Source organism: Lepus europaeus, chromosome 9, assembly GCF_033115175.1.
Source record: "Lepus europaeus isolate LE1 chromosome 9, mLepTim1.pri, whole genome shotgun sequence".
NCBI classification, from domain to species: domain Eukaryota; kingdom Metazoa; phylum Chordata; class Mammalia; order Lagomorpha; family Leporidae; genus Lepus; species Lepus europaeus.
The window spans coordinates 111,696,381-111,840,559 of record NC_084835.1 but is presented as its reverse complement, the minus strand read 5'-3'; positions in this window follow the sequence as shown (position 1 = coordinate 111,840,559).

Here is a 144,179-nt window from a genome sequence, read left to right as displayed (position 1 = left end):
GAATGGTAATGTTGTGCTAACATTGCTCAATGAGTGACTGCAACGCTGCAGTGTGAAATGTTGTATGTGGCGCAGGGCAAGATGTACATTTGTGGGCACATTCTTTATGGGAACTCTGCTTCTCTCTCAATTCTTCTAAGACCCTAACTCTCCTCTAAAGTATACGTGTTAAGTGACACAATTCATTCACATCTGGAAAATTTTAAAAGCTGATCTCATAGAACTAGAAAGTAGAATAGTGGTGAGCAAAGCCTGGAAAGATGTGGGGAAGGGGAAATGGAGACAGGAAGGTTAAGCAGGTGCAGGGGTGCAGCTGGAGAGGATGAAGAGCTGCTGAAAGGTGACTGTGGTTGACAGTATTGAACAGCATATTTCAAAGTGGGTCGGGGAGAGGAATCTGAATGTTCCAACACAAGGCATAAAGTAAGCGTTTGAAGTGACAGATATGCCAACTGCTCTGTTATGATGACTATCCATTGTATACATGTATTGGAATATAACAATATATACTCTAAATATGTTCAGTTAATACTAGTAGGGTAAAATTTAAAAATGCATAACAATTTTGTAAAATTTTAAAAAATAAAGTTTATTAATATAACTTTTCTTTCTTCCTGGCTTTCTTTCTTTTTTATGTTTTTGCTTTTTAGGAAAAAAGATACTGGTCTTATAACGATCTCTTTAGCTTATCCATAGAAAGAATTGCTATTTAAGTTATTAAGCAAAAAGTGGTTCATAGAACACTGATTATAATAATATATATGTGTAATGATTAACATATTTTAGCATGTTCATGCATCTATAAGTATACTAAGAAAATAAAATTTTGCTACAAAAATTAATATGTAAAATATTTCATGAGGAAATTCCATGAAATTAAATTTTATAATTAGAACAAAAGAATAATTCTTTACATAAAAAAGATATTTTAATGCCTAAAACTCATTAAATTCATATCATACCTATTATAATCAGGCCAAAAAGAAAACTCACATGTTCCCTTGAGTCAACTGATTTTTCCTATGATATTTAAATGAATGGGTGTTGTATTATGGTCATAAATAACATCAAAGTATACTATTCATGTTCTGGGATTAAAGTTCTGCGGGTACTGTAAAGTTAATCATCTTCACAATTATACAATCAAATGAAGAACTTTGAGTATTTTTTAAGAGGGAGAAGAAAAACCCCTAAGGCTCCTTTTATTCACACTTGCAAGAAGAATGTCTATGAAGTAAAGAAAAGGAGCTTTTTAACCACAAATCCTAGGGGAACTCTTTGGATATCATGGGCATTTAAGAAGCACGGTGAAAATGAAGAAATTAAAATACCCTGGATTGCAGACATGGATTTTTCTTTAGTATAAAATAACTCTTGGTGGATAAGGAGTTCTTAAATTTCACAAAATATGATTCACCCATGGAATATATATTAGTTTTTTTTTTCTGATGAAAGAAAATGATGACTTAAAAGAAAAGAAAATTCTTTGTCATTTCCTCATCTTCTGGTGATAAAGTGGGGGAAAAAGCATAAAGTGAAGTTAAAAGATCGTTTCACATTCATAGGTGCTTCATTCATCTGATAAGAAGAAACCTCTTTTCTATTCATTCCATAAAGTAAGTGTCCTGGTGGTGCCAGATTAGGAGGGGGCATAGTGGATACTATGAATTATTCACAGGAAATTCTAGAGAGCTGAAAAACACGCCGCTAATTCAGCTCTGACATTAAAAACCAATTTCAGTAAACAATAATACTCTTTTCATATATCTATGTGGAGAGGATCTTATCTTTAACTAGAGAACTGTCTCTCATTTGAGGTCATTTAAAATATTGGGAATGGGGTTGACTTTTCTAGTTAAGAGAGAGAGAGAGAGAGAGAGAGAGAGAGAGAGAGAGAGAGAAGGAAGAAGACCAGAGAGAAACAAGGAAGGGAGCAAAGGAGGAAAGAAATGGAAGGGAGGGAGGGATACAAGGAAGAAAGCAGTTACCAATCTTCTTGAGACAAGAATTAAATTCTATCCTCAATGTAATGTACACCATGTTATCATAAGAAGCAATAAATTAGACCCCTTATCATACCTATTTATAGATGGAGAATCTGAGTCTCAGAAAAAATTATCATGTCCAGATGAGAACAATTCATATCCCTCAAAGTGTTTCACATTCAATAAATTCATCTTTTCATATATATTTGAGTAACTATAAATCAAATACTTGTTCATGGGAGCAGTCGCGTACAGATTCTGAACAATGGTTTTGTTGGGATGGTTCTGTAATTATTTCTGGTCAGATATATTTCGAGCAAGATGAGGCAAGAATACCTGATTCCTGTAGGTTGCCCATAGTGCCGCTCCATCTCAACATTTCCCTGCTTTCAGCTAATTCTTCTTGCTGCTTTTACACAAATCAGAATCTAAAACAGTTGATTTGCCTCCTGTAGCTGTTAAGCTATTATAATTATTGGTCCTACTATCAAAAGAGAACTAAATATATGATGTCAGAAATGAAAATAGAAAATAGACTCATATATTAGAATTTATAAATTTCATTTATGTATGAGTTTTTCATGTAAAGATAGAGCCACGAAGCATGGATAAAGTTAAGAATATGTCAACAAATAAGACTGAGCAGTTTAACTTCATGATGATCATGACCATGCCTATTTCTGTTTCATAATAACAAAATTCGAAATTATTAAAATAACCAGATTTCGGGGCTGGCGCCTTGGCACACTAGGTTAATCCTCTGCCTGTGGTGCCAGCATCCCATATGGGCGTCGGTTCTAGGTTCTAGTCCCGGTTGCTCCTCTTCCAGTTCAGCTCTCTGCTGTGGCCTGAGAAAGCAGTAGAGGATGGCCTAAGTCCTTGGGTCCCTGCACCGCATGGGAGACCAGGAAGAAGCACCTGGCTCCTGGCTTCAGACTGGCACAGCTCTGGCTGTTATGGCCATATGGGGAGTGAACCAACAGAGGGAAGACCTTTCTCTCTGTCTCTCTCACTGTCTGTAATTCTACCTGTCAAATAAATAAATAAAAATCTTCACTAAAAATAAAAATAAAATAATTAAATTTCTTATTGATTGAAATTAAATTATGTTTTAGCATATAATAGATTCCATACATTCACTGTACTTTTCTTAGTGGCCCTTACATATATGTAACATGGTTTTAGCATTATTTGTCTTCTGCATTATTTCATACAGTAGATTAATGAAGTATATTGAATGAGAAAGATATTTTATTCGACAAAAATACCCCACCAGGACCCAATACAGAACACATTTGTTATACTTCACTGGTAGTCCTAATTTTCTGCCATCCCAATTTCTCTGGTTATTAGACTTAATTAATAGAGTATTTGTAAATTTGGTATGGAATATGGATGGTGGGGAAGGGCTCTTTTGTGGATCTCATGCAATATTAATTAACAGCTCATCTCCATATGTGTGTGTATATATATTATATATATATATTATTCAGTGTTGGATACTGTGCTTAGCACAAGAGTCTGTCCCTCAAGAACTCTTAGAATAGGTTACATTACTTAAATACTATATAAAACATAGGGTATGTGTCGAAGAGATTTCACAAATAAGACCAGTGTACGCAAATAATGAAGGATAGAATTAAAAAGGAGAGAATGGGCCGGCGCCATGGCTTAACAGGCTAATCCTCCACCTTGCAGCGCCAGCACACCGGGTTCTAGTTCCAGTTGGGGCGCTGGATTCTATCCTGGTTGCCCCTCTTCCAGGCCAGCTCTCTGCTATGACCCGGGAAGGCAGTGGAGGATGGCCCAAGTGCTTGGGCCCTGCACCTCATGGGAGACCAGGAGAAGCACCTGGCTCCTGGCTTCAGATCAGCGAGATGCGCCGGCCGCAGCGGCCATTGGAGGGTGAACCAAAGGCAAAAAGGAAGACCTTTCTCTCTGTCTCTCTCTCACACTATCCACTCTGCCTGTAAAAAAAAAAAAAAAAAAAGAGAGAGAGAGAGAGAGAGAGAGAGAGAATGATCCTGCAGGGGAAGCAGGACACACAGCAGACTCAAGGAATGGCAAATGCCCAAAACAGCACTCCTGCCTCAGATCAACCCTTGGGACATTCGGATCTGGCTAAAAGGTCCATGAGAGTCTCACAGGCGTGGAAAGCCATGACACGATGGCAAAAAACAATCTAAATGAAAGATCCTGGTGAACAAGACCCCAGCAGAAGGAACGGGCCATCAAGGAGAGAGGTGTCTTTCTCTGAAGGGAGGAAGGAACCTCCACTGTGACACAGCCTTGACTAAAGAAGTTCAGAGTCGGTGAACTCAAGGGACTTCCATAGCCTAGACAGCTCATAGCAAGAGTCTCAGGTGATTGCTGACGTCATGAATAAGAGTGCCAATTGTTAAATCAACAACGGGAGTCACTGGGTATATGCTCCCCATGTAGGATCTCTGTCCTTAATGTGTTTTACTATGAAACTTAAAAACACTACTAATCGAACAATACCCTATACCTTGTGCAGTTGTGTGAATGCAGCCTGTTGAAATCCTTGCTTAGTATATACTAAGTTGATCTTCGGTATATGAAGGTAATTGAAAATGAAACTCGATAAAGGGTGGGATGGGAGAGGGAGAGGGGAGGGCCACGGGAGGGAGGGAGGTTGAGGGGGGAAGCCCCAACAATACAAAAGTTGCACTTTATAAATTCACATTTATGAAATAATAAATACATAAATAAATAAATAATAAAAAAACTATATAAAACACAATCATCTATTAATTTTCAAGTCAATTATACATGTAGGTAATTTGGAAGTACAAGTTCTTTTACAGAGTAGAAAAGAAACTTACTTTTATTTTTCAACGATACAAAATATGAGAAAGAAGTGAAACCAAGGTATAGATGAAAGAACTGGAAATATGCATTCAAGAAAAAGAGTATTCATGGCTTTTCATAGAAATGTCAGATTATTTTAGTGAATGGCCAAACATTAGTTAATGGAGGATTTATGTTGTTAACATAATTGAACATTGGTTAAAGGGTGAGGGAATTGGTGAGATGATACTTCCATGTGATCTAAAATAATATTTAAAAATGTAACTTTAGTTATATAGTTTTTATCTTTATGCTTCATTGTCACAGAAGGTGAAGTTTTGAAAGTTAATATGTGATATTAGACACAGTAGATATTAGTGACATTATCTGAATGCTTTGGGACAGAATTAAATTTACCCATGCTGGTTGGTTCTGAATAAGGCCCTTAATCATAAGACCTATCATGGAAAGAGTAAAGGAAAAATGAAAGAGGCTTTGCCAAGGGACGATTCACTATACTGGAAGACTGGTCAGATATGAGAAACAATGGAGAAAAATGAGCCAGAGGTGGTGCTGAAGTTTCCAGAGTGTGTGATGATCTGTGCAGAGAGAGTTCTACTGGCAGCTGGGAAGTCATCCGGAAAGCGGGCTTAGAAAGCAACATGATGAATTATGTCTGAGATATGCTTGACTTGAGAGAACAATGGAAAATCCAAGGGGATCATAGCACAATGTTATCTTCAAGTTGCAATGGACTTTGGGAAGTATAATGCTCTATCTTCATCTGATACATCAATCCCCTTAAACAGTATCCCTAAAAATACACATTCAACCTGTGCTTGACATTGCTTTAATGATAGGAACATTCTCTGTATTCCAACCAATTCAATCTTTTTTGCCAATCAAATTTTTATAAATACCCATCTACTACAGATCCAAAACTACTCCTCCTTAGATTTCTAGGCTTTTTGCTAGCTGTTCCCCATGGGGAAAAAAATAAATGCAATCTTTCTTTTACAAAACAACCCTTCAAATAATTGAAGGCACTTTTCATGTCCCATTGAGCCTTCTATTCTCTAGGTTAAACATCATTTAATGTGTTTTCAATGCGTTCACTGGGTCTTTCTTTAAAGTGTAGTGCCTACAACTAAACTCAGATTTCCAAGAACAAACCAATCTACATATAAAGAATAAAAGTTCTAAATGATCATTATGAGAATTTCTGAAGCTATGACACAGGGAGTGTTCACACTATCTCCCTACCCCATCCCCGTCTCTCTCCTTGCACACACACACACACACAAACCAATAGAGGTTAAGCTAGCATATTCAACAAAAAGAGAGCTTCATGATAACTGCAACTTTAAAAATGTAGAATGTTGCAGAGACATTGAGACACTGATATTTAAAAAAAAAAACTATCTCTAGACCACTGAGTCACATATTAATCACTGGGGATTAAGAGAGTTGTGCTCAGGGAAGACAGATCTCAGAACTTTAAATTGTTAGAGTATGGAAAAATTTTGACAGCAAAAGGAATGAAAAATAACTACTAGAATTAGTACTTCAAAGCCAGATCAAGAGACACTTCTTCAAGTACATTTTTCTAAAGTCTTTTCCAAAGCAGCTTGTGTCCCTTATCCATGCCTCCAGAGCACCTGCAAAGTGACTTCTTCTAGCACAGTTTGTCATCCTTTGCAGATTTTTCTTCTCTTTTTTCAACAGATTTTAAAGTGTTTAGTGACAGAACCTTATTAATCATCTCTGTGTCCTCACCATTTGGTCTAATGCTGAACTGATTGTAGATGGTCTGTAAACCTGTGCTCAATCAGAAAATGAATATTCTATCCTTCAAGACATCCTCGGCACGTTTGAGTGGATGCTTCCTAGGAGTTTTGCCCAGTTTTCTCATATCTTATTTGCTGTGTTTCTGAGAACTGTGCCCACTTCCTTTGTACTTTTGCTTACAACAAACTGCCTGGACTTGAAATCACTTTAGATAGCTTTCCTCATGGTTGGAAAGCGGGAATTTCTAAGTATACATCCTGGCCTCAAGGTGGTTCTTGACCGGTGACAGACTGGGTACAAAAAAGAAAGACCAGAGTCCTTGAAGTCGTTGGAAGCAATGCTTCTGAGTTACAGTTACACCCTAGCATTTCCTTGAGGGATCAAGTCAGAGCAATTTCCTGTTGGACAGTGGGTGAATTCACAACCAGTCTTGGTCTCTATCCCTTTTTTGTCCTAAATAGATGGTATATTTAAACAGTGACAGCCAACTGTGCAGAATTTAAAGCTATTCTTTCACTGTAATTATAAACCTTTAAGTGTGTTAAATTTGCTGTTTATGTGTCTTAGAAGATGAATTTGTGCTGTAATTCAGTGTACTTAAATTGACACTTTCTGTTGCCTATATACTGACAATATAAGCCTAGGTCTTATCTACACAGAGAGAGGAGGAGAGTCAGAGAAAGAGAGAAGTCTTCCATCTGCTGGTTCACTCCCCAATTGGCAGCAATGGCCAGAGCTGGGCCTATCTGAAGCCAGGCACCAGGAGTTTCTTCTGTGTCTCCCAGGTGGGTGCAGGGGCCCAAGGACTTGGGCAATCTTCTACTGCTTTCCCAGGCCATAGCAGAGAGCTGAATTGGAAGTGGGACAGCCAGGACTCGAACTGGTGCCCATATGGGATGCCGTCACTGCAGGAGAAGGCTTTACCTGCTAAGCCACAGAGCTGGCCCCAATTTCTTTTATTTTTAAGAATCAGAAATTGGGACTGTTTTATGTTGTCTGTACTCTGGTGTTTGCCATGCACATCTTAACTTATACACAATCTACTTAAAATGTATACTAAGCATATTCCAGTAAGAGGTAATTTTTAAAATTGCTCTTAAATAACTCTATTCCCTCTAACTGAATTTTGTGATATCTATCTAATCTATGTACATACATAGATATATATGTATATCTATAAAATTTACGTGCAAATCACATGCTTTGCTAATATCATGGTGGCAGAGATAAAACCAAATAATTCCCAATCATCCTTTTCAAAACACTTATCTTTCTTTCTACGTTTTTTTAACTTAACACCTCCTTTTGTTGCATGTCTCATCTTATTTCTCAGTCCCATACTGGCGGTAATCTGATTCACTGAGGGTTGGCCAACTGTTTCAGAAATTGGAGGACACTTCCTTCTGCGTAAATGTTGTACTGTCAATTTTGTAAATTTTCATCATGCTAAGTTATTCCAAATACACTATACACTCTGGAGCATTGACAGATACTTTCTCCTGCCAAATCTATTTAATTTTCATGTGTGGTAATTAATGCCAGTGAAAATTAGCCATAAGTTATGACTTCCTTATTTCATTTATATTCATCAATATTATTTTAATGCTATCTAATTTATTTCAATTGATACTTAAGATAAAATCATTATGAGCATTTATTTAGAGGTCAGTGTGTCTACTGCTCAATGCTAGACATGAATACCCTTCATCTTATGAAATAAAATTTGAATTCTTACAAATACCATGGTTATGAAATATCTAGTATTTAAGGTAAATAATCAGACTTATAAGTAATAATATTAGATATAAATGAATAAAATGGCATCCTGCTGTTATATAAAGTCACCTTGCAAAATACATGGATTATTATACTTAGATTAAAATACATGTATTTTTAAAAGTACTCTTCTTTTCCTGGTAATAAAGACTTATCTTAATGGCCAATGTAACACAAAAAGGTGTTACATGGGAGAAATAATGAATATATTGCAACATTGATACCAAGAAAGATGAAGAGGATAAATTTTCAAAACACAAATCAGTACTCTATTGTGGCAAAACGAATTTGTATATTCATAGATGTTTGGATTTATATGATTGTTATTTTTAGCTCATTCTTGAAACCCTGAACTATATATTTGAAAATTTTTGGATAACTTTCTTCTTAAAATGTTTATATATTTTCATATACATGGAAGTCATAATCACAGAAAGAGAGAAAATGAGAGGGGACAGAGAGATGTTTTCCATCCACTGATTCACCCTTACATCCATTAGTTCAATCCTCAAATTCTTTTTTTTTTTTTTTTGACAGGCAGAGTGGACAGTGAGAGAGACAGAGAGAAAGGTCTTCCTTTGCCATTGGTTCACCCTCTAATGGCTGCCGTGGCCTGCACGCTGCTGCCGGCGCACCGTGCTGATCGGAAGGCAGGAGCCAGGTGTTTATCCTGATCTCCCATGGGGTGCAGGGCCCAAACACTTGGGCCATCCTCCACTGCCTTCCCGGGCCATAGCAGAGAGCTGGCCTGGAAGAGGGGCAGCCGGGACAGGATCGGTGCCCCAACCGGGACTAGAACCCGGTGTGCCGGCACCACAGGTGGAGGATTAGCCTGTTGAGCCACGGCGCCGGCTCAATCCTCAAATTCTTAACAACAGCTGGATCAGGCTGAATTCTGGAGTCCAGAACTCCAGTAGGGTCTCCCATGTGGGTGGCAGGGCCCCAAGCACTTAAACCATCATCTACTACCTTCCAAGATGCATTAACAGGAAGCCAAATCAGAAGCAGAGTAGCCAATACATGAACCAGCAGTCCAACATGAGACATGGGCATCCCAAAAGGCAGCTTAATCCATGGCACCACAGTGCCTGGCCTAAATCACTTTCATAAGTGTTCTTAGCATAATGCTTCTTACATAATAAACTATATATATATATATATATATATACATATAATACACTATGTGCATATAATACACTAAAATATAATAAACTCATAAACTAAAATAAATGTCTGATTATACAATAACAACTATTGTATAATTCATTGTATTAATCAATAATGTTTCATGTATAACTCCAGCTATAAACTTTTTCTCTAAAATAGAATTTCCTGAAGCTGGAACACTTTATTTTGGAAAAACTGATCACATGGAGGCTAAAATTATATAGTATATAATGTAAAAGGATAAATTTATAGAAGTCAAGATCTCTGAAAAAGCCTAGAGTAAATGCTCAGATTATATTGCTAAACAATGTAGTTGAGGTTGTGGAAAAAATGCCTATCTCACACCAGCCAGCCAACACCTCACTCCATCTTATTGTTAGGGAATAAATAGATAACTAGCATATCTCTTACCTTATGTCCCTCAGTGACTCCCAGGAAATATGCAGTAAAATTCAAACTTTTAAAGTAGCAAGTAAAGCCTTTCACCATCCCATTTTATCTTCATTTTTCAAACTAACAACATTCCAGCCCCAGAGAATAATTTACCTGACTACAGGGAATCCTTGATCTCCTCTTCCCTCCTTTCCCCTCCCCTCCTTTCTCTACTCCTCTCCTTCTCTCTTCCCCTTCTCTTCTTTTCTCTGTTTCTTTTATTTGCCCTTTAAAAAGCCATGTTTGGATACAACTGTGTAGTGCACATTTTGTATGGCTCATTCCACAAGATTAAAGTTTGAATAAGTTTTAAATAAAAGAGGTGCTGTTGGCTCAGCGGGTTAACATCTTGGCCTGAAGCGCCAGCATTTCATATGGTCACTGGTTTGAGTCCTGGCTGCTCCACTTCCGATCCAGCTCTCTGCTATGGCCTGGGAAAGCAGTGGAAGATGGCCCACATCCTTGGACCCCTGCACCCACGTGAGAAACCAGGGAAAAGCTCTTGGCTCCTGGCTTCTGATTGGCACAACTACAGCCGTTGCAGCCAATTAGAGAGTGAACCATCGGATGGAAGCCCTCTCTCTCTCTTGCCTCTCCTCTCTCTATGTAACTCTGACTTTCAAATAAATAAATAAATCTTAAAAAAAAAAGAGGTTGGCCAGCGCCGTGGCTCAACAGGCTAATCCTCCGCAGGCACACCGGGTTCTAGTCCCGGTCGGGGTGCCAGATTCTGTCCCGGTTGCCCCTCTTCCAGACCAGCTCTCTGCTATGGCCCAGGAGTGCAGTGGAGGATGGCCCAAGTGCTTGGGCCCTGCACCCCATGGGAGACCAGGAGAAGCACCTGGCTCCTGGCTTTGGATCAGCACGGTGTGCTGGCCGCAGCGCGCCAGCCGCGATGGCCATTGGAGGGGGAACCAATGGCAAAGGAAGACCTTTCTCTCTGTCTCTCTCTCTCACTGTCCATTCTGCCTGTCAAAAATTTATAAAAAAATTTTAAAAAGAGGTTTATTTTTTGGGGCCGCTGCTGTGGCATAGTGGGTAACGCCACTGCCTGCAGTGCCAGCATCCTATATGGGTACCAATTCGAGGCCTGGCTTCTCCACTTCAGATCCAGATATCTGTTATGGCATGGGAAAGCAGTGGAAAATGACCCAAGTCCTTGGGCCCCTCCACCTGCTGGGAAACCCGGAAGAAGCTCTTGGCTCCTTGCTTCAGAATGGCGCAGCTCTGGCAATTACAGCCATCTGGGGAGTGAACCAGAGGGCAGAAGACCTCTCTCTCTCTGCCTCTCCTTCTCTATCTGTAACTGTGACTTTCAAATAAATAAAGAAATTTTTAATGAGGTTTATTTTTGCTTATAGGTCTGGAGTTTCAAGGTCATGACTCGGGCATCAGCTTGGTTCTGGGAATACCTAATGGAAAATGCTATCATAATGATGGGAGTGGATGAGAGTGAATGAGATGGCATTAAAACACAGGAGACCACATAGAAATTCAGGGACAGTGTTCTGTTCCAGAAATTATCTCATTAAAACTAACTGGAATCCCACAAGAGCTACTTAGTTCCTTTCTGGGTAAACCAGCTTTTTGTTGGTAAATGAAATATCTGAGGTTGCTAATCTTTTAAAATATTTATTTATTTATTTATTTGAACATCAAATGAGAGAGACAGAGAGAGAGAAAGAGAGAGAGAGAGAGATACATCTTCCATCCTCTGACTCACTCTCCCAGATGGTGATAATGACCAGGGCTGGGCCGGGTCATAGCCAGGTACTTCATCTGGATCTTGCACATAGGTTGGCATGGGCCCCAACATTTGAGCCTTATTGTTCTGCTTTCCCAGACCATTAGCAGGAAAGTGGATTGAAGTGGAGAAGCCCTTGTGAGTTGCCAGCATTACAGGCAACAGCTTAACCCACTATGCCATAAAGCCAGCCCCTGAGGTTGTGAGCTTTTAAAGAGAAAGACTTAATTTACTTCATAGTTTTGGAGGTTCAAAGTCCACAGACACTGACACAGGCCTTGACTCTGGCAAGGAGTTCATGGCAGTGCAATATAAAGTGTCAGATAACTAGCCAGGAAACAGACAGGGAACAGAGAAAAAATGGTCTGATGATCACCCAGTATTAAGGTTTTTTTTTTTTAATTTTGAAGGTTTATTTATGTATTTTAAAGGTAGAGATTTCAGAGAGAGAGGAATACACACATACACACACACACACACACATTGAGAGAGAGATCTTCTAGTCTCTGGTTCACTTCTCAAATGGCTGCAGTGGCCAGGACTGGGCCTGGCTGAAGCCAGTAGCTGTGTCTAGGTCTCTCACACAGCTGGCAGGGGCTCACACACTTGAGCCATCCTTTCTGCCTAGCACATTAACAGGGAGCTAGATCATAAGTGAAGCATCCAGGACACATAGGTGCTCATCTGGGATGCTGAGATCGCAGACAGCAGCTTATCCCACTGTGCCAACATGCTGGTCCCCATACTAACATTTTAACAGCAGCTTTCTTGCTAGAACTGCCTTCCAAGAGCATGTCACCAAAGACCTAAGCCCCACCTCATTAGGTTCCTGTCACCACCCTGGGAACTAAGCATTTAACACATGAGCTTTTAGAGTATACTCAAGATCCAAATAATAACCTAATCATAGCACTAGAATACACCCACCATGACCCAAACACCTCCCGGTAGGCCCAACCTGTTAAAGGTCTCTGTGCTCGTCAACTTTGTCACACCAAGGAACAAGCTTCCGGTAATGAAATACTGGGGGACAAACCACATGCACAGCACAGTAATTTGTATTATTTATTTATTTATTTTTAAGTCAGAGTTGCACAGAGAGAAGGAAAGCCAGAGAGAAAAAGAGGTCTTCCATCTGATGGTTCACTCCCCAGATGGCTGCAATGACTGGAGCTGTGCCGATCCGAAGCCAGGAGCCAGGAGCTTCTTCCAGGTCTCCCACCTATGTGCAGGGGCCCAAGGACTTGGGCCACCCTCTATTGCTTTCCCAGGCCATAGTAGAGAGCTGGATTAGAAGTAGAGAAGCGAAGACTTGAATCAGCGTCCATATGGGATACCGACACTGCAGGCGGTGGCTTTACCCGCTATGCCACAGAGCTGGCCTTAATTTGTTATTTTTTAAAACCATATCTATTTAATATATACAGTTGTGTATCTTTAAACATATGCATACACTTATGAAATCATCACCATAAACAAAGTATAGAGATATACATCACATATAAAAGTTTCCTCATCACTCTATTTTATCTTGTTTCTTTTTTTGTTGTTGTTAAGAACACTGAATATGTAATTTACTGAGTTAAAATAATGTGAACACACAACACAGTATTGTTAACTACAAGTACTATGTCACACAATAGCTCTCTAGAACTTACTGATCACAGCCACTGAAGAACAATTCCTCATTTCTCAATCCCTTTGTAACTGGCATTCTACTCTCTGTTTCTCTGAAATCAATGATTTCTCTGAAATCAATGATACAATATGTGAGATCAAGTAGTGGTTATCCTATTGTGACTTGTTTATTTCATTTAGCATAATGTCCTCTGTGTCTTCATGTTCTAACAAATAATGACCGTCATGAACAGTGCTGTAATAAATACATGAGTCCATGTATCTCTACGAGATCTTGCTTAGAAATCTTTAAGTATATAGTACCTCTGTTTTAAATGTTTTTTCCAGAAAGTGGCATAATTTTTTCATAGTTCATAAATCCCCACAACAGTGGACTAGGGTTCTGATAAATCTGCATCCTTATCAATGCTCACCTTTGTTTTTTCTTGAATAATAGCCATTCTAACAGGTAGATTTTAGGTGATATATCATTGTGATTTTCAAGTTTTATTAATCAACTGATTGGTTTGAAAGGCAGAGTGGTGCACACACACACAGAAAGAGAGGGGCAGGGGCTGGGGGAGAGAGAGCTTCTATCTGCTGGTTCAAGCAGCAATTGCAAGCAGCAATCAGGGGTGGTCCAGGCTGAAGCTGAGAGCAAGGAACTCCATCCAGGTACATGTGCTATTATCTGCTGCTGTTTGGGCGCATTATCAGGCAACTGGATCAGAAGTAGAGGCAGGACTAGAACCCAAGCATTTGGAAATGGAATATGGATACCACAAGTAGCAACATCACCTACTGCACCACCATGCCTGCCCTTTCACTGTGATTTTGATGTGAATTCCCATGTTGATTAGTGATAGTGAGCAATTCATAAAGCTGTTGTTCATTTGTTTGCCTTCTTTGGAGAAATTTCTATCAAGTTCTTTGTCCATTCTAAATGTTTTCTTTGATACTGAATTGCAGGGATTTCCTATATATTTTATACACTATCCCTCATCAAATACAGTCTGCATGTATTTTCTCCCACTCTGTAAGAGGCCTTTTCATTCTTTTGAGAGCTTCCTTTGTCATTTGGAAGATTTTGAGTTTGATGTAGTCCTCCTAGTCTAGTTTTGCTTCTGTTGTCTGTGCTTATGGTGTCAAGAAATCATTGTCAAGTCCAATGTCATAATTTTCTCTTCTGCTTTCTTCTAGAATGCTATTCGTCAGGTCTTACATCAAGTCTTTAAAGATAAAACCTCATTGTGAGTGTTTTAATGTTTGGTATAAGATCCAGGTCTATTCCCTTCTTTGCATTGAAGATCCATTTTCCCAACACCATTTAGTAGAGAAACTGTGCTCTCACACTGTAGGTTCACTTCGGTTTAGTATCTGTTTTATATGTGTGCTTGGGTTTGGTTCTGGGCTCTGTGTTCTGTTCCACTGGCTTCTCTGTCTATTTTTATGCAAGCATCACACTGTAGTTTCTAATAAAATTTTACATCAGGCCATCTGATGCCTCCAACTTGGTTCTTCTTACTAAAGATTGCTTGGGCTCTTATTGTTGTTTGGTAGTTCCACATGAATTTTTATTATGAATGTCTTTTATGTCTGTTACAAGTTGCCACTGCGATGGTTTGAACCTGCAGTGCACTTTGGATGGTAGGGGAATTTTCACAACATTAATTTTCCCAATCCATTAGCACAGGATGCTGTTCCATTTATTTGCGTCTTCTCTAATTTCATTCTTCAAAATTCTTTAGTCCTCAATGTCCTTTCTCACCCCACCTGGATCTCCACGGGAAAATCCTCATCCAATTGTTTTGCCTGTCTACTTAGCAGGTCCAAATATTCTCTTTAGGATCTCTTCAAGCATTTTCTCAGCTCAGTTTAAAGTGCGCATTGAGTCTCCACTGCCTAAGGCATCAATCTGGGTTGCTTTGTTGAATAGTGAGGGAGTCATCCTCAATAGCTGCTAGTATGGTGACACTAGCATGCAAAAGACAATTTCAGTAAAATGAATGTTTTCTAAATTATGTGTGAATTGTGGGTAAAATAGCAGCCCTAATAAGGGGACTATACCACACTGTAGAAGCTCCTCTGGAAGGGAAGGGGAGCTTCCAGGAAGAGATGATGTCTCATTCAATGTTGGACTGAAGGCTGAACTAAGAGGAAAAAGGTGGCAGGTATTAAAATTATTTTCCTGTAGGCCGGCACCATGGCTCAACAGGCTAATCCTCCGCCTTGCGGTGCCGGCACACAGGGTTCTAGTCCCGGTCGGGGCGCCAGATTCTGTCCCGGTTGCCCCTCTTCCAGGCCAGCTCTCTGCTGTGGCCCAGGAGTGCTGTGGAGGATGGCCCAAGTCCTTGGGCCCTGTACCCCATGGGAGACCAGGATAAGCACCTGGCTCCTGCCATCGGATCAGCTCGGTGCGCTGGCCTCAGCACGCCGGCTGTGGCAGCCATTGGAGGGTGAACCAATGGCAAAAGAAGACCTTTCTCTCTGTCTCTCTCTCTCACTGTCCACTCTGCCTGTCAAAAAAAAAAAATTTAAAAATTATTTTCCTGTAAAGCAACCTCAGCACAGTTGGGTTTTTACTTATTTTAGTGATTAGTGCAACATAAATATTTTATTACATATGCAAAGGACATACTTTTTCAGAATAATAATTGTATGATATTCCCACTGTTGATTTACATTGCTAGTACTTCATTAGACAGAATTATGTCTTTGAAAGCTATCTCTTTTCCTTTTATTTGGAAAAACCTGTGATTAATACCAGCATGTTCACACAGAATTCATAGAAAGTGTTTATTAAATGTATATGATTGAGACCAGTGCTATACTCAGCATAACAGCAAAGTGAAGATCAATGTCAAAATTTTAGAACTTCATTTTGATATGCAAGGTTTATAGACTATAACAGAAGAACCCTTTGATTTCTGGACAACATCATGGAGATGATCTCCCTTTAATTAATATAAAATGAGACTCATAAGCAGTAAAGTCAGAGAATGCTCTTAGATCAGTGTCCTGTGAGCAAGGTTGTTTCCAGTGCTAGCATCTCCTGGATCACAATAAACACTACAAGTAACAAGAGAAATAAATAATCCGGCTTGGAGAAAGAAGTGCCTTAAGGACACAGAAATTTTGGCACAACCCTTGTCACAATAAATAAATCCTAGTTCATCAATTGTTATGCACACAGTAATCTTTACCAAACAAAGAACTTGAAGATAGAATAAGTTTAAAAAACAGAGAGAAGCAGCACTGTGGAGCAGTGTGTTAAAGCCATGGTTCCAGTCTCAGCTGCTCCACTTCTGATAGAGCTCCCTGCTAATGCACCTGGGAAAGCAACAGAAGACGGCTCAAGTCCTTTGGCCCCAGCACTCACGTGGGAAATCAAAGTCTGGCCCAGAATCGGTGGATGGAATATTCATCTCTCATCTCTCTCTCTCTCTCACTCTCTCTCTCTCTCTCACTTTCTCCTATCTCCTTACAATTCTGCCTTTCAAGTAAATAATAAATCTTTAAAAAGAAGATGTAACCTCCTTAGAAAGAAGATAATTAAGAGCCTCTGAAATCCTCTAGCACCTAGCAGCCTATTAAAAAATCAGAGTGAGAAACTCACCATATCATACTTCATGTATAACAACTGGGTTCACAAAAAGGGTCTAAGAAAATACACACAAAAAATTCAATGCTGCTAATAATTTACTTTATAAATAGAAATAAAAACCAGATTATATTTGTATATGAATTAAAGATGTTCATTATGAATAGCTGTTCCTTTTTTTTTAACACCATGCAGAATGCCTTATTTAGTATCTGGTCTATTTTTTACATAGAAATAATGGCTTCTCATTTTAAAATATGTAGCTTTTAAAATGTTGATTGACATATTCTATAGGTTTTTCATGGTGTTTGAAATTAGGTACTTTCTTTGTGATGTGATTTGAAAATATTCTTAATGAACTGTTTTAAAATATTAAGACTCCAGAGGTAGGGTTCACTCATTACCTGGAATACCCATTTCGAAAACTATTTTAATAATTTTGTAATAAATTTTGATTAGAAGATACATGCTTTGTCAAATATTCAAAGAATATACCAATATGGAAAAATACATAAGCATCCATTTTTAATCACAGCATCCAGAGATAACCACTAACAATTTTGGTGTAACTTCTGCTTATGTTCATTTTGCATGGTTTTTTAAAAATATTCTCCAACTTATAAACTTGCATTTTAATCTATTTACTGGTTCCATTTACATTTTACGTGCTTAACCAGCATTTTTCACAAATGTGCTCAATAATAGGAGTCTTGGCATAATAAACTCTGATCAACCCTTTATTTACATGCTAGGATTGTGCAGGCTCACATTGTGGAGTCATCGCTTGTCCAGGTTTTTCTACACATTTGCTGATTTCATTGCTCATTGTTTCATCTCAGATCTGGCACAGTTTCCCTTCTTTTTGAAGGACATATTGTAAAATTCATATAACACAGGTGAGTTAGTCGTGAACTCTCTTTGCTTTTATCTGCAAATGTCTAAGGTCACTTTCATTCTTTGAAGACGGGTTTCCTGCATTTATCATTAAAGGGAACCTTTTTTCCCAGGCTTTTGAAGATATTGTTTCACTATTTTCTAGCTTCTGTTCTGAAATAACTTGAAAATCTAATGGTTACTTAGTATGAACTATATTCTCTTACATAGTCATCAGCTGTATGTTGGGCCATTAGCAGGTGCAATGCCCCTCCCTTTCTATGAATTATCAATTCATTTATTGCATTTGAGCCTACAAAGCAACCTGAGTCTAAGTTTCATTCTCCACAGAAAACAGCTCTGGAGATTTCTTACAGTATCGCCAATTAGCACTAGATCTGGAAAAGAGTAGACTTCTCTTTCCCTGAGGTGCTCTCACAGAAACACGAGGATACTTCAAAAAAGTGTGAAGAGCAAAATTAAATGATAACTTGATTTTTGGTGCAAAAATTATTTGAAGTCTATTCATATGAGGAGTTTTCAAAAAGTTCAGGAAAACTCTGTATTGTGGAGAAACTATGTAAAGGCTGCAAAATGTTCTACAGTAAAATAGATTCATCTTTCTTTTAATTCCATCTTTCCACAAACTTTTTGAAGCGCTCTCAAAATGTGATCGTCTCCAGCGACGGCAGATGGTTTACAGGGGTCTCTCCCATTCACTATAATTCCCAGTCTCATTTTTGTGTATTGCTCATTTTGATTCATGCCCTTTTTTCTCATACGGGATTGCCAGCTCAGATCTACTGCTTAACCTAGAAGCCAGCCAGGCCAGATAGGTGTCACAGATTTAGTAGGGTAAGATAAAGGAGACTCCTGCGGAGACACAGTGACAGCCCCAGTTCAAAGCTTTGTGGCTACATAAGTTATTACCTAATCCAAAGTACCTATAGCAATGCTCATTATCAAATATAATGACATACATGGCACCCACCATGTCTTGCTTACATAGACAACAATTCATTCTAGGCACCAGTTCAGAGAAAATGAAAGGAAAAGAACTGTATGCTAATAATGATATAATATACAATTGCTTATTTGCATTGTCCCTTATATCATGATATCTGCTGATCCTAAAAATATTTCCAGTACAATTATCCTGTAAGCAATATGAGGACACCTGCCATTTAAACATTAAATCTATGCTTTATAAACGTTAGCCAGATATTTCAATTACTGAGTATTTTAATGCTTCACTACGCTTTGAGGGGAACAAGGCTCAATTATGCAGCATTATCCTCCTTACCATTTGTGTGCTAGTATCAGCAAAATGCTTAGCTTCACCAAGAATAATACTAGCAGACTATTTTAATGATGAAGAGTGCTCGTGTTACAGGATAAGTGAATCTGAGAGCAAGCATAAGAGTGTGGATCCTAGGAAACACCCGCTGTAGCTTCCTGGAGTCCCCAGCAGTCATGAAATACAACCCACACATGTACTTTATGCTGGCTCGTGTCCTTGGAGAATCTGAGTGACAGCCATTTCCAAGTGATTGCTTTCTTCTTGATATTAGATGCAGCTATTTCATCAGGCATAAAAAGGTGCTATGGCTAGCTCACTAGTGTACCCCCAAGTCTGTTCAATTTATGTAATCAACTAAGAGGCTCCAGAGGTCTGACTTTGGTATCTGCCACAGCTTTCTTTTTTCTTAAACTCTCAACTACACCTATTTTGTGCTTGCACACATTTTTATTCTTAGTCTAAATCCACAGGGATTTCCAAAAAGAAGAGCCTCATTTAAAGGAGAACTTTATTGCCATTATTTAGGACCCAACTCATAGGCAATTGGCTAAGGGTATGGGGCTGCAGATGAGGAAAATGAACTTCAAGTCTCTGAGCATCTTGCTTTCCGGCCAGGTCTATATTCATGGTAACTTGTTTTTCACGTTTTGAGGGTGGCTCTGGGTTGTAGCAGCCTACACAGTTCTCATAAATGTCTGACTAGACTGAGCTTTGTATTTTATGTGAGTTCCCCTTTGTCATGTGAATGACTATCTTCTGAATGTTTTTGCCCTTCTTCCTTAGAGAAGGGGATTTCCATGATAACGTTAGCGTGTTTCATTACAGTAGCTCATAACGGTCATCATCAAGCCCCATCTCAGCAGGCTGCTGATGTAAAATATCCGTGTGGCAGAACAGTGACTGCATATTGGAGCTGATGAACTGAGAATGCAAATTGTCCTAGTTTGATTTTAAATCACAACTGAAAAGTACTCATTTGCTGGTGATGTCAATTACAGCACATGGCACGCTGCTGGCCTTTTGCACTAATTGTATTGTCTTCATCATACCAGGTAAATCTGGAATAATCCATGAGATCACATCGTTTCACCCTGGAGTGTGCACTGTTAGCCTCCAAGATCGTCTGCCTTCAGCACTGACCAAATAAGAGACAATGAATTCCAGGCCTGTCGCTTAACCATGTGCTTCTCAAGACTCAGTCGCATATCCTACTCACAGAGTTGTGGAGTACAAACCCATATTCAAATTGTTGATAAAAAAATTGTTGACATAAAACCTAGTACTATGCTGATAACATCAGACTTTCTCCTCATTTATTAGAAGAATTATAAAGGTAATTATCTCATAAAGGTACCAGTTGGAAAAAAAATCTCCATTTTATTTTTTAGATTTAATATTTTTAACATTTTGCCATATTCACTTCATGTGTAAATATACACACACATACATACTATTTTTCTTGAAAGCACATAATAAAATATAACAGAATTGTTAAAAAGGATTATAAACTGAGGATGAAGGTTGTATTATAACCAAGTGATATAATAAAGTGAAAACAAGATTTACAAATGGAGACTCCTCAAAAAACTAAAAATAGATATACCAGATTATCCAGTTATCCCACTTCCGGAAATGAAACCCAAGGAGATGACATCAGCATGTGGAGAAGACATCTGTATTTGTCTTCTCACACTTCTAGATGCAATGAAGTATTCTCTTTGTGGCCAGAAACAAACCACCCGTTCATTTATTAAACAGGAATTCTTAACATATTCTCTCATGGAACTAATACCTCTGTTTTGGCTAAATGTAAATTTTAATCTTCTTGCTCTTTACTTATTTTAACAAAGTTATTACTGGGAAATAAAGCAAATAATTTTGTTATTACTATTTTTAAATCTTAACTTAAAACACAGCTTTCAAAATAGTTCATGTTCCTGAACAGAGGCCAACTCTGAAAGTGCTTTGTTTTCTGGAAGAACAAAGAAGTGCTCTTTCCAAGCCAAACACCCGTACTGTTTAACAGTGGTGGCAACTTTATGGGACTAATGTGATCTACAATTCCAGGCCCCTTGCAGCTTAATGAATTGACTGAAGACGAAATCCCGACACCGTATCTTTACTACGCCAGGTGCTTCAGAAGCGTCAGGGCCAGATGTTGTGAGTAATGTGATGTTGTACTTATCTCTGGGGCTGGAAAAGAGGCATATTCAGTTTTTAGTTCATTTTTGTGTCAATGTTCTTTTGGCTTTCTGTCTTCTCCACAGTGTCAATATGGTTATCGTTTCTAAGGAGTGATAAAAATCATATCTCATTAGCTTAGGGTCTGGCTTCTGCAGACTCCCTTTTTATAGATCTGCCTTTGTTGGTTCAACTCAGGGTATTAAAGATGTCTGCTTTGCTAGATAATAAATAAAGCAGCCATGTGGGAAAGCCCATTTGAATATCCAAGTTCTTCGACCATTTCCCCATAAAGAAATCCTTACGGGAGGAAGTGAGGCACTTGTTTGGCCTAGTTTTGTCTTCAAGCCGGAGGATGGAGGGTCCCAGGTCCTCTGCTCTCTGTTCTTCAGAAGCAGTCCCTGTGGTTCACTTCCATTCAGTGCTTTTCTTCCTCAGGATTAGTTCCTAATTGTTCTCCTGTGGACTAAGTGGAGGTTTTGTTTCCATAAACTTTGTTTAGGTTCAGAATAGTTTTAAATTTACAAAAGTTGTGAAGTAGTACAAAGAGTCCCCATATATCCCACAAACAGATTCCCCTATTATTAGCATCTTGAATTAGTGTGATGCATTTTTTCTAAGTAAATGAAACACCCTCAGCACACCCTATCATTTTATCAGAACAAAATCCCTCAATCCCCACCACCTTGCCCAGCCTCTAGTAATCACCTTTCTGGGTTCAAGTTGATGTTTTGGTTTGAGTCCTGGTTTGCTTTAGCTCCCACATATAAGAGACAGTGTGTGTCTGCTTTGACCATAAAATCAAAGTAATAAAAAAGTATTTAACTTTTAATTGTTTTCCTATATTTTGGTTCAGTATGTGGTTTAAAATAAAATATTTAATTTCAGGATTTTCCAATGAGAAAAATATAATGAATGTGCACATATTCAAAGAAAGTTTTTTATTCCAAATACATTGAGAACTTTTCCAAAGTACCTAAGATGTTCTGAAAATAAAGACCTTATATTCAAATTTATTGAAGCTTCTTTATAGACATGATTATACAAGAAGAAAATATACTGCTGACTGGGAGTGGGGCTGATGACTTGGATGTATGTGCTTGAAAGCCAACATACAGGCGAGTGGACAAAGGGGAATTGTATTCCTATCCGGTGATTTCACAGGTCCACAGGCAGTGTCTACACTCAGATTACATGGAAAATCTGAGACTTGTGTGATTCAGATAATGAATTCAGAGACCGCTTATATTGTTAGAAGGCTCCAGTATTTGATCTCCTCGTTATAGCCAACAAGGTGAATTTGGCTAGTTTCTTTTTTTTTTTTTTAACTTTTTTTTTTTTTTTGACAGGCAGAGTGGACAGTGAGAGAGAGACAGAGAGAAAGGTCTTCCTTTTGCCGTTGGTTCACCCTCCAATGGCCGCCGCGGTAGCGCGCTAAGGCCGGCGCACCGCGCTGTTCCGATGGCAGGAGCCAGGTGCTTATCCTGGTCTCCCATGCGGGTGCAAGGCCCTGGGTCATCCTCCACTGCACTCCCTGGCCACAGCAGAGAGCTGGCCTGGAAGCGGGGCAACCGGGACAGGATCGGTGCCCCAACCGGGACTAGAACCCGGTGTGCCAGCGCCGCAAGGCGGAGGATTAGCCTGTTGAGCCACGGCGCCGGCAAATTTTGCTAGTTTCTACAGTGATTACAATAAAAGGAAGCTGTTTGTACTCCTTTGTGTATCTTTATACAAAAAAACAAAAACAAACAAACAAAAAAAAGTTCCCGGGAATAGGAATTAGACAACCAACATAAAATTTTCCATGAAAATATTAGAATGATATACATTCCTGCACCAAAATTACATTCTCAAGTTTTTCCAATTGTTTTCGTCATTTAAATAACTAAATTTCGGTGTCAATTCTTTGCAGGCAATTTAATCCTAAACTTTGTTTTGGATAGCAAATATTGTTGCTGGAATAAATCCACCACAATATAGCAACCTGTGCCAATCTCATGTCTGCTTAGATCAATATTAATTCTTAAGGTTCAATAGTCTTCTGATGGCATAGCTTTGCTGTGAAGATAAAATGAAAAGGCATTAAAACACTATGGAACTAAGTGTATTTGCAGTGATCTATTTCAACTACTCACAAGGAAACAAATTTTTTAAATGATGGAAGTGATTCTTGATATAATAGGGTATATTAAGAAGATTAAGGGACCAGAGCTGTGGCATAGTAGGTTAGGCATCTCTTGTGGCACCAACATGCCTTATTGGCATCCGTTCATGTCCTGGCTGCTCGTTTTACAATCCAGCTTTCTGCTATGGCCTAGGGAAGAAGCAGAAGATGACCCATAGTGCTTGGGCCCCTGAACCCCTATGGGAGACCCGGAAGAAGTCCCTGGCTCCTGGCTTTGGGCTGGCCCGGTCTGGCCCAGTCTGGCCTTTGCTGCCATTTGGAAAGTGAACAAGCAGATGGAAGACCTCTCTCTGTCTCTCCCTCTTTTTGTCTGCAACTCTGCTTCTCAAATAAATAAATACATCTTTTAAAAAAAAGAAGAAAATTAAAAAATTTAAATAATTTATCATCATTGACTCTATAACTATTTGGTTCACTCAATAAATAGATACATACATACGTACATACATGCATAGATAATTACTATACATAACGCTTTTGCTTGAGACATGAAATGAGTTCCTTCTACTCTAGGATGCATAGGTATCCCTTGCCTAAGTTGTAAGATAGTTTGCTTTACTCTGACATCTAGGAAATAATACCATTAAAAGATTTTTTGTCTCACTGAAGTATTCAGATAATGATCCTATGGGTGAGAGCCAGAAATAATTTAAAGCACAGATTTGACCAGTGTCTGAACTTGAGGAAATGATAAACTGATAAACATTTTCTAAAATCTTAGTTTCAACTCATTGTCCATTCTCATTTCACCTAGATTATGAAACTTGTCAAGTGTGAAATTGCAAAGAAGACTCTCAAATGCTTCAGCTTCTGATCTCAAATCTTTTTAGGGTAATCAGGAATTATAATGTAAAAACAAACTCGGGAAAATTCTTCCTTAGTATTTTGTTCTCAAATAAGAAAATTTCCTGACAGTATGGCTAAGGAAATATCATTCTCCTGGCAGACTAAGATTTAGACTTCTGAATCTTATGAAGTTTGCCCCCCTCTGGCTGATCTTCTGACACATCGAGAAGTCTTTTTTTAATCTATACTAGTATAGAACTCTCGTACACTTACCTCTAAACAAGGGGAAAATCTCTTTACCATTAAAAGGCCGATTTTCTTTGAAGTACAGCTCCAGTCAAACCATGTATATTTCAAAAAGCACATCAAAGAGTCAGCTAGGATTGATATGGGACTGATAGTTTGATATTGTAGAGCTACTGTGGATTAAAAATTCCATGTAACAGAAAGTGTCAGTTTAATTACATGTATATTTTAAGTAATGTCCATACATATAAATAATATGGATACATATTTCTCTATGCTCTTACCAACCATCAATAAATGTGAATAAATTGTGTGATAATCTATAATTAGCGTGTTTCTATAATTTCCTTTTGGTCTGGTAGTTCTCATTAATGTGGCTCAGCAGATTACTAGTTTAAGAAGGAATTTAATTTTCCTTGTTCTCGCAGGCCATTTTTATTCAAAACTTCCATCTCCTTACTGCTATCCAATTTATTACTGCTAATATGAATAAATGTGTTTATTAAAAGAATTAAAAATGATCAATTGGGACAGAAAGCTTGACACTTTATTTTTAGGATAAGACTTACACTATGAGGCTTTGTTTTATGCAAATATGATACATTTAATCACACACTTCTGTCTTCAGTTATAAAATAGTTTTTTGGTTTTCCTTTTAATTCATAATTCTCTTTCTGCTTCTTGTCTTCTACTTGAGCTTTGACTATTAAAATTCCTCAAGGTCCCATTAGGAGATGCAAGCTTTTATTTATTAAGCTTTCTTTCACTTTGTCCTATTCATTCTCCTGGCTATAATGAAGTCTGTGTGTCAAGGATCCTAAACCTAGTCTTTAGTCCAGTTACCAGTCCCTATTTGAAATATTCATTTGAGTTTCTAAAATGAGAAAAAAATTCAGAAAATGTAAAGTGGATAGGCAATGAAACCAAAGAAAACACATCCCAAACTGACCAATCGATCTTCTTGGGTAAATCTCTATCCATGCTGTTTCAATTTATGGCACCTGTATCTAAACCAGTTGCTTAGACACATAGTGGTTACTCATAGCATCTCTCTTTCCTTCTCCATTCCAGTGATCAACTACACAGTTTTGATTTGGCTCATATGACCATGTCTACCTTGCAAACCACCAATACTCTCACCTGAACTGCAGCAATACCTATGTATTTCCCTAATTCTTTCTTCCTTTTAAGTCATTACCCACTGAATTCTTTTAAAAAGAATTATGCCATTTCTTTGATAATGTCCTTACAACTACTTGGGATAATAATCCTGTGATCTGGCTGCTGCTAAGTTCCCTACATCTCCTGTCGCTTCTCCACCCTGCTCCAGGCACACCAATCAGTGCTTTTTTATCTCAAGGTCTTCATTTCCTTACTGTTGTCTGTGGGTGTCTGATACATAGTTCCTGGTGCTCTTCAGCTGAGGACCTGAAACTTCTGCTCAACTTTCAGCTTAGAATTTGCTTGTCAAAAGCACTTTCCAGCACCAAAATTCAATCTCCTTATTCTTTTTTTTTTCTATTCTTGTATTTTTTAAACTTTTATTTAATGAATATAAATTTCCAAAGTACAATCTGCTTATTCTTTAAAAGATATTTCTCTCCTTCTTAGGATCTATTTCTAAAAGCTGTATATTTTCTACAAGGAGTGAAGCAGATCACATGTAGTAGTTATAATAAGGTGAGACAGAGAAGGGAAGACCTATTTTTCCCTAGAGATTTATATACATTGGAAGAAAATAATTTCCTAGGAGAGGAAAAAATGAGATTGGAAGAGATTAACCACTGAAAGAAACGAGCTTCACAGGAAAATCACAATCAAGTGACAAGGAACCCTGCATTAGAGAACACAAAGGGACTTCAAATAACTCAAGGAAAATAGAATTAAAAGACAAATTTACTTCGATGCAAAAAATTGAGATCCAGTAATCATTTTTTCACAATAAGTGTTTTCCATGAACTTGGTGATGATCCTTTACATCTAGTCTAGTTCATCACTGTCCACTCTGCCTGTCAAAAAAAACTACTGAAGAGGCATAATTAAATATGAGTCCAGTCCCCATCCCAGTGATATTATTCTCTAGTTCAAAGCCAAAATAATCAATATCCCTCTATTAGGATATTAGAAGTTTTGCTATTAGAAGTTTTGCTAACTAATTCGAAGTTTTGTTCTATTAGAAGTTTTGCTAAATAATGTCTGAATTGAATCTTGAATTAAATGAGTCCAATCAGAGTTAAAAAGGAATATAACTAACAAAAAGCAGAAGTGTAATTAACAAAAAAGTGGAAAGGACAGATGGCATATCAGTTAAGATGTATTTTGGACACAGTAATATCCCACATTGGAATCCTCGGTTCTATGCTAAATTCAAGCTTCCATTTCATGCACACCATGGAAGGCAACAGTGATAATTCAGGTAGTTGGGTCACTGCCACCCACGTGGGAAGCCCAGATTGAATTACCAGTTCCTGGCTTCAGGCTGATGCAGCCCCATCTCTTGCAGGCATTCTGGGGAGTGACCCAACAATGAAAGAGCCCTAGCTGTCCCTGTCCATCTCTCTGTTTCCCCCACGTTCTTCCCTCTCTGTGCATCTCTGCCTCCCAGATACACAAAATAATTTTAAAAATGAAAACACATTGCCGGCGCCATGGCTTAACAGGCTAATCCTCCACTTTGCGGCGCTGGCACACCGGGTTCTAGTCCCGGTTTGGGTGCCGGATTCTATCCCGGTTGCCCCTCTTCCAGGCCAGCTCTCTGCTATGGCCCGGGAAGGCAATGGAGGATGGCCCAAGTGCTTTGGCCCTGCACCTGCATGGGAGACCAGGAGAAGCACCTGGCTCCTGGCTTCCGATCAGTGAGATGCGCCGGCCACAGCGGCCATTGGAGGGTGAACCAATGGCAAAAAGGAAGACCTTTCTCTCTGTCTCTCTCTCACACTATCCACTCTGCCTGTCAAAAAAAAAAAAAAAAAAAAAAAAAAAAAAAAAAAAAAAAAAACACAGTCAAATCAACCAGTAGAATAATTTGTACATTGAAAAATATAGATGACATATATGAGCAGGGTCAGAGATGTTTTAGTAAAATTACGAAAAGAAAGAAGATATGAAAAATTATCCAAAATGTCTTAAAAATACTACTGAAGAGGCATGGCCAGCACCGTGGCTCAATAGGCTAATCCTCTGCCTGCGGCACCTGTACACCGGGTTCTAGTCCTGGTTTGGGGCGCTGGATTCTGTCCCAGTTGCTCCTCTTCCAGTCCAGCTCTCTGCTGTGGCCTGGGAGTGCAGTGGAGGATGGCCCAAGTCCTTGGGCCCTGCACCTGCACGGGAGACCAGGAGAAGCACCTGGCTCCTGGCTTTGGATCAGCGCAGTGCGCTGGCTGCAGCGCACCGGCAGAAGCTGCCATTGAGGGGTGAACCAACGGAAAAGGAAGACCTTTCTCTCTGTCTCTCTCACTGTCCACTCTGCAGGTCAAAAAAATACTACTGAAGAGGCATAATTAAATATGAGTTCTCTCAAGCTAAGAGCTATTATCATTTGACTTGAGCTTTATAGTTGGTGCTGCAAGGGATTCATGGGTTATCCTGTGTATTATAGGGCATTTTATTAGCATTCCTTGGCTTTATGCATTAAATTCTCCCCTGGATCATGACAACCAAAAGTGTCTCCAAACATTGCCATATTCCCAAGGAGAGAGACACCACTCATCATTCATCCCTCCCATTGAGAATCACTGGATTCTTTAAAAGGACTTAACAGGAAAAGATTGATTTTCAAGTTTTAGCACACTGATGAAGTTCCAAAATAGTCATTTAACCAGCATATTTCTACATTTTCCCTCAGGAAAATTGATATATCTACGCTACTTATTTCATCCATTATATTACTCAAATGCTTTCGAGAAAATAATGACAAAACAGGAAAAAGAAAAATATAAAGAGATTCAGGGCATAGAAGACTTCACAAATGCAGATGTAAAGGTCAAACATAATTGTTATACTGTGGTTTCAAATTTTTCTCTGGTCTCTTTGGCAGCTAAAGTGAAAAGACAGATGATGCGTTGCATAATTTTTTTAAGCAATGAGAGGCAGGAAGTCAGTTCCACAAGGACAGCATTAGTTCTGTTAGCATTTTCTGAGGACAGGCATCCGTGACTTTATAGAGAACACGTTGAAGGACGTAGGGAACTGTGCTAACAACATTTTTTATGGCAAGAGTGCTTGTGATTTTGATACAGTTGTTCTGATGTAGTGGTTGTCAGTGGATGTTGAGAGAGTAATGTTAGAACTCAATCAAGCGAAGGCAGCTTTCCAGTAAGCTAAGATACCAAAGTCCAGCTGGATCCAAGGGTGTGATTCAGAGTATTGAGAACAATGGTTTTGTTATGCACCCTTCAAGATCTTCAGAGAGTACTATTTCTTTCTTTAGGAACTTTTAAAAAAGTATTTGAGAAAGAACAAGAGTGAGAGAGAGAAAGCAAGTCCACTCTGCTGGTCCACCCCATGAATGCCTGCAAAAGCCAGAATGTGACCAGATCAGAGCCATGAACTCAATCCGGATCTTCCACGTGGGAGGCAGGGACCCAAATATTTGAGTCATCATCTGCTGCCTCCAGGGTGCACATTCATGTGAGTTAGGCGCTGGAGTTAGGTGCTGGAGCAGGTTGTTGAATTTAGGTACCCTGATGTGGGAACCGACATACTAACCATAAGTTCAAGGCCTACCCCTTATTCTGGCTTTGTGTGAGAGCTTGATATCAGTTATTTTGATATTATATTTATGGATTAAGGCTTACTAATGCATGCACTATGTAACACAATTAGAATTATTATTTTTCCTCTTTTTTTTTTTTCTTTCTTACCCAGACAAGCCATTGCCTTCTGATGTAATTTCTGGAATTAGTGAATGCTGTTTATCTGCCCGAGCTCAGGACAATGGAAACAGTGAATAGGACAAGTAGAGTCCAAAAAGAAACAAAAATGCAACCCAGTAAACCAGGCTATCAAATAGAGAAATGATTTTATAATTTTATTTATTCCAAAACTGCCATCTGGCTTAAAATTTCAGTGATCAAACTCATAAGGCTCGGATCTCTGGGAACACACTATGGACGAGATAGCTGTGCAGACTTGGCTGTAGAGTCTGTGACTCTTGATGCTCGTGAAAAAAGGTCATGAAAATGAAGCGAAAGAAACTCTTACTCTTTTCCTCTCCCAGGAGAAAGCATGAAATAGAACAACTTTGAAGAAAATGCACATCTAAGTTAACCTAGAGATGAGAAAATGCATTGGTTAAGAGAGGATAAAATCCATGAAAGTGTTGTTTACAACCCACCAAAATAACAGTACCATCAAATATTCTGGGCTCTGAGTTTTACCCAGATGAAAAACACAGCAGTGAGTCAGCTGAGATGAAGCCCGTTTTCATCTGGGTAGGATAAGCAGGCCCTAAATACCCTAAGACAGACCAAATAATGAGCTTCATCTCCATGTGTGTAGCTGACAGGTGGCAAGAATCATTATACCATGTACTGGGGGCAACAGGAGCTACCACACACAGGGATACTTCATCTTCTACACATGCCAGTCATTTTTGCTGTCTTCCTCTCTGCCTTGCTCTGCTCATCTATTGAATACAGGCAAATGCATCTCTCAGGATCTCTTGTCTTTTGCCTTCTGGGTAATTTGAGGCAAAGGGAAGTGCTGCGAGATATTGGGAGGCAAGGCAAAGGGGATTTATATTTTTGTCTCTCCTAGTTTTAAGGAGAATCTCCAGCACCACAGCTTATCAACTAATATTTCTTCAATATTTTACCATAGAGGAATGATAATTTGACTTCTCTCTGACTTAATTTAGTTTTCAAGTATATTGGAGATTGAATGAAACTCCCGGAGAGGTACAGAATGTATTTGTGCAGCATCTTTGTTTATTAAAAAAAAAAAAAAAAAAAAAAAAGGATAGCTATATTCAGCAGTGTCAGATTTCTCTTGAATGGGAGTTAAACAAGATACAAGAATGATGTGAATGAATTCTTAGTAACAGGATAAATTCTAATTTAAATTAATATTGGCTCCCTGATACACTTAGCATTTTTCTAATTGTTGTCCCTAAAATTACACACCTATTTTTCACAAAGTGTGATAAAGGCAGCTAATAAAGTGTGAAAATATTCATTGTAGTACATAGATCTGATATAAGCTAGTCAGTGAATTTTCAGTTTCATAATTCAAATATATATGAGCCTATCTGCTTTTTTTTTTTTTTTTTTTTTTTTTTTTTTTTTTTTTTTTTAACAGGCAGAGTGGATAGTGTGAGAGAGAGACAGAGAGAAAGGTCTTCCTTTTTGCCGTTGGTTCACCCTCCAATGGCCACTGCGGCCGGCGCATCTCGCTGATCGGAAGCCAGGAGCCAGGTGCTTCTCCTGGTCTCCCATGAGGTGCAGGGCCCAAGGACTTGGGCCATCCTCCACTGCCTTCCTGGGCCATAGCAGAGAGCTGGCCTGGAAGAAGGGCAACCGGGATAGAATCCGGCGCCCCAACCGGGACTAGAACCCGGTGTGCCGGCGCCGCAAGGCGGAGGATTAGCCTGTTAAGCCACGGCGCCGGCGCCTATCTGCTTTTTTAAAAAAAAAAATTTATTTATTTATTTGAAAGTCATAATTACACAGAAAGAGAAGGGGAGACAAATATCTTCCATCCGCTGGTTTACTTCACAATTGGCCATAATGGCCGGAGCTGTGCCGATCTGAAGCCAGGGGCCAGGTGTTTCTTCCTGGTCTCCCACACAGGTGCAGGCGCCCAAGGACTTAGGCCATCTTCTACTGCTTTCCCAGGCTGTAGCAGAGAGCTGGATCAAAAGTGGAGTAGCTGGGACTTGAACCAGAATTGGCGCCCATATGGGAAGCCAGTACTGCAGGCAGCAGCTTTACCTGCTACGCCACAGCACTGGCCCACAAGCCTATCTTAATAATTGATTATGCTACAAATTGCTAAAGAATGAAAACTTTTCTTAAGGATTGAGAAAACATATGTAAATAAGAGTGTCCACATCAAACTTTAGAGACTGGTAAAATTATTAAACAAAAAAGTATGCAGGTGGGTGAGTTCATGTAAAGTGAGCATAACCATGTGGTTAATCAACAAATAAAATATCACTGATATTTCATTGTGTTCTCTACAAACCAAACTTCCCCAAATACCATCTTCACTTCGGATACCACTAAATTTTTTTTTCTGATTAACATATTTAGATAGTCCACCCTTGTTTGTCTGAAGAAGTAGCTAGCTCACTTTTAGATGCACTGTTCTGCTGTTTCAATTTATAATGATATATTTGTCCATTATTTTGTTGATGAACAGTTGGGCTTTTTTTTTCTAATTTCAGCTGCTTCGGGCAATACTCATGGTTTATTTATCCGTTAAGGTGTTCATACTAAATTTATATGCAGTTGTGTGAGTTAATTTTTTTTTAAATTCCTTTTTGTGGTATATTTTCAAGTGATTCAGTCTTTGAAATATATTTTATATCATACAGCCTCTATTTTTTTATGTTTTGGAATTAAATGCTTTTTGAAAATATAACTCCATTGTGTTCTGGCATTAATTGTTTCTGCTGACACAGTCTTATTACAGTCTTTCGTTTTTTCCTTCAAATGGCTTTTCACACTTTTGTTGTCTTGAGTTTTGTGTAGTTTTCTATGATGTGCCAGATTAAAAGCTCTCTTTTTTGTTCTTGAGGTTATTATGCACTGTGTTTTGCATACTTTTTAATCTGTTGCTAGAAATTCATAGCCATCTTTGGAAATTTCTAATCTAGGAATTCAGGTACTGCTTTTGTCTTATTTTTTATCTTCTCTGCAACTCAAATCACATTTGTGAGGAAGGCATTTGGCCCAGTGATTAGAAAGCTGGCTAAGATGCTCACATCCCATTTTGGAGTACCTAGGTTCAAATCCTGGTTCAGGCTCTTGACTCCAGCTTCCTGCTAAAGTAGATGGCTCAAGTAATTGGATCCCTGCCCTCCTTTTGGGAGACCTGGATTGAGTCTGTAGCTCCCAGCTTTGCATTGGTCCAGCCTTACTCACTGCAAGCATTTAAAGAGGATCAGAAAATGGCAACTTGCCTGGAGTTGCTTTATGAAAACTTACATGTATGTACAGCTTTTCACTTTGTCCCATATATTTCTTTCCACTTCCCAACTGTGTTTTTGCATCTTTCATATCTTTGAATTTAATCCTTAGTATTTTCTTCTAAGCCTCCTTTTAATCTGCCAATTTTCTCCTCATCTATGTCTAAACTGACATGTCACTTGATGTACATATTTATGAGTTTTTCTGTTTCTAGAAAATTTTTCTTTTCCATTTATTTCTTAGCATGTGCTTAACACCTACTGATCTGCAATTATGTGTAAAAATTTTTAAACTTGCTTATTTTTATTTATTTGAAAGGCAAAGCTGCAGAGAGACAGACAGAGGAGTAGGGGGAGAGAGAGAGAATTATTTTCCTCCATTGAGTCCTTCCCCAAATGTCCACAATATCCAAGGCTGGGCCTGGCCAAAGCCAGGTGCCTGGAATTCCATCTGGGTCTTCCATGTGGTTGCCAGAGCCCCAAGCAGTTGAGCTATCATCTGTTGACTCCCAGGGTACACAACAAGAAACTGGATTGGAAGCTAAGACAAGATTCAATCTCAGACATTCAGGTAGGGAATGCAGGTGTCCCAAGTGGTGCCTTAAGCCAATGCAACAAGACACATGGCTGTATTTTAAATCTGATAGTCCTTACAATATGAAGCTTGTAGTCTAACACCTAATTACATGTTTCATTAGCTGATATTTATTTCTGTGTACATATTTGGTTTCTTAAATTTGATTCTAAACACTGTAAAAATTCATTCTGTATCTATTTTGTTTTTCATTTATCTTAATGTCCAGCATGCTAGAGCACAATTTATATTCCAATATCCTAATACATAAGACTTATCAACTCACTTCTTAATTTCTTTAAACATTTTTTATTTATTTGAAAAGCAGAGAGAGAGAGAGAGAGAGAGAGAGAGAGAGAGATCTTCCATCTTCCATCTTCCATCTTCTGTTTTACTCCCTAATTGACCACATTGGCTGGAGCTGGACCAGGATGAAACCAGGAACCAGAAGCTCCATCCAGGTATCCAACGTGAGTGTAGGGACCCAAGGACTGGGGCCATCTTCTGCTGCTTTCTCGGGATTATTGGAAGGGAGCTGGATTGAGGTGAAGCAGCTGTTTAACTCTCTGCAGCACAGTGCCAGTAAAATGCTCTCTTTTTTCCACCTTCATTTCTGCAATTCCTATCCAGAAAACTAACATCACATGTTGAATCCCATCCTGCTACTCAGCCATTTTTCTCTCATGGTCCTATACCTTTCTCCTCCTAAGTAGAAAACATGATTTGTAAGTAAAAAACCTAGAGTTATAGGCAAACTAACTTCATGCCATAAAGGAGTCTTTCAACTTTGCCAAATAAAATGTGAAATTTTGACATCTCTAAAAAATTTCCCTCAATATTTGATACTGAGTATTTCCGCAAGAAAAACACTAGAATTCATTATTTACTGTGTGCCAAACAGTTTTTTTTTAAATGTGTATTATTATATTGATCTCTCTTAATGGTAAGTACCATTATTACTTCCATGCTATAAATGGAGAAATTATGACATCAATACATAATGTAACTTGTTCACATCACACAGATAGAAGGTGAGGAGTTTGAATTTATATCTAAGCAAGTTGGCATCAGAAACCACTGTCTTAACTCACTACACAAGACCAAATCTGCAGTTCCTCTGTGTGGCTGGCCTGCCTGTTAACAAGGATCTCAGCATTGTAGATGGAATCTGTCCACCATGCTGCGATCTGTGACTATGTAGTGTGCCCTACACTCGACATTAGATTCCATGCACTGGTTTAAGCATACAGATGATTATTAGATGGTTCAAAAGCTAAGAGCAGCATGAAAATGAGTGAATTCAGTATTATTTAAGAGCACATTGTCAATGTCTTCATTGTACCCATCTGTCTTTCTCCCTAAGTACGTTGTTGAGTTCATGGAATCTATCAACAGATTTGTATGTACTATTGTGGTCATAGCGATATTCAACACAGTTCTTCCCAGGGTGCTTAAAATTAAATTTCAGCTTTACTGTATCTTTCGTAAATGCCAATTTCATTTCCTGTTTTATTTGCTGTTCCTGATCGTGTTCAGACTCCAGTTATGATATATTTTGAAGACTGTAAACTTGTAATTACTTTAGGAGTTATAACACCATTCAAAGATTTGCCTTCATTTCATTCCCTTAGCCTAAAATCAAAAGCACAGTACAGATATGATTAGAAACACCATTCATATATGAAACTGAAAACTAGAATTTCATGAAGCAGTGGGCATGCAATTATCATAGTTACCTACATATTACATAGACTATGTAAATGAGTGCATCTTACAGTGACATCACTACATTCACGTGATTTATTTGGTACAAATGCCCCTATACAATGGGGATGGAGCTGGTGTTGTGGTATAGTGGGTAAAGCCACTGCCTGCTATGCTGGTATCCCATATGGGCGCCAGTTCAGGTCCAGTTGTTCCACTTCCAATCCAGCTCTCTGTTAATGGCCTGGGAAAAGCAGCCGAAGATGGCACAGGTGCTTGGGCACCTGACACCCATGTAAGAGACCCACAAGAAGCTCTGGCTCCTGGCCAAGTCTCAGCTGTTGCAGCCAATGAGGGAGTGAACCAGAGGATGGAACAATTCCTCTCTCTTTCTCTCCTTATTTCTCTCTCTCTCTCTCTCTCTATATATATATATATATATATATATGCATGTGCATGTGTGTGTGTGTGTGTCTTGTGTCTCTCTCTTTCTCTCTCTCTCTCTGGAACTCTGACTTTAGATAAATAAATAAACCTTTCAAAAAAAGACTTTTCAGAAAGTTAGCATCTGTTATAAAAAAGGTGGGGATAATAACATTAACTATCACTGGGTTTTTGAGAGGCTATAATAAATACAAAATACTTGACATATAGAAAGAGAATATATTTAGTAACAGTATTAATCATGGGACACTTACATTGTATCCTACCCACAATTTTAATAAAAATTATTTTATACTTTAGAAACTAGTGTTGACCACAAACAGCTATATTAAGGGCATTAGAAATTCTATGTTGAAGATTTAAAATATTTATCTAAAATATAATTTAAGAGGGATACGTATTTAACTTTTGAAAACAGAAAATGTAATGATTTTAATGTTTGTATGTCTATTTTACTTACCTGTTTGAATGAATCTATGTATCTAAATATCTATTTCTGAGAGGTTTTTGTAGTGTGCAGACAGGGATTTGATTTCTTTATTTGAAACTAAAAAGCACAAACCTAAAAGAGTGAAAATAAAATAGAAATCTTAAGAGCTTGATTTGAAAATATAAGCTTTAAAATCATAAACAGGCAATTTTCATGAGGAATTCATTAAAAACCAATATCAACATCATTATCACAACTCTCAATGTCACCCTCCCTCTCCGATACCCTTTATAGATGGTATATTCACACATTTTTGCTGTTAAAGAAGTGAAATCTGGACAGGTACCAGTTTAATGAATAAGTTATTTTGACACTTGATCTCAAAGGAATTAAGGATGTGCTTAATAAGACTCCTAGCATTAAAGTTATATTTTCTCCTTACCATCATGTCATCTCCTAGCTAAAAAGAATTAGAAGTGTTTGGTATTTAAACAGGACAGCATTTAATTAGGCAAAATGTGGAAAAGGTCATTTTCTGAAGCAGCAGCACCTACATCCTGCTCTCATGCCAAAGACTCCGTTTCAACATAATTTTAAGTAAGTTTCATTTTCCTCATTTCTATTATTACTCCATTTGTCTCACAGAATTGTAAAATTTAAACAATAATTGTGAAAAGTTTGTGGAAATCTATAAAGTCTGATAAAACATTGATTTTTTGTTCATTTCACAACTCCCTCTTTAAAATATAAAGCAGCAGAGGCCATTGTATCACATGTAACAATTGCCATGTTTAGAATAAGACCATTTTCCTTTAAAATTTCAACCTAAATATTTTAAATATGATATAGATAAAATATGTCCTAGGTAATCCAAATATGACAAAAATCTCTAAATATAAACAGAAATAAGAATCCAGTTGACTATATAAAATATTTCTAAGAATCAGAACAAATTTATATTGATTATGGTAATAAAATGAGTCATTTATTGGAGAAAAAAATCATCAGTATGGAGTGTCAGATTTTATGAATGGTGAGACTTGATTACTGGAACTATGGCTTATGTTCCCCTAGTGGATGGTCTGGAGGAATTTTGTTTGATGAACATAGGCCTGAGGAGCATGTACGAAGTGGTTAAAATTGACATTTAGCATAAGTAAATGGGTGGATCATAAATTTCTGTCCTCTAGTAAAATAACAGAAAAATATTTATATTCCTTATAACCTTACTTTGAAAATCAACTTTATATGTTGGTAATATGTAAAACCATTTATTGTAGTTTTCTGTACAAAAATCAAATATATATTATAAATATATACTTGGAAGGAAATATGGAAGCTGCACATTATAAAAGTCTGCTAGTTGTCTCATCATAAAGAAGCCAGCTGAAAATATGGTGGCTCCTGACTGTTTATCTTCATTTGGTTTATTACTATCCCTGTTGCCTTCATACCCTCCTAGAAATCTTGGCTTTGAACTTCCAAGGCTTTTATCTAGTAATGCAATCTGCTATCTTTTATACAGAAGATAAGACAATAAATAGTAAAACGACATGCCAGAATAGGAAAGGCACAGAGAGGAAAGTAATAGGGTTTCCATAATTCACATCATCAGTCCAGACAGGCTTTGAGAAAGAAGGGTGTGTGTGTGTGTGTGTGTGTGTGAGAGAGAGAGAGAGAGAGAGAGAGAGATACAAAAGATACAAAAATCACTAAGCAGAAGTTATTGAAGAGAAAAAGTGAGGACATTCTGTTACAAAGGAGGTTTGGGTTGAGCGTTATTACAGATGATGTCTTACCAAGAAAGATCTTGGGTGTCAAGCTGAGGAACTAGGGTATCATCTCGAAGCATCTGGACCACAGGCTATTGACAGGACATATGTGCCTCCTTGATCCAAATCTTTCATTACACTGTGAACTCTCTGATGAGAAATTCTACCCATGAGTATGAATGCTATGTTTAGAGAAGGATCACATGGAGGCCTGAATGGAAGGGAAACATTAGAATAGAATCAGAAAGCATCGTTTATTATTCCTTGAGGAGTCAATAAGCTTATTGAAATGCAGAGGGGTCAATGCTGTGGCTTAGCAGGTAAAGCAGCTGCCTGCAGTGCTGGCATCCCATATGGGTGCCAGTTCAAGTCCCGGCTGCTCCACTTCCAATCCAGCTCTCTGCTATTGCCTGGGAAAGCAGTAGAAAATGACCCGAGTCCTTGGGACCCTGAACCTGTGTGGGAGACCTGGAAGAAGCTCCTGGCTCTTGGCTTCAAATTGGCACAGCTCTGGCCATTGCAGCCAATTGGGGAGTAAACCAACGGATGGAAGACGACCTCTCTCTCTAAATCTCCCCTCTCTGTGTAACACTGACTTTCAAATAAATAAATAAATCCTTAAAAAAAGAAAGAAAATGCAGAGACCTTCTGGCTCTGGTAAGCTAATTATTATCCCTGATATTTATCTAAAAACTGAGGACTTCAAATAAGAAATAATTTAAAATAAAAATAAAACATTGAAGAATACAATAGTATTATTCTTTATTTCTTGTATTTTTAAATGTTTTCACAAGATATAAATCATGAATCTCTATTTGTGGGCAGGCATTGTGGTGCAGTGAGTTAAGCTACCACTTACAATGACAGCATCATGTATCAGATTACTGCTTTGAGTCCCAGGTGCTCTGTTTCTGATCCATTTCCCTGCTTATTTACCTACGAAAGCAGTAGAAGATGGCCCCAGCCGTCCACATGGGAAACCCAACTGAACTTCCAGGCTCTTGGCCTCAGCCTCTCCTGGTCCCGGCTCTACCAGTGCTTTGTGCAGTAAATCAGCAGACAGAATAGTCTCTCTCTCTCTCGTTCTCTCTCTCTCTCAGCCTTGCAAATAAATACATAAATCTTTGAAATAAAATCACTATTCATGAAAGAAAATACCATTCATGAAAGTAGGAAAAATGAGGAATACTAGACTGAAATCATGTTCAGATTGTGATTACAAATGCTATACTGACCAACCAAGTGCTGAAGGGGAGTCTGATTCTGAGTTTATAGGTTTTGTAGGTTGACACATTTTTTTTCAGTTGTCCTGTGGCCTAGTTTCAATCCTGAGAGACATCAATTTTTGCTCTTAGGTTTTTTTTAATTGAATTATAGAAATTCTCAAGAAGGAAGATAAAATAGCATGCTCCAATGTCTGAAATTTTAATCATATTTATGTCTTCACATATGATACAATGTTTTTCCTTACCACATAATGGGAGAATGTTAATTTTCAAAATTTATTTATTTTTAAATGATATGAAATTGTATTACGTATCTTGTATAGCATAAAATATAAATAGAAATGCATATACTGTGGAGTGGTTAAATCTAGCAAATTAACAAATCCACTATTTCACATAGTAACTATTTTTGTCATCCTCTCTCAGCATGGATCATTAACTATAGTTACCATGTTGTACACCAAACTTCTTGAATTTATCCTTTTTACTATAATAATTTCCCATACCAAAATAGAGACAAAATATCCAATTCTAACAGGAAATTTGTATGGGAAATACTTCAGTAACAGAACTAGAGATTTTATTTGCAATCATGCCATTTAGCCATGTATGTGACCTTGGATGAGCTGCTTTGACCTTTCAAACCTCAGTTTCCTCATCAAAGAAAAAAATAGTAAGTAATTTGGGAAATGAGAACTAAAGACACTTATCACACTAAACTGTTTTGTTGTGAATTATTAAAATTTGACACTTCCACAGCTTACTCGCAATCAGAAGGCAAACATTTAGTTATTTTAATTTTCTAAATTCTACTCCCTTTATAAAGGCAGCTTTTAATTGCCTCTTAAGGTCAGACCAGCTCTGGCAAATGATTTACTCACTCATCATTCATCACACTCATCCAGATGTAGCATCCATCCAAGCCTTTTGTGCAACAGCCTCACATGTAGGACATAGAAGTTAACTTCTGCATCCAAATCCAAATCTGGTCCAACATCAGCTGTAAGATCCAAGATCGTACTTCAGTGAGGCTGATAAAATGTGAGACAAAGGTGCTGGTATGTATGTGACTCTGTGATTGTGTCTGAGTGCATTAATTCACAGTTGATTTTATGACCAGTAACGTGAGTGCAGACGGCAGCTAAGGAGAAACCAGGGGATGCTTTCGGATTGAGCAAGCCCTACAGTTATCCAAATCAACGCTGTGAATAAACAGAAAGCATTTTCAAATTACTAAAGTCCATCATATGGCTACAGGTTGTGTTCCACAGAGGTGAATTATCTAGAATATGAACTATCAGTATACGTCAGGAGGTCACTTTTATTACTTTTTCGTTTTTGTCGAGAGGAGTTACTGTTCATCTCTTCAAAGCATTGAGATCTCCAGTATAGCAGGAGAGTAACGAATGCCGCTGATTCAATTCCAGAGTGAAGCAGGGAAAGTTGAGACTGTCAGCTTTCAGTTCTAGAAAATCAAGAAAGGGAGCAGGAAAACGGTAATGAAACTAGATTCTTGCCAGCAAAGATTTCCAGATTGGCTTTATGGGAATTTCTCATAAATAACAACTTACAAGATAAATGTACAGATAACTCACACAGTTTGTGATTTTTTCCCATTCTATTAATCTTTTATGTTCCTTTAGAATATTTCTTAGTAATACTTTTAAAAACAGTAACACATTCATTCATTTCACAGAGCAACACAGAGAGAGGAAGACAGAGAAAGAGAAAGAGAGGCATTGTCTTTCTGGAGATTGACCCCTTAAGCATAGCAGGAGCTGAAGCCAGGAGACAAGAATTCCATCTGGGTGGCAGGGGATTAAGCACTTGAGTCATCATCTAATGTCTCCCAGGTGCACTAGCAAGGAATTGGATCAGAAGCAGGACTCAGACCAGGCACTTTGACATGAATGAGGGTGTCCCAAACAGCAGCTTTACATGCTGCACCACAGTCCTGCTGCAAATCACCGTCTTTCTCCATACTTAATCCTCCTAAATCGATATGATTGTGTTAATAAACATACCACACACTAGAAGAGGGATTCCTGTGTGCTGAATTTGAAGCCAACAAAGGCATCTCATTCAAAGACCACCTCTCAGAAGCGTTGCAGGAGTCTAGTTTTAGCTCTTCAGGTTCGTGTCTCATAACCTCCAAGAATAAGGAGTGTGGGCAAAGAAGGGCAAGCAGAGACACAGAGTCCTGAAGCAAAGGAAAGTTCCCTCAGCAGGAAGGGTCCCTGAGCAGGGAAGGGGGAGCTGTCTAAAAGTTTGTATTTGAGTTATGAGGAAATCTACACAGGGTTTTGAAAACATTTCATTTAGTCACCAATGACCTTCTTGTTGCTGGGAAGTCTGTATTTGGATTGGTCCAGCTGTAGCAGCATCCAGTTTTGGAGTAGTGGGGCCTTTTGCTCCTGGCGTTTCACCCTGCACATGAGGCTTGAGTCTGCCTTGGCACATCAGGCTTCAGTGTCTTGTGCCCTTTGTGTCCCTAAAAAAATCTGCCTATTGCTGCATCTTAGCTGCCTCCTGTCTCTGTGTCCAGTAAACAAAAGCGAAATCACCAAAAATCAGATGCAAATTCCTTTCGTTTTATTCAGTATTTTCTAACATTATCTATAAAATGATTAAATCAGTTTTGTCTGCCTGGCCATTTTCTTTAGTGGACATCTGACACATGACAGATTAACAGAGCAGACTTTACTTGCTTCTTAAGTAATATGGTCTCCTATTCCCCCTCAAGCCATTTGTTCATGCAGATTCAAATCTTTCTTCAAGACCAAAGTTCCCCAAGGCCCGATAGAACTTTTGCAAATATCATCTGTCCTTGCAGATCTACAAAGCAAGAGGTTTAGATTTTTTTTAAAAAAATGGAATTTCCTGGGAATATAATGTGTTTTACATAACTGAGACTCATTAAATAAATATTAAAGAGTGGCTTAAATAAAGGATAAGAAAAACAGGTTGTAGGTTGTCTACTAGCCAAGGAGAAAGATATTCACAATTAGGAAATCAGTAACCACCTGCCTAAGGGGATTGATGAAAGTTATTTAATTACTTGAGGATAAAAAGCATGTTGGAGTGTATTCCTTTCAGAGTAATAAAATTATTCTTTTTGTTCTTTTAAACACTTGAGGAAAAACTGATATTGCATAACTGTTAAAATTTTCAGAATAATTAATCCTCCCTGGTGCACATGTAATTCCCATTTGTTATCAGGTTATCTGATTACTGACATAATTTCACATGCAATTTATGATGCTGGACAGAAATCCCAGTAGCAAACTAGCAAAAGAAGACAAAAAAGTAGAAAATGAAGAGTTTCCAATGTTTAAGATTTTCTTTTTATAAATGCCAGTATGATCACTTGGCACATAATTGAGAAAATCAGAGTGAATTTCTAACACTTGAGCACACTCAAGAGGTGTTGGGGGGCAGAGACAGTTTGACATAAGCAGAAGCTCTGGAAGTGCCTCCTAACTGATAATTGAAGGGCACAACTCGACTTAGACACTGCGGAGGAGAGCATGTTCTGGTCCATCCAGGAAAGAAGGTAATGTTATGAGCACCACACACGAGAGCAAAGGATAAGAGTTCGCTAGGATCCATTGGAATGTGTGTTTATTATGGTTTTGCACAATGCTTAATCAATTCTACTGCCTTAGAAGGAACCTTGGGGACAAAATTAAAGCCAAACCTGCTATGTGCTTTTTAAAAAAATCATTTAAAAGTCAGAGATAGGGGCGGGAGGTCTCCTACCTGCTGATTTATTCTCCAAATGCCTGGGAACCAGGAATTCAGAGTCTCCCACATCATGGTGGCAGGGGCCACTCCTGCCACGTGTTGATCAGAAAAGTGAGAGCAGCACATGTTGGAAGGAACAAGCAATAGGAAAGGAACAGAAGTGACTGTGAAAGCAGGCCCTGATCCATTGAACTATAAAACAGCCTGACTTAATCTGACTAAGATTAAAACACACTTGAGGTTAACATTTAGTTTAGTGTTAAGATATATGCATTCAGCATTGGAATACCTGGGTTTGATTCCTGTCTCCAGCTCCTAACTCCAACTTCCTTCCAGTGAAGACCCTGGGAGGCAGCAGATGACACCTCAGGTAACTGGATTTCTGCCACTCATATGGCCAACCTCAGTTACGTTCCTGGTTCTATTCACTGTGGGTATTTGGGCAGTGACCCACAGATGGGAACTCTCTCTCTCTATGTCTGTCTGTCTCTGCTGCAAAGAAATTCTTTATAATTGTGTGTTTATTTTAATTGCAGAGAGACAACAGAAAGAGATCTCTTACCTGCGGGTTCACTCTCTAAATGCCAGCAACATCTGGGAATGGGCTAAGGCGAATGAAGCCAGGAATCAGGAGTTAAATCCAAGTCCCTCATGTGGGTAGCAGAGACTCAACCAGTTGAGCCATTACCTGCTGCCTCCAGGGTATGTATTAGCAAGAAGCAAGAATCAGGACAGGAGTCCATATTCAGACTCAGGCACTTTGAGATGGGAAATGGATGTTCCAAATGGAAAATTAAGTTCTGTAGCAAATGCTTATCCTACAAATCAATAAATTAAAAAAAATGTGTATTTTTTGCTCATCATACCTTCTATATTAAATTATATATTTTCTGGCCGGCGCCGCAGCTCACTAGGCTAATCCTCTGCCTTGCGGCGCCGGCACACTGGGTTCTAGTCCCGGTCGGGGCACCAATCCTGTCCCGGTTGCCCCTCTTCCAGGCCAGCTCTCTGCTGTGGCCAGGGAGTGCAGTGGAGGATGGCCCAAGTCCTTGGGCCCTGCACCCCATGGGAGACCAGGAGAAGCACCTGGCTCCTGCCATCGGATCAGCGCGGTGCGCCGGCCGCAGCGCGCCAGCCGCGGCGGCCATTGGAGGGTGAACCAATGGCAAAAGGAAGACCTTTCTCTCTGTCTCTCTTTCACTGTCCACTCTGCCTGTCAAAAATAAAAAAAAATAAAAAAAGTAAATAAATTATATATTTTCTGCTTTCCTTGTCATTTTCAAATAACTCAGGGAATTATATTTTTAACTATTAGAAGAAATTCAAGCTATGTAGACCAAGGAATATCACCTTTTTTAAAAAAAATCGTGATTTATCAGTCACCAACATCATAAAGTAGTATAATGACAAAGCATTAGCATAACTGAAGATCACAAATCATCAGTGTGAATTGCCTATTAAAAATAAATATTAGAAATATGAATATCTAAAATGACTTTAATTTTGAAATATAATAAGAACCCATGAGTTATTGTAGAATAAAAATATACCTGACAAGCAGACAAAAACCATCTGCTTCCCATAAAAGGAGAAGGTTCAACATGGTTTTGATCAGAGGTATTGTTAATAAAAGATTAATAAGCTGAAAGATTAATAATATCTCAAAGTGAAGAAGTTCTTTTTATCTCCTCTGCCTTCGTCTCCTTTCGTGTAGGTGTTAATGAGTATTGAAAGGGACAAAAGGCAAACACGACACAGGAGAAAGGGGCACATTGAATCTCATCCTTAAATAATTTGACTTGGCCCACATGACCTTCCCATTGGAGTCCCTCAGAAAATAGATTCTCTGTGACAGGCATTTCCTAGGGCTGTTTCTGCACAGAAAGTAAATATTCACAGTCAGAAAAATATGACATAGACACTTTGTAAGATATTCTCTAGGAAAAGTCAGAATTCTTTTGCATCAAATTTTGTGAAAGAAGAAAACCTGTTATCTTCAGTAAATTAAACATCACTTTGTAGCAAATCCATTTCTCTTTCTACTCCCTAACTACTTCTTAACCCTCTTCAATTTTCAGAAAAAAACAGGTCCTCATCAGGGACTAAGAAAAGGATTTTTGTTTTCTTTTTCTTTCTTTTTTTTTTTTTTTTTTTTTTTTTTTTTTTTTTTTGCTAATCTCTGTTTTGATGTAATTTCTCAAATTCTATGACTATTCAGGTTGTGGAAATTTACTGCTTTTGCTTACAGAAGCAAGGCCCTAGGTAAGCAGATGCTCTGGGATAGTTACATGGTGTAGAACAGTAGCCACCAATACAGAACCAACTCGGGCTGGTCACAGTGAGTGTATCATTGTTTAACATCAATTTTTTTAAAATCTGTTTATTAAATAGAAATACAAGGTTTTCATAAGACTATTTCTAAATGTTTGACAGTTCTGTCTTGTTGAACTCTAGATCTTACTTTTCTGGAGTTCATATATTCAAACTATGTGTTGCCAAAGTCAAGATCTCTGTACCCTCTCTGATTCTCTCGACACTGGGCCATGCCAGGCAGGCAGCAGAAGTCCTTTCAGTCCTCCTTGTAGCATCACACCTGTTTTTATCAGAATTGCAAGCTTGAAGTGCAGCAGAGCTGAGACCCCTTTATGCTGCTCTTGTGGGTGCATTGACTTCTTGTCTCTTTGACATATGGTATTATTTTAACTCTTGCTATTATCCTATGTAATCATCTCCACAAATGTACAAGGCTGTATGTTTTACTTGGCCACATGGCTGACTGAGGACAAATTTCACATTTTCCTGGCATCTATGATACTCTAATCGCAGTCTATGGCAATAGGAAATCACTGGTCTCCTTAACAAGATCATTGGCCTGCTGTACAGCTCTCCTTTTGCAATCAAAATCATGGAGGTTGTACCCTTCCTATGGAGCATTCCAACCACTTTGACTATAGCAGTTCTCTACCTACTGACCAGTTTTAGTAATATGCACTTAAGGCTTTATGCTCTCCAATGATGCTAATCTTGTTTCATCTCTTTGGCATTTGATCTTGCTCTGTATTTGACTCTGTGGTTCAGGTAGTGAGGGAATAGATTTCCCATATAAATGACACTGCAAATACTGAGATTGTGAATAATGTGATAGCAAAATCAGAGCTTTGGTTTGTACTCATGTGGGTTTGAGTTTCAGTTCTGTGCCTCATGTACCTCACTGGACTTCAATTCTCTTGCCTGTGAGTGGAGACAGTAAATGCTTACTTTACCAAGCTTCTATGAAGGTTAAATGAGACAAGTAGTGTGCACTGCATAATTAGTGCTTAAGCCTATGATGAGTGCAAGTAAATCCTGGCTGTAAATGATAACATCTCTGATTAACACCCCAAACTCCTTTCCATGACCTGTGGATTCCTCACCTTCCTCCTGAGTGGAATGACAAGCATTTGCCATCCCTTTACTTCTTATTTTATCAAGCAGGTCTGTTGACTGCCCGGCTCAGCAATGCCATCAAATACTGTCAAAGAAATCAGCACTCATTTTAAAGATTTAATTGTATGTTATACACATCCAAATTCACTGGCAGAAATAATACATGTGTGTAGGTAAATGGATAAGAAATTGCAGTAGAATTTTCAGCCTGATATTGACAACTTTAAAACTACAACATATTAGCTGGGGTAATATAGAAACTAAAAATATTTTCAAATCATGTTTAAATTAAGACATCAGAAAAATATTTCACATACTCAGAATCCCATTGCCTCAAGAGAGACAGAAATATGTATTACTATAATTTTCAATTATGGAACAGAAATTGAAATATTTATAAGCAATCATAATCAAACTAAAGTCCAAAAATATTTCTTAAAATATGATTATGGGTAATGTCTTTCATCCTTCTCCTCCCAAAATATTAACAACATAGCTTGCCTCACACGTTTTACACTTCCTAAATTTCATGAAGGAGACTTAAATCCACATCCTAGGATAAATTTCACAAAGAAAACTGCAATTCTCTAATTCTGGAGACAACTCATGCTTTGATGAAGAAAAGTATTAAACACACGAATTTGCCTGCACCCACTGGAGACCTGAAGCTCCTGTGAGTACAAGCCACCAGCATAGGGAAATGGGTCAGACTCTTACAAGTTCGTTTATATCTGTGGTACGTGTTACTGATGTTTTCTAATTTTTTGTCCCTCCAGCTTCCTAGCACACCAAGCATAGGTGAGTCATGTGACTTCTATTTTTAAAGATCTATTATTTATTTGTTTGAAAAGCAGAGTTAGAGAGAGAGAGAGAGAGAGAGATATTCCATCTGCTGTTTCACTTCCCAGATAGCTGCAAAGGGGCAAGCCAAAGCCAGGAACTTGAAATTCCATCGGGTCTCCACATCATGGATGCAGAGGCCTAAGCATTCAGGCCATCTTCTTCTGCTTTCCCAGGCACATTAACAGGGAACTGGATTGGAAGTGGAGCAACCAGGACTTGAACTAGCACCCATATGGGATGTCAGCATCGCAGGTGGCTGCTTAACCCACTGGGTCACAACACAAGCCCCAGTGGCTTCCATTTTTAATGAGTTATTAAACGTTGGAAAGTGACTTATAAGGCTAAAATATTTAATTGCTAATGCAAGGCACATATAGATTCCCCTTTAAAATTGCTTTATTTATTTATTTATGTATTTATTTTTGTGATGAAAGCTCCTTAAATCTGTTTCCCTGATTGTCATCCTATTTTTCCCCTGGTAACCAGCAATGACCGTAAGATAATGGAAGAAAATCTTTATTGTTTAAAGCCCTGAGAGTTGAGGAGAGAAGGGATACACACACACACACACATGCACTCATATATCCCTCCTGATAAAAATATCAGCGTAACTGTGCTTGCTGGAAGGATTAATGATCAGTGCAGAGAAGGGGCCTAGAAATAGAAATCTCTATTGTAGAGTGAAATGTGAAACTCAACAAGAGAGAAAGATACCTCCTTTCATGAACCTGGAATTAGAAAGGACCAATTCTCCTCCCATCTCCTATCCCCCACTCTTCTCACTAGGCTCTTACCAAGGGTATAAAGATTTTTGGTTTGGGGACACCTTCATAAGAAATTTGTCAGGGATGCTGTAGAGCACAAGAAAGTCTGTGAACTGATACAAAAGGCAGAACTGGTCCAGAAAGAGATACCAGAAAAAGAATCACTAGGACAAATCAAAGAGATAACAAACTAAAACTACACTTAAGGAGAGGAAACATCTGGAACATATTTTATTCAATAGTCTTTCAGCTTTCAAATTTATAAAGCAAGCCAATGAACTGTTGAATAACATATGTTATATCTTCCTACGTTGATAAATATACTTTGCTAAGGACAAAATTGATCAAGTATGTTTTTCTATGATTAAAATTTGGAATAATATCAAAATTGAATATATCCATTTGCACATTGGCCATGTTTAGACAACCATAGTTCATGAACATCTACATATTTATTTTACAAAATTTATTTTTATTGATTTCAGCTCTGAAGATCACTCATTATGTTGTTATAATGAAAGTTTCCACATAATCTGTGCTGTATGGAGGGGTTGGGAAAAACTGGCTCACAACACTTGTTTCAGCACAACCCCAAGTCTAAGAATTGTTTTAATCTATTTGAAATGATTGGAAAAAATAAAAGGAGGATATATTTTTGATGCATGAATATCATATAATATTTAAATTTAAATGTTCAAAAGTTAGATTTCAGGGATGAGCATTTGGTGTAGTGGTTACAATGGTATTTAAAATGCCTGGAACTCATATCAGAGTACCCAGTTTCATGTCGCAGTTCCCCAATCCTCCTTCCTGCTAACGTGCGCCCTGAGAGGCAACAGTTGGTGGCTCAAGAAATTGGGGGGGTGGGGTGGAGGCTGGCGCTGTGGTGCAGCAGGTAAAGCCGCCGCCTGCAGTGCTGACATTTCATATGGGTTTGAGACCCGGCTGCTCCACTTCTGATCCAGCTCTCTGCTGTGGCCTGGGAAAGCAGTAGAAGATGGCCCAAGTCCTTGGGTCCCTGTACTTGCGTGGGAGACCCACAAGAAGCTCCTGGTTCCTGGCTTTGGATTGATGCAGCTCTAGCCATTGCGGCCATCTTAGGGAGTGAACCAATGGATGGAAGACCTCTCTCTCTGCCTCTCCTTCTCTCTCTGTGTAACTCTTTCGAGTAAGTAAATAAATCTTTAAAAAAAAAAAAGAAATTGGGTTTTTCCACTTCAGGTAGGAGTCCTGGATTATATTCTGAGCTCCTGGTTTTGGCCTCTGCTCTGCCCGAACCATTTCACGTATTTGGCAAGTGAGAGAGTGCGCTCTCGTTCTCTCTTCCTCCCTCCCTTCCTCCCTCCCTCCCTCCCTCCCTCCATCTAATGAATAAAAATAGTAAAGAAAAAATTGTCATTAAGTTTTATTGGAACACAGTCATGGCCATTTATGTTTGCATCAGTCTGTGGCTGTTTTCTCAGGACAGCTGGAGAGTGGAACAGTTACAACAGAGAATTCTATGGCCACAGTTCTAATGGAGTTACTGTTTGATTCTTTACAGCTAAGTTTGCTAACACCAATCTAAAGAATCAAAGCTATTAAAAGACACCATTTACAACTATAAACTATTTGTTAATTTTTGGAAAACTAAATAGATAAAATCACTAAAAATCAAATATAGTTTTATTTTTTATTAAATATTATTTTCTATTGATTTATATTACTTATTATTCATTTTCTATTGCTTTATCTCAAATTCTATATCAAAAATCTAACTATTCTTAAATGTCTTCTAAAATCAAATTAAATTATATTAAACATTTCCATTAAAAAGAACCTGCCATCATTGAATGCACAATGCTAATATTTAACAACCATATAGTTGCCAAGATAAATAATAAGTACAATATTTCAGTCTCATCATATCTGGACTTACATAAAAGTAATAAGAAATGTTTCACATTTCCAATCATCCTCAGCAGTCACATTCAATTCTGCAATTCACTATGAATTTTGACCCAATAACTTGAACCTCTAAAATGAATTAGAGCACAAAGAGAAGCAACTGAGTTGATTCAGAAATAATTCCCTATTACACAAAAATCTACAGCTTTTCTGATGTGAGGAGAATGATTTGAGAAGTTCAATAACGTTTCTTTACTATAGATAGCCACCACAGGAGCTCTTTCCCTTGTTTTCTGTCAAGGTCTCATTTAAGTTGGCAGTAGCACACACCCCAAGCCTTCATAGGGTTTTTCTACCCATTCACTTAATTTTTTTAAATTTATTTATTAAAAAAAACCAGATGTCATGCTTTTTATATACACAGTTCTTTTTTTTTAAATTAAACTTTTATTTAATGAATATAAATTTCCAAAGTACAGCTTATGGGTTACAATGGCTTCCCCCTCCCAAAACTTCCCTCCCACCCACAACCCTCCCCTTTCCCGCTCCCTCTCCCCTTCCAATCACATCATGATTCATTTTCAATTCTCTTTATATACAGAAGATCAGTTTAGTATATATTAGGTAACGATTTCAACAGTTTGCCGCCATATAGCGACACATAGTGAGAAAAAAAATACTTTAAATATTTTTTATTTTCATTTTATTTGAAAGACAAAGTTTCAGACAGAGGTAGAGACAGAGAGAGGTCTTCCATCTGCTGGTTCACTCCCTAGATGGCCACAATGGCCGGAGCTGTACCAATCTGTATCCAGGAGCCTCTCCGGGTCTTCCACACAGGTGCAGGGGCCCAAAGATTTGGGCCATCTTCTACTGCTTTCCCAGGCCATAGCAGAGAGCTGGATCAGAAGAAGAGCAGTCGGGACTAGAACCGGTGCCCACATGGGATGCCGGCGCTTCGGGCCAGGGTTTAACTTGCTGCGCCACAGTGCTGGCCCCTCACATACACAGCTTTAAGAACCTCTTGAGGGGGCTGAGTCTGTGGCATAGCTGGTAAAGCCACTACTAGTAGTGCCGGCATCCCATGTGGGTACCGGTTCGAGTCCCAGCTGCGCCACTTCTGATCCAGCTCTCTGCTATGGCCTGGGAAAGCAGTAGAAGATGACCCAAGTGCTTGGGACATTGCACCCATGTGGAGGACCTGGAAGAGGCTCCTGGCTCCTCAACTCATACCAGTGCAGCTCCAGCTGTCATGACCATCTGGAGAGTGAACCAATGGATGGAAGACCTCTCTCTCTCTCTCTCTCTCTCTCTCTCCCTCTCTCTCTCTCTCTCTCTCCCTCTCCTTCTCCCTCTCCCTCTCGCTCTCTGCCTCTCGGACTTTCAAATAAATAAATAAATCTTTTAAAAAGAACATATTGATATTTCCTACCTTCCTCTCCCTCAATCCTACTCTCCCTTTTCCTTTCTTTCTTACTTTTATTTTAATATTCCCTGTGATTTGCATTCAATCTACTTTATAATCACAAGCTTAATCCTCCACTAAATAAGAAATTCAACAAGTAGTAAGTAGAAAAAGCACAATTCCTCAGGAATGTAGACAAGGGTTGTAAACAGTAATCAGATTTCAAGATGTCAGTTTCACTCACATTCATGACTTTCTTTTAGCACTCTATATGTTACCAAAATCAGAGAAAGCATAGTTGTCTTTTGGAGAATGATTTTTTTCACTAAGCATAATGGTCTCCAATTGCACCTGTTTTGTTGCATATTTATTTCTTTAGCTATTGAAAGACAAAATTATAGAGATGGAGAGGTAGAGAAAGAGAGAGAGAGAGAGAGAGAGAGAGAGAGAGAGTCTTCCACCTACTGCCTTACTCCCAAATGGCCAAAAGCACCAGGGCTGGACCAGGCCAAAGGTAGGAGCCAGGAGCTTCATTTAGGTCTCCCATATGGGTGCAGTGGTCCAAGGACTTGGACCATCCTGTGCTGCATTCCCAGGCACCTTAGCAGGGAACTCGATTGGAAGTGGAGTGGCCTGGACTTGGACCAGCACCAATATGGAATGCCAGTGCTGCAGGTGGTAGCTTTACCTACTGTGCCACAGCAATGGCCCCCAGAAATCATTCTTTTTTATGGCTATTATTCCACTATAGATAGATAGTTAGATAGACAGATATGTAGATATCACATTTTCTTTATCAAGTCATCAGTTTTTGGTAGGACAAGGGCAACCTGGAGCTTGACTAGTGTTAGTAATAAGAGTGGAGGTTGGGGCCAGCGCTGTGGCATAATAGGCTAAACCTCCAGCTACAGCATTGCATCCCATATGGGTGCCAGTTCATGTTCCAGCTGCTCCTCTTCTGATCAGGCTCTCTGCTAATGGCCTGGGAAAGCAACAGAAGATGGCCCAAGTTCTTGGGCCCCTGAACTCATATGGGAGACCCAGAAGATGCTCCTGGCTCCTCGCTTTGAATTGGTCAACCTCCTGCCATTGTGGCTATTTGGGTAGTGAAGCAGTGGCTGGAAGACCTTACCCTCTGTCGCTCCCTCTCTCTGTTTGTAACTCTATCTCTCAAATAAATAAATAAATCTTTTTTTAAAAAAAGAGTAGAGGTTTCAGGTAAGTTAAGTGAGAGAGTAATTGCTATAATTTGCTATCATTAGCTTATAGGACATAACCTCTGTTTGCTGTTGTTCATGCAAGAAGAAAAATTTGTGCCCAGTAATACACACAGGGAAAATGATTTGAAGACATCAGAAAAGATGAGTGTTCGGAGACTAAAGGGACAGACTTGAAAGAGGTCAAGAGATCTTTCTCCCACAAACTCAGTAAAAAATAAAGCTACTAGTGCTGGATCTCAGAGTTCCAGCTTCCAGAACTGTGAGGCAACAAATTTCTGTCATGAAGTCAACTCAGTCTGTGCTTTGTTTTGTTTGGTAGTTGAAATTCACTAGAAAAGTAACGCAGTTGAATTTGCCTGTCTGTGTTTGACTTACTTCACTTGGCGTAACCACCTTCAGGGCCATCCGTTTTCCTGAAGATGTCTGCATTCAGTGCTTTTTTATGGCTGAATAATATTTAATTGTATGCATAGCCTACATTTTCTTTATCCATTCTTCCACCAGTGAATACCTAGATTGGTTCCATATATTGGTTTTTGTGAACAGTGCTGCGGTGAACATGGGAGTGCAAGTATCTCTTTAATATATTGATTTCACTTCAATTCTGTCTATATACAGATGTCGTAAAAACCCTAATTGAACTTGGAATAGTGATTGCTAGTGGCTGTGAGGGGTGGGAGGAGGTGAAGTGGAAGGAGTTTAGATAAGGGGTATGAAACACAGTAAGATAGAAGTAACATGTCCACAGCACAGGGTGACTATAGCTTACAATAATGCATTATATTCTGTATAAAGAACTGAAAGAGAGAAGTTGGTGGATTCCAAACAGAAAGAAAATGTAGGGGAACGGAGAGGAAAAAGTATCTGATTTGATCAATTTATACTGTATATATGTGTTGCAGTATTGAAAGGTTATCCCTTAAAATCATACAAATATGTCACATTGATCAAAAATGTTAAAAGATAAAGATTACGGACATGTGTACTGTGCTCACCAAAGGGCACCATTTTTGTGTATACCAATGAGGAGAATGGAAAATTAGACAACTTGTCTCTTCTCTTTATTACTTCATCTTTTAAATTTTTCCTTTAGTCACTAAAACTTATGTTCTATTCTAACCAGAAGTTGACATTTTGAAACTTGTTACAAATCTTATTGTTTGGGTAATGGTAATCCAAAGTGATTCTTCTGTCCTGACAGTCATAATCTTTTGCCTTTATGAGTATTCAATTAGCTCTTTCTCATAACAAACGTCCATAACATTTGTAAAACATCGCTTTCTTATCTGACAGATCTTGTGGATCAAGTTGGAATTGAGAATAATGACAGCAGTTTTGTCTCTGAACAATGCTATCTGAGGTTCCAGAAAAGAAAACGAAAAAGGCTGGGGAAGTGGAAAAGAAACCAAGGAGAGGGTGCTCAGCTGGGAAAGAGAATCTGCATGGATAAAATTTTGGCTTCTGAAACCTGAACGTATGTGATTGATTCTAGAATTACAATTGATTTGCTATGTTATCCTTGGCAGTTTACATAACCTCTCAGCCTTATTTTTCACTAACAAGTGAATACAATAATCTCTCTCTGTAAAATTCACAGGAATTAAAAAGTGTTGATAAATTCCCTTATATTGTGCATGATAGTTCTTTCTTCCTTTTTGTTTGAATGCTCAATTTTAGGAGAATTTTAGGTTTATAGAAAAATTGAGAAAGCACTGCAATTTCCTATACATCTGCCGAACGCCACAAGCAAAGCCTCAACAATTATCAGCATCCTCCACCGGACTGATATTTTGGTTCAAATAATGGCATTTGACATGTCATTATTTTCCAAAGTCAATAGTTGACATCAGGGCTCACTCTAGATGTTGTTCGTTCTATGGATTTGGGTACATTTATAATTATGTGCCTCCACCAGTGTAGTATCTACCATCCAAAGTAGTTTCACTGTCACCAAAATTGTCTGTGGTCTGCCTATTCATCCTTCCCTATCCCAAGTAAATTGAATTTCTGATGACGTTTTGATCCATGAATTTGGTATATCTCTCTATGTATTTAGGTCTTCTGTAATTTCATTGAGAAACACTTTGTAGTTTTCAGGATAGAAATGCTACACTTCCTTAGTTAAAAAGAAATCTTGAAGTGTTTTCTGTTTTTTAAAGGTTTATTTATTTAAAAGTCAGAATTACAGAGAGAGAGGGAGAGACAGAGGGAAAGATTTTCCATTTGCTGGTTCGCTCCCCAAACAGCCACAGTGTCCAGAAATGAGCCAAGTGGAATCCAGGACACTGGACTTTCATCCAGGGCTCCCAAGCGGGTACAAGGGCCCAAACACTTGGACCATATGCTGGTGATTTCCCAGTCCATTAGCATGGACCTGGACTGGAAGTGGAGTCGCCGGGACATGACCCCATGCTCATGTGGGATGTTTGTATTGCAGCATGAGGATTTACTTCTTCACCATAACGGCAGCACTTCAAACTATTTTCAATATTTTGATTCCATTATTAATGTCCTTATTTCTTTAAATTTCTGTGTCTACTGGTATGGTTTGAATATGGCTTGTCTCCACAAACATATGCAGGAGCTTAATCTCCAGAGTTAAATGTCACAGGCATTAAGTGAAAACTTGATTTGGATATGATGTTTAGAGGTGGGGTCCTCCAGGTAGTGATTGGGTTAGATAAAGCCAAATGTGCAAGGCCCCAAGACTGAATCGAGGATTTATAAAGAAAGAGAGGGAGATTCAAAGATACAGAAACTGATCGATGTGCATGCTTGCTGTCCCTTGCCACACAATGCCATATGAGGCCATGTGCTATAGCAGGCTTCCAGCAGAGAGAAGGCAAAGTACCACCAAGTGGTATAGCCAAAGAGCTGATCATAATAACCACCCCTCCACCCCTCCAAGCTATTTGGACTTCAACCTCCAAAATTAAATGTTCCTCTTTTCCTTATAAATTAGCCTATCTCAGGTATTTCATTATAACAATGGAAAACATATTTACTAATCTCTGCTTGCATATAGAAAAACAATGTTTTATAAATAGTTAGCTTTTATCCTGAAACATTGTTAAATTCATTTGTTATTCCCTCAGCATTTTTGTAGATCCTTTTACATTGTCTTCATTGATGTTAAAGTAATCTATAATTAAAGACTTGCTACTTCCCTTCCAATATGAATACCTTGTATTGTTGACTGGCAGAAACTCCTGTATAATGATAAATAGAAATAATGAGAGTGAAGATCTTTGTCATTTTCCTGATTATAGGAGAAAATATAGCCTATCCTATGAAATATAATGCATATTAATATAATATACTGGAATAAGCACAATAAAGCTTTATATATAAAGTTACTTTATCAGGTTGAGGAAATTCTCCTCCAGTGCTTCTTGGTTGAGAGACATTGGGAAATTATTTGGATTTTGGCAAATATCTTTACCATGTCTACAAATAAAATCACAAGGGTTTTTTGTTTTGTTTTGTTTTTTTGTTTTGTTTTGTTTTGTTTTTGTTTTGACAGGCAGAGTGGACAGTGAGAGAGAGAGACAGAGAGAAAGGTCTTCCTTTGCCATTGGTTCACCCTCCAATGGCCACCGCGCTGATCTGAAGCCAGGAGCCAGGTGCTTCTCCTGGTCTCCCATGGGGTGCAGGGCCCAAGCACTTGGGCCATCCTCCACTGCACTCCCGGGCCACAGCAGAGAGCTGGCCTGGAAGAGGGGCAACTGGGACAGAATCTGGCGCTCCGACCGGGTCTAGAACCCGGTGTGCCAGCGCCGCAAGGCAGAGGATTAGCCTGTTGAGCCACGGCGCTGGCCACAAAGCTTTTATATTGTTTTATCTTGTTAATATTATACAACATATTGAATTTTAATTATTAGTGCAACCTTGCATTTTGGGATAAAATTCAAATCATAATGTTTTATCTCAGCTTTTGTGTTGTTGGAGTCCACTTGACAAAATTTTAAGAATGTCTTGCACCTATGTGTATGAGTGATATCGGTCGGTAGTTTTCCTTTTAGTTGTAGTACATGTCTGATTATGGTATCAGAATAGTCTCATCATTGTACCCTAAATCAGAAAGACTAGAGTGTTTTCCTCTATTTTGTTTCATTTTTGTCAGAGTGTTACCTTCAAATATAATTTATTTGTTACCAATAAGGACTTTGCAGTTATTTATTTCTTCTCCAGTGAATTCTGGTACTTGGGTATGGAGAGAATAAGGAAGGGGGTAGGGAGATTTCACAGAGGAAACTTTACATTCTATTTAGAATGATGGCTTTCGATATAGAAGCCTTTGTCTTTTTTCCTCACAAAATGCCAGGGGTTAGTTCTTTTCCAAACAACTGGATATTATCATTGGTATTTAGTGGGTAGAGGCCACATATCATGCTAAATAATCTACAGTGTACACATACATCTCCTCAAACAATTATCTGAAACAAAATGTCAATAACACTAAGCATAAGAAACATTGGGTTGAGGCCGGCGCTGTGGCGCAGTAGGTTAATCCTCCATCTGCAGCACCAGCATCCCATATGGGCGCCAGTTCTAATCCAGGCTGCTCCTCTTCAAATCGAGCTCTCTGCTATGGTCTGGGAAAGCAGTAGAAGATGGCCCAAGTCCTTGGACCGTGCACCCGCATGGGAGACCAGGAAGAAGCTCCTGGCTCCTGGCTTCGGATTGGCACAGCTCCGGCTGCTGCTGCCATTTTGGGGGTGAACCAATGGAAGGAAGACCTCTCTCTCTTTGTCTCTCCCTCTCACTGTCTGTAACTCTACATGTCAAATAAGTGAAATGAAATGAAATGAAATGAAATGAAATGAAATGAAATGAAATGAAACGAAAGAGAGAGAGAGAAAGAAAGACTCAGAATATTATAATGCAGTAGAATGTCAGTCACAGGCAGCTAAATCTGAATCACTGAGAATGATTTAAGTTGTCAAGGGTCTTTCACACTATGCAGGGAAGAGGCAGAAAAGGCTGAGATGGAAAAAGTGATAAAAATAACTCTAGATGTAGAGGACAAATTAATTCATAGTGTTAAGTCAGAACACCAAATAATATTAAATCTCTTACTAAAGCTACTCCCTATTCAATTCTCTTTTAATTTTCTTAATCATCCCAGAGTAAATATTCTACTCTGTTGGAAACATGCCTTTTAACACTTCAGTAGCATTCGCTGCTTTTTTCTAATAAGGAGCAATCTCCCCTTTTATGTCATCAACAAATTTTCTCAGCTAGAATTTAATGTTATTGTCACGTTTTCAATGATTTTTCTGTTAACATCAAGTTATAGTTGGTTAATATAAATGAAAATATTTTTTCACATACAGTAATTGTGGAAAGTTTTCTTTATAAATGGCTTTAAGCTCTAAGGAAAAATACTAAACAATAGTAGAGACAATAAGGTATAGGGCTTTGCTGAAAGCTATGCAGTGATGTGAAAATCAGAGGGTCTCTAAAATAGTATCTAGTATTTCAAAATATTTTAAATATATCAAAGAGATAATATTGTTAATTTTCATTTAAGGAGAAACCATGGTTTTGTATTGTCTATGGACAGGAGAAGCAGAAAATACAAGAAGGAGAGAGCATCATGACTCACAAAGGAAACCTGAAAATGGACACAGTTAGAAAGTGTAAAGATAATAGCTCATACTCAGGATACAAGGAAGAACAAAAGGAAACCAGCAACTGCAAATAACTGACTATTGCTGGGACTATTTAAGTAAAGGCAGCATTCTCTATGTGAGGGATGACACATGACTTTTGAGTTAAGGAAGACCATATAGGCCTTTCCAAACTCACATTCCTTGGTGACCTAAATGTCTAATATTTTATTCAGCCATTAAATAACAACCTTGTAAGTATATCCTGTAAGTCAAGCCACGCATTACATCGATAGCAATGAAGATGAGCAGTAGTAGGAAATTTGCTTTATTCTGGCTATGGAGACCAGCAACTGAGCAGACACAAGAGGGTGTGTGATATAGCTTATACAGAATTAGGTTTGGGGTCACAACAGAGAGCTAGCAACAGCCAGTGGAGGTGGGTGTGCTAGGTGTGGAATACTTTGAATCATGAAGCAAAAATGGAGTAAGTGTAAAATGTAATGGGCGTGGGCAAGGTCTCCATGGAAACATAATGAGATTGGTTAAAATGAGAAAAAGTTAGAATGGTAGGAACATGTTAATAGGGGAAGACTGAGGGGTAAGAAATGAGTCCATGTCCAGTTTGGGAAATTTCTGGAAGCCTTGTCAGGAGTTTTAGAATCAACCTAAAGACATGGGCAATTCATGTGCAAGCTTTGAGCAAGTAGCTGTTAAGTTTTTCACATTTCATATGTCATCTAAATCTGCTTGAAGACTCGGTAAACAGCTATAATGATATTGTTTTACTTATATTTTGATAGTTTAGCAGAGCCTTCACAAAATCATGTAGCTTCAAGGTCCTAAATGATGGAGTAGCAAGTGTTCATCATTTATCAATTTATCTAATATTAACTACAAAGAGCATTGACATTTCTTAATCTCAAAAAATAGTTTACATGAAAATTTGCACAGCTTCAATAAAAATAGCAACAATTTGATAATACAAATAACCGTCCTACTCTATTCTTAAAAAGGTTTTGTAACAGAATTCCAGTCTCTCCTATTCAAACATTTCACATGGGCTCATTTGTATTTGAATTTGATTTCACTCTTTCAATGCAGGTTAAAAAAGTAATACTGTATTGGATTTTTCCTTTTCTTAGGATATGTGAGAAATTCAATCTATTAAATTAATTGTGCTGCTTTATTTTTTCAGTATGGCAAGCATACAATGATTTTTTAAAGTTCATCATGACACGCCATTGTTCATATTTATTTTCACTTGCATCAAGCGTATTATAACTCATTCTCATTCTATAAAACTCTCACCCAACACCTGAGACTGCAAAGCTAATCTGTGAACTTCTAATCGAAAAAACTAATCAAAACTCTAGGTTATTCAATTTACTGTCTTCCCTGATTAATTTTCAATAGATGCTGTGGTAGTTTACATCTTGTCTTTCAAGACAGAAACCATCTCCTTAAATAATTGTTCTGAACCTGAAGATGACAAAGACAGAGTGACCTCTGAATGGTAAACTTGCAGTAACCATGCAGAAATTGCTTATGGAAAAGTTAGCATTTCTCTGCAGCTTCATAGATCGACTCCTGTGTTTCCACAAATGCATGACACTGCTTCTTTAGGATGGAGTATTTTAGCTAATCCCAACTACAAATGGATTAAAAACTCTTGCTTACAGGAGACAAAGGAAAAAAAAAGAAATTCAATTTTTCAGGTGAATCACAGAACCAACTCCCAAAATTTAATCCTAAAAATTAAATGAATCAGAAATTACAGTCAGCATCACTGATCATAAGTTTGAGTATCTAAGTTGATTAATTGCCAAATCATTTCTCTATCATGCCTGTCTTTGTAATACTCACACAGCAGGTTCCTTACTTCAGCATGTCTAATGTCTTGACTTACATCCCAGTTAACATCGACAATTATGTCCTATAGAATGTTAGTAGGAGCTTATATTTACCACCATACTACAAACAGAAATGTGATTTTTAACAAGAGCTGGGCAGAAGAGGTAGGTACATGTTGTGATCTCCAGTGGAAGAAATAATTAAATCCAGACCACAGTCACTAACTGACTAAAGGTAAGCCACTTCTGAGGCTCATGACTGAAGTTAGGAATGCACGAAACACAAAGTCATTGAACGATTAACCCAAGTACAATTATAAATGATGTGGTAATCTCTTCCAACCATTCAGAAAGTCTTCCCAGATAGAAACGGGGGAGGGAAGAAAAGAAAAAGAAAGAAAGGGAGGTTGGAGGGAGGAAGCAGTTCTGTATGCTATCTATAAATAAGCATCAAGTGCAACTTTTGGTGATGCTAGATTCATTAGTAATTCACATAAGAAATGTATTCTAAATGCTAGTACAGGTAAATGCTAGGAATTCTTCTCACTGAGCTCTGAAGAACCCAATAGTCTAAATGGGGAGATACATTATAGATGTACTACAAGACAAAGTTGTTACCTCCTGTGATTGGTCTATGAATCACCTAAATCAGAATCAACGATGTTGCTTCCTTCCAAGGCAGATCTGACCACAGAGTTCGCTCCAGACCTGTGGAATTACTCCCCACCTTCTGCTCATCTTCCCAACTTGTTGAAGTAGATGGGAATTAAAATCTTAAAAGTACTCAAGAAGAACACGGTAGCCCTAAAAAAGATTCAGAGAAAATGTCTTAGAGCAAAGAAACCAAGTGATCCCAGCATGAAATCACCAAAGTCCCTAATTTGTAGAAGTTATATTTAGGAGTTACCAAATACCATCATAATACATGGTTTCAATAGTTACAGTTCAAATTAAGGAAGATGTTAAAGATATTATCACAAATGTACCTGAACTCCAGATGATAAAAGAGTACTTATTTCATAGATTCAGCGTTTAACATTTTCCCCAAGAAACAAACAATAGCTAAAAATGATAATATATGGAAATCTCCCTATGGTTTCTGAATTCTGCAGTTCCAGAGACCTTCTTCCCTTTTTCCCTTCCTTGTTATTTCCCTTGGAAGGGACAAAGTTCAGAAATATCTTTTCTGACCAAGCATCCACCAAATTTCTAAATTTGATTAAAGGTAATATTTATGTTTTTTAAACTATCCCTTCCTCAAAAAGGCTTTCTTATTCCCACAAAACTATCATTGTCCCCACAGGGACATATTCAGGAAAAAGATCGCTTTATTACACACTGTGAATACTTTAGAAAAATATTTAGTGACACAGAGAAATACTTTAGGGAAACAACATTTTGATGCTTTACGTTTAATATTTGTGTTTGGGGCCAGGAATAGGAATTAACATTCACAGAGAATATTATATATTATATATTCACAATAATATGTTCTTTTAAAAAATATTTATTTTATTTATTTGAAAGTCAGAGTTACACAGAGAGAGGAGAGGCAAAGAGACAGAGAGAGAGAGGTCCTCCATCTGATGGTCCACTCCCCAATTGGCCACAACAGCCGGAGCTGCGCCAATTCAAAGCTAGGAGCCAGGAGCTTCCTCCAGGTCTCCTACACTGGTGTACTGGCCCAAGGAGTTGGGCCATCTTCCACTGCTTTCTCAGGCCATTGCAGAGAGCTGGATCGGAAGTGGAGCACCGGCGCCAATATGGGATGCCGGTGTTTCAGGCCATGGCATTAACCTGCTGTTATATCCATATAACCAGTGAAACAGAATTGAGTAGGATTATATTCTCCTGAAGATGGAAGTGTTAATCTTTTAAGGCAGACAGACCAATACTAATCACCACCTAATGTCCTTTATCTAGATTAAATTACCTTTAGCCCTAACTCTCAAAACAAAGAATGCATATTAAGACCTTAAGAAAGTGAGTACATGAAGTAAAAGGTTGTTCCAATTGACATCTCGAATAATACTACAAATCAAAGAATGTTTATCCCTTGAGTGCCATGCTCCAAGAAGGGAGGGCTGACCTGTGTACATTAACAGACAAATAAATCCTACCTGTCTCTACAAACAGGGTAGCAATGTCAAGCTTTATCTTGTACTTATTTGAAAATAATTGATTTGTTTTCTAAAAGACTGGCACTCTAGCCCTTCAAGTCAGAAAGAGTTTCCCAGGCCTTCAACCTTTTGATTACAGAAGTCATTTTTTATCCACATATCCTGGGAGAATACCAATTGCTCATTAAGGTCCTCATTGTCGATAACAGGATAACACAATGTTGTGCCAGTAACAGCAGGCGTAGTTTCTTGACTATCTATAACAGACTTATGTGAAAATTAGAAACCTGATATCACTCAAGTAGAAAACCACCGTGTTGAAGTCAAATTTAATAGCATATAAAACAAAAGTCCAGCATCTTACAACTTCTTCGTGACTGTAAATGACTCCTCTCCAAAATTTATCTACTATAGCTTTAGAAATACCATGAGGTAAAATGAAGATGAGCAGTATTTTCCTGTTTTGTAATTTTACAACACTCATCTCTTCCTCCAGTAAAGGGTGAGGACACTTCAAAAAAGTCACAGAAAATCAAACTACAAATTGATTTTGATGCAAAAAAACCTTTGTGTCGTGTATGGTGTTTTTCATAATTTGCATTCTCATGAACTCTTTCAATTTTCCTCTTCTATTAGAAGGTGTTCATGCCTTCAAGGTCATAAATCATAACTTGTACTGACTGCTTTGCTGACATTTTTTACTACTTTAGAATAATGTGTGTGCTAATGGTTCAAAATATATATAGTTTTACCTTGGTCTACACAAACCACATATTTAATGTTAAAAGAAATATTGATTCAAATTCTGAATAGTTCTGAAAACTGTGTATCTGCATTAATTCTTTATTGTTAATCATTATTCATCTTTTGGAGTCATTCTTCTAGATCAAAAAATAGGAAGAAATAAAGCAATTGTCTTCACTTAAACCAAAAAACCCCAGCTATTAATGTGTCTTATATATAATTTGTGTTTTTCAAAAGCCATCAATAAAGTAGTTTACATTTGAAACTGAAAAAATTCTTAAATAAATTAAACACTTATATAATTGAATACTGTGCAGCCCTTGGATTTAACAATAATTTCAATGGCATAAGTAAAATTTTAAAAAGAATGTGAATAAGAACTACATTAGGTTAATACAAGCATTTATTCCATATATAGAGAAAACAGAGGATTAAGAGACACAGGAAGAAAGATAAGAGAGAAAAAGAATAGAATAGCTTCTCTTTTGATGATGAAAATGCTGTGTCTTAAATTATGATTATGATTATATAATTAACTGTAATACACTAAAACCCATTGAAATGTACAATTTAAATGGGTAAATATTTTTATATGAATTCTATCTCAATAAAGATGTTAAAATATTAGGTAAGATCATTTTTGAATGCCATTAAAGTACAATTTTCATAAAACATTTTGAAAATATTTTTTGATAAAATTTGACAAATGTTTCCCACCAAACAAAATCACAACATAGAACATTTCTCAAAGCTCAAAATATCTTATGGTCTTTCCCAATCAGTTTCTGATGCTCAGCTTTTGGAAAGCATTGATTGGATTTCTGTCCAAGTAGATTATATAATTTCCTAGATTTTCATATAAATGCAATCAAATTATCACACTATTCTGTTTGTCACAGCACCCATGTTTTGCCATTCCATGTTTTGGTTGGTTTCTTTATATTGACAATTTGTGTTTCCTTCATATTAATAAATTTGGGAGATGTTTCTAGAATTCCTGCATTTTGACTATTATGAACAAAGCTACTATAAACAGTAATACTTGGCTACTATAAACAGTAATATTTGGTTGTATAAGTTTATTTATATTGGATAATCAGAAGATAATTAGTAACAGATCATATCATAGATTTTTTTAAGATTTAATTATACATTTGAAAGGCAAAGTTGAGGGGCTGACGCTGTGGCGCAGTGGGTTAAAGCCCCAGCCTGCAGCACTGGCATCCCATATGGGCACCAGTTTGAGTCCCAGCTGCTCCTCTTCCGATCCAGCTCTCTGTTATGGCCTGGGAAAGCAGTAGATGATGGCCCCAGTCCTTGGGGCCCTCAACCCCGTGGGAGACCTGGAAGAAGCTCCTGGCTGCTGCCTTCATATCAGCTGAGCTCTGGCCATTACAGTCATTTGGGGAGTGAACAAGCGGAATGAAAGACCTCTCTCTCTCTTTCTGGCTCTACTTCTCTCTGTAACTTTGTCTTTCAAATAAATAAAATAATTCTTTTAAAAAAAAGGCAGAGTTGAGATAGAGAAATCAATCTTCCACCCACTGACCCACTCCCCAAATGGTCACAACAGCCAGAGCTGGTCTGGTTGTGGGGTAGAGGGTAAAGCTGCTGCCTGCTACACAGGCATCCCATATGAGCACTGGTTCAAATCCTGGGTGTTTCACTTCTGATCCAACTCCCTACTAATGTGCCTGGGAAAGGAACAGAGAGTGGTCAACAACACCAGCTCTATAGGTTTTTGTTTGTTTTCACTTTACAAACTAACCTACTCTTTTCCAAAGTAGTGTGGTTTTTAAATCCTAAAGCAGTATAGGAGCAAGCTTGATGCTCCACATCTTCTCCAATTCTTGAAATTCACTAATTTTCTATTAGCAACTTTGGTAGCTTTGTAACACTATGTGATTTTCTTTACATTTTCCTGATGACAAAAGATATATGTGAATATATTGTATTATATTTTAGTAGTGTATATAATTATCACGACTAGGCATTTGTATATTATATTTTTGAAGTCTCTTTTCAAATCACTATCCATGCTCTTCTTGAACGGTGTTATTAATATTAAACTGAGAATTGCTCCCCAACTGTGAAACGTGGACAACAAAGACCTCCAAATAAATAACGGCAACTTCAGTCTGCATAACCACACAGATCCATGTACCTGAAGCTACACCTAACTGAGGACAGAGTTACCCTATATAACGATGTTGAGGCCATGTTAATAGCATGTGGAAAACACTTAAATGACAAGATGAATTGGGGAGACTCTACAAAAGTTAGCTGAAGATTTACTAGGCTTAGATTGTACTTTAACTTCTCTGCAAATTGTGCTTTTCCCTGCCTTCCTTTCAATGGACTCCATCCTGAGTAACATCCTACATCCCAAACCTCGTCTCAGCATCTGCATCTAGGGATGATGACCAACACCACTGTCTAACCATTCTTACTTTAATTCTGCTTATGTTCCTTCCAAAAGTAAAACCTTTTTCATTTACAGCTGCTTGTGTGGCAAAAAACAAAGCTAACTGTTGTGTTCCTTTACAAATGATTCTACAGTGGAAAGTCACAAACCATTCATAACTTCAGGTAATCTTGGTATGCAAGATCCTAACAAAAAATATTTCCATACTCCTAAATGATGACTGTCTTTAGCTAATTGAAACATACTTTGTTGAGAATTCCGCTTTTCAAAACTTCAACAGAAGAGGCACAAAAATATTCCTTTTGTAACACTTTGAGCATTTTATTTTTTTTCTTTTAGGCACTTAGAGAATTCCACTGCTAGCATGCATTCCGTAAAAAGTGAATAAATTTCAGATAAAGGAAACAGAGAGAATGGAGAGGAAGAGGAGAAGGAGGAGGAGGAAGGGAGGGAAGGAAGGAAAGAAGAAAAGAGGGAAGGAAGGGAGATTTTATGTGTTTTGTTGTTTTTTGTTTGTTTGTTTTAGGGGTGATTTTTTTGTTGTTGGTTTTCTTACAAGCTTAAAGGTGCCTTGTTTCTAAGCTCAGGTGTCATTTCTCTTTGTGTAGTAAGACCTCGGCTTGGCAATCTAATGTTCTTTTTTTAAGCTCTTTTCTCCTGCCTAACTTCTGTCTCTAGATATCATTTTACCCCTCCTCCTTAGTTCCCAGGCTCAGCTCCAGGCCCTAGCCTGGTTCAAACTCGCGCTGTTGACCTGGACCTTGCCTATTTTGGTGGTTGTGCCGTGTTCTTGTGGTTGCAGTGAGCATCTCTACCAACAAAAATGATCACTTCACAGTACTCACTCACACTGATTTATAAAAGACACGTCTGAAAGAATTTAGTCACTAAAGATTACACACAACACATGCAAAAATGCTGTATATTAATTAAGCAAATGTTTTTCTTCCTGTAGTCTTACATGATTTTACCAAACTCACTTTTAACGGTTCTCCAGTTCCAAACACACCCTCTGCTTCATACTTATTGTCTAGCTTCCAATCTCAGTTAAGCTGAGGCTGTAAAACCTTAGAGAACAGGAAAGGGAAAGGCAGGGAGGATTCCAGAGTCCGAGACAACAAGAGAAGCAACAGAGGGCATTTATCAGAGTTCCAGTCATTGTACACAGAAAATGCATGGAAGTCAAACTCTGTGTGTTCCCAACCTGTCTAATCACAGCCACGCACACAGGTGCACGTTCACACAAACACACAGGTGCACATTCACACATAGAAAAACACACATAATACACATATTCTGCACATATCTTTCTCTGTATGTCTTTAAGATCAAGGAAACAAGTTTCCGGAATTATCTGGAGATAAAATAGTATATTCAAAGGTGTCACAGAGAATAATAAACAGCAGAAAAAATGTACCTTACATCTGAAATACATCTTTTGTTCCTCCTGAAGGAATATAAAAAAGGTGAGAGTGAGATACCCCCTACGAAATGACCTTTTATAAGGGAATAAATAGTTCTCTGCACTCCTGTCATTCCCTAAGTACTGTTCTTTTGCACAAAATTACCACCTGAAATCCTCCTTTTCATCCTCCCTCTGCTGTACCTCAGAGGTGAGTCTGGGTACTGCTGACATGGCAGGTGTAATTCAGTCAGTAAAAGTGCTTCACAACGAGCACGCTTACCCATTGACCTTCACTCCCCCTCCTCTGGAGGGGAAGCATCTGGCAGCTTTGTATTACAATATGGGCAAAGCATTGTGCACAGCCCTAGGACTTCTCTCCTTCGTGTCTAAAACCCCCCTTAGCAAAAATTAATGAAGGAGGAAATGGGGCATGAGGTCCAACTATACTGCTCTGTCTCTGAATTGAAAATTTAAGACTTTGAGTCATATTAGATATCCAGCATCTTAAAGGACCTTTCCTGACATCTATCATGTTAGTGGATTAGATCTTTACAGGGGTTACAATCTGATGAGTTTGTTAGAACAGTTTCTCCATGCATATGCCATGATATTGGTTATCTGTATTTTCAAAATAAAACGTGCTCTTTTTTAAATATCTATGGCTTATAAAACCGATAATCTTTTCCTTTGACTTTTGTCTTGTTATTAATGAGCACACATAGCATGCTTATGCTAATTGGATTTCTAAACTTTGATATTTTACCAAACAAAGAATCAAAATCTCAGACTTCCTCAACTTTCTCAATGCCCTCATTGCAGAGTTCCAATCTATAACTGCTTTACTGATTCCTCTAACCCTACCAGAAGCATTGCTTAATTCACTTGAATTGGTCTGAATTGAATTATTCCATATTGATAGGCAATCATCTCCCAGGAGTTTCTTGAGACTCTGCAACTCTTACAAGCATGGGACCAAATGCCCTTTGTTACAAAGCAGCCTTACAAGGTTGCTTGCAGAGTAAAGGGCTCAAGGACATAGAGACTACACACTCCTTTGACACAAAGGATGAGTGCTCTTCTCTAATACAGCAATGTCTCCCTCTAGAGCTAAGAGCAGTCATACTTATGCTCTGCATAAAAGATTGGATCTTCCTACCTCAGGGTTCTCTACTGTAAAGCAACTGAGTGCAGGAATCCTCTGGGCTTTGTTTTGTGACCCTAGAGCATGTGGGACTCATAGATCCAGCACAAACACTGGTGCTGGTGCTCTCACTACTGGTATGGCTGCAATGAATAGGTAATCTTTCTTCTCCGACCTTTGCCTTGTGTCTTCTATTAATATCCATGACACTAGAATACACCTACTACATGTTCGAAATCAGAATTAAATAGCAGAGCCTTCAGTGTTCTTGACAAGTGTGGTAACAAAGGTGGGATTGTGGAAGAGATGGCTTTCTGGAGAAGGAAGTGGGAGGGGCTTTGGACCAGTGGATGAGATTTGAGGGAAGTCAATGGGAATAGGAGCAAGAAACTGGAAAATAATGTGCAATCCAGTGGAAAACATGGCCTCTCTATTTCATTTCCCTTTGATTGATTGAAGAGGAAGATGTGGTTTCATGCTGAGCGCCAGAGAACTAGCCTAAACTGTTCCCTGGATATTGATATTTCTCATCTGGTCGTGGTGCTGAGGGGGTGGGGTGGGACTTCCTAACCACTCTTCCCTGTTGACTGATAGACCCAAACAAAATTCAGGGACCTGCTAGCCAGCTTGAGTTTCTTGTAACTTTGTTCATGGAGGCAAATAGATAATCCCTCTGCCAGTAGAGCAGAAGTTGTGTCCTCAGCAACCGTACTATTGCTGAGAGGAGTCCTCCACGGGTAACAAGGTCTTCTCTCTTTTACTTCCTGAAAACATGGTCCTAAGTGTGCAGAAACAAAGTGATTCATCAGAATGTTATATGGCTCACTTATCAGCTCAGGTGAAGAGTACATCATGCATGTGAAGGAAGAATGGCAACAGCCAGGTTGTCTCACAACTCGTGTATCTATAATTGCAGCCTAATGTCCCTCCAGAGAGGTCAACAAGCACCCTCGGAGCTTTGCAGTGAACCCTAATTTATAAGCGGTTTGTCTCCATCTGGAAGGTTTTCCTGAGATAGGCAAACTTATTTGAGAAACCACTCCTAAGGTCTTGAGTATTATTCAGAAGTTCTTACTGCTTCAGAATGAGCTTTCAATAGTAATGAATGTGATCCAATGCATAATGAGAAACGGGCTGAATAAATATAGACAAATTCTTGCATTCAGGCCATACACCCTGGACAACGTCATGAGCTTAAAGAGAGAGCTTATGTAGCATCAGACGTACTCCTCAAATAAAGTCACTCTGTGTGGCCCAAGACAGAGACATCCAGAAATGTGTAAACCCTATGACCCCCATCCTAAAAGTAATGCAGCTCTAACTGATGTGTTAGGTGCTTCCAGGGTTGAAAAATCTCCACATCTGAGACAGACCTTCAGTGGACCCAAGTCTGTTAGGTTGAACTGTGAACTGCCATCATGTTTCTCAAAACAAAGCCTAAATGCAAAATTTCCTCCTCGTGCCATCAACACTCACAAGTCCTCTACCAGAAACCCGGCTGTTTCAGTAAAAATAAAGTCTATTAGAAGAGAGACCTATATGTTCATTATCTGGCAAGAGGATTGAAAGTCTGAGATGTGGCAGAAGAGGGGAAAATCAAACCTTTATGGCCCTGAAGATATGTGTCCCCAAGTCACCATCCTTTGCAGATAAAGGATGAAAGTGCACTCAGATTCAGCTAACGGTCTTTAGCTCGGCAGGGAAGAGAATAGCATGTCCTTCGGGATGAAGCTCTTGGACCGATTCAATATAACGCCATTTCTACCTCTAACAATATACTAGGGACCGTTTTTACATCCGTGTACTTCTAGAGGATACCATAGATCTGGAAAAACTCTGGGGGAAATGCAAAACAAAAATCACTTCCCAAAGTCTTCTTCCCACTTGCAATCAGTAGTTGGTCAGGATTTAGCTTAAGTGCCTCTACTCCCCAATATCCAGTTTTCACTAGACACTTGATGTCCTATTGTTTAGCAAGTCATAATCACTAGTCCCAACAGCCTGATGGTGATCTACCTACAAGGGCTGCTAGTAGATCCCAACAAAATTCAGATAACTGCCAGACAACATGAATTCCTTGGGACAATGTTAATAGATTCCAAACATCTAATCCCTATAGTGGACAAAAAAGTGATTGCTGCTTTCTAAGCCTAGTGACCAAAATGAAGGCCTAGCATCTTGTTAGGCTCTGGGTGCTGTAGACAATACACACTTAACTTTGATTTTTGTCTTGGTGTTTAATATTGAACAATCCACAAGTCAGCAACTTTTGTGTGGGATACAACCAACAGTATGCATGAAAGCTACCCAGAAAAGCATGGCACAGTCTCTGTGTTTCCATGCTGTTAACGACCTATTTGACCTTTGAGTTTTTTTTTTTTTACTATATAGCTCCAAATAAAATACTTTCCTTTAATGTATAGTTATAAATCATAATGAGAATTCTACTCAAAAAATTCTGTCACTGATTTCCAGAAGATTGCCTACTAGATTTTTGTTGTATATAGGAAAAATGTGTAATTGCATAACGCAGGGGAAAAAAAAGAAAATCAAGAGAAGTTACATAGGACTATGGTATAGAACTCTGGTATAGGGGCCAGTGCTGTGGCACAGCACGTTAACACCCTGGCCTGAAGCACCGACATCCTATATGGACTCAGGTTCAAGACCCAGCTGCTCCACTTCCGATCTAGCTTTCTTTCTTTCTTTCTTTTTTTTTTTTTAATGAGCTTTGAGTTTTTATGACTGATGACTTGGCCAGTTGTCCTCTGTCATAGGAAGGCAACCTCAATATAGCATCCACACTTGGAAGTTGGGTATCATGACTTCCACAACATAGCTGCCACTGGGTTCTTGTCAAAATTGAATGCCTGACTTTGGTGTAGGATAACTTGAATTCAATAACTAACAAGGTGGACAATACCTAACAAGCCTCATTTGTCAAATGGGAATGTCCTATTCAAGAATCTTGCTGGCCAGCCCTGGCCCCCATGTCTGCATGTTATTTCGAAAGTGCAATAAAGGGCTGGTGCTGTGGCACAAAGGATTAAACTCATGCCCTGAAGCACTAGTATCCCATATGGGGCCAGTTCTGGCCCCAGCTGCTCTTCTGATCCAGCTCTTTGCTATTGCCTGAGAAGGCAGTAGAGGGTGGCCCAAGTTCTTGTGCCCCTGCACCCGCATGGAAAACCCAGAGGAGGCTTCTGGATCCTGTCTTCGGATCAGCTCAACTCTGGCTTTTGCAGCCATTAGGGGAGTGAACTAGCAGATGGAAGACCTCTCTCTCTCTCTCTCTCTCTCCCTCTTTCTCTCTCTCTCTCTCTCTGTAACCGTCTTTCAAATAAATAAATTAAATCTTTAATAATAATAATAATAATAAAAGTGCAATAAAACTTTGGGTAAAATTCTATCCCCCATCAACTGCCTTATCAAAATGATGCTGGACCTCTAAGGTACTTAATTCACAGAGGCTCCTGAATGGTTTTCCTAAGCTGAAAACTGATGGAATCCACAAGACTTCCTCAACTTTTCAACCTTACCCCAGCTCTAAAGAACAGAAAATGGCATGGTCACTCTCCTCAGTGAACACACAATTCAACCATTTTTGTAACTCTGACCAGTACATACCGAGATTCAACTCATAATAATAATTTTCTGAATCTAAGACTATTCCCAATAGCACTCTGTTTGGTCTCCACTTGGAAAACTAAAGACTGGAAGATTAATATTCCTCCCTGTAGGGGCATGAACTGCAGAAGCTAATCACAGCTGCTGATGAAACCATTGGGATTCATCATGCAAATGCCCAAGTTAAGTGCCCATTATCTGATGAAACAAAGAAGTCAAGCTAAATCACTCAAAGCCTGAATCACTCAAAATACAATCATTTTTGCCTTTCCATAGCAACACATGCTCTATCAAAGATGCTGTTTCTGAGACAGATATGGCCCCGTCATGTCAGACCTGTGACTTCTGGCTAAGGTCGATACTTGTCTCACATGGAAGAACCACATTATATCAGGCACTGTCCTTGCCAGAACCCAAGGAAACTAACAGACGTATTCTGTCACATCGTGGAAACTTTTAGTGCTATCAGCAGTGTCTATCCATAACCTGCTTCTGCAGGTTATGGTATTGCAAGTCAGTCTGATCAATTGATTGTAGTCCTATTATTTGCAGCATTGTGGTCCATGAAACTAATGTGTATCACATGTTTAATTTAACAAAATGGAGTGTAATAGTGGTTAGATTTTATTGCAAAAATCTACTCCACAATGGACTTAGATTGTTTCCACCCATTCCCACATAACTCTGCATTTACTGTTGTTTCTCATTCTCATTTTTAGCCATTCTGGTATGTGTTGGAGGGTATTGTATTGTGGCTTTAATTTGCAACTTCCTAAATGGTTAGTGATGTTGAGCATCTTTTATTGTGTTTATTTACTGTATATATTATATTAATGATATTAAACTATGTATATATATATATATAAAGTATCCATTTATGAATTTTGCCAATTTTCTTATATATTTTTTATTCATGAGTTTCTGAGGATCTTTATATATACTGGACACAAATATTTGTCTAATATGAAATTTGTAGACTTTTTTATAGCTCATATTTTTATCTTCTTAGAGCCTTTCTGAGAGCAAAATAGCTCATGTATTGAGGATTAAATTCAACTGTGTTTTCCTTCAAGTAATATTTCTTGGTATCAGGTCTAAGACTTTTTGCTCAGCATTATATCTTTAACGCATTCTCCTTTTTTTTTACCCAAACATTATAGTTTTCTGTTTTACAGATAAGTGCATAACCCTTCTATGTTAAAGTATAGATTTAGCTTCATTTTTTGCATATGGATACTCAGTTAGTTACATTTTGTTTTTGCAAAGGAATTATGGGGCCGGCACTGTGCCATAGCGGGTAAAGCCGCTATCTGCAGTGCTAGCATTCCATGTTGGTGCTGGTTCAAGAACTGGCTGCCCCACTTCAGATCCAGCTCTCTGCTATGGCCTGCAAAAGCAGAAAATGGCCCAATTCCTTGGACTCCTGCACCCACTCGGGACACCAGGAAGAAGCTCCTGGCTTTGGATCAGCCCAGCTCCAGCCGTTATGGCCATTTTGGGAATGAACCAGGGAATGGAAGACTTCTCTGTCTCTCCCTCTCTCTGTCTATAACCCTAGCTTTCAAGTAAATGAACTTTTTAAAAAATAAAGTAAAGGAATTCCTTTTGTATCTATGGAAATATCACAAACATACCAAATAAATAACATGTCAATAGACATTTAAAAGTAGGGATGAGATGGGTGTTGTGATTCAGCAGGCTAAACTGACACTTGGAACACCTAAATCCCACACTGGATTGATTGGAATCATATCCCACCTCTGCATCTCTGCTTTTCATCCAGTTTCCTGCTAATGTGCCCGAGAGGCAGATGGTGGTCCAAGGACTTGGGTTCCTGCCACCTACATGAGACAGATTGAGTCCTTGGTCCCTGTCTTCAGCATGGAGCAGTTCTGGCTGTTCTCAGCATTTCAGTTCAGCAGTTCTGGCTCTTTCAGGAACTTGGGGAAAAAAGCAGCAGATGGGAGATTCTCTCTCACTCTCACTCACACACCCTCTCTCTTCACCCTGATCTGTCACTCCACTGTTCAAATAAAAACACAAATAAATGATTTTTATTGTCTCTCATAGTGTCCATTTCACTTAGCAACAACAACAACAACAACAAAAATACTAAAAGAAATAAAATAGTAAGTTGTTCCTCAACAGTCAAGACAAGGGCTGATCCTGTCATTGTCTCTCATAGTGTCCAATTCACTTCAATGGATAATGGACACTATGAGAGACAATGGCAGGATCAGCCCTTGTCTTGACTGTTGAGGAACAACTTACTATTTTATTTCTTTTAGCATTTTTGTTGTTGTGGTTGTTGTTGTTGCTCTGTTTGTTCTACATAAGACCACTGGTTGAACTCTGTAATCAATGCACATTCTTAGGCGTTTAAAATTAACAGAAAAGTGATCTATGTTAAACATAGGAGTGGGAATAAGAGAGGGAGGAGATATATAGGTTGGCACATGTTCACTCGGGCTTACCTCCAATGGTGGAACTAGAAATGTGCCAGGGGATTTCAAATCAATTTTACCAAGGAGGCAGGTACCAATGCCAGCGCACTTGGTAAAGTGATAAGTATAAAAACACAACCAATCAAAAAGATAGGGTAAGTGTGGAAGAGATTTCACGAATAAGACCAGTGTAAGCAAATAATGAATGATAGAATTAAAAGGGAGAGAATGATCCTGTGGGGAAGCAGGACACACAGCAGACTCATAGAATGGCAAATGCCCAAAACAGCACTCCTGCCTCAGAATCAACCCTTGGGACACTCAGATCTGGCTAAAAGGTCCTAGAGAGTCTCACAGGCATGGAAAGCCATGACACGGTGGCAAAAAACAATCTAAATGAAAGACCCTGGTGAACAAGACCCCAGCAGAAGGAACAGGCCATCAAGGAGAGAGGTGCCTTTCTCTGAAGGGAGGAAGGAACCTCCACTGTGACGCGGCCTTGACTAAACAAGTTCAGAGTTGGTGAACTCAAGGGACTTCCATAGCCTAGACAGCTCATAGCAAGAGTCTCAGGTGATTGCTGACGTCATAAATAAGAGTGCTAATTGTTAAATCAACAACGGGTGTCACTGGGTACATGCTCCCCTCGTAGGATCTCTGTCCTTAATGTGTTTTACTATGAAACTTAAAAACACTACTAGTCGAACAATACCCTATACCTTGTGCGGTTGTGTGAATGCAGCCTGTTGAAATCCTTGCTTAGTATATACTAAGTTGATCTTTAGTATATGAAGGTAATTGAAATTGAAACTTGATAAAGGGCGGGATGGGAGAGGGAGAGGGGAGGGCCATGGAGGGGGGGGGAGCCGCAACAATACAAAAGTTGCACTTTGTAAATTCACATTTAGAAATAAAAAATAAAAAAAACACAAATAAATGATTTTTAAAAACTCTTTAAAGAATAAAAATTTAAAGAATAAAAATTTAAAAATAGATGTTAATAAAACTCAGTCATTCATATTAGTTTAGGCTTATCCCTGTATTCTCTATCAATTCAGTTCACATACATTGAGGCTGTGATATTGGCACATAAGCATTTAAGATCATTATATATTCCTGATGAATTAATCGTTTTCTGATACTTTTATATCCCTCTTTTTATAGAAATTTTCCCCAATGTAGATCATAATTTCACTGTCCTGCTTCTTTATAGTTACCCAATGGTTGCTAATCTTTCTCTTTGACGCCTTTCTGCTTCATAAATAATTTCCCAAGGTAAACTGAGCCATGATCAATATGAATATATATATATATATATGAATTAATATTTTCTCATATAATGCATGTACACTAATGGCTTGTCAAGATCTCAAAAGATTATCCTATTAAATGTTTCATTGTTGAATCTCAGGTTGTCATAAAACAATCTGTTTTCTCAGCAGCATCAGTGCATTATGGACAAATTTACTGTCACATGATCTAGTTAATTTACTGTATTCCTACACACAAAATATCTTGTTATGGACAAGTCCATGCAGAGAAAGAGTGGCTATCATATTGGGATAATAGGTATCTCATTATGATAACACAGAAGCACACATACAGAAAATGCCAGTCTACTCTTGGTAATTCAACAATTGCCATAGAAACCACCAGGATATTTTTTTCGGGAAAGCCAAAATTAGGGCTCTATTTTCCACAGTAGTATTTAGTAGTAATACATCCAGGGAAATAATAATAACTAATGTTGATGTAATTTAAGGCTCTGAAATCATTTTAAAAAATAGAATTCCTAAGTCTTCCTCTAGTTAATGTCAGGTAAGTCGAATAATCTGCTGTATCACCTCAAGTCATGAACTAGACCCCAACCCAAAATGCAGACCTACTGAATACCACATCTCTACAGGTAAATGAAAGATAAGAAAGATGTCCAAGAGAGAAACTTCTGTCTCTCATAGACTTCTGTCTGCCTGACTTGTGAATGTGTTCAAGTGTTGCCAGCAGATTCGTGTATTTGTAAATATGCAAATTAATGAATTCCATGAAAACATTTCACTCTCTAAAATTCGTATAATAACCTAAATAAAATCCTCTACTTGCTAAAGAAGTCTAATATTAACCTAACATTGTATTTATTTGATAAAGACACAATTCTGTCCTACCAAAAGTATTTCAATATTTTTAACCATACCTGCAGATTTCCAGCAGTAATGGTTTTACATAGACACAAATTCTATGAACATGCAACACATTTAAAAATCAATCGAAATCATGGTATATTGACAAATTTAACATTGTGTCCTTAATTATAAGTGTGTTTGCCCTTCAAAGTAGAACGTAAACATTTTCAAAGCTGTAAGAATTTAAATGTTAGCACCAGACAGTGCTTTCCCCATCTTAAAGCAATACTTTAGATGAGGGTATCTTTCCTCTATTAGCAAAACATCTGTTGGAGGCTCAGCAGTTAAGACAAACAGTTTCCTCTCTAATTGTATGTGGAACGAACACTGGATCCTTAAGAGAAGCCTCGGCCATGGCCGCTCTGCATCTGATGGAAAAGCAGGTCTATGCTTCCTGCAAAAGCGGAGCCCTGCGTTGAGCTGCTTCAGAGGACACAGACCCCCCCTGACTTGTAGGGGTCAAACCAGAGCAGTTCCATCAATAGTAAACGGTGGCTTCTGTAGGCACTAAAAGAAAGAATTCTGTCTTAAAAGAAGAAAATGGGCTGATAGAGCTCTTCCCACCACCTATATGGATATGCATACACACAGATGTCAAAACAAATTCAGGCCGGTGCCGCGGCTCACTAGGCTAATCCTCCGCCTTGCAGCGCCGGCACACCGGGTTCTAGTCCCGGTCGGGGCACCGATCCTGTCCCGGTTGCCCCTCTTCCAGGCCAGCTCTCTGCTGTGGCCAGGGAGTGCAGTGGAGGATGGCCCAAGTCCTTGAGCCCTGCACCCCAGGGGAGACCAGGAGAAGCACCTGGCTCCTGCCATTGGAACAGCGCGGTGCGCCGGAGCGCGCCAGCCGCGGCAGCCATTGGAGGGTGAACCAACGGCAAAAGGAAGACCTTTCTCTCTGTCTCTCTCTCTCTGTCCACTCTGCCTGTCAAAAAAAAAAAAAAAAAAAAAAAACAAATTCAGCAAACCCTGAGTAACACCAGACAGATGGGTACACTAGCAAAGACATAAACCCTTCTGCCTTTAGCCTCATATTTGAGGTGAGCCTCTTTCAGGCTTAATGGTTCAAGTGGGTTTTTCCCACATTCTGTATTCCTAAAAAAAAAAAAAAAATCAAATTTTATCAATGATGTCATTCAATTATCTCAAATGATTCGCATCATTACTTTTACCTAATAATCTAATGCATAGTGGCTTTAAGAGATAATAGCTACTAAAATGCTTCATTTTAAATATTGCTCCAAGAGCTACTTGTCAGCACAGTGAGGACCAGGGCTTTTCTATTCAAGCTCATGATAGACAGAGAAAGGAAGTAGATTTTCAGTACAGCTGTACCAAATTGCTGAAAGTTTCTGGCCGTTGTATTGCAGATGTAAGTCTGTAGTTTAAAATCTTCTGACCTCTTTGTGACTTTCCTGAAGTGAGCTCCTTCAGTGAGGCCAATGACAAGAGAAATGGTCCATGCTGGATTGATATTAAAGCTCACCTCTTCTCAATTCTTTTCTCAGTAGTCTCAGAGGAGGGAAAGGATCAGACATGCTCCCTTAATTTTGTTTCCTGGCAATTAACTCCCAGAATAACACCAAATAATTACAACCATAACATTGCAGAGAAAGTTAGAGTAGCAGTAAATGTTGCTAAGCTGTGAACTTTGACAAACAAGCCCCTATAAATGGTGCAAGGCTGACTTATATGCACCTGGAAACATGTTCTGCATTGATACTGAGAAGTTTTGGGGGAGAAGACAGCTCATTATGCTGAAGGAAGAGCCTAAATGCTTGAAGTGTGACATTGTGTTTTGGGAGTAGAGGACAGGAGAAATAAGACAGAGAAAAGAGTTGTTAAGAAGGAAACCAGCAGACTCTCAAGTTAAATTGCTATATGTTTACCTGTGTATCTGCTTCTGTGTTCATTTTGCTTTTTTCTCTTACTGAGAGAGAAAGAAAAAAAAAAAAGAACAAGAATAATGTTGCTGTGTTTTTCCCCTAAGGATACACAGCAGAATAGCTCTCAGTTCTGGCATGTGCGAGGCAGTATAAAGGAAAAATTCTGTTTTTCCAAACTGGTTGCTGAGTATCTCCAGGTCCCCAGTGACCCTCAGATTCGCTCTAGCCCCACTTCCACCAGTGCCTGTAGTCTCTCTTCTTTGAGGGCAGTAATCTGAATGTGTGAACAACTTTGACTTTAGCCTTACCCCATTCCTTTTTCCATCATCAATATATATTTCTCTTTCTACCCAAAACTTCCCCACCTAAGTAAAACTGAGGCAAGTACTACAAGAGGCAAGTACATGCTATGGAACTATTATTAGTATTGCAAATTCTCTCATTGCACTTTATATTATAAGGTCATGAATAAAGTGATTATTTTAAAAATGCGTTAAGATTTTAAACATCCTGATTACTTCTTCTAAGAACTTTAATGCAATAGCCTGTTCCATTTTCAAAGGGAGCTATTCTATTTTAATTTAAGTAGTGAAGAACATGGAATTCTCCAAAGTGACAACAGAGATTTAGGGAAATATGTATCTTAGGGGTACTTTTGCCTTTCAAGAAATAGCAAATGATTTCATTTTAATAATTTTTTTTTGACAAGCAGAGTGGACAGTGAGAGAGAGACAGAGAGAAAGGTCTTCCTTTTCCATTGGTTCACCCCCCAATGGCCGCTGCAGCCAGTGAGCTTCGGCCCGCGCACCGTGCGGATCCGAAGCCAGGAGCCAGGTGCTTCTCCTGGTCTCCCATGGGGTGCAGGGCCCAAGGACTTGGGTCATCCTTCACTGCACCCCCCGGGCCACAGCAGAGAGCTGACCTGGAAGAGGAGCAACCGGGACAGAATCTGGCGCCCCGACCAGGACTAGAACCCAGGGTGCCGGCGCACAGGCGGAGGATTAGCCTATTGAGCCGAGGTGCCGGCCTCATTTTAATAACTTTTGATCAAAATATTTTTGGGTTAATGTATCTTTTATTAGAGATGGATCCTTTATAAATCTTAGAGCTTTAAAATTTTTTGGAGTTCATTGTCTCCTGCTACGGTGCAGGGGCAGTCAATCTGCAAAGCCTTTTCAAGATCTTCAGGCCTGTCATGATTAAAGCCAAGAACAAAAAGAATGGGCACTAGATCTATGCAGTTTCCAAATATAATACACATATTAGTATATTCTTTCTCTGGTTATTGAAGAAAATTAGCTCTATAAACTTGATTATTCATGCCCGTGACCTATCTATCTGAAAAAAATTTACATTAAAATATATCAGATATAGCAATCCAATAACACATCACAAATTAAATAAGATGAATAATTCAATAATCACTAACTAGGGAGAGAAAAAATAAAATTTGGATTTACCCTGACATAAGCAAAAAGAAATCTTCAGTACTACTGTGTTACTTCAAATAAGGTTTCTAGGGAAATTTACTGGCAAGCACAGGGAGGTGGTGTCTATCCTCCGTGTATTTTCAGTGGTGAGCCACAAAAAACAAAGGAAAGGTCACTGCTATGCAGATGTGAGATAAATCATGACTTGGTGTGGGCATTTGTATCCTCCATAGTGCTATCCCTTGTGAAAGATGGGGGTATGCCATATTTTGTCATTTTCTTTCTCTTTTTTTAGACACAATTTTGTTTTTGATAGTAAAAACAATATTATAGGCAATAAATACCATGATCTTTCACAATGCTGACATACCTGTGAGAAGTCAATTTCAGAGCATGAAGCTAAAATCCTGAAAATTTATATACAATGTCATATATTCAATAAAAATACATAGATTTAAGAGGAAGATTTTGGGGATCTCAGTTTATATAGTGTTATTAAGTGTCACAGTGCCTCTTCAAACTCAACCTGCATTTATCTAAATTCCTAAACACATGCTTTTTAATCAAATGTCCACAACAGTTATTTTTAAAAGAGTCAACTGGTAGAAAAGACCTTGCTTATAAAACAGTATCAAATGGGCTAACTTTGGTTAATATTGGATGTGATGTGAACTTGTGTTTGACCCCTTGGATTCATGCCACAATTAAAACAAGCAAATAAACAAACCATGAAATCATAGAATGACAGTAATCTTCCCTGATGTCCTACAGTCTGGCTACTTCTGAGATTCTTTTAAATATGTTAGTAAGTGTGATGTCATAAAGTAACAAAGAAGTCCTAGAAAACACCAATCAAATCTTGAGAATTATTAAAATCAACTAAGCAATTCAGTTTTTAGTAAAGTTAATACGAAAATTTCAGAAAGTTAACCCATTTAAAAAGTACCTCAACACTTCCTGAAATCTGTGTTTCTCACTGTATGTTATATATGTGTATATACTCTGAATGTATCCAACTGTGCTTTCAAATGTTGCTGTACTTCAAGAATGTACACATGTGCACATTCAGATATATTATGTACACACACAGACACACACACACAAACACTGCACTAGTACACAGTCTCCAAAGTGTTTCTTCCCACCTGGTCAGTACCCTTTCTCTCTTCTTAGTCCCTCAACTCCCTCTTTATCAGGCAGGTTAATTTATACTGTGATAATTCTTTCATTGTCTTCCTAATTCGCTCACTAACAGCAATCCTTTCTCATACTCATTGTGAAAGATGAAGAAAAATTTTTTTTCTATCCAGTTATCCTTTTGTCACTATTTCTTCTTTTTAAACAATTTATTTACTTATTTGGAAGGCAGAGTAACAGAGAGGCAGAGGCAGAGAGAGAGAGAGAGATCTTCCTTCCACTGGTTCACTCCCCAAATGGCCACAATGTCCAGAGGTGGGCAAATCTGAAGCCAGGAGCCAGGAGCTTTATCCAGGTCATCCATGGGAGTGCAGGGGCCCAAGAACTTGGGACGTCTTCAACTGCTTTTCCAGGCCATATCACAGAGCTGATCAGCAGTGGAGCAGCCAGGACTCAAAACAGCATCCATATGGGATGCTGGCACTGCAGTTGGTGGCTTTACCTGCTATGCCAGAGCACCAGCCCCTTGTCAATATTTCTTAATCAAATTTTGGTAAGTCTTTGCAAAATATGCATCTATTCCCCTCCATTGTCACAGGCTAAGCAAATCATATCCTTCTAATTCGTTTCTACCAAATTGAATTATTTTCCTTTTTGTGAGTTGATGGGGCCAACTCAGTCAGTATTATGTTGAGTGGGAAACTTTAGGGTACGATGCAGTCTCTTTAGACCCTCTTGTCTCTGTTACAGGAATCAAGATGATGCTCACAGTGAAACCCAAACTCTATTTTATTTTCTGTCCAAGGGGAAGGGATGAAGAAGGAATCCGCACTCCTGTGAGACTTGAGAGATCCCTACTCATCTGACATAGACTATGCCTCAATAGGATCCTATAGTTTACAGTGATGGGTCGAGAAGGATCCCAAGGGCTGCAAATAAGACTGTTCCCTATCCTCAGAACTTGAGTAGTTCATTTTCAGGGTCACATTCTGCTTCCTCTACACTGGACTCATCTCTCTACGCATACAGCATTCACAGCCTTGCAATTCCTAACTGCCTCAAATTATCCATTGTCATTCTTCCCCATTATCTATTTATGTAGTTCACCAAAGATTTAAACTCCTCAGAGTTCATATTCTACCCTTTCATTCTCAGTCGTAATTTCTGAACACCCCCACCATCGACAACATTATAGTTACTCTAATATCCTCATGCACTATTAGCAACAAAATTTTCCATCGCCTCAGACCTGTCTCTGGGCATTTAATTCACATTATTTTTCTAACCCAAAACAGAGTCTCCCTTGAGGATACAGCTGTCCCCGCAGCCTCTGGCTATCTCTATTTTTATTCCCACAGGTATGACCTTTAGATAATTAGCATCTTTGGTCCTCATTGTTACTTCCTATTCTCCTTCTCTCCTTCCTCAAGCTCCCATTTGAAATTTCTCATATCATCACATTATTCCATCCACCATACAGTTGTGATGCCATATATGTCAAAATCTAAATGATTCTGACATCATTTGTGCATGATTTCAGCTCCTTTTCCTTATAAATTACCCCAACCTCTGCTGTTTTAATTCAGAGAATTTATACACGGAAGATGATTCTTCCAATTCTTTTGGCTCTGTACTCTTGGTGATCTATCCCTCGACCTCTGCATTGACTTCAATGGTCATATCCTACACCAGTGGTTCTTAATCTGAGAAAATTTTGCCCTACCAAGAAATATTTGCGCAGAACTTGGGATGTTTTGTTGTTCAAACTAAGGGAGGGTTGCTACTGGTATTTAGTGAGTAGAAACCAGGGATGCTGCTGAATATTCTCCATTGTACAGAGTAGCCTTATTCACACACACACACACACACATCCAGTCCAAGATGCCAGTAGTGCTGGGGTTGTGAAGGCCTGCACTTGAACCATAATTACCATTACCTATAAACTCGTTTTAATATTAACCTCAATGCTTCTAGACTCTGACCCTTTCCTGCTGATTTTTCAGCTTGTTTCCTTAATTTCTTGAACTGTAATACTTCTTCAGCTTCACCTGGACCTAAAAGTTACATAGTCAGCTTGCCTTGAGTTTGTGTCTTATTTTTTCACTTCATACAGAGTGAATTCCATGTATAAACATTAAATTCAGTTCCTTGCATACAGCCTTATCTCCCTTGCTGACTTTCCCCTGGCTTCATTGAACTGCTTCAAAAGAGTATTTTATGACAAATCTATAACAGTAGGAGTGCTTCCCTCCACTGTGACTTTACAGCAGCACCTGTGCAGCTCCACATGGGTAGAGAATAACATAAGCCCATTTTTACTGATCACATTTAACTGTTCGGTCTGAATCTTAGTGATGAGCAGGAACTACACCGTGTCTGCTCATCCATTCATTCTCCCATTATTCTAGATAAACCTTTCAGACGTTATTTCACCCCTAAATATCTACCCATTCCTGTAGTCTTATATTAAGGCAATAGAGCCTTTTCTATTTTTCATAAAAAATAAGATAATCAGAACACAATTTCCATAAACACCCATGACACAGCCCAATAGCAGCTGTACTCAAATGCTATTCCATCACTCCTGTTACTTTGGAAGGTAGGTCCATCTTCCTAATTAAGGTCATATTCCCAATTGTGCACTAAGCTTTTCTCTCTTACCAATTCAATAATCACCTACTAATTTACCACACTCTCCCCTGCATCATGACATTTATGTCCTCTACTATGTCATCTGTGGAAGCATGTAAACATCTCTCCCACAAAAACAGTTCTCTTTCATGTCTTCTCCCTTTTTGCACCATTCTGTTTTCTGCACTGCTTGTCAGTAAAATTTCTTCAAGAGTCTCACTAGCCTTGCAAACATTGTCCTATCCAGAAGGCCTCTGCCCATTCTTTTCATTTTCCCTTTTTTCCGTATCTCCCCACCTAGTTTCATCAATATTGTTAGACACATTGCCACTGAATGTTATGTTGGTTAATTGAATGACCACATTGTTTACCTTTGTTATCTCTACGAAGCATTTCACACAGATGATCCCCCTCCTGAAAATACTGTCTTTGCTTAATTTCATGAACTCTGTACTCTGTGGGTTCCTCCTTCACTGGTCAGTGATTGCCCAGGCTTTCCTTTGGATTCTTTGATATACAAATCCTTAAGGAAAGACTTGAAAGCTTAGACATGCATCTTCTCTTCTTTAAACTTGTTCATTCTGCGACAGACTGTTTTCCCTCAACACCTGACACTCCAAGCATGTTTTCCACTCTACTCCTGTGTTTAGGGACACATTTCCCTTTTAGCTGGGTTGAATATTCCAAGTGCTTTTCTTAAAAATGGTATAACTTGTTGAGGATATTTGCATCTATGTACATAGGGGATATCAGTGTATAGTTCTCTTTTTTTGTATATTTTCCTGGTTTTGGATTTAAGGTGATCCTGGTCTCATAGAAGGAATTTAGGAAGACTGCTCCCTTACAATTATTTTGAACACTATAAGAAGAATCAGGGTTAGTTTTACTATAAAAGTTTTGTGGAGGGGCTGGTGGAAACTCCTGGCCCCTGGCTTTGGATTGGCAACAGCTCCAGCCATTGGGGCCAACTGGGGAGTAAACCAGCAGATGGAAGACCTCTCTCTCTCTGTCTCTACCTCTCTCTTTTACTCTTTCAAATAAAAAAATATAAATCTTAAAAAAAAAGAAAGAGACAAAGAATGAGAAAATTATCTTCCACCTGCTGGTTCACTAAATGCCCCAAACAGCAAATGCCAAGGTAGACCAAAACCAGGAGCCCAGATATCATTCTGGATCTCCCACCTGTGTGGCAGGGATGCAGCCATCACCTGCTGCTCCTAGGTTGTGCATTAATTGCAACGTGAATTGGAAGTTGAAGCAGGACTCAAGCCAAGGCAGGCCAATATGTGATGCAGGTGTCACAAGTGGTGGCTTAATCAGTGTACCACAATACTCATCCTGAAATTAAGTTCTTAATGGCATCCATCACCCCAAATAATTTGCTAAGGCACTTTTGAAGTCAATCTTTACCTATATCCAGCATAAATATTATGAAATTAGTCTTGCTGCTATAATGAAAATCTGGTGGACGCTGTTAGAGATTGATATTTGTGTTTCCTCAAAATTTGTGTTGGTATTTGTAGGTAGGTTGCTAGGTCCTTTTAGTGTAAGAAGCCATTAGAGTATGTCCTTATTATGGTAGTACTGTACTTCTAAGAAGAGGAAGAGAGATCATAACCATTCTCTCTCTCTCTCTATCTCCTCCTCCTCCACTTCCTCCTCCTTCTTCTCTGCTGCTCCCCCCCACCCCCCGGTCTGTCTGCAATGTGAAAAGACAAGGAGACGGTGGATACCTGAAAGTCAGGAAGACAGTCTTCACCAGGAATTGAATCTGCTGGTACATTGATCTTGGGCTTCTTATCATCCAGACTGTGAGAAACGAAAATCAATAATTTACACTGCATTGCCATTGTAGTTTTGCTGTTGTTGCCTCAAATTGATTAAGACAAAAACTGATGAAATAATATTGTTTCAACAGTACTGGAGCTGCTGGCATCCGATGTCAAGTCAGATGTACTACAGCAGAGACGAAGTCTTGATTTAGTCTTTGTGACAAACATTAGTGCATTTCGCTTCCTATACCACAGCTGCAAGGCAGGACAAATGGGTCGTCATACACACACTGAGGAAGTCCACAACAAAGTTTACAATTGCCCAGCTACATCTTCTTATGCTCTCGTTTCTCTGGGGGCATAAGACGAGCATTGGAAATGAGAATTTTCACTGATGCTTATTTTTATTATTATATACAACTAGTGCCATCATTCACCGTTTCACTTAAAGTACACACTAAAAATTTGAGTCAAATCTGTCCACACATGTTAATAATCTAAAACTCCCCTACCTTCAGAGGATTTCTGGTTATTATTGTGATTTGGCAGTGTTGTGGGTAATATAATTACTTTTAACATTCTGAGCAATTTTAATCAAAATTGAGCAGTACTCCAAACCCATTCGTTTTGTTATTAAACTATTAGATGTAATTAAATTATCATGAGATAGCCACTATCACAGATTTGTTTAAAGACATGGACATTAACGTTAATTTTTGAGTAAAGTTTTTTTTCTCATTTAGAAGAAAATGTGCACAACTCAATCACTGATAAAAAGAGCAAGGGTTTTTAATGTCACTCTATTGATTAATTTAGAGTTATTAAGTATGGCTATTAGCTGTGTACAAAATTTATTATTATGTTTCTATGATTCCAACTATAATACTCTTTCTTTGCTATGTTTTAATGGAATTGTTTGTTACAAAGTTTGTTAAAGATGAAAATCAGCCTTCACAAAATGTAAGTTTTATACAAAATGATTAATTTTATTTAGGACTTCCAACAGGGCTCTTTCCACTGAGCCTAACACGATACAATACTACAGCTTGCTGGTCTCTGGCTTAGAGAATCTGTCTCAGACCAAGCACAGTCCCTCCCAGAGAAGTTGCCAGAACTTATGTACTGCTACTCACCTGATGTTCTGGCCTTCACCCAACACAAACCAGTAAGCACAGAGAGGATGGTCCAAGACAGTTTGTCCTCTGGGTACAGAGCCAAAGGCACTCATGTATCCAAGCATGCTCTCAGACCGCATCTGAGGGCCCCACCTCCTCCACCCAGCATTAGTGCAACTCTTAGACCTCTGCATCCAAGCTGCTGCTAGGAGTCTCTAAATCTACTCTACTCCTAGAGCCAGTACTGACCTCACATCTCTAATCTCTACTTGGATACTGGCTGGGAATCCATGTGCCAGGCACACCCACAACACCAGCAAGGCAGGCTTCCAACACCTGAGAAATTAAACATGCCACTCCATCATTCAAAGGATAACAAAGACCTGCACAACAGGAAGCTCAGTGACTGCAGCGAGCCACAGGAACAGCTCAGATCCCTAATACGGCTACTGGGAACTACAGTGAATAAAAGCGTTGCAGACTATTCTACAACATCTAATCAGAATGAAGCATTAAGCACTATACCAAACCAATATGCAGGGGCACATCTCCAGGAACATCTACAATCAACAAAAATCATTCTCCAGAAGGTATAACAATAAGACATTCCTTGAGGAGCAAAAATCAATGCAGAACCACAAGAAACAAAAAAGGAAGGTAATGTGACTCCCCAAAAGGAACACAATACAATATATTAATATTGGACTGTGAAGAAAGGAAAATTGTCAAAATGCCTGAAAAATAATTCAAAAGAATGATTGTAAGGTTATTCAAAAATAAAGACAAACAGTTAAATGAAATTAGGCAATAAATTGCATGAGTGAGAAATTCAGCAAAGAAATTGAGATGAGGAAAAGGAACCAAGCAAAAATATTCAAAAAATAATTCAATACATCAAATAAAAATACAGTGGAAAGCCTTAATATCAAACTAGATGAGACAGAAGAAAGAATATTCACTCCATTCTAAATTTCTCAGTTTCACTGGAATCTACCTGGTGGATACAGGGAAGAATCTAACTGCATTCCACTCCTCTGGACTCATATCTGCCATAACAAAATCTCCTGTACACCTTGTAGTCACCTTGTAGGACGGGAACAGGGAGGGTCCAGTTCACATCCCTTAGTCCTAGGACTGGAGCTGTTGATATTAAAAGCCACAGCAACAGTGGCACTCCTGTAGCAGGACCTGAAGAAGGGTCCATCATATCACATAATCCTAGAGCCACAGTATTGGTGCCACAAGCCAGCACCATGTTGATGAACTCATAGCCAGCACCATATGGAATGATAGAAAACCTGGAAGCATATCCACTAAGATCTGAAACCAAAGATGCTTGCTCTCACCATTGCTATTCAATATATTTCTAGGAGCTTTGGCCAGAGCCATTAGACAAGGAAAAGGAATCACAGAGCTATAAATTAGAACTGAGGAAGCCAAATATCCCTGTTTGCAGATGACATTATCTGTTTTATAGGGCAACCAAAAGACTGAAATGAGACTATGAAAACTCATAAGGGTATTTGGCAAAGTTGCAGGATATAAAATTGACATAAAATAAATAATATATATATATGTATATATATTTTGACAGGCAGAGTGGACAGTCAGAGAGAGAGACAGAGAGAAAGGTCTTCCTTTTGCTGTTGGTTCACCCTCCAGTGGCTGCCACAGCCAGCACACTGCTGCCGGCGCACCATGCTGATCCGAAGGCAGGAGCCAGGTGCTTCTCCCTGGGCTCCCAGGGGTGCAGGGCCCAAGCACTTGGGCCATCCTCCACTGCACTCCCTGGCCAAAGCAGAGAGCTGGCCTGGAAGAGGAGCAACCGGGACAGAATCCGGTGCCCTGACCGGGACTAGAACTTGGTGTGCCGGCGCCACAAGGCGGAGGATTAGCGTATTGAGCCACTTTTTATACACCAACAATGTTCTGTCTGAGAAAAAAAAAATTATAACAGCAGTCCCATTCACTATACCTACAAAAATTAAATACTTTGGGATAAATTTAAACAAGGATATGAAATATCTTTATAATTATAATGACAAAGCATTAATGAAAAAATATAAGAAGACACCAAGTAAGGAGAAATCTTCCATGTAAGGCTCCAAACATAAGACCGGAAACTATCAGACTACTAGAGGAAAATTTAGAGGAAACAGAAGAAAGTGCAGCAAGACGTTGGCCTAGGCAAATACTTCTTTTTACACATTTTCATTAATATAAAAAGAACAGATTTCATCTGTTTAATAGGTACAATTCTAGGAAGATAATCCTGCTTCCTTTACCCCATTTTCCCTTCCTCAAACGTCCTCCTTCCTTTCTTTTTTTCTTTAATTTTTGCAAGGACACAACTTCATTTCACTCTATCATCACAGTCTTAATGCACCACTAACTATAATATTCAGAAAGTAAGACATAAAGACCATGGATCCAAAGGAGTATAAATAAAGGCTAAAAACAACAATCACATCACAAGATGCCCATTTTACATCTACATGTATTTTCTGTATTAACTATTACATATAAGAAAAATCATATGATATTTTGGGAACTGGCTTAATTCACTATGCATAATTGTTTCCAGTTGCATCCATGTTGTTGGAAAAAAATTCTTGGGTAAGACTCCAAAAACACAGGCAATAAAAGGAAAAATAGAGAAATGAAATTACATCAAGCTAAGAAGCTTCTGCACAGCAAAGAAACAATTAACAAAATGGTGAGGCAACTGACAGAATCAGAAAAAATATTTTCAAACTATGCATCAAATAAAGATTAATACCTAAAACATTTAAGATGCTCAAAAAATTCAACAACAAACAATCCAGTTAAAAAATGGACAAAAGTCAGAAACATACATTTTTCAAAGGATGAAATACAAATGGCAAACAGAAACATGAAAAAATGCTCAGGATTACTAACCATCAGAGAAATGAAAATACAAATCACAATGACGTATCACCTCACTGCAGTTAGAATGGCTAGCATGCAAAAATCAAAAAGGAATAAATATTGGAGAGGTTGTTCAGAAGCATGTGCCCCAACACACCATTGGGGGAATGCAAATTCCTACAAACTGCTATGGAAAATAATATAGAGATTCCCCAGAAAATTAAAAATACATCTGTCATGAGACTCAACTATCCCACAGGCAGGAATATATCCAAACAAAACTAAATCAGCACATGAAAGAGTTACCTGTACTTCCATGTTTATAGCAGCTCAATTCATGATAACAAAGATACAGAATCAACATAGATCAGCTAATCTTTGTAAAGAAAATGTAGTATGTAAGTGTGTGTGTATTTATACGTAAAACATGTTAGGAAAATGGTGCAGTCTTATCTATGGCACGATCTAAACCCCGACACCATCCTAGGCTCTAGCCCCCACTGCCATTGCTGGAAGCCAGGTGGCCACATGACCCAACCACCATCATCAAGGTCCACTCCCATCCTAATGGGAATCGCTGCTCCTGCTTCCCTGCCCACCTTCTGGCAATGTTTCAAAAGGACCTGTTCCTGCACATGGTTCTCTCGCTTTCTCTTCTCTGTGCTCTCTGCTCTCCTCTCTTTTCCCCACCTTATCTCCCTTCTCTCTGCTCTCTTCTCTCCTCACTAACTCCCCTTCCCCCCCCCCATCTCTCTCTCTCAGTTCTCTCTCTTTTTCCTTCTTCGACCCTTCCTTCCAGCCTGCTGGATTTCCCCAATAAACCCTTTCCCTTACTCTGGTGTTTGGTATGTTTTGTGACAATCTTAGAATACATATAATTATAATAATCATAATATAATTATGGAATATCACTTGGACATATAAAAGAATGAAATCCTGACATTTGCAATAAAATGGATGGAACTGGAGATCTTTAATGCTAAGTGAAATAAGCTTGTCTCAGAAAGACACATCACAAGTTTTCTCTAACTTGACGAAGTTAATATGGGACATAAGAATTGTGTGGTCACCACATCATTTAACATATACTTATAAATATTGTTTCATTGAGTCATATCACATAAATAACAATATACCCTTCTTTTGCCATGCTATATGATCATTGCCATGAATTCCTCACTTTGTGATATCAATCTCTACTTTCAAGAAAAATAAATAACATTTAAAAAGAGAAATCATTTTAACAAAGTAACATTTTATATATTTCAAAGTGTTTTTGAATCTTATTTTCTAATTACATTGATTCGGCAGACATAAGAAGGCTACAACTTTGCAAATTTATGTCAGCCTAACCCATTTTAGCTTTATTTCAAAGTGGAGAGTTCATTATTTGTCCTTTCAATTATGAAATATTAAACAACAGAATTTATAATAACTAACGGATGCAAATTGATTTAATTTAGCACAGATAAATACACAATTCATTTTTAAATGGAGATGCAATGACACAAAATAAATGAGGTCATATTCAAGCAGTTTTTGCCTGAACATTCTATCTATAAAAATTAACAAAAAATTAACATTATTGTCTGTAGCACTAACTACAAAAATACATTTCATGTCAATTTTAATTAGAAATAGTTACTAGAAATTCATAGTATCATAATAGAATTTAGAAAGATATTTCATAATTCTGAAAAAGTAAATATTTTACAATATAAATTTACATTCCAGATTTTATTCTGAATACACATACATATATAGCACATTGAAGATAATACCTTCCTCAGCTGGCACCACAGCTCACTAGGCTAATCCTCCACCTGCAGTGCCGGCACCCCAGTTTCTAGACCCAGTTGGGGTGCGGGGTTCTGTCCCAATTGCTCCTATTCCAGTCCAGCTCTCTGCTGTGGCCCGGGAAGGCAGTGGAGGATGGCCCAAGTGATTGGGCCCTGCACTCATGTGGAAGACCAGGAGGAAGCACCTGGCTCCTGGCTTCGGATTGGCGCAGCACCGACATTGAGGCCATTTGGGGGGGTGAACCAACGGAAGGAAGACCTTTCTCTCTGTCTCTCTCTAACTCTGCCTGTCAAAAAAAAAAAAAAAAAAAGATAATACCTTCCTTTCCATGTTTCAAGGTGATTTCATGAGGGACAAACAGACTCAGCCTGAACAGTCACGGCCCAGCCACCACTGTCAACATCAGAACACCTATCAGAGAGGTCATAGTGATTATAGTTTCTATAAATATTTGATACTAGGGAAGACATTTTCTTTAAATATACTTCAAGTTTGACAGCTTATTTTCTGTCTTGTGTAAATATCTTCTATTAAAATATATCACCTTTAAGAGGACATGTCAATTACAACTCTGTTGTGAGGTATGAACAATCTGACATGAGTTACATGGATGCTTCTCTTAAACACAAGCAGCTGTTTCTTAATTATATTTATGCCGTGTGTAAGATGAGCAAGCATTGTCAATGTTCCCTATTGATATAGATTGAAGTCTCTGTTCCTTCTGAATTCATATGTAGAAACCTATTTCCCTATTTTAATGATATTTAGAGGTAGAGCTTTAGAGAAATGATTAGGTCAGGAGGAAAGGAATAGGATTAGAGAGTCCAGGAGCTCAGGAATTGGACCCTCATCAAACATCACATCTGTTGCTGCCTTGGTCTTGGTCTCTCTCACCCCCAGAACCATGAGAAATAAATGTTTGCTATTTGTAATCCTCTAAGTTAATGGTATTTTGTTACAGTAAAGCAAATGCTATCTATATGTTGGAGATAAAACTATTCAATCTAATTCTGTATCTGAAATTACATTATTTGATTAAATTACTTTACTTGATTAAAAGGTAGATATTTACACTCTATCCAATCTTAAAATTTGTGTGAAAGACCAGCTTATATATAAATTTGGTAAAATTCCGTGCTAATACTATTGATAATGAATATAATGAGTTCATATTTAAAATAATTGACAATTGGCTTCCACATCCTAAGAACTATAAAAAGGCTAGCACTGCAGTCATGCCTAGATATTTAATTAAACTCAAAAGAATATTTGCCTACATATTAAGGAATGGAAATGATGCAGTAACTTATTTTGTGTTATCAGTTAAAGTTCTTTTACTATTATATATAATCTCCCCATCCCACTTCTGTGTGTGTGTCTGTGTGTGTGGGGGGGGGTTGATATTTTCATTGTACATAAGTACTTATGTATAGTGAATTATTTTCTGATATATTTCTTAGAAGATATTCAAAATAAGCAATTATTTAAAAGGTAACTGATAATGAAGTTTTGTGGGAAACAGGTAGAACAATTCAGGCATTCAGCTCAGTGATCCTTCACATTTTTTCCCAGTGTTTATGTATTTCAGTCACTTAATGTATCAGGTAGGAATGCTTTTCTTCAATGTAGTTCCCTGATCCTTTCCCATCTCTTTTTATGAAAAGCATGCAACGTTCCAGTGGCCTAGACATTGCTTCATGGAAGATAGCATGGCATAGAAGAAATATACAATGTGGTAGATTTTATTGTTCATGATAATGTTTAATGCTGGTTTTAGTTTTTGAATTCTCTGAGGTCTTATAGTCATGTATGCAAAAATCAAATAAAAAATCAGCCCTAATATACTGGGTTACTGTAAACAAAACATTAAAGAGTGTGCAAATTTGTGATGCAAGGTTGTATTTGAACCATAAAAATTTCCTATCAAAACAATCACCCAATTAAAGAATTGGAAGCATCTGCTTGAGTTCAAAATGAATATGGCATGTGTATATTCTACCTCCCATACTTGAAGCTGAAGGCCAAGACCATTCAGACTGACAGTTAAGAAATATACATTGAATAGGTTCTCTTTGGACTGACAGTTTGTTCTGATAAAATACATGTTTCTATTACACAAATGAGCTCTTAAGTGACTGTTTACTAGAGGAATTCTGTCAGTTTGAGTCTTGCGTGCTCCCCATGCAATTTGAAGCTAGACCTGCAAGTACAGAGCCATAACTTTACATAGCAAAGAGGAAATAATTAATGTGGCTGCTGCATGGGAAAGAACACTGCCAGCTGCACAAATATGTCCACATAGAAGCACACTTTCCCTCATCTCTAGCAACTGACACTTTCTCCTGTGTTCACAGCGAGATGTCAAGATGGCAGGTGTATTCCCTAGAGCTTAGAAGCCACCAGTTTGACAATACTCTTAAGCCACTGAAGCAGCATTCAGGGACACTAAGGTGCCTGATTACATCTTCACAAGATTCCCTTCTGCTTTTGAAAGCATTCTGGATATAATATTTTTTAAAAAAGATTTATTTTATTTATTTGAAAGACAGTTACAGAGAGAGGTAAAGTCAGATAGAGAGAGATCTTCCATCCACTGGTTCACTCTCCAAATGACCACAATGGCCAGAGGTGAGCTGATCTGAAGTAGGATCCAGGAGCTTCCTCTAGGTCTCCCACACAAGTAGAGGGGCCCAAGGATTTGATTCATCCTCTACTGCTTTCCCAGGCCATAGCAGAGAGCTGGATCAGAAGTGGAGCTGTATGGAATTGAATTGGCACCCATATGGGATGCCGGTGCTGCAGGCAGGGGCTTTAACATGCTGCACCACAGCACCGGCCCCTGGATATAATCTTGTATAAGTTTTGCATGGTCGGACTCAATCTATTTTCTTCATAACACCTGTTATTAAAGAATATTACTTTTTTTTTTCAGGAAAGCCTATGAACCCTACAGAAGAATAATCCTATTATCTCACATTGGAGGACTTCTATTAGAAAAGATTTCTGAGTGTAACACTCAGGATAAAATTAAAATTAGTCTTGAAGAAAACATAAGAAATCTGTTTTAATAATAAAACTGACTGCCACGAGTATGTATTCTCTCAGGTGCAGTTTTGGCAAAAGTGATAGTATGGATCTTCTAATTGTAAACTTGAATTTCAAAGGAAACATGGCTTATTTGAAGGCTATTGTCCACAAAAATAGCTTATTAACAGTCTATGGGAAAAAGCCAAATACCTTTCCATCACATAAGGGTTCAAAAGAAAAGGAGGGCAGAGGCCCTTGGCTCAGTAGTTAAGATGCCACGTGGACACCTCATCCAGTATTGGACAAAGTGTCTGGATCCAAGTCCTGGCTCCACCTCTGATTCCAGAATCCTGCTAACACAAACCTAAGAGGCAGCAGATGATGGTTCAAGTACTTTGGTCTCTGTCACCTATGTGGAAGATCTGGGTTGAATTCCTGGTTACCCTCTCTAGCCTTGCCCAGAACCAGATATTGTATGTACTTGGAGAGTAAATCAAATCTCTCTCTCTCTCTCTCTCTCTCTCTCTCTCTCTCTCCCCCGTGTGTGTGTGTATGTGTGTGTGTCTTTCTCTCAACAAAAAATAAAAGTGGAAGCAGAAACCTCTAGAATGGAAGAGTAGGTAGATTAATGTGAAACAAAAATGGGTGCACAGAACAGTATTTAGGTTTCGGTAGCGAGGAGATGGGGAAAATAAAGGTGAACAAGATTTGGTTCGTAATTCATTCAGCAGTCTGTTTTTCAGAAAAAGAGCTGCTCCCCTCAAAATTCTTGAAAACCAAGTCATTCATGACTTAGTGCTAGGAGTGCTGATAAGAGGAGAGCATAAGAGCAAAAGACAAATAGAAAGAGATCTTCCACCTGCTGGTTCACTCCTGAAATGAGTACAATGGCCAAGACCAAGCCAGGCTGAAGCAAGAGCCTGGAACTCTATCTGTGTCTCTCAAGGAGCCCAAGCACTTGAGGTATCTTTCCCTGCTTTCCCAGATGTATTAGCAGAGAACTGATAAGGAAACAGAACAGCCAGGCCCCGAACTGGTGCTCCCATTTGGGACGCCAGCGTCTGTAGGTGGGGCTTACCTGCTGTGCCACAACTCAGCCCCCTACAAATTCTTGTAAATACAATGTGTTAACTGCTACATAACATGTTTACATTTATTTCCACCTTCTCTGAATCTTATTTCTATTGTCTTAGGGTAGGTACTACTGACATCCTTTCTCACCAGAGTGTGCTACCTTCAACGAGACAAGTGACCCTGGCCAATTTCACTGGGTACCACTTCTCTACACAGCTCATGCCCCATTTGCTCAGGATATTGCCAACTCCCATTGGTCACTGACAATTCGGTGATGGATCAGAAACCTAGGATTGCTAACATGATTTTTCCTCTGCAACCTTCAGTGTAAACCATAATCAGTCATGTGATCACAGTCATGTCTGCAGAGGGTGCTGTGTGTTGTCCTACATGGACAATCAGCATTGGGGCTAAACACTCATGCCCTAGGCTTTAGGAGTGCTTCCTGCATATGCTCAGAGTCAAGTTCATCCCCAGACATTACACTCAAAGGAATCAGCTTTGGCTAAGACAGTCCTCCCTTCCCAGGGATATCCATCATATTTCTATATTTCAGTGCTTGGTTGATATTGGGGTACAAATGCCCACACCCCTCCTTCTATACATAACAGCTCTGGATGTGCTATGGGACATTGTCCAGAAAGAGGGCTAGAACTTTTTTTCCCATTTTTGAGAATAGTTAAGGCACAAACATTAATTCTTTCAAAAATATTTGATAGAATTTATCAGCGAAGCCAACAGGGCTGAGATTTGGCTTGAGGGAAAGATGCATAACTATAAGTTATATTGCTGAAATTCTATTGTTACCACATTCACTGGATTCAAAAGCAGAATTCATGTGCCCCAGTGTCCTACACAGTTTTTGAATAATCATTTTTTTTCTTTTTCTTTTTTTTAATTCAGACCCTTTCTAAGATGTTCTTTCTCTCATTTATGGCAAACAGATACAATAGAGTCAGAATTGGCAAGCAAATGATGCCAGTCTATAATTAGACATATGTGTTTTCTTGTAAAGAAAACTCTAATTGCTACGTTAATCTGGTCCATCTGTCTCCTTTGTAAGAGTACTGTTCCGGGCCTGATTTCCTAGAAAACTGAGCTTGATGACAAACTCATGTGGCAATGCTTTCACTGAGGGTGAGGTGCAGTGTAAAGAGACACAAATTACACGGATAAGAAACTGGGGTTTACATAGACCAGGTGCTTAAACACAAATTTGTATGTTATCACGCTGATCATGGTATCTCAAGAAAATGTAACTTTCCTAGATTATTCAGGACATCTTTGAGGTTTTGTGGAACTGCCATGTCTTAGAACATGATGTCAGGATTTTCTTTATATCACTTGTCTTGCTTTACTTAATTTTTTCTTGCAAAGAGAACCGCTATTCTTCCAGATGTATTTTTCAGACTCCTGGGATTTCTTTTAAATGTTAGCAAGATCTGGAACCGGAAACAGTTACGATTCCCACAAAAGGATGATCCTTAACACTGGGAAGGCTAAGCCCAAGGATCTTCTTCGGAGATAAAGTTACAGAGATGGAGTTGGGCTTCTTGGCAAGAGATGGTCCAAGGCACTTCTCGGCCTTTTAAAAAGGAAACAGGGCTGGTATTGAAGACTGAAATGCCAGCTAGGGCTATCTAGGGAGATCAATAAATTGAGAGTGGAGCAATTTCACACAAGGACTCTTCTTATATAAACCAGTTTCTGGAGGCTCTCAGACACTGATGCTCCTCTTGTGAGTCAGATATATCTGCCCCAGGAAGTAGACACAGCTATACAGCCCTGTTCATGTTAGTGCTCCCTGGCAGAACCCTTTTATGAGAAGAGCAGGAACTATATTTTTATTTGAATTTTATGCACATAGTGTTCTGCTCTATTTTTCTTCCATAGTTTTGCAGAGCCTTGGGCAATCCACATTTGGAGAGGCTGCTCTGAGTCTTGGCATTAGACCACCTGTTCCTGCAGCATTTGATATCAGTAATGGAACCCAATAGCCCTTGTAGCCCAGGAGAAAACTGTGTAGGCTTACAAATAAGAAGTTGTTAGCTATATGGTTAGAAGATGGGGCATCATAATGTCTTCACAGTCTCAGAAGAATTGTGAGCCGTGCGGCACCTTCTGTTTAGAATTATAAAAACACCATCACTGAGCACAATTTTTCAATGGCATTCTCTTTCACCCTACAGAACATGATGTTATCACAATTGTTGGAGTAGTTTTCAGGATTCTAAAAAATCAATTGAGCTCTTGGTATTAGGCAGGAAGTTAGAAATTAGCCTATGTGTGTGAGAAGGGCCTAAGGAAACTGACATCTACGACAGTCCAGCATCTGCACCCAGCATCTGCTTTTCAAAGTCCTGCCTGCACCCTGATAACCTTTCAGGTGCTCCCACCCCGTCTATCTGGCCTGGCATCCCACCCCTTCTACCTCCTGGCCAATGCCACCCAAGTTTCACCTGTCTGATAACCTCAGTGGAAAATTTAGAAAGGAATTTCTCGTATTTACACCCAACAAGTCCTTAGTTCTGGAGGAGAAGGGGAGGGAGGAAGAGAAAAGGCAGGAAGGCAAGACCCATCTCCTTAAAAACCCCAGCCTAAATGTAAACTGGGCTCTCTCTCAGGTTCTGTCTGGAGAGGTGCTCATCCGTTCTTATGGATGGCCTACCCTGATGAACCTTGCTACTTTGCTTTCCACTGGCTCTCTGCCTCACACCTGAATTCTTTCTTTTGCGAAGACAAGAACCCATGGCTTTTTCTCTAGTGTCATGGTGTTATCAGAGACATACCCCTTAGAAGTCCCATAAATTCAAAGTTTTAATATAGCCTGTTGGTTCTTGTCTAATATTCAGAGAAGAATTCTGAATACTGGCATAAATGAATGAAGCAGCATAAGTTTTAAACTTTTTATTCAGTGAGAGAAATGCATAGGAGAGTGAGGGCCCTATCTAAAAGAGAGAGGGAAATCTGGATTCATGCTGAGCACCAGGAGCCAACCATGTAGAGTAGCATGCAGGCCCGGGAAGCACGGGGCAGCAGGCCTGAAGGCCACACACTCTGAAGGTATGAGGTAGCAAGGACCCACAATGGCAAAAGAGACAAAAGGCCAAAAAAAAAAAAAAAAAAAAAAAAGACCATGTCCACCATGTCCCACTTCCAAAGGGGAGTGGTTAATTACCCTGATTGGCAGGTGGGTGCACAGGTGTCACCAGTTCACACAAGGGCATGGTGAATGCCTGGCCTTCCGGCTCACAAACCTAGTCAACTTTATCCTGTATGCCTGCCTACAACAATGGGTATTGCCTCTGCCTTCCTATTCCTTATCCCATTAAATACCTCAGAAGAATATTCCCCAAAGATGTTATTATCACAATTCTTCCTAGAAGTTGTTAAGGAGTGTCTACTGCTTAGGATAAATTTTAGGACAATGGTAATGCCATTTTCAGTTCTACCCTAATTGTAGACCCTCCAATATAGGGAATCTTCAGCAGCATCCAGCAGATCCTATGCAGGCATATATATATCGCTAATGTTGCTATCCTTATTGTTAGGTATGGAATAGCTTGGGGTTCTGACCTTTTGTATCCCCAGAAAGGAGAGACGGAAAAAGGAGATGGAGACCAACCTCAACAGAGGCAGATTGCTTTATTTGAAGCAAAGAGGTTGGTAACAGTCTGTTCTTGCAAAGGGGGGTGGGGTGGGAAGAAGGCAGCTGGTGGAAGATAAGGGAGCTCTTCGAAGTCACAGAGAACTTTCCTCTTATCTATTTTATGGCTGCTCTGTACAGGGTATCTGCTTTACATTTGCACTGCAAGGAGTTGAGAAGGATCTGGTTAGGAACCTAGGATCTCTCCACAAAAGGCAGGAAATGAGGTGGGGTTGAGGGAGAAAATGGAGACAGGGAAAGGTGCAACATGTCCTAAGGTTATCTATATCATTGCTCTCTGTTTAGAACAATGGAGTAGCTCTCTTTCTCTAAACCTAGGGTGGTTTCTGAATAAGAGGTCTTCTTAAGTCAGATGTCTCTAAATACTGTGTAATCTAATTGGAAGACTCCAAAACTTCCTTGTACAATTTTAGAATTTTGGAAACATTATTCTCCTCATTTATCCTGCCTAGAGGTAAGAATTTCTTTTTCTTTTTCTGGTGATTTTATATTTATTTTAAGGATTAAAAATGATAGAGTAGGAATAAACTTTCATGTTCATTTTCTTAATTCTCCAACTTTGCAGCAATATCTTATGAGTGTTTAAATAAGTCATTATGTCCTGTTAGCACCTGTACAGCTGAAGACTAATTCTCATTGACTCCAAGAGAAGTCATTATGGTAAGTTTAATTTTGCATCCATTTTAAAAGCAGAGTACACAGCTGGGAACTCCCTTAAGGGCATCTGTAACACAAACTGCATCCTTTTCCCAGTAGACTCATCATGTCAGGTCTAAGACTCATGGCCTCTGGCTGCCACAAAAAGCTATGAATATATAATATAAACTGAAATTCAAGTGCCCCCAATGAATTATTCTGTGAAACAATTTATGGTGCTAATCTAAATGTTCATTCTAAAAAATAAAAAGAGCAAGATATTACTAGGCTTTCTTCCCTCTACTGGTACCAATTCAGTATTTCAAGGAGGGGGTAGAGAATGTATATGGTGATCATTTTGTTCTAGTCATTTTAAACAAGGTATGAATCCATCTCCTTCTCTAGTTCAGTTCTTGAATTTTGGAGAGTTTGTTAAAATGATGCTGAGCACCACCCTCTCCAAAGGAACTATCTCAGATCTCCAAATCTCAAAGACAAACTCTTTAATCATTTTGTTCCTTTCCAGATTTCAAAAACAAAAACAGGCTATATAAGGAACAGTTTATTTGGAAGCTAACAGATGTATCATTTTTTTCTTTTTAAATTTGCAGTATTCTAATATTTTGCCAAACCTTTAAGTATGTGTCTCAGTGAGATGTCTTTAATTACTAGAAATGAACATGATAGACCCAGGCATTTCTAACTAATATCACCATACATGCAGTCCTTGGGCAATATCTTATTTTATTATAAACACTCTAGAAATATATACACAAGTGATGCAACAATAACCTGTAGAAAAGCATTAATTGAATTGCATTCAACCTGATTTAATTGATCGTTAACCAGCAGACAGAATCATAAGCAGTTTTAATGTATCCATTGTTGTGAACTTGAATTGAAGCAGGAAAACAAAAGGAAGTAACAAACACATAGAGCTAATTCAATTAACAGCCCATTGAATTGTGTTGTTCAGATGAACCACTTGTCAGAACCCTTCTTTACCCATAGCTCCCCAACACCAAATCATGAAACACTAATTAACTATTGAATGTCATTTTGTTAGTGCTACCTCACTTTGTATTTATAAATGACTAAATTTATATATATTGTTTCCTCCCATTAAGTTAAATCACTATGTATTACCATCTTCATTTTAAAGAACAATCCATGTCAGAGTAGGCAGAGAAAAACTAACTTGTGCAAAAACCCTTAACCACTTAGACCTACAGTTTTCTTATACTACCTGTTACATATCATATTGGTGAGAAATCATTTTCCTTTTCATCCTCATTAAGCAAATGTCTGTCTTAGCATTCAATAAAGTACTTGCCCAGACCCTTTTCTGACTTGGCTCATACATTTTCAGTATCATGGCACAGCTGTCACCCTAGCCTCACCTATAGGAGTTTACTTCTTCAGTCATTTTGCTTCAAACAGGAGCACAATGACCTCAGATTCTCCATATATTTGTCAGGTTACCTCATGGAAGCATCCAGTAGAACTGTTGAGAAAGTTATTACCTATCTCTATGGAACCAGCATAGAATTTGAAAAAGAAAAGTGTAAAATGGCACTACCCAGCATAGGTAGTTGTAGTATTTTGGAGAGTAAACCAGTGTATGGAAGATCTCTCCCTACCCTACCCCTACACTCAGTCACTTTCTCACACTCTGCCTTTCAAATACACAAGCAAATAAGTACATCTGTTTATAAAAATTAACATGAAAAGTCTAATGCTTAAAAATTGCATGTGTGTTTGGTAGTGATATTTTACTCACTCATTTCTAATATAACATTTCATGAGGCTGTGGGTCCTTGGGGTCTGACGTGGATATGATTGCTGCCTCCTAACTCTTGTTCTTGCCTTGTCCAAATCCTGAGGCTAATTCAAAGACAATTTCCATGAGATTTGCTATGATCCCTCCTTCAGTTTCTCACTTTTCTCCTTAAAGTGTTTTCAATTTGATCTCAGGCATTCATATATCAACTGCAAAGTCTTTTTTTTTCTAAAAGTAAACTATTAATTTTATCATTTTGAGTGGGATAATTAGGTGTACTTAACTCTGATCTTATACAAATACATGCATTCCTGTCTGAAATGATACCGAGTGTTAGAATCAAGTGGATCCACACTGTAAGAATAAATCACAACAAGTGAAATGGCTGGCTTCTTCCATTAGAAGGAAAAAAGACCAAGCAAATGTTTAAAATATTGTGCTTAAAGTTACGTATTTGCCAAATGTTTCCTCATTAGGAACTCTTAATTACACTGTTCAAAAATCGAAGCTTCTCTTCATTGGGAAGAATGATCATTTTCTTCCAAAGTTGGCTGGTCTAAATGGCATAGGATTATGACTTGAATAAGGCAATAAAGCCAAGTGTTACATATGACTCTAAGTTATTTCTCTTTAACAATGTGACAAAGAATTAGCATTGAAAGCTATTTGTAAGGAAGAAGGAAATTTTCTTGCCATTCTCCTTTTCTCTTAGCTTGATGTTGATTTGTGAACTCCTTGCCCTTCCTCCTCTCAGCATGAACCCAGAGGTGAGCAGGAAGGAGGACAGCCATCCATAGCAGAACCACAGGTGAGTTTCTAGTCTCCCTGCAATATGTTCAACCATCATGATTTGGTATAACTTTCAAGTTGGAAAGCAAGTGCATTTCTTTTTAACCTAAGAAAAAGGTTAGCATGTTGTGGAAGTATTTCTTCCTAGTAAAGCATTTCTACCCAGAGAAATTTAAAGATGTAAAAGATAAAACAATTCCAACAAGATCTGAGAAACCTGATACCTTAATATCATTTGGACCCAAAATTCCAATTCTAGAAAAGTTGTACATGTAAGTATATACACAGGAGTGTTGATTACTAGGAAACAAGTGGGAATAACCTAAATATACAAAAAAGAACTATAGCTTTCAAGAATTTAAACAAATATTTAAACAAACACACACACATATATAAAGGATAATGCCAATTATAAAATATTGAAGATGCATGAAGGAAAAAAATAGAACTACTCACCAAAATGTTAACCAAGCATATTTCCCTGTATTGTAGAAGTACAGAGATTGTTTTTTCTTCCTTTTGTAGTTCTAAATATTCTACAATGAAATGCATTTTAAAATTGTTAGTGAAGAGAGTAATACAGAAAATCTCACTGTATCCCATTCATTTCCTACTTTCACCACAATGCCCCAATAGATTTGAGACACACAATACTCCAATCCCCATGTATAGTAGCAGTAGAAACCTATGCTTAGTATTTTAACAGAATTTAATATAACATACGTTTTATCAATTTGTGGAACAGGATTTTTTGGAATATACAATGTGCTTATGCTAGAGCTTATTTACTCATGCATTCACACACATGTGTTCTTAGATGACTTAATTCATGTTTTACTTCTATTCAGCACCTAGGATATTGTGTGATTGAACTTACCCTCTGTTATTATTCTACTATTGAGATAAAGCTGTTTATTTAGCAGTGGAATGTCTGAACTTTCCAGATGAAAAATTGTGTCACTTTGGCAATGGTGCTTGCCCCAAAATTAAACATGCACGCTGACAGTCATTTGGAAGAGTCAGCTTTCCGCAAATATATCCAGGATCTTAAGTCAATACATGAATATGTGACTATCCTTTGAATCCATGACACTATTTTATGTTAAATGTATCTTTAAGGTAAAAAAATTCAAGGTTACATAATGGATCACATTTTATCTTTTGTAAATTCTGCATTCAATTTTAATATTTCAGCAAGAAATTAAGAAAATACTAAACAAGTTATAATCAAACCAAACATGTCTAACATTTGCAAATGAACTTTCATATACTATTTTTTTTTACTTTGTGATTGTCAAAGTTTACAAGAAAAAATAAAGTACAAATGTTATTGTGTTTGTAGAAGTCAAGAATTCTGAGTTAAAAAAAATACTAAACAAAACAAAACAAAAATTGCAATCATTAACTGGTGGAAAATTGTTGAAAGCTATGATGTTTTAATTCCTCATGTGTGTTTCATTTAGCAAAGTAAAGCAGTTCTATGTTCCAACTTAAGATATATATTTTAAGATGTAACAACCTTGGGTGGAGTTTGCCACATACACAAATATAAGTTTAGCTTTGTCCCTTAGTGAAAACTAAACTAGTAGATAATCTCTAAGACATTCTGGATATTGATCCTGATTTGGAGATGCCATAGTGCATATACTTGCACACACTTCCTGGATCGATGGTATTCTGTGGATCAACCTCTTTCCTCTTAGCAACTGAATTTGTTATCTCCTTTATCAAGCAGACTCACTAATTTGTGTTAATCTGCAGTCCAATCGCCCTTGATGCCAATGGCAGGAACCATAAAATTTTGGTACTTGCTACAGGTTCTGGAGTAGAGGAAGCTGGCAGATGAGCAGTTGGTACCCCTGTTTTCTGCACTTATTCACAGCACTACTAATAACTTAGCTTGTTTTAGGAGACTAGATCCAAGTGTTTAATTTCAGTAGTTCATTAATTAGTTATAGATAATTTAAATAATATAAATCCATTTGTATTTAGATCTAAATCCATCTATTATTCCTCTTTTCAAGATTAATATTGAACAACTCAAATAGCCCCTCCTATATGAAATTTAACATTCAAAACATTTATCAGCATGGGAATAACAATTAAATCCTACAATGAAGATATTTGCTAAAGAAACTAAAACAAGCCATAATTAACAATCAAAGCTGTCGGAGGCCACCCGACAAACCACACGGAGACACGCAGCACTCAGTCAATTCATCACCACGTTTATTGCCTCATCGCGTTCCAGACCAAAGTAGGGGGCCTGGCGATGAGGGACTGGAGGCAGTCTCCCTAAGGAAACCCTTCAGTCTCCAGCCCCGAGCACACAGAAAGACAAGGATATATACCCCAGACCCCATACAGATAACATTCATTGTGTGCAATCATGCATAGCACAGGAATAGAGCAAGTTTACAAAGTAGCAATGATCAGGGTACAAGCTCTGCAGATAGAGCAAAGAACATCATAAACCTTCATCAGAAGTCACATCCTGCCTGCAGGAATATGGGACGAAAAGTCTTGGAAACAGGATTAGATAAGGGACAGCCTCAGCCTGCTGCATCTCATGTCGGGCCAGGGCCACTGGCCCCGACACAAAGCCAGTATTTTAACCTAGATTTATTATATCTTAGGCCCACATTTTCATTACATCACTGATTTGAAACAAATTCAGCAGTTACAAAATTTGCCAAATTTGTAAAAATCATAAATATGTTTCAAGTTATTCATTCTTCTTATGAAATGCACTTTCCTTTTCATTTTTCTAAATTTTATTCAAAATACAGAAAGAGACAGAGTGAGATCTTTCATCCACTGTTTCACTCTCCAAATGCCTGCAACAGTCTAGGTCATGCTGAAGCCAGGAGTCAGAAACTCCATCTAAATTTTCCATGTGGGTCACAGAGACTCAGGAACTTGAGCCATCATCTGTCACATCCTAGGGTGAGCTTTAGCAGGAATCTGGAATTCGAAGCTGGACTTGAACTCATTCACTCCAATATGGGATGCAGGCATTCCAAGCAGCACTTTAACCATGAGATACAAATGCATTTCTTTTTGTTCTTGTTGATTTTGTATTTTGAGCTCTCTCTCTCCCTCGCTCTCTCTCTCTCTCTCTCCCACTCTCTCCCTCTCTCTCTGTCTCTCTGTTAATTTTACCTCCTACATCTAAGGGAGAAAGTGCAGTATTTGTCTATGTCTTGCTTATTTCACTCAACATGATGTCCTCCAATTGCATTCATTTTGATGCAAATGATAGCATTTAATTCTTTTTTATAGTTGAATAAAGTCCCATTGTATAAATATATTTTCTTTACCCATTCATGTTGCAATGGACACCTTCCTTGGTTCAGTATTTTGGCTATTGTCAACAGTGCTGCTGTAACCATGGTGGTGCAGGTATCTCTTTGATACAAGGTGTTCACAGTTTTTGGGTATATACTCAATAGTGGGATTGCTGGATCATATGACAACTCTATTTCTGATTTATTTATTTTTTAAAGAGATCTCCATACTGTTTTTCACAATGACTGGTCTTTTGCTTTTCACTTGTTAAATTTATTGGGTGAAACAGTAAATTTTTGCCTGTAATGTAAATTAAAAAATGTTATTTCAAAAAAGAAAGGAAGGGAGGGAGGGAGGGAGGGAGGGGGGGGAGGGAAGGAGGAAGGGAAGAAAAGAAGAGAAAAGAAAAGAAAAGAGAAGGAAAGAAAAGAAAAGAAGAGAAAAGAAAAGGAAAGGAAAGAAAAAAGAAAGGAGAATGGGTGAGAAGGAGAGAGGGGGAAGGATGGGGAGGAAGGTACTATCATTATGGTCTTAGAATTGAACCTCTGAATTATATTGAATCTGTTAAAAGAAAAAAAAAGAAAAATTTAAGTAAAAAGTCCATGAAGTCCCCTTTTCTACAATTTCTAATTATCTATGATGATGAATAAAATGTTGTTCACATAAGTCCCAAATAAAAATCTTACAACATGAAATATTTCAAATGCACATAAATTGAGCTAAGACAATGTATGTGCAAAGATATGAGAAATTCTTTCATGTAAAATACATGAGAATTAGTTCATTGACTAGGAGGCTACTGTTTTGGCTTCTAGATAACTGAGTTTGTTAGCAAAGCAGGAAGGTAATGTGGACTTAAGCAAATTAAATTGCAAAAGATTTATTTGAAATTAAAACTCTTGGAAATTCTCAGAAAAATATGAGACTGTAGTTATATGATTTTAGAAATTTCCAGAATACTATTTCCCATTAATGAGCAAAGTGTACTATGGAAAATGCAAGAAATCACTAGACTAAGGAGTAAGAATGTGCTTCCTTCAAATGCCAGTCTCATCAGGAGGCTTCTCACCCTGGAAAAATATCTGTTCTATTGCCTCTACAATGTCCAGCTCTTTCTTATTTTCCAAAGTGAAGAAATAATTATTATTTGAGGGAACACATGCCCATTTTTAGAAATCACCTGAATTTAATGACTTCCCACCAAGAAGACAACCTTGCCTGTAGTCTACCTTCATGTATTGCAAAGACCCAACAAGACCTTGGGATAGGAAGTCATGTTCTTGTTCTTTTCTCCTGTAGGGAATGGAGAGTAAGCTAACCTATTCTATTTCTATCTATATTCTCCATTTGAATGCTTAAATACAATGGCAATCTCTTCAGTTACCATGTCCTACAGGTAATCAAGACTGCACTCTTTCAAAATCAAAATTGAACTTTAAGTAGGCCTCCAGGTTAAGTCATACACATCCAGCTGCTCCCCAGAATTTGACATTAAATTGTATCAGGTACTGACCCATTTGATGATAAAATAGCATGTTGATTCTTCCTCATTCTTACTCTTATTATTCAGCTCCCCTGAGGACTTCATTAGAAAAGATGTGACTGGCAGACTGGACTTTAGAACCTATTTATTATTTCAGTAAATACCAATCAATCATATTGAAACAGATCCAACAATCTTGCTACTCAGTATATATTCAAAGAAAATAAAATAAGTTTGTCAAAGAGTTATCCACACTCCTACATTTATTTCAGCATTACTGATAAGAGGCAACATATGGAATTAACTAAGAGACCATCAACAAATGGACTGATAAAGAAACTGTGATATACAGCTGTGTATATAGAATATAATTCAGCCATAAAAAGTAAATTATGTTATTTATGACAACATGGATGAATTTGTAGGATATAATGCTAAGCAAAATAAGTCAGGTGCCAAAATACAAATTCAACATGATCTCACTCAGAGTATAAAACTTGATTATCATAGAAGCAGAATAGAACGATGGTCCCTAGAGGGTAGGCTGTTGATATGAAGAAATCAGGGAGATGTTGGTAAAAAGACACATAATTACAGTGAGATAGGAGAAATAAAGTCAAGAGGTGCATTGTATTTCTAATTCAGTGAAGGATTTTATATGTTATTTTTATGGTGATTGTCTTGAATCTGTAACTTGCCTTGGGTAACATAGAAATTTTGGCATTATTATTTCTTCCAATCCATGCACAGAACGTGAGAGGCCTTTCCATGTGTGTGTGTGTGTGTGTGTTCTTTAATTTTTTTACCATTGTTTTCATTAGACAAGTCTTTTTTCATTCTTACTTAAGCTTATTCTAAAATATTTTATTTTTGGAAATATTATGGATTATATTTCTCTTACAATTACTTTCCCAATGAGTTTGTGTATAAAATATTAATGACTTTTGTGTATTGATTTTGTATACTGCAACCTTACTGAATTAGTTTATCAGCTCAGTACTGTTCACCACAGATAGATATGGAATCATCCTAAGTATCCATTGATAGGTAGCTAGATTAAGAAAATGTGATCTGGATGTACAGTGGAATGTAAATCAGCCACAGAAAGACAAATATAGTATGAAAAAGAATGAAGACTCCAATTTTTCCAAAAAGTAGACGGAGCAAAGGTCATGATGTTAAGTGAGGTAATACAAACACAGAAAGTGAATTTCTGTATGTTCTCTCTCACATATAAAAGTCAAAAACATTGTCAGACTGAACCCAAAATGTTGATTATAAAGGTTGGAGAGAGTTGGGGAAGAAGGATAAGGAAATGTTGGATAATGGGTAGCAAAATAGAATCAGATGAAATAAGTTCCAAGTTTCACAGCACAGTAGGTTGATTAGGATTCAAAATCCTGTCTTATAATACTGTGTGAAGAAGGAGCTGGGAGGCTCCAAACACACAGAAAAGAAAACAGAAAGCTAGTTGCTCGGTTTGAACTATTTATGTTGTGTTTATGTATTGATATATTGTACTAAAAATGCACAATTATTACATTTTAATCAAAAATGTTAAAAAGTATTTTAAGAAATAGCAATCTACTATACAGCATGGTAACTATAATCGGTATCCTACAGTGAGTTTTTGAAAGGTATGGACATTAATTGTTCTTATTGTAAGATGAAGACTATGTGAGATAATGCATCTGCTACCCATGTGCATGATAAATACATATGATTTTATCAGTAATTTTCTAAAAGGATGAGGATAACAAGGTAGATTTTAAATGTAAATAAACAAGTAACACCTACTTTTCAACTTTACTTCAAAATCCTTCAAGTCTACATATGCATTGAGGCACTGGATAAATGTTCGCCACAGTGCTAGTTAAAATATTGGGCTTGGGAAGGATTAGAGGAACCAAAAATGAAAAAAATTTCAAAGAAATACTTGTATTTGTCAATCCCATTCACAGAAATCATATAATTCCATTACTGTTTGCTTTAAGGATACATGAGAGGAACTTATAGTGTAAACCTGAAATGATAACACTATATCTTTTAATGGCATTTTACAGTCTTTTTCTAGTTCATATTTCTTCAATTTCTCATGAAAAGCAACCTTTTTATCAACCTTTTTCACAGCAAGTTGGAGGATCTTGTGGCTTTTTTATTTTTGCAGTTCAATAATAAGTGTTAAAATGCAAGCTTCAAGAAAATAAAAATTTTTATTTTGTTTGGGCTGTATTATACTAAATGCATTTTATTTTGCAACACTGATAACTATGAGGGTAGTGTTGAGCCCAAAACCAAAGTAGTATATGTCATACTGAGGTGGTTGGGCTCTCACAGCTATGGTATTAAAATAGGTGCCTCTCGGTTATGATAGACTTCCAATGGGAAATAAAAATGAATTGTGTCTGTTTTCCCCACAGTGACATGAAAGAGTGATGTCTTAGATTCCAGCCACAATTTGAGAACAGAAAACTAAAACTAGGTGCTTACATGTACTTAAAGATAATGAGACTTTCTGTTCTCTGATAAGTCCAAAGTCCAAAAAAAGACTCCTTTCTAAGAGAAAAATAAGTTACTGCGTGGAATCACTAGCTCTTCTAAAAGTCAAACACCTGTGGTCTGGCTTGACCTTCAACTGTAGATGAAGAGAAAGTACCAAACAGAGGTAGACCAGGTGTTCTCCCCGCAAGCAGCTGCTGCAAAGCATCTCACAGTTTGCAAAGCACATTTAGCCTAAGAGAAGCCAGAGTTCACCCATGACCAAGAAAGTGTTCTGCTAAATGGGGCAACAGGGACTAGATCTTCTCAAACCCAAAAGGCTAGAGAGAAGCAAATCAGAGATGACAGGAGAAACACAACTAGGGAATGAGCTACTCTTGGGACTTACTACAAACTGGTGAAAGACTTGACTCAAGTCATGTATATCCTTTGCCTATCAATTCCTAAATACACATTTTGGGATTCTTGCTAATATTATGTTTATAAATACTATTCTTTAATATCTAAGAAAGTATATCCCTCCATCTAATATCTATGTAACAAATAAGGATTGCTGCTGTATTTAGAGAATGTATATAATACACCAATATATAATGATGAGAAAAGAAACAATCTCTTCAAATCCATGATGCTACATTTAAATAACATCACTAAGTTTGTTCACTGTGAGAACTAAAGTTACAAATGGGAGACAGGTAAGTAGAGAAACAAAGTAAAGATAAACCACTGTGCCAAAGTCTCCATGGGAGCTTACTGGGAGAGTAAACATAATATGCCACAAACATCATGCTTTGGGAAACAAGATGTTATCAACATGTTTTGCTAGAACTTAGAAGAGTTTGAAAGATGTCACTTACTTCGGGTTGTGTATTACTACTGCTCTCTAAACAATTGCTCCATCTGCATTCTTATTTGATGATATAGTAGCTCTTTTTCATTGAGGTTCTATGGATTCCTCAGCATCCTATGGGTTTAGAAGTCGGATGACATTACATGGCATGGAGTCCACTCTACCTGATGCTTAGCATCCCTACCAACTGGCTAGGCCAAGGACATGGATGACAGTTGTGAATATTAGAAGTGTGGTGTTGTGATTCACTGAATCCAAAATAAAGAGATAGGACCCTTTATAAAAATCCTGGATTTGTAATGGGACTTATAAGCAGGAGAGGTTCCATGAGAAGCAAGAAAACACATTTATCCATACTCTTCTACCCAAAGAGGAAAGGCTCAGAAGATAATTTTACATTCTCGGAATTTCCACCTCCCACAAGATACCTCTTAGATCTTTTGTAGCTTAGCAAGGAACCAGTGTAAACCAGCTGTTGCAGTGCATGCTCAAGTTAATTGCTTCTAAATCATTTTAAAGTAAGAGGAAGAAATAGTTTATCCCTAAAGTAGAGTAAAGATTATGGAATATATGAGAGATCCATGATCCTCAATTTAACTTCTTCTCAGATAGGAAAAGGAGATGAACGCTCTAATGAAAGATGTTGTAGACAAAAAACACTAAGCAACCTATTTGTTTTTATTCATGAATCATGCTATCTAAAAGGTCAAAATGTGGGTCTTTACCATGGTATCCTTAATTTTTAGGATCTATAGGCATTATATATAAAAGTACATTATAATTTGTCTTGCATATCTTTCACAAAGTTTTTTCTTATATCTGTTTAGTTTTTATAGTATCAAGTTCTAGTTCTAGATATTTTCTGTCTTCTATCTGTTTGAATCTTTTTTTCATATTTTTTTTCATTTAAAGAGTAATAATTAAACCATCATGAGGCACTGTCACTAGGACTAAATACAAATATATACCAGTATACTATAAATACTAATAAATAAACCAAACTAGGACAACATTCCTGCACTCACTTTGAAAGAAAAATACAGAAATATAAGGAATATCATTTTCACCTTATTAGATGAAACAGTAAATTAACAACTTTCCTAAACCATCAGAGGAATTGTAGAAGTGATTGGTTGATTGCACAAGAGAATTTTCTGGGTTATGGAACTGTCCTGTATGATATTGTATGCTATGCATTTTACAAAAACCTTTAGAGAGTGAACTCCACTATATGTAAACACTTAGATATCATCTGAAATGTCAAGGGATCCGAGTGTTGAATACAGAAAATGACATATAAGTCTAAATGCATTTCAAATGTATGACTTAACTTCCATGAAGGGAACAGAAAATAAAGAGGAACTGACCAAAATAATCTTAGAAAGCAATGTTTTAGCAAATATTATTGGGCTCCAAATTGAAAGGATGATACACAAACATTTCACTTTTTTTCCTAAGTTTATTTCTCACAACAACACCATTTGACCAATACTGAAAGTATTTTACATGTATTATTTTGTTTAACAAATAAGTAAATAAATGACAGACATTGGGATCTAAGTTTGTGATGGGCATATTCAAAGTAAAAATTAGCAAGAAAGAAAGTCTGGAACGAGTACTGTGGTACTGTTACCGGAGGGAAGGCTGTGGAAGCAGTGGGGTTCTTGTCTTCACGCAAGAAAGAATTCAGGAGTGAGACAGAGAGCAGAGTGATAAGGTTTTATTGGGGATAGGGCATCCATCAGAATGGAAGGGACAGGAAGAGAATGCCCAGTCGCTTGGACTGGGGGAGAGCGAGCCACCCCTAGAGTCCTCCCACATGCCTTGTTTTTTTCACAGTCCCAGTACAGAAACCACCCACAGTCACAAGCTCTCAGCCCCATATTAGTTCTCCTCACCAGAGTCAGGAGTCTCCACTCGGATGGTTGCTGAGCCCAGACACGAGGTGGTGCACAAAATGGCACCCGCTCTATCTGCTTATTACAGGTTGCTGTTGTAAAGTGATCAGAGAGAGAATCGTGTCTGTCCTTGTTTTTTCCTCCTCTAGTTTGGCAGGTACACTATCCCCCACCAGGGCTCCCAGCAGGTTCTCTCTAGGCCCTTTCTGCTGCTTCACCACCTGTGACTTGGGCTGCTGTGGTCTGGTCTCACCTCACTTTCCAATGCTGGTGTGGAGGCTCTAAGCTGCTGGAGTCCTGGGTTGTGGTGCTCACGCCCTCCACGTAGGTCCACCATGTCCTCCTAATTTCAGTAGAGTTTTCTCTGCTGTTTTCTCCCTATCTCTTCCTGAGACTACATTCTCTCAACTTTTTTTAAAACTATCTTCTCCTAGACTAGAGCAGTAAGCTCCCTCCCTACTCTGCCATCTTGGAACTCGGTCAAGGAGTTTCTATATGAGGAAGGTTTATACACTCCCACATTTGTGAAGGAGGAGACAAAATCATTATCCTATTATAGTTACTAGTATTCTTTTCTGGCTGAAATATATATATATATATATATATACATGTATATATATGTATAATTAATATATAATATAGTTAATAGTTATGGAAGTTAACTCTGGATACCAAATATTAAATCTATATATACACACATGCTTTCTAGCTTGCTAAAATTAAAAAAGGCTCTGTCTTCAAAATACAATTTTGTTATAATTATTATATCTTTAAGTTGTTTGAAAGCTTGGGGGAAAAGAGAGAGAAAGAGACAGAGAGATCTTCTGTCTGCTTGTTTACTCCCCACATGCCTGCAACCAAGTCAAGGGAACTAGAACTCAATTTGGGTTTCCTATGTGCATGGCAGGAACCCAATCACTTGAACCTTTACCTGCTGCCTCCCCGGAAGTACATTAGCAGGTAGCTGGATCAGAAGAGTGGGGACTTCTATCCAGGCACTCTTATATGGGATGCAGGAGTCCCAAAAAGCATCCTAACTGCTGAACCAAATGCCCGGACCTAGTTCCATTATTTTCAGGAAATTTTTCATTCAGAACTCAAAGATCTCTTCCAGAGTTGTGTTGCAAGATTTGTAATTGCTTTAGAATTGATTACTATATGAAATGGTCTTATATGTTCTGACTGTGTTAATATAATAAAAAGAATTTTTGAGTAGCAAGAGTTATAATATTTCATTGGTTATAGTAAGTTTTTTTTCTTTCTTTTTTCATTGCTGTCTCTTTGTAGATAAAATGGAATTTCATAAGCTCTCTCTTTTTCCAACATCAGTTTCTAGGAAATTTTTTCATCAGAATGCCTTGTTCAAGGCTAAATACAGCTTAGAAAAATACATCTAAAAAGATTTATTGTGTTGTGCTTAATGGGAAATATTGTTACTGTAAAAATACATTGTAAGTTGTAACCTTGAAAGTTAGTTTACTAGGATACTTGAAAGTGGCTGTAATAGCCTTATTTTCCAAAATAGGTAAGCTGCTTTTCCTTTGGTATCTGTGAAATACAGTCTAACCACTTTTCTTAGGAATGAAATACCTGTGTTAAAATCAGTAAAATGTTTTAATTTATTAAAATTCATCATTCAAATGCAGCACATGTAGTTTGAAAATTCATACTCCACCACTAGCATGTTTCCTATTTTTATGTGAACTCTATAATTCCAGATTTCCCAGACTAGATGTTTCTTCCTCACTTTTTTTGATAATTGCAGATATTGCAATTTATGAACTTTAAAGAGACACGGTGTATGCATCAGAAGAAACTAGTGGTAACCTATTTCTAATACAAGGCAGTGGCAGTTTCTTACTTAATGTCACATTGTAAACACAGACATTGGAAGAAACTCTGGAGTAGAATCAATATGTTCAAATTAAGACATTCTATGCACAGCTGCTTTCTTTGCCAATGGGAAATAGTCTTGTGTGGCAGTCAAGCCTTGTAAATGTTTAGTGATTGATGAGATAAAACCTAGCACTGGGCAGGGTTAGACAAGAAGATAAGAATCTTAAATTCACTTCTCTACTCCACACCAGTTGACTGGGTAACTTGAGCGTGACATATTCCTCGTAGGTTTCTGCTTCCTGGTTGATGAAATGACATTGGGATCCCTCAGGGATTTTCACCAGAGGAAGGGGAGAGCAAGCTACCAAAACCATCACATGCATTCAACAGTCACTGCAGTGTCAGTCTCTGTGATCTCAACAATATGTATAGGTTTCCTCTAGTGCGGAAATAAACCATAAACAGATTTTAAACTTAGCATTATTATTTTTTTTAACTTTTATTTAATGAATATAAATTTCCAGTGTACAGCTTATGGATTACAATGGCTTCCCCCCCCCATAACTTCCCTCCCACCCGCAACCCTCCCCTCTCCCGCTCCCTCTCCCCTTCCATTTGCATCAAGATTCATTTTCAATTCTCTTTATATACAGAAGATCAATTTAGTATAAAGATTTCAACAGTTTGCACCCACATAGAAACACAAAGTGAAACATACTGTTTGAGTACTAGTTATAGCATTAAATCACAATGGACAGCACATTAAGGACAGAGATCCCACATGAGGAGCAAGTGCACAGTGGCTCCTGTTGTTGACCCAACAAATTGACACTCTAGTTTATGGTGCCAGTAACCATCCTAGGCTCTCGTCATGAGTTGCCAAGGCTATGGAAGCCTTCCAAGTTTGCCGACTCTGATCATATTTAGACAAGGTCATAAAAGACAGAGTGAGGATAGTAACCAATGATCCTAAGAGTGGCATTTACCAGGTTTGAACAATTATACAGCATTAAGTGGGGAAGAGGACCATCAGTACACACAGGTTGGGAGTAGAGCCATTGGTGGTAGAGTAGAGGTTATGATTACAAAGAAATGAGGCCCAAGTGCACTAGACAGGGCCTAGAACAAAGGACAGAGTCATTATTAGAGGAGCTAAGAAAGGTGCTGTCTAAGCTACAATGAAGTTTTCTGATTGAGAGGCAAATAGAACCTGATAGAAGGGGCTTGATAATAATCTGGTGGGCTTTAGGCCTTGTAAATTCAGAGGCCCAGACCTATCTATCTCTTCACATGGGGTATATCCTAAGGGAGGTGTGAACCTCCTAGGGGAAGGCACTCTGTTGACTTTCATTACTTGGCTGGCCTGGGAGGAGAGCTGGCCAGGTAAAGGCAGGTGGCATCTCTAACAAGAAATTTACAGTTCTGCCTGCAATGTTGCTGACCCTACTTGACCATCCCCTCAGCTGCAGTGGTCACTTTGGAAGTTGGGCTGAGTGAAGGGCTTTTCAGCTTAGAGCCAATAAGATCTGTGGCTCTGACCTGGGCATCCTTCGACTCCAGGGCAGGTCCATTTCCAGTGATCCAACTCTTGGCAGAGCTGCCAGGGCTCTTCACAAGCTGACTTCTGCTGAAGCCCAGGCTTACCACATTGAAAGCCACTGCAGTGGACTGGCCTGTTGGGTCTCCTTGAGGGCAGATCACTGTACAGATCAGCCATTAATAGGCCTGCCACCCATTGCTTCTGATGCCGAGCTTTCTTTTCCTCCTGGTTTGTGTTCAAGCAGACCAGAGGATGCAAGTCAAGGGAGTGCCCGTTTCGCATCTCTAATCTTCGGTGGCCTGAACTACAAGTCTATAGTCACAGGCATGTTCTGTAGTAGTTTTTCTAAGGTAGACAATGCCCATGAGGAAAATTATATTCTCACTTTAAAACTTTCTTTCCCTTTGGTCTGAAATGGAGGTTTTTTCTACTTACTGTATACTTCACTGATGGCGAAGTGAATCTAGCTATGAGATTATTATTTAAGCTCTTATTTTGGCTATGCTATTACAGAAAAATGTTAGCCATCTCTTTTATAAGGTCTAAAGATTAAATTGTGCATCCTACAGATTCCTTCATAATAGAATTAGTTTCCTACCTTGAAGAGAATAGAGAAATGAAAGCACAAGTTGGGCTTAGAATAGAGAAATGAGGGAGCAAGTCCTAGATCGCTTGCTGACAATAGCAATATTACATGAATACATAGCAAACCGTTTCAACCATTAGATAACAACTTAAGAAAACATTTACCAGAAGGTCCAATGCCTTCTATAAATTTTAAGAATCATGTATTTGAAAACACCTCTTAAATATCTAACATGGTGTAGTTTGTTTAGCCAGTAAACTTAAGCACAACCATCTAAAATGTTTTTAGTTTCTTTCTACCAACAAGTCTAAAACATATGATACACAGATTCAGGTCCCACAAATTAAAATGTATCTTTGATTGATTTTAGCAGCTTAAATTTGTGGACAATCTTATCTATAAGCCATTTAAAATAAAACTCTTCATAAAATTTCCCCATGTGGACATACAATATGTACACACATATAATATAGCATAATAGACCAATATAGCAATTTTAATAATAGCTTTTAAAATCTTTAACTCTTTTTGTAGATTGCCAATTGATTTGAATTGCTTTTTCTTCTTAGTAACCTCAGTTAACCATACTTTCTCTCAGTTGGTACTGTTAATACATTATTGGCTTCATCTGTTTACAGAGCCATCCCAAAGTACTGAATACAATAAAAGTGGCTGGAAAAAGTCCATAGGAACCTATAGGAGGACAGCTAAACACAGAACCAACAACGCTTTAGTTTTATGAGCAGCAGATCATATATAACTGTGGATGACAAAAGACTTTAAGTCGCCATGTTTAAAATTATAAACTCATCAACCAACAAGAGACACTTGCTTACTTCACAGTATTTTTTTTTTAAACTTTTATTTAATGAATATAAATTTCCAGTGTACAGCTTATGGATTACAATGGCTTCCCCCCCCCCCCAATAACTTCCCTCCCACCCGCAACCCTCCCCCCTCCCGCTCCCTCTCCCCTTCCATTTGCATCAAGATTCATTTTCAATTCTCTTTATATACAGAAGATCAATTTAGTATAAAGATTTCAACAGTTTGCACCCACATAGAAACACAAAGTGAAACATACTGTTTGAGTACTAGTTATAGCATTGAATCACAATGTATAGCACATTAAGGACAGAGATCCCACATGAGGAGCAAGTGCACAGTGGCTCCTGTTGTTGACCCAACAAATTGACACTCTAGTTTATGGCGCCAGTAACCATCCTAGGCTGTCGTCATGAGTTGCCAAGGCTATGGAAGCCTTCCAAGTTCACCGACTCTGATCATATTTAGACAAGGTCATAAAAGACAGAGTGAGGATAGTAACCAATGATCCTAAGAGTGGCATTTACCAGGTTTGAACAATTATACAGCATTAAGTGGGGAAGAGGACCATCAGTACACACATGTACTCTGGTTTCTCTTCAGATTGTATAAATCTTTCACAGTATTTTTTGAAAGCACCTGTAGGATTTTACAAGTATTTAACCCTTTAAGACTCTGGGGCTTTCTCATTAAGATAACTATCATGTCTAGTAACACAAGATCATTAGACTTTTTAATTCTCAAACATTTGTATTAATAGCATTTTCCATTATAGAAACTTAAAGTCTGGTACCACATCACATCTTGACAGTCCTTCTAATATACTCCAAATAGACTGATTAGTTGGTGTCTCTATAAGATGAGAGACATAGGTCCTTCGATTTTTTCAGTTGGGCCCAAACTGGACAAACCAAAGTCCAGGATTTACTGGAAATTTTAGAGACCAGATTGTTTGAAACTTTGATTTTTTGAATGCCTGTCAAGAATGCCAAGAAGGCTCAAAATCCAAAATATCTGGTTGAAATAAGATTTCTTAAAATCATGACATAACATAGACCAAATTTGATCATTGTTACAAGGTGATTATTCAAATCTTTGAAAAAAGCACGTATTTAAATAACCCATAGCTCTTAATAAAAATTCAGCTGTTTTTGAACAATTAGAATTTAACAGATATCAAGAGAACATAATAGATTACTTTAACACATTGCTTTAACAGAGCATCAGAGTTTAATTCTATGTCAAAGAGAAATTGAGCTTCCTGTGATCTTTTGCTGTGAGGTTTCCTTCCTTTACCTTCTTTCATATTGGTGACCATGTTTCTGTGTTTCTGTGTGTAAGACATCTTTAAGCATCTTTTGCAGGGCAGGATGAGTGGCAACAAATTCTTTCAGTTTCTGTTTGCTATGAAAAGTCTTAATTTCACCTTCATTCATAAATGAGAGCTTTGCAGGATATAGTATTCTGGGCTGGCAGTTTTTCTCTCTTAGTACCTGGGCTATGTCTCGCCATTCCCTTCTAGCTTGTAGGGTTTCTGATGAGAATTCTGCTGTGAGTCTAATTGGAGATCCTCTAAGAGTGATCTGACGTTTCTCTCTTGCACCTTTTAGGATCTTTTCTTTATGTTTCACTGTGGTGAGTTTGATTACAACATGTCGTGGTGAGGATCTCTTTTGGTCATGTTTATTAGGGGTTCTATAAGCTTCCTGTACTAAGATGCCTCTGTCCTTCTCCAAACCTGGGAAATTTTCTGCTAGTATCTCACTGAAAATGCCTTCTAATCCTTTCTCCCTCTCCATGCCTTCAGGAACTCCTAGAACCCGAATGTTGGGTTTTTTAAGAGTATCCTGTAGATTCCTGACAGTATTTTTTAGATTTCTGATTTCTTCTTCTTTTCTTTGATTTGATTGTTTCCTTTCCTGTTCTCTGTCTTCTAAGTCTGATATTCTCTCTTCTGCTTCGCCCATTCTGTTTTTAAGGCTCTCTAATGTGTTTGTCATTTGATCTATTGAATTCTTCATTTCATTATGATTTCTAGTCACTATCAGAGTTTCTTGTTCCACTATTTGTTTCATTTCATTTTGATTCCTCCTTAATATTTCACTTTCATGAGAGAGATTTTCTATCTTGTCCATGAAGGATTTCTGTAGTTCAAGAATTTGTTTTTGAGAACTTCTTAATGTTCTTATCAATTTTTTGAGATCCGCTTCTTGCATTTCTTCGATCTCATCATCTTCATAATCTTGAATTGGGGTGTCTTTTTCATTTGGGGGCGTCATAGTTTCTTCCTTATTCTTGTTAGCTTGGTTTTTGCGTTTGTTGTTTGGCATGTTGGAGATATTTGGTTTCTTCACTGTGGTGCTTTTTCTTGTTACACTATGGCTCTATATTAAGTGGACTGTCTGCTTTCAGTGGAGCCTTAGAGGCTTGAGATGAGTGTGGACTGAGAGCTGTGTTTGGTTCCTCGGGGTTGAGGGTGTGTCAAAGATGACACTCCCAGGTTAGGCGTGGTAAATCTCTCTTTCTTTTTTTTATTTAAAAGGGAAGTAATTCCGCACAGCTGAACATAATTGGAGGTAGTTAGCAGGCAAATGATATACCCACAGGAGCCAGAGATCGGAAGTTCTTTCCCAAGGACCACACAGGGAATCTCTGCTGCCCTCAGTGTGAGCTCCAATTCTCCTGCAGTCTCCCCCTGGGTTGCCAAGTTAGATGCTAATCTCCTGTTATTTCACCCCTCCCCCCAGAGTCAGGTTTTTCTGCTAGGCTCAGGGCTGGTGCAGACATGAGGTCGCCCTGCTTATGACGTATGTCCAAAATGGCGCCTGCTCTGTCTTGCTCGCCTTTGAGAGGTGAGCGGAGAGAGAGAAACTTGTGTCCGTATCAGTCACTTTTTTTTATTTTTTTTTTCTCTCTCTTCTAGTTAGCCTGGTGAACTTTTCCCCACGAAGTTTCAAGCCTCGTTCCCTCTAGCCTCCTCTTTCCGCTTGCCTGCTGGTATCTCGGGCTATGGAGGTTTGGCTCACCTCGCGTTCCAGCGCTGGTGCGTTGAGTCTGCCGCTCGTGTCCCGAACTTGGGCTCCCACGCTCTCCACGCAGGTCCACTGTGAATCACTAGTTCCGGAAGAGTTTCCTCTGCTGTTTCATCCCCTACTCTTCCTTGACCCTGCAATATCTCCACTTATATTAAACTTTCTCTCGCCCCGGACTAAGTGTGCTCCCTGCCTATTCCGCCATCTTGCCGCCTACCAACTACTTAGCATTATTTTTAAGATTTCTTTTATTTATTTGAAAGCAGAGTTACAGAGCAGGGCAGAACCAGAGAGAGAGAGGTCTTCCATCTGCTGGTTCACTCCCCAAATGACTGCAACAACCAGAGCTAAGCTGATCCAAAGGAAGGAGCCAGGAGCTTCTTCCGGGTCTCCCATGTGAGTGCAGGGGCCCAAGGACTTGGGCCACCTTCTACTGCTTTCCCAGGCTTCAGCAGAGAGCTGCATCAGAAGTGGAGCAGCCAGGACTCGAACCAGCAGCCATATGAGATGCCGGCACTGCGGGCCACGGCTTTAACCCACTGTGCCACAGTGCCGGCCCCCCAGACTTAGCATTTATTAATGAGTAATGACATAATAGTCATTGGTGATCATATAATTATTATTAATACTTCATAGTAATCATTTTACAAAGTTAACCTATAATGCGTTATCTATATTTTTCCAGGAACATTTCAAAGGACTATATTTAAGCCATTCAATGCACACATAAGCCTGGACGGTAAGTTCTGTCGTTACATTTCTTCACAGGGGATGTGGTACACACGTACTTTCTGCAGCAGTGTCTATTTCCAATAGCTGGTGAACGATTCAAACCCAAAATAAATAACAGTGCCTTTCACAGAATAAACAAATGCATGCCTAGTTATACCTTGAAATTGTTTCTAAAAGGGAAATGAATATGGTGTAGTAAAAGGAAGTTGTAGAAATGAGAGGTACAGTATATACATATGTAATTAGTTAACTTGGAGAAGGTTCTCTCGAGCCTGAAGGCTGAGAAAAAAGTCAAATGAAGAAAAGAGAGAGGATTGCTTAAGGCAGAAATAGTAGCAGGTGCAAATATTCAAAGGCAGGAAAAAAACCTGAATAGGAGTGTAATTGAAATGAGGCAAGTCAGACTCTGAGAAAGTATGCACGAGAAAGAGTGATTAGATTGAGTTCAAATTGGGCATGCAGGCATGTCCTGGGACCAATTTCCTCACCAAACCTCATCCAGAGTATGCTGAGACCTTATTAGATATGCTATACTGCTGGAAGTACAGCACACATGTGCATCATATGGAAGCAAAATAAAATCTGAGCCCAGTTCTCCACTGGAATGCATCATTTCTAAGTTGCTTCAAGTTCTCACATCTTTGAGAAATTTAAATATTAGGTAGATAATTTGCTAATAGATATATTCTATAGTAAAAAAATCATATCTCAGATCAAATTGCCACCCATACCCTTGGCTTATTCCACCTTTATGCCATTCTGACTCCCCCTAAATACACCTCAATTATTTCCAATTCCATACTTTTTGACTATGTCTTCATTCTTCCACATTTACGTATCAGTGTCTACTTTGGTTGGGCCAAATATCAATTCAAATCCTGAGAATACAAAAATAGTCAAGATAGATTTAATTATTTCCAAAAGAGGACATATGAATTAATGGAGCATTAGACAAATAAAAGCTTATTCAAAATATAACTAGAAAAATGAAGTAATTTGAAAGCATGTTGGAAGTGTACACAATGTGGGGACAGAGACAGGGTTTGCAAAAATTAGAAACATCTAACTTAACATTTGAAGAAAGAGTGGAAATTAGGAATATTTTGTGGGAAGAATAGTGATTTGGGTTAGGAGTTGACCGACTAGATGAACCATGTTCTTTTCTCTGTATTTGGAAATAAAGTTTGAATGATACAATGCGGTGCCCACTCATTCTTAGTCTAAGGCTACAGTGGCAGAACTGAGCAGCCACAACAGAAATTGTAAAGCCTAATACCTCTACAATCTGTTCTCTTCAGTAAAAAGAGCTTGCTGAATCTTGGTCTAAGCAAATAGAAGAAAATGGAGATGAATGAGAGAGCTAATACCAGGATACACATAGAGTAATGGAGATGAAGATACTCATCAAGCCACTTCACACAGTTACCCCACAAAAGATGTCAGAAGTTTTAAACATTTTTAAAGTGGAATAAGCAAACTATGCAGTTCCTTTAATCTAAGGCATGAATGAAAGGGAAATCAGAGATAATTTCTAGTTACTTTCCAATTTGTGAATGATAATGATATTCACTAACATAAGAAAAGATGCAAGAAAATTAAAGGAATATGAGTGAAGTTTCGTTAGTTGTAAAGCTCTGTGAGGCATTCAGTGAAAGTTAATTTCAGGAGACTGAAAATGCAATGTTGTGATTTGTCAGCATATGGATGTTGGCTGAATCCATGACAGTGAATGAGAGTGATGGTAAAGATCCTGTGTAGATGAGGGTCTTGAGACTGTGAAGAAAATCATGAGAAGATATACAAATCCCATGAATTTCACATACACAAATTCAGTAGCATAGTGGTACTCCCCACTCTACTCTCTCTCCTGTCCATGCTTCAACCTTCCTTCTTCCACCCTTTCCTATTCTCACTCTTAATCTTTACAAAGATCAATTTTCAATTTACTATATGCTCATAAGATTAACCCTACACTAAGTGAAGAATTCAACAACCAGTGTGAAACAAAAACCACTATTCCTCAACCGTCAAGACAAGGGCTGTAAATATTTATTGGATCTCAAGGTGTCAAGTTCACTCCTATACATTACATCTTAGATACTTTATTAATTACCACAGATCAGAGAGAACATACAGTATTTCTCTTTTTGGGGGACTGGCTTATTTCACTAAGTATAATGGTTTCCAGTTGCATCCATTTTGTTGTGAAAGACAGGATTTCATTTTTTTTTTAACCATAGGGAACTATTCCATAGTGTGTGTGTGTGTGTATCACAATTTCTTTATTCAGTTTTCAGTTGATGGACTTCTGGGTTGATTCCATATCTGAGCTAATGTGAATTGAAACCAAGACACCAGGCCATTTTTAAAGGTGTGTACAACAATGTGAAGTGTTGACTTGTCTGTGCAGAACAGCACAGCAGAAGAGCAGGTGTTTTGTGACTTAAACAGCAAAAATTTACTCTTTCACTGTTCTTCAGTCTTCAAGTCTAAGATCAATCAGCTAGCAAGATTGGTTTCTCATGAGACCTCTTTCCTGGCATGGGGACAACTGCTTTCTCACTGTGTCCTACATAGCTATACCCGTGTGCCCAGGGGACTCCCAGTGCCTTTCCTCTACTTATCAACTCTCCACCTCTACTGAAAGAATGCCTCATCTGTTTGATCTTGATTTTCTCTTTGAAGACTGTATCCAAATCCCATTATGTTAAGAATCTAGGTCTTCCACATATAAATTAGGGGCAAAGACAATTTAGTCTTATCATAGCCTCTAAGACAAAAACACTATGAAATCTAAAAATCATACCTTGAATAATGACAGCAGCTATCTATGATGTAAGAGAAAAGCAACCTCTATTCAACACAAAATTGGAATCTAAAAAGAGGGAATCAACATTACATTTTATTTGGCTTATAAGCTAATCACTACATGTTTTGATTCTATTTTACATAAAAAATGAATAGGCCTGAGGCCAGTGCTGTGGCATAGGGGATAAAGTCACCACGTGCAGTGCCAGCATCTTGTACGGACACCGGTTCGGATCCTGGCTGCTCCACTTCCAATCCAGCTCTCTGCTATGGCCTGAGAAAGCAGTAGAAGATAGCCCAAGTCCCTCGGCTCCTGCACCCACATGGGAGAAATGGAAGAAGCTCCTGGCTCCTGGCTTCGGATCGGCACAGTTCTAGCCATTGTGGCAAATTGGAGAGTGAAATAGCGGATGGAAGATCTCTCTCTCTCTCTCTCTCTCTCTCTCTCTGTCACTCACTCTCTGCCTCTCCTTCTCTCTCTGTGTAACTCTGATGTTCAAATAAATCAACCAATCTTTAATAAATAAATAGGCTTACTTCAAATGCTAAATAATATTTTTCTCACAAAACATTTACCACAGTGCCTGATGCACAAAAACATAATATGTTTTGTTTACTACTATTGCTATTTCATTGGTGAAATCATATCAGTGTGATACTGAGATATTCCATAGCAAATGGTAGTTGATCAAGAAGATGGAAAGAAAAGGTATTGTTCTGTTGGGATGACCGATACAGACCAAGTTGCACAGAGAACGTAAGTTTATTTTATCATAGATATTGAGGCTGGAAATTCAAGATTAAGGTAATGCCAGGGTTGATTTTTGGAGAAATCTCTCATTCTGGCTAGCAGATTGCTGTTTTCCTGTTGCCTGCAGGTATCCCAGCACAAGGAATCCAAAGTGTGCAGGAAATATCACAACTTGAAATTCAGTAGGAAAGAGCAGTTACTGTTTACAACCCCTAAATCTGCATAATATATTTTCTTATTTGATTGCCATCTTAACTGTGTACTCATCATGCCAGCAATGGGTGGCCAACAACAGCAGCTGGATGACCTCACCGAACCATGGCATTTTGTCTCTAGAGTTAGTTAGCATCTATTCTGTAAATATTCTGTGATGGACATGAACATGTGTTAGAAGGACCTTGTTACCTTATGCCAGGGACTGTCTCTATTCCAATTGCTACCCACTAAGGTCTTGCACACCAGTTATGTAGATAGAAAACCAAAACCCTACTCCACCTCATCTACTTTCTTGAATCAGTCCTGCTACTGACTGTCTAGATGGAATTGCCAAGTAAGCAGAACCTAATATGCATTTCAATATGCTGAACATTTATTAGGGTGTGCATATAGATCCTACAGCTTTGGAAAGAGTATCAATAAACAGAAAGAAAAGGAAAACCATGAACAGAGGTTTAATAATAAACTTGGATGAGACAATAGAGACCATTGGAGGTTTAATGGTTCTTCAGATTCTCCAGGTCTATACAGTCTAACTAGGGAGCAGTCACAGGATTTGCATTGCCGTTGCTTTACCCAAAGGTGTGGCCTTGGGTAAAGGAGGTGAGGTAGCTCAGGTACAGCTGAGGCAGACCCTGAAGGGATTTTCAGTTGGAGGCCATTTAGCTTTCTCTGACAGTCTTCAGGTAGAGGGGATTTTGAGTCCAGCCAGCCACATTAAACTCCAACAATGAGCAGAGGGTTGTAATAACAGGAGCACAGCATGTGCATTTTAGTAGTGAATGTAACAGTGAAAATTTAGAACTATGTGTGTGCATTCATGAAGGTATAAAAGACAGTATAAATGTAAAAGAATGCACATATGTCTTTATGTGATAGTAGAAGCTTAATGTACCAAATTTCTACTATGGTTTCCTATGGGGTGGAAAATGGCTTTAGAAGAATGCAGAAGAAATAGGATTATTTAATGCTTTATATATTTTTTGAAATTTTGGAGAATTAAAAATAATTAAATTGATCATAGTGAATTATCAACACTTTTGAAATAAGTATCATCTTTCATAAATGCTTGACATAGATCAGATTTTAAGCAAATAATTATTAAAAATTTTAAAAAATAAATATATTTGTAATAGGTATGCCATATTTTTGTATTACTATTATTTTGGGATTGCTTAGCCTGTCTCTTTTTAGAGTCTGTAGGTCCAGTGGTACACAGTAAAATCATGTTTCACACTATTAGGCGAAACAGAAACTTAGGATACAGAACACAACTTGGTCTATTAACTCAGTTTGTCAAACCAAATCATCATGGGCTCCTAACATTCTATATTTAACCTCAGAGAACATATTTAATTTCTCTTTACTTGAAGTTAATTCCTCTCTAAATAAAGAATAGTAATAGATATCTTTCAAGTATTTCATAAGATGTATTTTCATCAACATAAAATGTTTTATGGAGTCATTGATGCTTAATAGATATTTACTAATCTCAACAAGTGTACAAAAGATCCTTGATGTCATATACACAGCCTGTTGTCCAAAATCATCTAAAATATTACTTTTGTACCTGATATTCTTTTTCTGTGTTTTCTAAAGCAAGCTGATAGTAAATTTAACAATGTTAGTAAAACCATTTCACAAAACATAGAATAGAGTCTATTATTTGATCCCTATAATGGAATTTCATAAACTTTTATTCTATTTTATCACAGCCTAATATTCATGAAAAAGCAAGTTATCACATAGGGTTAACATAATATTTCTTTATGACTATTTAGTTCGTTTTATAAGATATAAATAGTTTTTAGAAGTAAGCATTTGCTTGAAACATGGAGTGAGATCTCATTCACTGGGTCATTTCATAGATATGAAACAGGCCATACCAAGAGCCAGAATTCAATCTGAGGCCCTCATATTGGTGGCAGAGATGCAAGTACCTGAGCCATGACTTGCTGCCTCCCAGGAAGTGTATTAGCAGGAAGCTGGAGTGTAGACCAGTATGTGGACTCAAACCCAGGCCAGGCACTTTGACTTGTTGCAAATGACAGCTCTCTTTTTGTCATTGAAATGTATTTGTTTATTATATTTATTTGTTTATATAAAGGGATTTCATATATACAGTGTTAACAATGCAGGAATACTCCTCCTTCCTTTTTTATTTGTCTTTTAATTCTTGTGATGACATACTTTCTTTTTTAAAAAAAATATTTTATTTATTTGAAAGATAGAGTTACAGAGAGATGCAGAGCCAGAGAGAGAGAGGTCTTCCATCACTGATTCACTCCCCAAATAGCTACCACAGCCAGAGCTGAGCTGATCCGAAGCCAAGAGCCAGGAGATTCTTCTGGGTCTCCCATGCAGGTGCAGGGGCCCAAGGACTTGGGCCATCCTCCACTGCTTTCCCAGACCATAGCAGAGAGCTGGATCAGAAGTGGAACAACTGGGATTTGAACAGGCGCCGATATGGGATGCTGGTGCTGAAGGCCCGGGCTATAATCTGCTATGCCACAGTGCCGGCCCCAACTATTTTCAGTTTACTCTATAATCACAAGTTTAATCTGCCATTAAATGAAGAATCCCACAAGTAGTAAGGAAAATGATCACTGTTCCTTAGGAATATAAACAAGGTCTATAAACAATAATCAAATCTCAAGATTCAATTTAACTCCTATGCATTACTATTTTGTACTAAATATATAAGTTACCACAAATTAGAGAAAACATATCTATTTGTCTTTTGGGGACTGGCTTATGTCCCTAAGCATAATGGTCTCCAATTGCATTTATTTTGCTGTGAAAGACAAAATTAATTTCTTTTTTATGGCTGAGTGCTATTCCATCATGTATGTATACCACAAGTTGGCTACAATCCTAAAGTTACCTTTCCTTTCTTTTCCTGCCCTTTTATTTATTGTTTTGATGGTAAAACACAATGCATTGACACTCAGAGAGATGAAAGCAGAACCTTGAAAAGACTGCCATCAGGGCCCAGCAGAGAGCAGTACCTGAGTACGGATAACAACAAGCTCGAGTTGTAGAAGGTGCTGTGGGGTGGCAAGTAGGGTGGGATCGGCTAGGTTTCACAGGCTCTCCATGGATGGGCTAATTTGAATTATTATGTGGACTTCAGAGCTGCCTGAAGTCTGGCCCTAGAGTTTGGGGACCTGAAAAGGGAGGTAGTTGGGTTGTATGGTTTGTGTGTTTGGAATGGGACACTGATAAGAGAATTGGGTGGTGGGGTGTAGATACAGAGGACCTGCAAAGTAGGATCTAATAAAGGAAGTGATTGTGGTGGAGTTTAGCAAACTGGCTACAAACAGAACTGAGACATTTGACCATAATTACAGAACCGATTAAAGACAGCACCTTTGAAATATTAGAAACATTAATGATCATTTCATTTTATTTTTTTCATTTTTGGGATTGGCATTTTATCTTTATTCTTATTTTTTCTTTTATATAAATTTGTTTGAAAGGGGGAGAGAGAGAGAGAGAGAGAGAGAGAGAGAGAGAGAAAGATCTTCCATCTTCTGGTTCACTGCTCAAATGCCCAAACAGCCATGGCTGTACCAGGGCAAATTCAAGAGAAAAGATTTCCATCTGATCTCACACATGGGTGGCTTTGACCCAAGTTATTGAACCATCACCTGCTGCCCCAGGCTCATCAGCAGGAAGCTGGATTGGAAGCAGAGGCAAGGTCTCTATCTCTGGCACTCCAATATGAAAAGAGGGTGTCCCAAGAAGTGGCTTAACCCACTGTGCCACAAAGCCTGTCCCTTCCTTATTTTCCCTAATCATTCAATTCAGACTTTCAATAATTCATTAATTTTCTTCAAGTATTAATATAATATTCATATTTTGTTTTTATCAATTTCCCTAATTTTTCTTGTTTTTATTTTCAATTATTTCTGCATTTCTCTTAATTAAATATTTATTTCTATCTACTTTGTCCTTAATTTGATCTTTTTTATCTTCTTAAAGTATAATTGTACATCACCAGTTTTACATCTTTCTTCTTTCTTATAGAGATACTTATATCTATAAAATATTCTGAAGGCACTTCAACTTATCACAGGATTAAAGAAAATAGCATCTATATATTTCAATTTGTCACTTTTTACTACTCTTGTGTATTTCTTTCTATGTATGTCATGTCCCATAATACATACCAACTAATTTTACTCCAATTTGTTTGTATAGTAAATATTATGGTCTTTGAAGGATACATGCAGTAATAGATAAATACTCCTCTTGGTTTTGTTTTATTTGTAAATAATTATTTCAATCTACAGAGATGTTTTCTGGAGATATTGAGAAAAAGGGGAGCAAATTCACTCTGTTGATTTACATTTCCACTTGAGTAATATTCCTTCACCTCTAAAAAGAAATTGTCTCACTTAACACTTTAGAGCAAGCATTCCAGTAACTTATTATCTTAGTTTCTTATTTCTCTGAATATATAATTATTTTAACTTCATTTTTGAAAGATACTCACACTGCTTTTAGGTTTGTGAGTTGACAATTTTTTTCACATCAGAACATCAAAGATAAATTTCCATTATCTTTTAGCTCCCATTGTTACTGAGAAGAAATAGCGAGAATTATTACTCTAAATGCAATGTGCTATATTTGTTCTCTAAATCTGTAAAAGGTTTTCTCTCACTTGTTTTCAATAATTTGATAGTGCTATGATATAGTTTTTTATTTTTGTTTATCTTGTTTGTATTTTCTTGACTATATTGAACTAAAAGCAGTGTCCTTAACCAATTTTTAAAAATTTTGTTCCTAATTTATCCAATATTTTCCTGGACTTCTTACTTCTTAGCATTCTATCTCTTTTGTTATTGTCACAAATGTTTCAGAGGTCCTGTTCATATGATTCAGACTTTTATTTTTGCTGGCATCCGGATAGCTGATTTTTGCAATGTTTTCCTCATTGTTCTTCCATAGTGTACTGTTTGATATTATGGGTATTCTAATTTTTAACTTAATAAACTGCATTTTCTGTCTTTAGAGGTCACATTTAACCTATATGTAATATACATTTTAGCATATGTTATGTTTGTCATCATGTGTTCATGTTTTCTCAATGTGTGCATGTGCATTAAGTTGTTTTAAAAATAGACTTCACCTGCTAATCCCATTACCAATTAATTAAAGGATCGATTTCTACTTATAATTAATTTATCATTACTTCATATATCTGTCGTTTTATTGGATATTGTGAAAAGTACGTTGGTAAGAATGGGTTTTGTCTCTTCCTTTGAAAGACTGAGTTTACTTGTGGAGAGGATTGTTCATTTTAACTTTGGTCAGGGGAGAGCTGCAGTAGTCTTTGTTCTGGGAATGGTTTATTCCCATCACTGAAATGTGATAACTTTTCTATTAAATGCTAGTGGGTTTTGTTTGTTTGTTTTTTTCAAAGAGAAACACAAACAGATAGACAAAGATGGAAATCACCCATCTGCTGATCCAATCCCCAAATATCCGCAACAGCCAGGGTTGGACCAGGCCGGAGACAAGAGCCTGGGACTCATTCTGCATCTCCCATATGGTTGGCACATACTTGAGATCCCATCTGATGCCCTGAAGGGTGTGCATTAGCAGGGATCTGGAACAGAAAACAATACCCAGGACTTGAACAAGGAAGTCAGATATGGAACCTAGACGTCCCGAGTGGAGACTTCACCACTGATGATAGTATTTATGAGTTCTCTTCACCACAGACGTTTTTCTGACACTTTAATGCCTCTAAATTCTTTTGTAATCTAGGAATAATTTATCTTAGAGTGCTCTGATAAGTATTCTTCAATGGTTCTTTGCAATTGACTTGGTTCAAGAAAAGAACCAATGACTATGTGTTTGTTTTTCAGAAGGCACCTTGCTGTTTTAATTACTACAGACCTACAGGATGTAGTGCGCTGCTTCCTGCTTTGTGATTTTTGATCAAAATGTCTTTGACTATACCGTATCCTTTGTGGATCATACTTTTAAAGATATTTTTTAAGGTCACATTTTCCTATTTCTGTGGCAAATATCATTCAAATGCTGGTAGAGATTATACTGAGTCTGCAGATCATATGAGGCATTATAGATATTTTTATCAATGTTCATTTTCCAGTCAATTAACATGGAATATCTTTTATTTACTTGTATATTCCTCAATTTTTAATTAATTATTAATATTTTAAACATACAATTTTTATGCTCTTAATTAAATATATTCCTATTTTACCTGTTTTAAATAAGTTTATTTTCCTGATTTATTTTTCAGATAATTATTTTTTGTGCATAGAATTGGTCCTGATTTTTTGTGTTAATTTTGTAGCCTTCAATTTTATCAAACTTATTTTAAGAGTTTTATTTTTTTAGGTTTTAAATGCACAAGATCACCTTAGCTGCTAAGAAAGACAATGCTTTCCTTTCCAATTACTTTTCTACTTGCCTTGTTTCTCTGATTATAACTTCCAAGGCTATTTAGAGAACAAGTGGTAAGACTAACAATACTTATTATGTTCCTAGTCTTAGAGAAATGGTTTTCGAATTTTATTATTGAGTATAAAGTTAGCTGTGACTTGTCACATGTGGCTTTTACTATGTCCAAGTCTATTCTTCTATACTTGCTTGGTTGATAGTATTTTTATAATTTTATTAATATAAAGAGAACCAATTTCATATATTTCATAGGTAAGTATTCTAATAAGATAACCCTATTTTCAAGCACGAATGGATGTTAGATTTTGTCATATGCTTTTTCTACATCTATCAAGATAATCATATTGTTTGTCCATCGTTCTGTTAATATAACATCACATTTATTGATCTACATATCACATACACCAGCAAAACAGAATGGAGAGCTCAGAAATGAAGCTATGCATTTACAACAGCTTGTTTCCACCAAATGCACTAAGAACACTCAGTGGGGAAGGACATTCTCTTAAATAAAAGATGTTGGGAATACTGGATAGTCACATGCAGAAGAGTGACACTGCCTTGTCATTGACCATATGAAATAATCAGCTCAAGTGGTTTAAAGACTTACATACAAGAGTTGAAATTATAACACTGCTAAAGAAACATAGCAAGGAATCTCCATGCCATCAGTCTAGACAAGTATTTCTTTGGATATGACATCAAAAACCAAATGCAACAAAAGAAAAATAGTTAAATGGGATTAAATCAAAATAAAATGCCCTGAGTTGCAAGGGAAAAAATCAACAGAATGAGAAGTCAACATGTGGAATGGGAGAATTTTTTTTAAAACCATACATATGATCAGGTATTGCTATCCAAAATATATAAGGGACTCAAACAACTCAACAGCAAGAAAACAAATATCCTAATATAAAATGAGCAAAGGATCTGAAGAGACCCAAGAAGACACCCAAATGGCTAACAAGTATATGAAAAACTGCCCACTATCACAGATAATGGTGGAAATGATTTATCAAAATGAGAGGATCCCTATGGATATTTCTTGTTCTCTTTATCTACCTATAGAGCTCCATCCTCTATGTTATCACACCCCACTGTTCTCAGCTTTTTTAATCTGCCTATTGATTGGTCTCTGTCTTTTTGAGGTAGCAAAGTTTCTGGGATTGCCATGAGTTCTACCTCCCTCTACTGCAGCCTAGGAAGTGGATTCAGACCAACAGTCTGAGAAATCAGAGGATTTGCTTTATGTTTTTCTTCCTCTCAGGGTCTTCTCCTACTTTTTGTTCAGTATTTGAGAATAACTGTTGCATGTATTTCATTCAGTTTTATAGTTTTTACTTGAGAATAGAAGTTGCATTTTCAGTTTTAATTTATTCAAAGGAGTTTAAGGATAGTTTCAGAAGATATGCTTTTTAAATTATATTATAGATAGAAATGAAATGTGTGCAATTAATTCTACTACAGTTTAATGTGTTTTGTTTTTCCAAATTTTCACAGATACATTCATGTTTCCTTTGGGAAGTTTCCTTAACCAGGACACATAATGAAGTAGGCAGGCATTCAGGCTAAAATTGATTAGGTTTGTGAGCTGGAAGACCATGCCTTCGCCACGCCCCTGTGTGACCTCACACCCTACCTGATACCCCCACCACGCCCCCATGTGACATCAGGCTCTACCTGACCATACCTGAGCACCCACCTGGCCACAAGCCACTCCCCTGTGGAAAATATATAAAAAGGCAGGGAGGGCCCCAAAAGGCTCCCTGACTCTGCTTTGCTGACAGTGATAAGCAGTGGATAGCAGCTCCAGGTGCTTGCTGCATGTGGCTTTGACCTGCTCTCTGCTTGGTATGGACGCTAACCTAGTTACCAGACTTTCCCCTCTCTCCAAACTGAACTAAAGCCCTCACTTTCCTAGACATCTTTCACACTAAATAAAAGCCTAAAACGTACCATGCTGCCTCGTTTATCTGTGCCTGTATTTAGAATTCCTCTCTAAATATTAGGCAAGAACCCTCTTGGGTTTATTAACATTGGGGATTTAGTAATAAGCATATGGTAAAATCGTATGGCACTCCGAATTCCAGTACCATATGTGGCACCCCAGGTAGCACTTCTGAGAAACTCTAAAGGGCCACATTTTTGTATGAATTTTAGGGGGGCATCTCCAGTTTCAATATAATATAGGAAATTCTTAAATACCATTGCAAAGGAATGAAATACACAGAGGCACCAAATTCTGAAAACCTTGATGAGCTACGAAAGATTTTACCATGCATTTCCAGAAGTCAGATCAAAATAAATAAATAAATAAATGTGAACTCATTTCAGTATTTTAATACAGAAAATGTAAGGACAGAATTTTTAAAACACAAAGATACAAGTGAGTTGGTTTTCTGAAGCATATTTTCTGCTACTCATACTCATGTGATTATCAACAGCTACAATCCTGTTGCATCGGGAAGGTGAAAGCCAAAAGTAGAGTTCTTAAAATGTGGCTCTAACAGCTGAAGATTCACACATTTTCCACCTGTTTGCGTCACAGCAGTTTGTTAATATTTCTGAGACACAGGATTGCCAAATTCTGAACACATAGGAGAATTTCATGAAAGATCTTTATGATTATCATCTCAGAAAGGCATGTTTTGTAAAGTACTCACTTTAAGAGCAGGCACAATATCCTTTCCCCAACTTCTAACAGATAAATGTCTACCATGGTACTTATTATGTAGGATATAAACAAAACTGCTAAAAATGAAAAACAGAATCCAAGAGAGGAAACTTCAGTACTGCAGACTGGCAGACAGCAGTGCTCTGACATGTCAGTAACAGCAGTGACTAGAGTTTTTAAATGTTGAAAAAGAAAAGAGGGCTGGGAATATACAGGCTTGCTAACAAATAAGGAGGGACATAAAAATCAATGAGCCATTGATAATGGGTTAGATACAGCTCTCATTTTTTAAAGAGAAAAATGAATGAAGGAAATTTGGGAAATGGGGAAATAATGACAGTCTGGTTAAAGTAGCTGGTGATGAAATGTAGGTAAGAGGATGCTGGTCATGGGGACTGAATAACAGCTCACTGTACAGTTGGGGAGGAGTGTCTAATGAGGTCCTCTTAGGATGCATCATCATCTTGTTCCAATTCAGCATCATCCTTAATGACATGGAAGGAGTGAATAATACATGAATGAAGATTGTACAGGAATTGAACTCACAGTTGCTGCTAGAAATATTGTAAAGAGAAAACAGCAATAAGGCAAATGGATTTAATAAAAGCAAGTACAAAAATAAGTCAAAATGAAATTATCTTTGCAAATCTAATAAGGCAGCCAAGAATACCAGTAGGGGAAAAAGGAAAGCAAATACAAACACAAATGTTATTGGCATATCATTTGTTAACTATGTAGATACACATTATGTTCCCCTTATATTTAGAACCTTCATACAGTTGGTCCCTTGCAACCATCACAAATGGGTTGAATAATGATGCCTCTGAAGACTGGCTGTTTAAACCAGAGAAATGCAGAGTAGTCCTCAACACAAAAGATATGCATCATGTACTTTGCTATTTCTAAACGAAGTATGCAATTTATCAATGGAAGGGAACCATAGTGCTTCATATCCTTTACATTCTTTAAGGAGGGTGAGGAGAAAGAGAAAATACCTACGAAAGATTTTAACATGCATTTCCAGAAGTCAGGAAAAACTAGGAGAAAATGGCAGCAAAAAGTGACCGGATGGCAGAGTTTCAAGAAGGAAGTGGTAACTTGTGTGCCAAATGACACAAAGAGGCCAAGTGAGAAAGGAAAGAAAAGTTGCTATTGAATTCGGCAATTAGGATGTCATCTATGAAAACTGACAAATAGTGTTTGTGTCATGGCTGGAGCAGTAGCCAGACAGCTGTGATTGATGGGCGACTGATTTCTAAGAAAATAGAGCAAATAAAAATGACTTTTCCAAGAAGGTGAACTCTGATGAGAAAAAGTGAAATAGGGTGGTAACAGCAGAAAAGCACAAAGGGTAAAAAACGATCTCTTGGAAATTGGAGATATTTGCTGAAAGTAGAGTTAGTGGACAGGAAGAAAGGACTTTACTATTGAACTCTTACTCACCTTTCATGACTAAAATCAGAAGCTACCTCCCGTTCTAATTGCTCCCCTCACCTCACTCCTGGAAAACTTACGCTTGTGCCCCTCTATACTCCCCTGACATCTACTCTACACCTCAATCCTATCATTCTACATTTCGTAGTCTAACAGTATTGTCTATTCCACTAGATTGAATTGCTTTAAATGGGATTGTGCCTATCTCTGTTTCTACTACAGATACGATGATCAATGAAGTTGTCAAAATAAGTCAGTAAAATAATGCAGAGATAGATTTCTTTACCATACCGAACTCTTAGATAACATCATCTCAAAACAAAAACATGGATTCTGTCAAAACCAATAACAGGAAACAAGTTCAAGAAGTAGGGTGTAAAGTCAGAAAAAAATGGAAAATGTGAACACAAAACTGAGAAAGGAGTCACCGTGAGAAGAAGAGCAATCAAAAAAGTTAGTCTAGGAGAAGGTGAAAGTCAAGGAGCCAGACAATAGAAAGTAATCCACAGGGCCAGTGCTGTGGCATAGCAGATAGAGCCATTACCTGCAGAGCCGGCATCCTGTGTGAGCATTTCAAGTCCTGGCTGCTCCACTCCCAGCTCCCTGATTGTGCTCCTGGGAGAGCAGCAGAGGACGGCCCAGGTGCTTGGGCCCCTGTACCCATGTGGGAGACCAGAAGAAACTCCTGGCTCCTGGCTCCTGACTCCTGGCCTTGGATTGGACCAGCTCCTGCCATTGCAGCCATCTGGGAAATGAACAGATTGAAGATTGTGCTCACTCTCTCTGTCCTTCTGTCTCTCTTTCTATAGCTCTGTCTTTCAAATAAATAAATAAATCCTTAAAACAGAAGATACTAATTCACAAAATTAACTTAGGGTTTCCTGAGCCTTCATCCCTTTCTTCAAACACGCATTTAAAAGATTGCACCAGAGGAAAGCAATTTATATAATTCTACCTTCAATCTAAAGAACTAAAGAGAAATATGATTCTTTTACTATTGGTGTAAATTGAAAGAGGAGTAGTGTTTAATTGAGAGCTTCTTTTCTGTGGTTTAAAATAGAGAGTTAGAGGATATTTTTAAAGATAACATAAATAGAAGAAGCTTTTTAAAAAGTTTTATTTTATTTACTTATAAGGCAGAGTTAGAGAGAGGAAGAGAGAGAGGGAGATCTTCCATTCACTGATTCACTCCCCTAAGGGTCCAGTGGCCAGAGCTGGGCCAGACGGAAACCAGGAGGCAGGAGCTTCTTCCGGGTCTCCCATGTGGGTGCAGGGGTCCAAGCACATAAATCATCCTCAGCTTCTTTCACAGGTGCATTAGCAGGGGACTGGGTCAGAAGTGGAGCAGCTGGGACACAAACTGGTGTCCCTGTGGGATGCTGGTGTCACAGGCAGCGGCTTTCCCTGCAATTTCACAACACCAGCCCCTGGGAGAAGCTTTTATTTGACAGGACAAAGCTAGTTACACTAGGAACAAGAACAAATCTTTAAAGTGGTCACGATTAGGATATTGACTAATAGAATGAAATACGTTGTATGCAATCATTTGATCCCGCCTGTCTCATGTGTAGTAGTTGGCAATGGCAGTATTAAGATCTTGGCTAACATAAGGATGCTTGACAAACTGCAGAGCCATTAACATGACATGTTTATGGCGCTAAAGACATGTATATGACAGTTCTCGATGATGCAGTAGGTATGACTTGAAAATTAATGGTGCTGGACTATTAATCACATCAGCCATACCACACAAGGGGCTGATGATAAAAATAACCCAGTTATCTTGTAAATGCAGAGCATGCATGCAGTCCTTTTATGAAAGAGTGCTTCCTCTGACGCAAGACAGTACTTCACAAGGTTCACGGAATGTGTACAGTACAAAACAAAAACGTGTGGATCTTCAAACATCTGGGTAACAAAATAAACAGATCTCTTAGTTTTGTGAACTTTTTGAAGTCCTCTCGCATTACTGAGACTGTCTCAAAGAATATTGGAGTCATAACTCTTGTTGCTCTTCCGAAATAACCGACTGTTGCATCTGCAAATACTCGTAACAATAAACACAATTTGACAAAATTGTTAATATGTGTGTGTGAACAAAAGTTCTTGAATTTTGAGTTTAAGTCTACTCAATTAATTTGTGCCTCAAGTTGAGTATTATATATCTTAAGAAATACTAAAATGCAAATTTATTTAGCTACTTAAGGACTGAAAATTTTACTTATGAAAAGTATAACTTTGAAATTCCAACAATGAATGAAATTATTTTTCATTTCTTGCAACCTAGAAATAAATCCAAATTGTGTATTTTATTAGAAATTACTTTAAACTATGTATTATATTTGTCCATATTTATGAATATAGTATTGAAGCTATTGAAGTCTACCTGATGAAACAATTTATTGGCACTGAATGTGGTAGAGAATTACTTAGACTATGTTAGGAATCTATGTGAGTTTTATTTATAACATAATGCTTTATTCTTTAATTTTTAAATTTATTTATTTGAAAGCCTGAGAAACAAGGAGATACAGAAAGGTAGCGATTTTCAATCTGCTGATTCCCTCTCCTAATGCCTGCAACAGGTGTACTGGGCCAGGCCAAAACCAGGAGGCTGGAACTCAGTACAGGTTCCTCACATAGCAGGGACTGAAGTTCTCTACTTCCCAGGGTATGCAACGGGCAGGAAGCTTGATTGGAAGTAGAACCAAAACTTGGGCCCAGGCACTTTGATATGAGATGCAGACATCTCCAGTGGCATGTTAGCCACTATGCCAAATGACTGAAAGGATACTTTCTCACCAAACTCACATCCCAAACCACTTGAAGGAGGTGGTAATTCCTACACTGCCTAAGAGAAATAGACAAGACCCCAGACAGCTCGTGTCCTGTCTAATTACCGCTTGTGCTTTTTATCATTGAAAAACAAGCAAAAACTGAAAGTTTCTGGATAACTAAAAATAAAACAGAAAAATGAAGGATAAAATTTGTACATAAAACCCAGCCCCAATTTCGGGGCCAGCATCATGGCGCAGTGGTTTAGGTCACTGTTTGCAAAGTTAGCGTCCAATATCAGAGAGCTGACTCAAATCCTGGCTGCTCTGCTTCCAATCCAGCTCCCTGCTAATGTGCCTGGGATGGTAGCAGATAATGACCCAAGCTCCCGGGTCCCTGCCACCCATGTGGGAGACTCAGATGGAGTTCTGGGCTCCAGACTTAAGTCTGGCCCAGCCCCAACTGCCGTGGCCATTTGGAGAGTGAACAAGTGGATAGGTCTGCTCCCCATTAACCCCAAACCTCGGTCACCCTCTGTCATTTCAAATAAATAAATATTTTAAAAAGAAAAACAGGCCCACAGCCTTACTTAATATAGAGAGTATTCAGATATAAATAACTATAAATTAAAAAATCATTCAATCTCAGCACTTTCTCTTTTGTGTTCACAGCCCTTTTGCACATTGCCAGGCTTTGTCCTGAACAAAGGAAAAGGGGGAAAGAAGAAGGAAGATAATGCCGTCCCCGGCGGCTACTCCAAAACCACTCCCAGAAACACTAAACCTACCTTACTCTTCAAATAAAAGCAAATGTCCGGGTAAGATAAAGTGAAGGCATGGAAAAGAAAGTGTGGTCTGAAAGCCAGGGTTTAAAACACTTAGTTCTCAGGGCAGCGAAAGGCAGGCAGGAAGGCAGAAGTAATGAGTTGATAGCAGGTGACTGCAGCTCGCCCTCCTCCCTATTCAAAGGCTCCCTGTCCACCCACAGTGGTTTGGAAACTCAGGTGCAGAAAGGTTGGCATTAGAAACCTGGCCTGTCCCCTTAGGAGATTTCTGTCCAGTGGTAATTAAGACATGGTGGGCAAGCCTGCCCTAGTGGGTCTGCTGAAGCCTTCTCAGCTCAGTGCACGTACGCACAGCCTCGACCTTGCACTCCGTCCCCTCTCTAGTGTCAGTGTGCTAAAAGATTTGAATAGTTTATTTCCCTTGATCCACTTTTTTTGTATAAATTCTTCAGGGGGGTTCCTATGAGAAACTGTGACAGAGGAAGTTGTTATCACTAATGGTTCTGAAAGTTGTTAACTTTAATGGATTAGAACTGGATGAGTGTTAAGCTCAGTGATTTCAGGTAGCAGGGGAATTAAGTAAAAGACTTTTTAGGCCCTGGCTGGAATTTCAGAGTTCAAATCACATTAATACCATTTGATCAAATCTACTGAAAGAACAATCCAAGCACAAATCCTGTCATTACTGCAGCCCCCAGGATTCACTGGCAGGTTGATTCTTCTTATCTGTGTTTAAATAGGCTTAGATTTGGGTAGCTGAAGTTTAAATGGATTCTTCCTGATATCTTGGACATTGTATGTTTTATTCTATCTTCTTCTCAAAAGTAATAATGAAATTGGCAATTACAGATCATCATTTTAATGATTTAAATACCTTCTCAGAATGTGAAGATCTTTCCAGAGAAATAAGCCATGGGCTTAATCAAAGAGTTAAAAAATGACATTTGTCCCTTCTTTGGAAAAATACTAAAATCACATAATTATGTGTAATCTATTTTTCAAGCCAAATGTTCAGGTCAAAATTTTCCCAATGTCATAAATCAGCAATGAAGTTATAAGTTTAGGATATCAAACAAAAAATAAAATAATTTAAAGGCTCCTTTCCAAATTGTCAAACAGTGATAATCATCAAGACAATCACAATTACTGTCATTGCCATCACCATCATCATCTTTGGAGTATGAAGGAGCAGGAAAATTATCTAATTCAGCAACATCAGGAGTGTTGGGAAGGACAGAAATAACACTGTGTGTTGTGGCAATAAACAAAACTACACACAGCAAAAATAAGGGCATAGATTTCAAGAAACATGGGATGAAACAGATGTGCAATTCAACAGTGACATTATTTATTCTTTAACAGAATTCTCTCCAAAAATTCAACGTGGGGGAAGGTGTGGTTTGATAGCAGGTTTAGTTGCCACTTGGGATGCCCACAACCCATGTGAGAGCACACGGGATTAAATGCTGCCTCATCTTCTCATTCAGCTTCCTGCAGATGCACACGGGAGGCAGCAGGTGATGGCCTATGTGTTTGGGTTCCTGACATCCACGTGGCATAAGCCTGGTCCAGTGGTTGTAGGCATCTGGTTTGTAAAGCAGCTCAAGAAGATCTCTCTGCCTCTCTCTCTTCTGCCCTTCATGTGAATAAACACAACTTTTAAAACAAATCAATGTCACATTTCTTGAAGAGGATTAGTTTCTTCAGAGGGGGGTGGGTACCTGGACTGCCTCTGCTAGGAGCAAATGATCAGGTGAATCTAAGACTTCTGAGTTCTCACTTTCATCTGTATCTATCCAAGTCACCTTCCCCAGGTCTTAGTGCTCAATTTCTTCCTACAAGTGTCTTTCCTTCTGTATAAGAGATTTTAAGGGAAAGGAGCCAGGACAATAGCTATCACATTGGGTAATTAAATATACTAAGCTGGATTTGATGGGTTTATGGTGTTTTCCAAATATTTAGCCTAAAAATGGCCCTCCTCTTGACCTCTACACCCTAGTAATCCCACAATTGGAAGAATTATCCATTTCTCCTAAAACTTCTTCCATACCCTACTGCAGGACGAGAAACTGCTCTTAGTAACAGTTCTTTCAGGGAATGCATTGCCTTGTTATATTCTCTACTCAGGAAAACTCATATTTGTAAGACTTCAAGTTAATAACGATTGCACATAACAACAAAGATCATTTTTCAGTGATAATGTTCTAGAATTTTAAGTGCAGGCCCTTAAGTAGCAACTCAATTTATAACTTTGTTCCAGTTTTGTCTGCCAATGAGATGGCAGAAGCCTGTCCAGCCCCATTTTTTATGTTTTCTTCTCAGTAAAGACATCCTCAAGCCAAAATTTCTGTAGTTTGTAATGGAAATTGGGCCCAGTAGTGAGAAACATTTCTTATGTGCGGAACTGAATACTTCCTAAATTCAGATGAAACAGTCCTACCCTCCAATATCCCTGAATGTCACCGTATTTTGGAGATAGTCTCCATAAAGAGGTAATCATGATAGCCTGATGTCCTAATACAATATCACTGGTGTCCTTATAAGAAGTAGATATCTGGACGCTGACAGATATGAGAAGACCATTGCAAACAGAGGAAAGGACTGACATATGCAAGTTAGACCTCAGAAGAGGCCTGGTTATGACGTATGTCCAAAATGGCGCCTGCTCTGTCTTGCTCGCCTTTGAGAGGTGAGCGGAGAGAGAGAAACTTGTGTCCGTATCAGTCACTTTTTTTATTTTTTTTTCTCTCTCTTCTAGTTAGCCAGGTGAACTTTTCCCCACGGAGTTTCAAGCCTCGTTCCCTCTAGCCTCCTCTTTCCGCTTGCCTGCTGGTATCTCGGGCTATGGAGGTTCGGCTCACCTCGCGTTCCAGCGCTGGTGCGTTGAGTCTGCCGCTGGTGTCCCGAACTTGGGCTCCCACGCTCTCCACGCAGGTCCACTGTGAATCACTAGTTCCGGAAGAGTTTCCTCTGCTGTTTCTTCCCCTACTCTTCCTTGACACTGCAGTATCTCCACTTATATTGAACTTTCTCTCCCCCCGGACTAAGTGTGCTTCCTGCCTATTCCGCCATCTTGCCGCCTCTCTCATGTGATATTGCTATTGTCAGCAAGCGATCTAGGACTTGCTCCCTCATTTCTCTATTCTAAGCCCAACTTGTTCTTTCATTTCTCTATTCTCTTCAAGGTAGGAAACTAATTCTATTATGAAGGAATCTGTAGGATTCACAATTTAATCTTTAGACCTTATAAAAGAGATGGCTAACATTTTTCTGCAATAGCATAGCCAAAATAAGAACTCAAATAATAATCTCATAGCTAGATTCACTTCGCCATCAGCGAAGTATACAGTAAGTAGAAAAAACCTCCCTTTCAGACCAAAGGGAAAGAAAGTTTTAAAGTGAGAATATAATTTTCCTCATGGGCATTGTCTACCTTAGAAAAACTACTACAGAACATGCCTGTGACTATAGACTTGTAGTTCAGGCCACCGAAGATTAGAGATGGGAAACGGGCACTCCCTTGACTTGCATCCTCTGGTCTGCTTTAACACAAACCAGGAGGAAAGGAAAGCTAGGCATCAGAAGCAATGGGTGGCAGGCCTATTAATGGCTGATCTGTACAGTGATCTGCCCTCAAGGAGACCCAACAGGCCAGTCCACTGCAGTGGCTTTCAATGTGGTAAGCCTGGGCTTCAGCAGAAGTCAGCTTGTGAAGAGCCCTGGCAGCTCTGCCAAGAGTTGGATCACTGGAAATGGACCTGCCCTGGAGTCGAAGGATGCCCAGGTCAGAGCCACAGATCTTATTGGCTCTAAGCTGAAAAGCCCTTCACTCAGCCCAACTTCCAAAGTGACCACTGCAGCTGAGGGGATGGTCAAGTAGGGTCAGCAACATTGCAGGCAGAACTGTAAATTTCTTGTTAGAGATGCCACCTGCCTTTACCTGGCCAGCTCTCCTCCCAGGCCAGCCAAGTAATGAAAGTCAACAGAGTGCCTTCCCCTAGGAGGTTCACACCTCCCTTAGGATATACCCCATGTGAAGAGATAGATAGGTCTGGGCCTCTGAATTTACAAGGCCTAAAGCCCACCAGATTATTATCAAGCCGCTTCTGTCAGGTTCTATTTGCCTCTCAATCAGAAAACTTAATTGTAGCTTAGACAGCACCTTTCTTAGCTCCTCTAATAATGACTCTGTCCTTTGTTCTAGGCCCTGTCTAGTGCACTTGGGCCTCATTCCTTTGTAATCATAACCTCTACTCTACCACCAATGGCTCTACTCCCAACATGTGTGTACTGATGGTCCTCTTCCCCACTTAATGCTGTATAATTGTTCAAACCTGGTCAATGCCACTCTTAGGATCATTGGTTACTATCCTCACTCTGTCTTTTATGACCTTGTCTAAATATGATCAGAGTCGGAAAACTTGGAAGGATTCCATAGCCTTGGCAACTCATGACGACAGCCTAAGATGGTTACTGGCGCCATAAACTAGAGTGTCAATTTGTTGGGTCAACAACAGGAGCCACTGTGCACTTGCTCCTCATGTGGGATCTCTGTCCTTAATGTGCTGTACATTTTGATTTAATGCTATAACTAGTACTCAAACAGTATGTTTCACTTTGTGTTTCTATGTGGGTGCAAACTGTTGAAATCTTTATACTAAATTGATCTTCTGTATATAAAGAGAATTGAAAATGAATCTTGATGCAAATGGAAGGGGAGAGGGAGCGGGAGGGGGGAGGGTTGCGGGTGGGAGGGAAGTTATGGGGGGGGGGAAGCCATTGTAATCCATAAGCTGTACACTGGAAATTTATATTCATTAAATAAAAGTTAAAAAAAAAAAAAAAAAAAAAAGAAGAGGCCTGGTAGAACCCTGGCCTGGGGCCCCCAGTGTGCAGAATGGAGAGGAAATAAATGTTTGCAGTTTAAGCCACATTGTTACAATGACAGCCCTGGCAAGCTAAAATGACTGTGTCTACATAATAATGAATTCTAGCAATGTGTAAACGCTTTTACACAAGTCCTTATTTCTTAATCTGTTTCACACACAGAGTCATCTTGTTTCTTTTCCCTATTACCTCATCTGGCAAGAGGTCTCCTTGGGCAGGAGAGAGAAAAGTACAGCTTCCAAAGCCACACTGTTACCTACGCTGAGGTCCTAATTCAGCCAGTGGCACCACACAAAGGGCTTTCCTTCCTTGAAGGATTTCAAAGAGCACAAAGTTCCAGCTGGGTCATGAAATGCAGGCCTCTGAGATGTGCTTCCCCCCACATACCCTGCCTCCCTGTCACCCTGTTGTTTTTCCTCTTTTTCTCTTTTTGCCTTAAGCATTGAAGGAGTATTTACTTTAATATTTTTACTTTATATTTACTGCTTTCTAAAAGCCACTTGTCAGATTAGGAAATTTGTTGCAGACATAATAAATTGTGTGCAACTGATATCTAGAGAAGACTTATCTATCAGAAAATTACTATTTATATAATACATCCTTTAAAAAAACCCTCGGCAATTTCATAATAATGCAATCACTCACAAAAATTTTATCACTAGTTAGAAAACATTAAAATAATAAAATGCAGTCCTCCCAGATCTCTTCATCACTAATACTATAATTTGAATACATTTATAAAGGAAGGAGCACTGAATGGTGAGTGAGGAAACCAAGGTTCTTTTTTTCAACTTTGCTACAAGTCTCTTTGAGACTTGAGTAACTCGACCTCTGTCATTCTTAGAAGCCCTTTCTGTGCAAAGGCTGAGTTGTAAATAACCTTGGTATTTCTTTATTATTTTTAAAATTTCATGATACACTGCTGTTTTATTAGTAACATTACTGAATACTTCCTAGATTACTCCTTGGAGGACTCTCTGCTCCTCCATTCCCTTAAGCACATAGAGAGGGCAGGATTCACACTGGAGAAAGTCCAGTCCTAACCAGTAACACTCATCTGGTCAGAAAGAAAAGTGCATGGTGGCAAGACTGTACACCCAAGGAGTGGCTTCTACTCCAAGTGTACGCCCCAGAGTAATGGCCATGACTTCTCATTACTAACAAGCTGCTTCACTATGTCGCTCACTCATTCACCCCTTTGCTCACTCAACAGACACTGAACATTGTCTGTCAGAGGTGACCCAATAATCAATCTTTCTGGGCGGAGACTGCACAATGTGAAGATATTTTTCCCGAGTAACAGCATAAGGACTAACAGAATAAACACAATTAAAGGAAAAGATGAATGATTAACCAGGTAACCATGCCAGAGTTACTGGGAAACAGGTGCTTAGCATTTCAGTAGAAAACAGAATGCTACTGGTAAGCAGGTACTTAGTGTTTTAATACAAAACAATGCATCAGTGGCCAGCATGAATGGGATTTGTCTTTAAATTCATCATGTCTAAAAGCTAGTATTTTCAGAAACAGTCCTGAGCACTAGGCCAGCCTGTGTTGCTGGTGGAGATTCATCATCCTAGAAAGGAAAGAAAGGGGCTTA